The sequence below is a fragment of the Monodelphis domestica genome, chromosome 8, assembly GCF_027887165.1.
Source record: "Monodelphis domestica isolate mMonDom1 chromosome 8, mMonDom1.pri, whole genome shotgun sequence".
Taxonomy (NCBI): Eukaryota; Metazoa; Chordata; class Mammalia; order Didelphimorphia; family Didelphidae; genus Monodelphis; species Monodelphis domestica.
This window is the reverse complement of record NC_077234.1, coordinates 169,190,162-169,334,340: the sequence shown is the minus strand read 5'-3', so window position 1 is coordinate 169,334,340 and position 144,179 is coordinate 169,190,162. Positions and strand designations below refer to the sequence as shown.

General features: G+C 36.0%; 5 protein-coding genes and 1 long non-coding RNA gene across 6 annotated transcripts; 4 read left to right on the top strand and 2 right to left on the bottom strand.

Annotated features, from left to right (window-relative positions):
• Positions 1 to 51,206: 51,206 nt before the first annotated feature.
• On the top strand, positions 51,207 to 52,142 carry T2R7A (bitter taste receptor Modo-T2R7A). The gene is given in 1 exon segment (NM_001039862.1): positions 51,207 to 52,142. A coding segment is annotated over 1 exon segment (936 nt).
• A 4,009-nt stretch (positions 52,143 to 56,151) lies between these two features.
• On the top strand, positions 56,152 to 57,141 carry LOC100025571 (taste receptor type 2 member 7-like). Its single transcript, XM_007501419.2, has one exon. The coding sequence runs from the start codon at positions 56,152 to 56,154 to the stop codon at positions 57,097 to 57,099; it is 948 nt and encodes a 315-aa protein (XP_007501481.1). The 3' UTR covers positions 57,100 to 57,141.
• A 12,750-nt stretch (positions 57,142 to 69,891) lies between these two features.
• On the top strand, positions 69,892 to 76,220 carry LOC130455804 (uncharacterized). Its single transcript, XR_008913937.1, has 4 exons — positions 69,892 to 70,323; positions 70,422 to 70,534; positions 71,732 to 71,858; positions 74,516 to 76,220. It is a non-coding gene; the product is annotated as an uncharacterized LOC130455804 (long non-coding RNA).
• A 7,577-nt stretch (positions 76,221 to 83,797) lies between these two features.
• T2R7B (bitter taste receptor Modo-T2R7B) lies at positions 83,798 to 84,745 on the top strand. The gene is given in 1 exon segment (NM_001039869.1): positions 83,798 to 84,745. A coding segment is annotated over 1 exon segment (948 nt).
• Positions 84,746 to 100,484: 15,739 nt separating this feature from the next.
• On the bottom strand, positions 100,485 to 129,379 carry LOC103103665 (skin secretory protein xP2-like). The gene is made up of 34 exons (XM_056808499.1): positions 129,310 to 129,379; positions 128,717 to 128,740; positions 128,108 to 128,125; positions 126,893 to 126,922; positions 126,277 to 126,306; positions 125,658 to 125,681; positions 124,449 to 124,478; positions 123,855 to 123,878; positions 123,246 to 123,263; positions 122,039 to 122,068; positions 121,423 to 121,452; positions 120,807 to 120,830; positions 119,599 to 119,628; positions 119,005 to 119,028; positions 118,398 to 118,415; positions 117,191 to 117,220; positions 116,575 to 116,604; positions 115,959 to 115,982; positions 114,751 to 114,780; positions 114,157 to 114,180; positions 113,550 to 113,567; positions 112,332 to 112,361; positions 111,716 to 111,745; positions 111,100 to 111,123; positions 109,889 to 109,918; positions 109,296 to 109,319; positions 108,687 to 108,704; positions 107,479 to 107,508; positions 106,832 to 106,891; positions 106,222 to 106,239; positions 104,615 to 104,641; positions 103,213 to 103,242; positions 101,076 to 101,205; positions 100,485 to 100,634 (listed from the first exon to the last, which is right to left on the bottom strand). The coding sequence occupies exons 1-34, from the start codon at positions 129,377 to 129,379 to the stop codon at positions 100,628 to 100,630; spliced, it is 1,038 nt and encodes a 345-aa protein (XP_056664477.1). The 3' UTR covers positions 100,485 to 100,627.
• Positions 129,380 to 130,237: 858 nt separating this feature from the next.
• LOC130455920 (skin secretory protein xP2-like) lies at positions 130,238 to 143,498 on the bottom strand. Its single transcript, XM_056808217.1, has 9 exons — positions 143,333 to 143,498; positions 138,356 to 138,385; positions 137,749 to 137,766; positions 137,147 to 137,164; positions 133,520 to 133,549; positions 132,927 to 132,950; positions 132,327 to 132,344; positions 131,126 to 131,155; positions 130,238 to 130,550 (listed from the first exon to the last, which is right to left on the bottom strand). The coding sequence occupies exons 1-9, from the start codon at positions 143,442 to 143,444 to the stop codon at positions 130,513 to 130,515; spliced, it is 318 nt and encodes a 105-aa protein (XP_056664195.1). The 5' UTR covers positions 143,445 to 143,498; the 3' UTR covers positions 130,238 to 130,512.
• Between the last annotated feature and the right edge of the window lie 681 nt (positions 143,499 to 144,179).

The following is a 144,179-nucleotide window of genomic DNA, read 5'->3' as shown; positions in this document are numbered from 1 at the left end:
TCCTCCCCTCAACCCCCACCACCCCTTCCCTAGCGATTCATCTGGGTATCACATGTGTCCTTGCTCTGAACCCATTTCCTTTGTTGTTGGTATTTGCATTAGGGTGCTCATTTAGCGTCTCTCCTCAATCATGTCCCCTCAACCTCTGTAGTCAATCAGTTGCTTTTCCTTGGTGTTTTTACTCCCTCAGTTTGTCCTCTGCTTGAGGATAGTATTTTTTTTTTCTTGTAGATTGTTCTGGCAGAAATCTTGTAAATTTCTCACAGGTTGTTCAGGGACATTGTAAAGCCATTTCTGGAGAAGTCCATTACGTTCTCTTGTACCACAATGTGTCAGCCTCTGTGTACAATGTTCTCCTGGTTCTGGTCCTCTCACTCTGCATCACTTCCTGGAGGTCGCTCCAGTCTCCATGGAATTCCTCCACTTTATTATTCCTTTTAGCATAATAGTATTCCATCACCAACATATACTACAATTTGTTTAGCCATTCTCCAATTGAAGGGCATCCCCTCATTTTCCAATTTTTGGCCACCACAAAGAGTGCAGCTATGAATATTCTTGTACAGGTCTTTTTCCTTATTATCTCTTTGGGGTACAAACCCAGCAGTGCTATGGCTGGATCAAGGGGCAGACAGTCTTTTATTGCCCTTTGGGCATAGTTCCATATTGCCCTCCAGAATGGTTGGATCAATTCACAACTCCACCAGCAATGCATTAATGTCCCTACTTTGCCACATCCCCTCCAGCATTCATTACTTTTCTTTGCTCTCATGTTGAACAATCTGCTAGGTGTGAGGTGATACCTCAAAGTTGTTTTGATTTGCATCTCTCTGATTATAAGAGATCTAGAACACTTTTTCATGTGCTTATTAATAGTCTTGATTTCTTTAACTGAAAATTGCCTATTCATGTCCCTTGCCCATTTTTCAATTGGAGAATGGCTTGATTTTTTGTACAACTGGTTTAGCTCTTTATAGATTTGAGTAATTAGACCTTTGTCAGAGGTTTTTGTTATGAAGATTGTTTCCCAATTTGTTGCTTTCCTTCTAATTTTAGTTACATCGGTTTTGTTTGTGCAAAAACTTTTTAATTTGATGTAGTCAAAATTATTTATTTTGCATTTTGTGACTCTTTCTAAGTCTTGCTTGGTTTTAAAATTTTTCCCTTCCCAAAGGTCTGACATGTATACTATTCTGTGTTCACCTAATTTACTTATAGTTTCTTTCTTTATATTCAAGTCATTCGCCCATTCTGAGTTTATTTTGGTGTAGGGTGTGAGGTGTTCACCCTTTTCATTTTTGATGCTGTCAATTTGGTGGTTTTCTTATTTCTTTTTTAGAGATCAAATTAATCATATTTATCCATATTATGATGTAGTTTCTCTGCTCATCTTGTCCAATTTTATCTATTTTTGCTTTGTTTGAGATCGTGTTTGCTACCCCTGTCTTTTTTACATTAGCATAATAGAAGTCCATTTTGATTGGTTAATGAAGCCTGGTTATACTCTGTGTGTCATCTACCAGCTGCAGAAATGGGGGTTTCAAACATCGGTAAGCATAGAAAACATCTGAGAAATGAGTAAGTCAAAAGAGTGTTTCAGCCAACAATCTGAATCTCTGCTTTCTTTCTCCCTTCTTGGTTGAAGGAGGGCTTTGTGATTTTTGGAGAGCTGAAGAATTTGGGCTTTTTTCATCGATGCTCCACCTGTGTTCTGGGACAGTGTCCTGTCCAAGGACAGACAGGATGCTGAAGAAGGGGAACATCTTGAGGACTCTAACAAAGGGAGTTACAAGTGCTATGAATGACCACCTTTGCCATATGTCTGAAGCTTGAACTCACTTTCCCATGGACTCTAGTGTACTGATAGGAGATCATGTCACTGCTTTGGGTGAGTAGGTGGTAATATATTGTATAAACTATTTTTATGATACCATATAACCTTTACTAAAAATTATTCAAAATTGTCTCAGATAACTGATCATTATAGAGAGAAACACTTCAATGGGGGCTCATGATCTAAAGTATTAGAAAACCTTTCCCAAACCTTCAGGATTACTGTTCATCTCTGGGTGAACAAGAGTGGACCCCTGACTTGGTCTGCCAGTGAGAATGGAGTAGCTCAAGAGCTTATAGTTACTTCAAACTCATGAAGAGGATCTGAGGGATCACCTTTTACAAAAGAGGAACCTGATCTGTGATTCTCTTTCAGGTGATTGTCAGTAATGTGAAGAGTTAGTCATATTTAGAGCTGATTCCATTTGTCATCTCCTATGAGGTTTAAGCCATCGTGTTACTTTATCACTAACAATTTAGGCAAGGTGATGAATGCACTGTCATTTTCTAGAATTAGATAGATGCCTTTCTGTGATACATTCTTTAGCTCCATTATTTCAGGATGCAGCATTCCCCTAATGTAATAAGAGACACCCTAGTCAACATGTAAGATGCAGCTGTTATGGTTTGTTAATAATTTAGGGAGGCCTCTGATGACACATACTATTCTTTAGATTTATTATTTGTGGACTATTCTTTATTTAAATTGCCTGCAAGAAATACCAAATGAGGAATATTTCCCCCAATTTTAAAGCCTTGCCTTTAGTGCTATACCAAGTGGATCATTTTAGACAAAACAATAACAACATGTAAGTAATCCCCAAATGCTACTAAATCCTGTGATTTGGAGGAAAGCTGCTAAATGATGTGACTTTAGTCAGGAATTTTCTGGCCTTTGATATCCTTGGTCTTGCCAGGAGGAACCAAAACAGATATACTTAATGTCTAAACTGTTGATAGGCACTCCCTCTTGAAATATTTTTTACTACAGTTCTTTAAAGAAGCTCTGAGCTCTGTTATGGAAGGAGGCGCTGAAGACAACCTATCCTTCCACCATATTCCCTCTCTCCCTTTTATTAAATCTGTCTTTTATCACCATCTTGACCATCAGATCCTCTTAATTTTCCCAGTTCATTACTCTCATTCTGGATGCACTTGCCTCCTACTAATCGCCTGTTGCTTTATCAGTCATTTTAACAATGCACCCACCACTGTCCTAGAATCCCTCAATTCTTTGACCTTGACTATTGCAATTTGCTACTCAGCAGTATGGAAGGACACAAGGGACCCCCAACCCACTTGAATATAAATTATTTCTCTCAATTACATGTGCTGTCCTCTACTTGTGAACTTTATTTGTGTCCACCCAATGATGGTGGGTGTAGGAAGATGCTATGCTTCCTACTATGGTATTAAAGTGAACACCTTAGCTTTGAGCTACTTGAATCCTTCGGCTAGGCAATAAAAGGTAGACACAATTATATGGACTCGTGGGCTACAGGTATAAGAATGTGGTCCCACAGAGCGCCTTTATCTTCTGGGAGACCTAACCTGTAAGTGCAAGTTGATAGTTATTCCAGAGAAGTGCTACATATACAACATAAAGTAATTTGGGAGGGAATCCCAAGATATGAAGTCCCAATAGCTTTATTTCAGCTCTCTTGAGGGAATTATTTACAGTTTTTAAAAAGGATGGACTAAATGAGAATTTCAAGCATTTTGAACAGACTGCTAACTAAAAATTTTTGTTCCTAGGACAAGAGTCAGGAGAAGAGCCAGCCTTGTTCTGGGAATAAAGAGACAAGTAGGTGAAGGTGCTCACCCCAGTGGACTATCTGTAGCTTCTTATTTTTATTATTTATATTCCTGTTAACAAGATATCAGTTTCCTGACAATAGTGTGAAGTATAAGGAAAAGATTCAACGCCCTTTTCCATTCATTTACTTATCTCTCCCCTTTACCAGTACAGATGGAACCCAGGGTACCCAATATTTCCTGGGTAGGTTAGTGAGAAATTGGATGAGGTCTAACCCCAGGCAGATGGTGCAAAGATGGTGCAATCTTTCCTAAGATGTGAAGGGGGTAGTCATTGGGGCTTAATGGTAGCATCAACACTTAATGTGGCACTTATTTGCAGTGTTGCATTGAGGAGGAAAGGGTGACTGAAAGAATGTGATACCATTAAGCTTCATGTTGTTTGGAGAAGAAAGGAAAGAGATACTCACTGATATCCTTAGAAATTTCTCCTTCTTTTCTTTAAGAGACTGATTTGCCAGCAAAACTCCAAAGAAGTTGGGTAGTGTACACTTCAGAAAGATTCTGAACTGGTTGGATGCTAGACTGAAAGAGAAGTTATTAATGATTGAGTGTCAGCATGGAGGAAGGTCTCTAGAGTAGCACCCTAAGGAACCTGAGCTTGACCTTGGTCATTTCTTTTTCTTTAAAAAAAAAGAAATTTAATTATTTTTTACTGTATTACATTATTACATGTTAATTATACTTAATATGTATTTAATATATTAATATTTAGTAAACAGAAATTGAAATAATGAATTTATATTAATGTGCATTTAAATAAATTTAATAAACTAAAATTAATATTTATGTTAATGTGCATTTAATATAATAAATGTATAATTAAACATATTAATATAATATTATTACATATTAAAATTCATTTTAAATTCCAAGTTGTCTTTCTCTCTCCCTCCCACCCCCCACTAGAGAAGGTCAACTTTTGACAAAGATATATGTATATGTAAAACCATATAATGCGTACTTCTATTTATTGGTTCTTTTTCTAAAGGTAGATAGTCACAGTTATATTGCTGTTGCTGTATACAATGTTCTTCTCTTGGTTCTGCTCTATTCATTCTTTATTCTTTTGTGCAAATCTTTCCATTTTTTTCTAAATTCAACTTGCTCATTATTTCTTATAGCACAACCCATCACAATCATATACCAAAACTTGTTTAGACATTCTTCAGTAAATGGTTGACATCTCCATTTCTAGGCAAACAAGGTTAAGTGACTTGTCCATGTCACATAGCTAGTAAATGTGTGAGGCCAGATTTGAGCTCAGAAAATTGAATTTTCTTGACTTCAGGTCCCACATTCTGTCTACTGTGCCACCTAGCTGACCTGCTCTATAAAGTCTGCCTACATATAAGAATCATCAAATAGCACAGTCAATTCTTAAGATAAATTTATATTTTGAGACTATGATATATGTGCCTAGCTACTGTGAAGATTAAATTAAATCTCTCCCCTAATCATGACAATGAAATTAATTCCCCTGCCCACTTTTAGATTTAATCACCAGAAGTGTAAACATCTCATTCACACTTGAGTGGGGGAGGTCTGTGACCCAAGTGTGCTATAGTGGGTGATGAATAAGAATCAAACTGACTGCCCCCAGGCAGCCTTAATGCAAAGCTTCAACAGTAATTGGTAGACATAAAAACTGGAGGAAGGCACAGGAAGTGATGAAAAAGAAAGTGTCTTTAAAAGGGAGTTACAACTTCCTGGAGACCTTCAGAGAGGACTTCAACTTCTTTTGGAGTTCTGAGTTTGAGTTGGAGGCTGGTGAAGAATCTGCTGACTGGACTTGAGACCTGTACTTTGGTGAGACTGTTCTTAAATCTCTCCTTCTGGATTGACATGTGGTGAGTGAGAAGAGCTGACTCTTTTCCTGGATTTTCTGAAGAGACTAGTCTCAGGAGAGACCTATCCTCCTGAGAGAGACTCCTTGTATCCCCAGGTCCTCGGCTACAAGGCCCGAGGTCCCTCTAGTTAAGGACTAAACTTCCCTGCCTGTTTTTGAGTCAGGGATTAGAGCAAATTACTTAGTACTTAGGCTAGATATCTTACCCTATCCTCTCTCTCACTTTCTAACTTCACTCTTTCTATATTTTATATAAATTTTTATTTTTACTTATAATATAATAATATACATTTATTTCTATCATAAATAAATTATAAAAAATCTCTTTGGAATTAATTAAATTCCTGGCAACCCTAATTTTGAATAATGCAGCCCAACCTTTTTATAACTAACCCCCTTTCCCTCCCTTACACCACCTATCTTCATTACTTTAATGTAATTGTCTCTTCTGTTATGGCTCATGATGTCATATCATCACAACACCCAGCACAGCAGTTTTATTGATATGGCTATCTTTAGTACGAAGATCAACACTCATTCCTAATTCATCATTTTGGACAATTTTTGTACAAGTCTTTCCACATATGCTCCACAATGTTCCACTCTACATTCCAGAGACCTTCCTCAAAATACCTTGACCTTAAAAAGATAATATTGAAGTATTTGACCTGTCCTCCGGTTACCTCATGTCTTCCTAATAACTGAATGTAAAATGTTTTTGATATCTTGTATGAATTCTTTATTGGTTGTGTGGAGGGGCAGTGGCATGGATGAGAAGACCCTAGATTCACTGATGCCCTAGTCCCCTTGATGAGATAACAGAATGGAAAGGCTTCAAGTCCCAACTAAAATTCCACCTATTACAAAAAGCCTTTCCCTACCCCCTTTACTACCATTGCCCTTTGTTGATTATCTCCAATTTATCATATATAATCATAGTTGTTTTCATATTGTTTTCTGCATTAGACCATAAAATCCTTGAGACCAAGGATTGTCTTTCCCCCCCTTTCTTTTAATATACCAGCACTTATATATTAACTGGTACATAGTAGGTTTGGAGTCCACACTGTAACTCCTGAGTTAAATGTGGCTTGCTATATTTTTTATATAGCCCCTTGAGTTAAAAATGATTAAAATTTTTTAAACTTTATTTAAAGGCTGTTGTCCCCCCCAACCCCCATAAACTTATTGACAGAGTAAGGAGAGAGTAACAGACACATACAATGATGCATTAGGTTTTGCCCCTTTCAGATTGTGAGTGGATCATTTTGCACCTAATAAAGTATTTGAAACCTTGAGTTACTCAAACCAAGTGACTTTCTGGCAGATTATAAAGGGTAAAACACTGGGAGTGGCCCATTCACAGTTTATAAAGTGTGTGGAAGCATTTTGTTTCGTTGCTTTTTTAGGAGGTGTTAATTCAATTTGATGGAATTGAAAGATAGCTGGACACTGGATAGCAGAAGGATCAACCACACCATTAGTGGCCTTAAAAAAAGCAAGGTACCAAGGACTGGAGTCAATTAAGAGAATCATCTCTGGCCCTGGAGGGAGTTATCTCCCTAAATTGAGAAAAGAGCTGACTGGAAAAAGAATCCAGATCTTGAGAGAAAATTATTCTTCACTTTATTTCTTATGCCTCTTCCAGGGTACAGTAGAAGGGAGAGGATTTTTTCTGTCCCCTGCCTCTTGGAACTGGCAATGGCATTTTGTAGTAGAACAATTTGCCCAATAGGAGAGCAGGACTGGAAAGTCCAGATGAGGAGAGGAGTTAAACTTCAGAGAGGAGCAGGCCCAGGAATCCTAAGAGAAATAAATTCTCACCTTAGCTATGCCCCCAAATCTATATCATTCTCTTCCCCCCTCCTTCCCATCCTCTACTCCCCAAGAAGGCAGGCATTATGATATATATATATATATATATATATATATATATATATATATATATATATATAACATATATATATGTATGTAGATAGATAGATAGATATGTAGGTTGTACATATATTATCACATAATACACATTTCTCTGTTCATCATGTTGTGAAACAAATCAAATTATTTACACTAGAGAAAAATTTGTGGAGGAAAAAAGTGAAGAAGGGTATGTTTCAGTCTGCCTTCAGACTCTGTTCTTTCTGTGACAGTGGATATTCTTTTTTGTCCTGAGTTCCTTGGAATTGCCCTGGATCCTTGTATTGTTACTAATTAAGTCATTCATTTGATCATCATACACTATTGTCGTTTCTGTGTTCACCATTCTCCTGGTTCTTCTCACTTTATTTTTCATCACTTTGTCTTTCCATGTTTTTTTTTTTGTGTGTGTGTGTGATTATCTTGTTTGTCATTTCTTATGGCACAGTAGTATTTCATCCCAATCATATATCACAACTTGTTCAGTCATTCCTGAATTGATGAACATTCCTTCAGTTTTCAATTCTTTTATACCATAAAAGAGGTGCTCTAAATATTTTAGAACATATATATATATGTATATAGATATATTTTTCTTTTTTCCTTGATCATCGTGTAATTAGAAAAACCTTGTACCTTTGGACTTCATCTTCTAGCATCCCTTTCCTTTCTCTGCCATGTTGCATGGTCACATTTGTATATAAGTTTTGGTAACTCTTCCCTCGCGCTCTCTTCTCTCGTGACCATGGCTTGAGTTAGCTCCCTTTTTACTCTAGCTTTTTTATTTTACTTATTATTAATAAATCTTATAATACTTGGAGTATTGGATATTAACTTTAAAATCTACATCACCTTAGGAAATAAACCTAAAAGTGGTATTATTGGGTCAAAAGTTATACACAGTTTTTTAACTCTTTGATTATAATTCCAGATGGCTCTCAAAAATAGTTGGATCAGTTCAGAGTTCCACCAACAATGTATCAGTGTCCCTACCTTTACATATCCCACCCAACAGTTGTCATTTTGCCCTTTTATCAGTTATAGGTATGAGATGATGACTTAAAGTTATTTGATTTCTATTTCTCTAATCAATAAAGATTTAGAACATTTTTATATGATCATACATAGCTTTGATTTTTTCATCCAAAAATAGTTCATATCTTCTTTACTATTCATCAATTGGGGAATGACTCATATTCTTATATATTTGTCAAAGTTCTCTCTATATTTTAGATATATTTCTGATAACGTCTATTTCTCATATCCCCCTTGTCTTCTGATTGAAACAGATTTTGTTCCTTCAGTCTCATGTGTTTCATATTTACAGCCATATAACATTGTCATAAGCATAGGTTTAAAAAGTTGGATTTTTATTTTAGGGAGACGTTAATAGGCATTAAAAAGCACTATACAATTTTCCTAAGGCAATCTATCCTCATTATTTTTCAGATTGGTTTGAATTCTCTCAGTAACTCTCCTTTATATAAACAGATTACTAGCACTGTATTAGGCCTGTTATGTAGTTACAAGAGCTTAGGCTGAAAATTCACAAATTTAAAATCAGCAGGGACAGTTAAGGCCATCACCTATTTTTCTTTAAACCCTTACCTTCCACCTTAGAATCAATACTATGTCTTGGTTCCAAGGCAGAGGAGTGGCAGTGGGGTTTAGAAGACTTGCCCAGGGTCATACAGTCAGGAAGTATATGATGCCAGATTTGAACCCAAGACCTCCTGGGTCTAGCCCTGGCTCTCAATCCACTGAGCTACCCAGATGCCCCCCACCCCTGACTTTATTTTTACAGATAAGAAAACTGAGGCAGACAAGTGATCCCTTCATGCTTATACAGCTTTTAAATTTGGGTATTCCTGGCTCCAATCCTGGGCTCTACTCACATGTCATTTCATCTTACTTTCCACTGAATGATGCAACATGTAAACAGACAAGAATATTTGAAGACAGAGAAGACTGAGATGGGTGATTGGAGGCGGGGGGGGGGGTGGATTAGAAAAGGCTTTAAGTAGGAAGTGAAATATGAGCTTAGCCTTAAAGGAAGCTAAAGATTCTTAGAAGCAGATTAGAAGGAAACTGCCCCCTCCCCATATTTCAGGTATCAGGGTCATCACTGAAACAGGAAGGGTCCCCATAGCACAGTGGAAAGCGTGATGATTTGGAGTTAGGGGCCCCATGTTTGAATCCCACCTTTGCCACTTCCTTTCTGACCTTTTCATAGCATCTTCATTTGCAACATGATTGATTTTCTTTGACTTTCCTTCTAGCTATAATACTGTATATTTGAATATTGTCTCTGGGGAAGCATCAATTAAGTTCATTTGGCGGGAATGTTGAATATTGTTTTTTAGTCATTTAAGTTGTGTCTGACTCTTTATTTGGGCTTTTCTTGGCAAAAATGCTGGAGTGGCTTGCCATTTCCTGCTCTAGTGTAAATGGAGGGCAATCTGAAAAATCAGGTTTGATCCATATAGTGAAGGAAAGGCATTAAATATTTGATGGAGGAGTTTATGTTTTATTCTAGAAAAGAATAGGACCCTCCTGAAGACTCATTTTCATTCCAAAGTCAAATATATGGCATCAATATATGCAGAACTTATAGTATACCTTCCTTTGTCTGCCCTACCTTTTTTTTAACTGACTGCTATGAAAGACAAAATCTGCTCTGATGCTTTGTCTCCATTTATTGGGATGTCTCACAAAATCTGAGTCCTTTTACAAGGAGCTATTTGATACCAGGAAGATCTTCCAAGAGCAACTGGTCTTTGGAATCCCAAATACTGCTGATGTTTCTTTGGCCGAGTAGAAGTAGGTCAAGAGTTTGTAATAAATGCAAGTTCATAAAGTCCAGATTCTAGATGGGAAACCTTAACATTTCAGATCTTTAGCATACAGTGCAGCCAGGAGGTATGTTTGGGCTGCCTCCTACTCTATAGTGAACATTCAAGACCTTTCTGAATGCATTAGTTTACTGCATTAGCCACCTAGAATTCTCAGAATGCTGACCACTAGGATGGGATGACTTGTTTCCCCAGACTTCTGGGTAGTTTCTATTTTTCCTTTGAGTATAAATGTCTTTGCTTATTTCGGGACCCGGATCAATTGGAAATGTATTTGAGAAATCATCATGTGTGAGTGATTATAACAATTCTGAAAGACTCTCTGAAGGAAATACATTTCACTTTAAAAAATTACAAGATTTAAGTGGTCAGAATTCCTGAGATGTCTGACCTTAATGGCAGGATGGGATTAAAATAGATGTGATCCAAAGAAAGAAATGAGATGGGGAAATAGTCCATGAAATTTAGAGATCAATTTAGAAACATATGGTTATTGGAGATGATCTATAAAATTAAAGTGAGTAAATTAATCCAATAATGTTTCCATAGCTATGGCAATTCTTTATGAAATTGTAAGAGAGATATCATTAATATGTGGAAACTTCTGATTCATAAATACTCTGGAATTTCTCCTTTCTTTCCTCTCTTCCTCCTTCCCTCCCTCTTGTGTTTGAATCTTGACTGTTCTTGCTCCTATTTCAGTCTTCTGAGATCTTTCCTTTCTTCAAACCATATGAACAAATCTTTGGGGATACATACTTTTAGCTGGTCTATGCAGAGCTCTACCCTACTGAGTATATTTTCGTTACCCTCATAATCTGAGAGGGTTTCTCTTGGGCTGATTTCTCCTATGAGACATAGTTACAAGATGAAATGACCAGCAAACATTTCTTAAGGGAACAGGATCTTCCGAGGCAATATGTTTCTTCTCAAGGGTCAAACTCTAATGATGATAGAATAGATCAATCCTTAACTCTTGTCTGGGATAATAACAGAGTGCATTATTCACAGTCTGCAGTATGCTTTCCTCCAAGTAACCTTGTACATAGTTATTACAAATATTTTTAACCCCATTTTAAAATGAGGAAACTGAGGTATGGAAGCTAATATCTATTATCCATGGTCACACAGCAAGCAAGTGATGAAGTCAAAATATAAGATTACAGGGTCAGCTATATATTGTTAGAAAGGGCTTCAGATGGCATCTAGTCCAATCCCTTCATTTTATAGATGAATAAACTGAGGGCAACTAGGTGACAAAGTGGATAGAAAACCAGGAGTAGAGTCAAGAAGACTCACCTCACTAAGTTCAAACCTGGCCTCAGACACCTAGAAGCTATGTGACCCTGGGCAAGTCACTTAACCTCATTTGCCTCATTTTCCTTATCTGCAAAATGAGCCAGAGAAGGAGATGACAAACCACTTCAGTATCTTTGCCATGAAAACCCCAAAAGGAGTCACAGAGAGTTAGACACAACTGAAAATGACAATATCAATAGCTAAGAAGGGGGATATGTAGGGTGTTATTTATGATATAAGGGCTAGCTATCTGGGCCTGGGTGCACATATGATCTGTGAAGGTAATATTAGGCAAAGGGAAGGGGACTTTCTTAACTCACTTTAGAGATAAAGGAGAGAGAGAGAGAGAGAGAGAGAGAGAGAGAGAGAGAGAGAGAGAGAGAGAGAGAGAGAGAGAAACACACACACACACATACACAGAGAATTGATCTTTCCAGATATTTTACAAGTGGCAGGAGAATAAACTCCACTTGTGTTCTCAGGTAAGATGTCAAAAGCCTCATGGAAGTACTGATGGTTATTTTGATTCTGGAATTCTACATGCAGAATCCTAACTCAGATTAAACAAAGGGTAGAAAATAAACTCCCAAACCCTTAGATCTTAACAAAGGGATAAAGGCTTTATTTATTGATAAAGTGGTAGGCAATTCTAAAAATGCATGCAATACTGATTCATAGATGTTCCTTAGGAGGAGAAAAGATAGTACTCGTAGTTACAAAATCATGAAAAGCAAAATCAGATGTGAAAATGATGTGGAACTACCCAGAAAAGACTATAAAAATTCGGCAAAAATGAGTTCTGTTATCAGATGAGGCAACCAGTCAGCACAGTGGAATGAAATCTTGACCTGGAGTCAGGAAAATCTGTATTCAACTCTGGCCTCAGATACTTACTAGCTATGTGACCCTAGGCAAGTTATTTCTGCCTCAGTTTCTTCAAATATAAAATGGAGATGATAATAATATTTTCCTCTCAAGTTTCTTGTAAAAGTCAAATGTTTGCATGATGTCTTTTGTTGTTGTTTAATCATTTTCAAGTATGTCTGTCTTTATGACACCTTTTGGGGGGAGTTCTCATCAAAAATAAGGGAGTGGTTTTTCATTTCCTTTTCTGACTTATTTTAGAGATGAAGAAATTGAGGCAGTGTTAAGAGACTTGCCCAGGGTCACACAGCTTTAATTTGAACTTGGGCCTTTCTGATTCCAGACTTGTTACTACCATTTAGCTGCCCCATATAAATGCTTCCCTTCCCCAACCCCCTTTTTTGCATACCTCTCCCCCCCCAAACCCAGATGTCCTTTCTGGTTCTGAAATTCTTTTATTCTAGTCTTTACACAATGTGACTTTCTAGCTGTCTCACAAAAGGCGTACATATAAGTTTTTTGTTTCAATTTCTGCTTTCTCTCATTGTATCAGTCCTATATATATTTGTTTCTTTGTCTGTACTTTGACTTTCTAATACTTTCTCACTTATCTTTTATCCACAGGGTCCTTAGTATTGATGGCTTACTGAAATATTAATTCATTTAACTATAAGATGCATATTTTATTTCTTTTAACATATGCAAGTTAACTGTTTGCACAAAAGACTTTTACAGACCAGCCAAGGACCATGATTTGTTTGGGGAAAAGGAAGATTCTGGGTAAACTATATCTTAGCTTTTAAAAAGCCTTTTAAAAAAAATTCAGGGTTTTGTCTTTTTTTAAAAATATGGTAAAGTTCTATTTAGCACATGTGGCAAGTTTGCATGATCTTACATCTCAATCTTCTACACCTGAGTTCTGTATAAATGAAAACCTGTTACCCTAAAAAAGAACTACATTACCTGGGAGCCCACTGACTTCTGGTCATTATGTAGACAGGGAATGAATTGAGTGGGCAGTCCTCCTCTCTCTCTTTGACTTCATGGCTAGGATGATGGTGGTAAGCATTGGAGGTTTTGAACTGGCTGATTAGTCATGGGCATTGGTTTTTATTTTGTATCCCTTTTATTCCTTTATTTCTAATGATCATTAATAAATCTCTTAAAACATAATATTTTTATCATTGAGATTAATTTTAATTTTTACCGTTCCCAAATATATGAAGAAAGAACATGTCATGGTCCTCAAGCAACTATGTGCAAAGATTATTGAGAAAATCAAATGAGCAAGCATTTTTAAGGTGCTTAGTCCAGTACCTGACATATAGTAGGTACTTAAAAATGCTTTTTTCCCCTACCCCACCCCAATCCTTCTCCTTTCTCTACATTTAATGCTCCCCCTACTTTTAACAAATCTGGGTTCATCAGTACCTGGATTAGAAAGAGGACCAGTTCATATAGAAAGATTGGATATGGTCCTATTGAAAACAAAAAAGCATGCTTTGGTTTTGATAACGTTTTTCATAGACTCAGACATTATCTGTATTTGGGAAAGCATTTTTTCATCTAATAAGATGAAATAACTGTCTTGCACTTGACCATCTGCAAAGATTCCTAATTTGAGAAGGAGACAGTTCTATCTGGGATTGTGCCTTTGAGTCTGGTCATGCTAAATCTAGGATGATTTGAAAGATTTGGAACATGGGAACCTAAGACTTTGAAAAATAAAAGTGATGCCAACTGGCTTATTAGGGCTGTTAAAATATGTGTAAAAGAATATAAATGTAAAATGATATATATAAATAATATAAATATAAATAACATAAAATATAAAATATGTGTAAAAATACATTTTCCTCTACTTTTCATATGTGTATAGGGAGTGAATTTGCTTGCTAGTGAGTGGGATATAATCTGAGTCTTTCTCATAAGAAGTGTTTCACCCCAATATTTTCAAGACCCTAGATAAAAGTATTTTTCGTTCCTTTTAGAATACCCCCCCCCCCTTCTCTAAAAACAAAACCCTTGGTCTATCCACTTCAAATTTCAAAGGCCTTGAGAGGTAGAGTGATAAACCTACTTTTCTTTCAAAGATGTCAAAGAAGATTCCTGTTATGATCAGAGTCTGGGTAGAACAAAGGAAGGGAGCTGAAGAGGGGGAAGTTTCTATGACTAGAAGACCCTATATATTGGGTCTTGAACTCAATACTTTGACATTCCTCAAGCATCCAAAGCAGGCAATGTCCCTTTTGTGAAAGAATAAACTTCTGTCTTACACTTTGACCTCTCAGTTCTGTAATTGTAAACAATACAGTGATGGGGTCTATGGTTTGCGATCCCATCCCATTTACCAGCAATACATCTTAACATTACCTACTTCATTTTCTGTGACTTAAACTAATAAAATGATCTCTGTGCAAATAGAAATAACCATTTTGACTGGTTACTTATTTGAAAAGTCTTCTTTGATTCTCCCAGCTGTAAGTGATCGCTCTGTTGTCTCAACTCTTTTAGTCAGCATTTTGTACTTCTCTCTCTTGAATTTCAAACTTTGTTTTATAGTATAATATATGAATATAATTATAATAATATTATAGTTACTTCTGAGTTCATCTCTATTTAACTGTAAGATGCTTGAAGGCAGGGACTCATGTCTTTATCTCTTCAGGTCTTTCAAATGATAACAGCTTGTGTTTATATATAGCACACGCCCACATTATCTCCATTGATATTTGTCTGAAACAACCCTGTGAAGGAGATGCTATTGTCATTCCCTTGACAGGTGGGGAATTTGATTACATAGTATGCTGGGGGCAGCTCATAGGGGCTCAAAGAGACAATTGTTAAATTGATAGAGTAAATATATATAATTCAAAAATTGTAGAACAGCTGCAAATCTGAGCTCTATTTTATTGACTGTCTAGATTCAAGACAGTAATAGACAAAATGGTAATAATGAAGATTAAACTTAAAGTTATATTGGGCATACATTTCCTGCTATTTCCACACATACTGTATTAAATATTTACCTTTATATCACTGAATCAGAGGTCGAGAGAGGTTAAATGAATTGTCTAGGGTCATTCAGTAAGCCAATAAATATTTAATACCTATTTGTACCAGGCACTATGCTAAGGAATGTCAAAGTATTGAATTCAAAGATCTAATTTATAGGGTCTTCTAATCACAGAAACTCCTCTCTCCCCTCCTCCCTTGCATGTTTTCTGGAATAACTCCAGAGGTTGTGAATTTATGTGTGTAATTTTCCCTCAGTTCAAGAGACAGGGACCATCTTTTTTTTTTTTTGGTGGTGGTGGTGATGGGAATTTGGCTTAGAAAACAGTGAGGATTGACAGCAAATGACTTTCCTGCAGCTGAAAGCCTGAAGTCACATCATGTTGGGACAAAAGACTAGGACCTTGACTGTTATAAATGACTTGAATGATACAGATTCAATATGAAGGGTTGTTTTGATTTATTTTTCTGGGAGGTTGGGGGCAATGAATCTAAGGAACCAATGGGCTATTGAATGATTTGTGTTTCTTATTTATTCTGGTGGTCTCGTGACTCCATTCTTCTGTGATAGGGGGAATAAATATTATCTTGCTATTTGGGGAGTCAAGAATATAGCTCTGCATCACCACAAGAAGCAATGCAAAAGCTTCTAATTGTCATAGATTTTTAGAATGTCGTAATGCATTCCAATCTAGTGCCAGCATCCCAGGTGACAGGATAACATTCAGGAAGGTGGGAGAGGGCAGGAACAGATCAGAACAACAGTGCAGCTAGAGCAAAGAGTGTTGTGAAGGGAAGTATATTGTGAAGTGGACTAGAGTAGGAGACACTAAAAAAATATAGCAATAAACAATAACTGGATGCACTAGGTTTGAAAACTCATACCTATGTGGTTGAAGAATCCCTTACCCCCTTTTTTGATGATTAGATTTTAATGTTAGCAGTAGTCTTAATTCTAAGATCGTTTAGCATAAGCAATGATTTTAGTAGGTTTTTTTGTGATTATTCTAGTATAAGTATTAAGGTTTTGAATTAAATAACTGCTTTAGCATAGGTTTTGGTGTCAGTCCCACCCTTCAAAGTTACTATATCATGTACCCTCAGCAATAATCATGGTTTTGAAATAGGCCTGATCCAGGGTTCGAAGTCTGGTACCACCCACCACCACCTACTCTTTTCCTTTGCATCACTCATCCAGGCTCTATGGCTCCCCCCTTTTCCATCAAGTGACTGCTAAATCATCAAGTGACTTCTACCAATGAAAAGTACTTCCTGATCTATTTTTAACATGGAATTTTTAACTTGCTATATAAGCTGTGATATTCTTTGGGGCCCTCCTTCCCTTCTCTGTTTAAACCCTTTCAAATAAACCCTTTCTTTTTTATATTTTAATAACAGGAAGGTCTCTCACAGAGCTCGGGATCTTTTGGTCTTGACCAGAAGTCTGGCTTTATTGTAGGACAGGCCTTCTTACAATAAACTTAATTCTTTATAGCTTGGAGACTTTCATTTGTGTATCTGTGGTTAGAAATTATGCAACACCTATTGGATATGCAAATTGTTATACAATGAGGAAATTATTTAATCTTTCTCAACCTCCACTTCTTTATCTTAAATACTATATATGTAACAATGTTGTTAGAGGGAAATAATTTGTAAACTTTAAAAGCACCATGGGAAACACATAATGTTATGAATGAAGAAATAAATTGTAACTACTAGTTGTTACTATAGAGAACAAAAAGAAAACTCTCAAACTATTCTTGTGTCCACCCACTTGTCCCCTTTCTTTGATCTAAAGGTCAAAGGCAGAAATTTCTTGTCTAAAGGGCTGCATACCCATGGTCTAATTTTTGCCCCCTTTCTATGCTTATTTGCCATGCTTATCCAAAATAACTGATAGATAATCTTGTCCAGGGGCAATAGTCTCAGATCCAGGGATTCCTTTTCTCTATTCTTTGTTGAGTTTATCAGTTTATTAAAAAAAAAACACAAAATGAACGAACATAACTCATTGTTTCCATGTTAGAGAAGACATTTATTCCCTTTAACCATTGACCAGAAGCTGAAATCTCTGAACTAAACTAAACTAGGAAGAAAATTTTGTAACCAGTTTTCTTCTATATGGTTATGACAACTAGACCCTTTTTCCTATTTGCACTATCTGATCATGACCAGAGCATACACCAGGAAGTGTACATTTCTGGGCCAACCTCAGGTGTTTCATGTGATGAGAAGAAAGAGTCAGAATAATAAAACAATTAAAAAATATAACAAAATAACAAATAGTAATGAACATATTAACCAAAAAGCAAGTGGGAAGGGAAGGGAGATTTGGAGAGTTAAACTTTTAAGGGGTTTCCTCCTAGTTCTCACACAGAGATAGGCATCTTCCAGCAAACATGGTCAGTGTCCTTTCCAATAAAGTTGAAAGTTGAGGTGAACTGCTCTATGTCTCTTAGTCCAGAATCCTGTTATCTCTGTCTAGAGCATGTTGTGGGAAAGACATTATTTGTCAGGAAGATGGTGTGAAATCTGATTGGATGCCTGGAGGTTCTGTTGATGATCCTTAGTTTTCAAAGATCAATAGTATCATGATGAATGACATCTTGATTTGCACATGATTTGGATTTCAGTGAAGCAGAGTTGACAAATGGAGAACTCTCACCATTTCGGATAGCTCATCCCTTGAATGAGAACTGGAGGTAGAAAGAGGGCATGGTGGCAATGATAGAGTAACATGGCTGGATAATGTCAGTAAAGCTGTATCTGAGCTATCAAGAGCTCAAAATAATTTTCTCTTCCTCTTCTATTCTGATAGAGAAAGTCAGAGTCTGGAGGAATCAAGACTGTCCTCTTGTAGACTTGTACAAAAAAGATCTTTGTACGCTTGACAGTTCTTTTGCAAGAAAATGCTGCAGAATGAATCTTTTTTCTATTGTTAATATGGCAAAAATCAACTATATTTTATATGCATGGCTGGTCATGAATATCTTGAAAATACTACATTATCCTATGTAAAACTGCCATTGCTTTTCTGAATTTAATATAACACTTGGGCTTTACTGTCACATGAAGAATTTAATTGTCCAATATCAGATAATATGAATTATTATTACAGATTCTAGACCTCCTACTGGTAAACTTTGATTTATATATCTCTTGAAGGTTGATCTTTGATCAGAACCTACTACACTCCTCATTCTTTTTTTCCCCCTTTAAATTCTTACCTTCCATTTTAGAATCAATACTGTGTTTTAGTTCCAAGGCAGAAGAGCAGTAAGGGCTAGGCAATAGGGGTTAAGTGACTTGCCCAGGGTCACATAACCAGGAAGTGTCTGAGTTTAGATTCAAACCCAGGACCTCCCATCTCTAGACCTGGTTCTCAATCCTTTGAGCCACTCAGCTTCCCCCTCCTCATTTTTGAATGTACAAATAGTCCATCAACGTAGTCTTCCCCAAGCTGAGAAAGAGTTGATATAAGTGACCTCAGACAGCTGGATGTTGCAGTGAATAGGACTTTTGATTTGGAGTCATGAAGATCTGTGTTCGGATCTGATCTCAGATACAGTTTTATGACCTGTCTGACTCAGTTTCTATATCTGTAAAATAGCAATAATAAATCACACCTACTTTCTAGGATCATAAAAATTGAATGGAATAATATTTGTAAAGCACTTTTGATTACTATTATTATTGACCTGATGGGAAGCTATATTCAAGCATACGGTTTCTCTGTCCTGCCTGCTGACCTTGTTGTCAACATTTCTCTACCTATAAGTTATGAGCAAAATTGCTATAAGCAACTCTTTAATTTTTGTCAAATATGAGAATATAGTCACATGGGCTTTTTGCTGGAGCTATTTTAAATGCCAAATATTGTTTAATGAAATATAATAAATTAGTATTTTTTTCAGCATCTACATATGTTCTAGGTGCTAGAAGAAATGCAAAATTCAAATGAACAGTCCCTGCTCTGAAGTAGCTCAGTCTAGTAAGATATTTATAAAAAGCACCATTGAGAACACACTTAAGTTATTCAATTGTAATTAAGTAATTCAACAACAAGGGTTCTCCCAAATTACCCATTGAGGTAGACTTTGAGGTTAAGGTAGTCTTTGCAATACAAGTAGTAATGCTCTCATCAGATAGCAGATTTTGCTTGTGAAATGTAAAACTCTGAACAACGAAAGACCATATTTATGAGATATTTGCTATAAGTGATATTTCAAATTCATCCACTATTGCCCTATTATTAGATGAAATCAGGAAGGGGATGGGGGTCTTTCATAATATATGTGGCATATATTAGAGCTTAGAATGCTGAACACACTTACATGCATCAGTCAGTCATTCAATAAATATTCATTAAGTACTGGTTATGTGCCAAGGACTGTCCCAAGCACTGGTTATAGACATAAAGACAAACAATAGTCCCTGCTCTCAAGAAGCCCACAATCCAATAGGATAATCAACATACAACAAAACAAAACAATATTGTGTCCATACAAGCTCTACACAGGAAAAAATAACCAAGAATAGTCACAAGAGGAAAGATATTAGAATCAAGAAAGATGAGGGGGATGGGCAGCTAGGTAGTTCAGTGGATAGAGAAGCCAAGGCTGGAGACAGGAGTCCTGGGTTCAAATCAGAGCTCAGATACTTCCTAGCTGTGTAATTCTGAAAAAGTCACAACTCCAATTGCCTAGTATCACTCTTCTGCCTTGGAAATGATACTTAAAAATCTATTCTAAGTGAGAAAGCAAGGATTTGAAAAAGAGAGATTGGAAAAAGTTTCTTGCATAATTTTAGCTGAGATTTGAAGGAAGTTATGGAAGTTAGGAAGAAGAGTTAAGGAGGGAGATCATTCCAGGCATGAGATCAGCCAGAGAAAATACTGGGAGTTGGGAGATGGAGTGTCTCGTTCAAGGAATAGAAATAGCAAATAGGTCAGCACCACTGGGTCAAAGAGAGTCAGGTAGTGTCCTGGTATAAAATGACTAGAAATGGGAGATTGTCATTAAGTCTTTAGTGTGATTAGAGGTGTCATCTCCAAGCATTGACAGAGGCTTACTTCCTACTGTTACCTGGAAATATTTTAAGTGAAATTAAGCTGCTTGAGGCTCCCCAAATTTAATTAAATCATGACCACATTGCCAATAAAGATGCTATTTTTGGCTAAAGAGACAAGGGACATGCAGATTTTCCTGCCATCCTGACTTTTTATGGTTATAAAAAGTATTCCAGGAAAATCCCCAATCTCAGGAATCAACATGGCATAAGTATGTGATATGAAAAGGTAGGAATAAAGAAAATAGTAATACTGTACCCCAGCACTGTTCACATAACTGGTAATATAATATAGTAATAATAATGCAAATACAAAAATACAAAATAATACAATAATTAATAATAATGTAACTGTATTATGTAACTATTGACTTATTTAGCAAGTAGCAGATTGAGTTAAAGGATTTCAAGAGTTCCCATGACCTCTAATACTCTGAAATCTGGAATAATGTTAAGGGGAAAATCTTTATGGCATTTTGTTTAAAAATCTTATGACTTTAGAAGAAAATATAATTTCTCCTCTTTTCTCCCAGTAAAATGCAAAGCCCATGAAGGCAGCCATTGTTATCCATTTGTCTTTGTATCACCAGGGTTAAATATTATATCTGGCATATAGTAGATGCTTGTTGAACTGAATCAGATTGAATTCTATGAAAACAATGGCTATAATATAAACATCATGAATATGACTGATCTATAATCAAAATCTAAGTAATAAATATAGGAGAGCTGGAAGATGTTTCCTTTGTTTCAGACCTGTTATTTAGTTGTTTTTTAGTCCTGTCTGACTTCATGACCTTATTTGGAGTTTTCTTGGCAGAAGTACTGGAGTGGTTTGCTATTTCTTCTCAAGCTCATTTTACAGACAAGAAAACTGATGCAAAACATCATTAAGTGACTTGCACAAGGTTCCATAGTCAGGAAGTGTCTGAGGCCAAATTTGAACACAGGAAGATGAGTCTTTCTAACTCTAGACCTGTCACTCCTCCACTCAGCCACTCAGATGCCCATCAGATCTATACTCTATGCTATAGAAATAATGGAAAATAAGCTGTTCATATTACATTAAAAAAAAGTATAGTAACTACATAAGTCATTTAACTAAAAATGCATTATCTGATTGAACAAATTTATATGTGTAAATAATAAATGTAGGGTTCCAGGTATGAACGAATCACGAAAGTATTAAAGATGTATTCAAAAGCTGACTCTAATGAGAAAAGTGTTCATGTGCCAGACTTATGGATATATTTCTAATATTTCACATGATTGATCTGGATCCTTGAACTGAATTGGAGCTCAGATCTTGTGTTATTCAAACCCCTCCCCACCTCTACAGTCAGGATGGCTGATTAGCATTTTATGGGGCTAGTGCCTTGGAGGTCAAAGGAACTTCTGGTCTGGGTGTTGGCTACTCCATTATCTTAGGATCTGGCTCTTTTATCTTGTCATTGATTACTGATATGATGCTAATTTTTCTGCCATGCCACATATTTGATTTACCATCTCCCATCTCCCATTCCTAGAAACCTCAATAAAATCCAATCTACTGGTCTGTCAAAAAAAAAAAAAAGCTCTCTCTTACCATCAGAGGAGCAACCCACAGGCTGGACACTATGCTGACAAATCCTGTGTCTCTGTGCCTCTTTTCTTGTTTTATGTCTTCCCTTCCTTAATCTTTAAACCCTCAATCCCCAGCTTCCCTTTCAGGTGGTCAACCCATGTAAGAATATCTTTAACTGCTGGTCGGCTACAATAAATATCTATTCTACTTATTTATTTTTTAATAAAAGATCATGTGGGTATAATGTGTGTGTGATTTATGGTACTAGTGCTTTCGCTTTGGCAAAGAAAGTCAAGAAGGAAAGCCTATTTGTGGCCCACAACCAGTTTTCTGGCTGAATCTGCATAAGGCAACAGTTTTAAATGGTTGGGATAACTTGGCAGGCATTTCAGAACAGAATAAACACATTCCTGGACACTGACACAGATAAGTTTCATGAAGCGTGCGTTTTCCTGCATTCATGTTCTCTGAAGTTAAAAGCAATTTGATATTTGTATGAACTCTCTTGGTTATGAGATCCTAGCCTAAATGTTATGGTAGGTCCTATCCAGCTTGAAAGTTGTATGATTCTCTAATACACTTTCAGTAAGACAGCCAACAAAACTCTCAAATACTTTTCTAGTACCTGTAATGGAGGGTTTCCTATTTTTTGTCCTATAGGTGAAGGTATTCTATAATCTTTTCCTTCTTGGTATGCTAGGTATCACTGGCTTTTCTATGAAATGCCAGTAGTGTGACATAATGAAAAGAATACCGGAATGGAGTAGGGACACCTTGGTTTGAGTCTTGATTCAGGGAGACTCTCACCTCTCTGAGAAATAAGTTCTCTAAGACTTGGTTTCTTTTTTTGTGAAATGGAGATGATGATACTTGCTCAACATATAGTTCAGGTGGGTTATAAAGGCATTTTGTAAACCTTAAAGTGTTATGTAACTGTGTACTATAATTACTGATAATAAAAATAAATCCATGTATGTATGGATGTGTATCTACATATGCATATGTGTATATAATCTTTCCACAGATGATATTCTTGTTATTTCTGGACTGGGCAGAGAATTAAGGCAGTAATTTAATCAACCTGACCTTTTACTTGCCAGTAAAGCACATATCTTTTATTTAAGAAAGTATTGCCTTATACTGACTTGAAGAAGGGATTTTTAATGTGGTTCCAACTGAGTTTTCTTTGAACTTTAGGAAGAGCATTTAGTAAAATGTAGTGACAATTCTTTTTAAGAAAAACAAAGCTTGGTTAATGAGATATGAATCTATAAATTAAAGTGTTATCATTTAGGAATTTAAGTTGTGGGTTCATTTTGTAATTCATTGGGGGGCAATTCTGACAGAAAAAAAGAGTATTCTAATTGTTTTTGGTTTTCATTGAAGTTTGCTCATTAAATTCGAAGTGCAGTCTTTTGCTTTTTTTAATAACCCTAGTGCTTAACACAGTGCCTGGCACACAGTAAAGTGCTTAATAAATACCTATAGAATTGAATTGAAATGAAAACTATTCTTGCTATCTCCTAAGCAGGTTCAAGAACATAGGGAGGCAGGGTATATAGATTTCCTTTCTTAATAATGAAAATAATGTTTCCCTTCTCTCTCTTCTCTTCTCCTCCTGTCCTCTCCTCTTTTTTCCTCTCCTCTCCTTTCCTTTCCTTTCCTTTTCCCAAATAGCTGCTTTAATACTTGGATACATGAGTTTTATAGCACAGATATTCCTTCTAACAGTTTAGATCACTAACATAGACCTTATCCTGTGCAATTCTTATCTAGGTCCATCTGTAAATGTTCCAGAGAGGATCTAATCAATTCTCTGATGTCTTCTGGGTCTTTTAGTAATCTGTGGCTACTAGTGAACAGTTGAGTTATTCATCTATTATGCTTCCTGTATTCCCCAGGATCAGTCCAACATCTTTTCCAGTCACAGATGTCCTGGATAATATCTTTAATGCCTTTTCTTACATAGAAGTCAGTATTGACATGATGTCAAAGCTTACTTATCCCTAGCCTGTAGAAGTATTAAATCCCATAGCATATGTAGTCCTTCCTCAGCTGCAGAATTATTTCAATACTCCCTTTCACAATTTTTGGATCTGGTAAACCCCAGACATGGCTTCTAGCACTGTAAAAAGTATAGAATCATGAAAGGACTAAGAAGAGACATTCAGAAGGACAAAGGAACCTGCACAAAGTAATACAAAGACTGAGCAGACACATAGACCAAATGACTTATATATTAAGACATGGCACAAATTAAGCTTTCCTCCTCATCCTTTAGGATTTTGAAGCTTTTGGTCAGTAAGGAAAGAATTTTAAAAATTCTTCCATCCTGATTAGCAACTCCTTTTCTATCAAGGAGATTAAGGAAAGAAGTGACAGTCTCTGATTCTTCTCCTCTCATGAACAGATTGCCTTCCAAGCTTTTCTGATGTTTTCCACACTACACAATTGTGCTTTATCTGTGTTACCCTCTACCACATGCCATGAGCTGGAGAATACAGAAACAATTTGGCAACACAGTCAACTCACAGTCCTGGACCACCTTTTGAAATAGATCTCCCTGTACCGCCAATACATCTAATCCATTTCAAATCAGAGTGACACAAAATCTTGCCTGCTGTTTCCTTTAGTCTTTGTCACCCCCTTTTCTCTGGCTTGGAATGTAGCTTTCACTGGCATGGAGATTCAGAAGCACAAATTGCTGGAATGACCCATTTGGCATTCTCCTTGTGAGATCACATTCTGTATATTTTCATTCCTTACTTCAGATTATGTCCTGACTGCCTACATTTCTGCTTATACCTTGTTATAATAGAGGAAATTCATAATTCAGGTAAAGGTTGGCCTGGAAGGCCCCCTGAGGTTCTGTGATCCTGGGCCAATTGGAAAATAAAACTTTGAAGCTAAGAGGTATATGAGTTGCCAAGAACTCAGCAAATTTCTGTGATGTCACCAAAGGACTTCTAACTTATGACTATAGAAGTTTAAATATCAGGTCCTAATTTAGGCTAGAGCTCAGACTCAGTACATTGGGGGAGGGGGTCAGGGGAAAAGAAGTTTAGAATGATGCCATTAGATGGAATGGAGAGGAGCAAGATCTGGTATTTCATTTGGGGTTTTAAATTTATTTGATGCACCTGGTCTTCTGGGCAGTCTTTCAACAAACAAGTCATAGTCCATGCTGGTGGAGTTTACAGGCAAATAAGAAGGAATTATAAGGGACAAACAGAAAGCATGGCAGCTTAACACTCACTCTTTGCATGGTCCTGTGATTAATCCAAAATGGTAAATGACTACTTGACCTTTGAACTTGTTTATGTTGGCCAAATTTTTCTTCAGATTCCTGAATTTGGGGCAGTTTTCAAGTGGAGGTTATTTAACCCTTTAGAAATAATCTTAATAAGATTATTTCATTTTAAAAAATTATTATAAGAAGATCATTTTAGCCATGACCTATATTTGGATAATTCAGTTATTTCCTCAATTTTTTTATCTTCTCTAATCTAGTTTTAAGTCTTTTTCATCTTGCAAACCCTTTCAAAGTAATGCAAACCCCATACCAACCTACTATTACTCCACACACAAAAGAAGCCAGAGGTGATGCAGGCTTTTACAATGAAATATAATTTAAAATGATCAATTCTTGCCAAAACAAAGACATACAAATTATAAATATTAAAGAAATCAACCTGAAGAATTTCTAGAAGACCGTTTAAGAAGGTTCACATTATGAAGACCATCAGAGTTTGGACCTGTATTAGAAATAAGGCTAAAGAACTTTGATGCCTCTCAATCCAATCAACTCAATAAATATTTATTAGGCAGCTATTTTGTGCAAGGCAGAAAAGCAACATAGTCCTTAACCACTTGGTGGTAATATTCTAGGAGAGATAATACACACACCTCTAAGACAACATTTATTAAATGCCTAGAATGGTCCAGGAGCTCTTTGGATATAAACAAAGGTAAAAACCATCTTCATTCTCAAGGAATTTGTGATGTAATGGGGAAACAACATGGAACTATGGACAAATAAGATATGGTTAAAATACTTTTATGACAGTCTTAGAGGGAAGACACTAGTAAAAGGAGGGGATTGAGAAAAGTTTCTGGAAGAAAATGGGTTTTTAGGTAAGACTTGAAGGAAATTAAGGTGTGGAGATGAGGAGAGAGCATTCCAGATATGAAGAGACAGCCAGTGAAAATGCCCAGAGTCAGGAGATGGAGTGTCGTGAAGAATAACAAGAAAATCAGTGCTATTGGATTGCAGATTGTTTAGAGGAAAGTATAAGAAAAGTGGAAAGATAGGAGGGAACTCTGTTATAAAGGACTTTAAATGCAAGGAGATTTGTGTTTGATCCAGGAGGTAATAGAGAGCCATTTGAGTTTATTGAATTAGAAGCTAAAATGGGCTGGTGACATAGTTATGCCTGATTTAATAATCAATATGAGTTAGAATTTAATGATGCATGGGTGAGGTCCAAAGAGAGTGACACACATAAGAAATTTGAGGAAGAAGAGATAGACGTTGGGAAGAAGCTGAGCCAAAACAAAGAAATTCAATAGGTGGAGATGAGAGTCGATTGCAGGAGAGGAGTATGGAGTGTGGGAGAAGGCAAGAACTTGATTGGAAAACCAAATAGATGTAGGAGAGTAGTGTGTAATAAGTTTGGAGCAGTAAGTTCCTCACCATCCTCCACACAGTGAGCAAAGTTTTGTTTTGTTTTTTTTCTGGTCACCCTCTCTCCCCTTCATGAAATAAATCCCTGGGTCTCCTAGACATATATGGAACTCTGAATAGTTTTAAATTCTTCCTATCTTTAGGATTCGAAACACTTAAAACCTGGTCCATTTCCTATTTTTCCAGTCTTCTTACATATTAGAGGTAGCTAGGTGAACAGTGGTTGCTAGACCTGGAGGCAGGAGGACCTAAATGCGAATTCAGCTTCAGCCTCTGGACCAATCACTTAACCTCCATATATTTCAGTTTTATCATCTGGAAAATGGGGAAAATAATAGAATCCATCTTCCAGGATTGGTGTAAGGATCAAATGTATTTGTAAAGCATTTCATAAACCTTAAAACACTATATAAATGCTGGTTTATTATTATTATTATCCCATTCCACATACTCTATGGTCAAGCTACACTGGCCTGTTTACCATTCTTTCACTCATGACAATTTATATCCTGTTTCTATGACTTTGCAGTGACTTCCCTCCAGTCTTGGAATCCTCTCTCTCATCATCTCTGTTTCTTAGAATTCCTGAATTCCTTCAAGACAATTCAAAAGCCACCATCTTCATGAAGTTCTTTTCTGCCTCCTACCCCTGCCTTCTAAGGTTACCTTCCTTCTGTACTATCTGTATCTTCTATGCAACTATTTGTTATTGTTGTTTATCCTTCATTTAGAAGAGGAACAACAGCATCATAGCTTGATGTCTAGACTTTCTGCCTCTCTCTCCCAAAGCCATTAAAGTCTAGTGTCGAGACAAATCAAGGATGCAGTGAATTTACCTCAATATATATATCTCTGATGTCTGACAAAACTCTTACGTGCTCCACAATGTCCACTTCAGCTTCCTTCATGGCTATTGGAACAAAGTGTTCTCATCTACCCATTCCATGAGGATAAGTCTTCACATGCTTAGGGTAGATTTCCCCCAAAATCAAATATGGGTTTAACCCCTCACCAAGATAGTTTTACTGGTGTGGCCAATGCACTTGCTATAGCTTCTGGGAGCCAGAGATGAGAGTTAGGTAAATAGTGGACACCAAAGATAAATAAGGAGCCCTGAAAAGGGCTTGGCCAGGGAATAGAGAGATGGTCTGGAGATAGAGGTCCTGGGTTCAAATTTGACCTTAGAAAATTTTTAGCTGTGTGATTCTGAATAAGTCATTTAACCCCAACTGCCTAGCTCTTACCTTTCTTCTGTTTTGGAACCAATATTTGAATTGGTTCTAAGACAGAAGATAAGAGTTTAAAAAAGGAAGGGGCTTAGCCAACATTCACACTACAGGCACTTGTCTTCCTGGAACATCCTCCACACCCCAAATTTACCTATTTACATACATGCTGTCTTTTCCATTTGAATGAGAGCTCCTTAAGGGCAGAAATTGTCTTTATTTTTTCTTTAAATCCTTAGAACTTAGCCCAGGGCATGGAACATAGTAAATACTTGATAAATGTTTGTCGATAGATTGATTTTTCAACTGGAAACAGGGAGTCAGCCAAGAGTTTTGTGTAGGAAAAGTGAAAAGACTAGAAATATTCATTAAGTATTTTATGGTGGTGATGTGAGGGTAAATTGGAAAGAGGAAGAAGGAGAGGGTCATATGATCACACATTTTGGTCTAGAAGAGGCCACAGAAATCATGTCATATTATTTATTCAATTTATAGATGAAGAAACTGGGGCCTAAAGTCAGAGAGGTGGTAAACAGCACATCTAGGATTCAAACCCAAGTATTCTGAACCCAGACCCAATGCTCTTCCCATCATACCATGCAGGTTCAAAGACAAGTAAGAAGAGCTTAAGCTAGTTTGTAAGAGTGAAGAGGGGATGATAGATGAAAACTATATTGGGAAGGTCGAATTTGCCAGGTGGTTGAACTCAAATGATGAGAGAAAAGAAAGTAAAAAATAACTCAGGTTTTGAGTGTGAGTGACTTTAGGAAGATGGCAATTCCATGAATGGAAATAGTGATGTTGGGAGAAAATAAGTTGAGAGGAAGAAGTCGAGCTGAGTCTTGAACATATTCGATTTGTAGTGATAGCAAAATATCCAGATGAAGAGATCCAGGTGGAGTTAGTACTGTGGCCATGGAATTTAGTAGTGAATTATCTATACTGTTGAATTCGTAGATCTGGATGTAAAAATGTATAGTTTAGAAATGATAAACTCTCAGAGGGACTAAAGAGAACCTAGGCCAGAGTGCTGGGAAATACCCACTTAGTTGTGACTTACACACATATTTCCATATGTTTACTATGAAATGAATTATAAGTGGGAATACCTGTGCTAACCCTGCTACCTGGGGATGCACTCTTGGAGAGTTTTCATAGAAACTACTGGGGAATCTTTCTCAGAGAATATAACCTGGTATTATTAATTTCTTTTATTGTTATTTTACATTTATGTAGCACCTACTGTGTACAAAAATTATGCTAAATGCTTTAAAAGATCATTTCATTTGACCTCACAACAACTTTGGGAGGTAGGTGCCATTATTATCCCCATTTTTACAGTTGAGGAAATTCAGACAAACAGATTAAGTGATTTTCTTAAGTTTACATAGCTAGTAGGTTTATGAAGCTGGATTTGAACTCATTTTCCTGACGCCAAACTCAGTATTTATGTATTGTACCACTTAGCTAACTCAAGCATTTCAGTGATCTGTGATAGGCAAACTTCTTATAAAGAATTAGGAAGTCATTCGGCCAGAAAATTATAGGAGGTTGAGAATCCAAACTGAGAAGATTATGAGGAAATTATCAAGGACTACTTCTTTTCCTGAAAGAGAGGCATTAGAGGGATTCCACCCAGTAAAGCTCTTTCAGCTGCCATGTCAGTAAGTGTTAGTTCCTCTCTGTCTTTTTCAAAGAGGAATGAGATGATCTATAACCAATCTCTCAGGTACTCAGTAGTGCCTTCTTTGGGACTACATTGTGAGTCTCCATGCCCCTGGCATCAATCCCAGACTTTGGCAGTTGGCAAATTCTTTCTTCTCTTCTTTCCTTGTTTCCTGCCAAAAGATCCTCTGGCAACAGGAGAGATCATAGAATCATAGATTTAGAGCTGGAGCTGCTTTTAGAGATCATTTACTCCAACCCCCACATTTTAGAGATGAAGAAACTTAAGAAAGTCTTACCTAAGGTCATACAATGGCTGAGCTGAGATTCAAATCCAGGTTCAATGGCTCTAAATCCAGTGCCTTTTATTATTGTACAGGTGAAGAGTCAAACTCTAGGTAATGATTCAGGAAATTCAGGAAGCATTTGGAGCCTGAGATCTGTCCAGCTTGATTGTAGCTTTGAGTGAAGAATGGAGAAAAGTCTGAAATAGGACTTGAAAGGCTTTTGGTTCCTGGAAGGACAATTAGAGAATGGCAGGACTCCAGTCTTAGAGGCACAGGGGAGTATATTTTGAGAAAGGCAGAAACAGTAAATAAAGTAGTGATTGAATACTAGAACTCAAGTATGTTTTTGGGAACTTGGTCACCATAGATAAGTTGTACTGAGTGGCTAGAATTAGGCCATAAATTTAAGCCTTGACCAGCAATAAGACTGACATGAGCTAGGCAGTTGAGTCTATATTTCTCTCATTTACTAGACAGATTAGTCATGCATCCTGAGAAAAGACACATTGCCTCTCGAGTCTCAGGTTGCCCATTCTCCTTTGAATTCCTTTTAGGAAGTTTTCCCCTGACATCATTGGGCAAGTTTTTCCATTTGTAACTTTCACTCATTGCTTCTGATTCTGGCCTCTGTTGCCAACATCCAGGGGTCAGGTACTGGGGATTAGGGTAATAGCAAAATCTCCAGATGGGAGTTAAGTTACTTTAGTTTGATAGTCAGAAACCTTCTAAGGGAGAAGAGTTATTTTGGGGGCTATTTTTAGATTATAATTTCTTAAAGATCTGCATTGTTTCTTTTTAAAAATATTTTTCCAATTATAAAACAAAAACATTTTTAAAAACGTTCATCTCCAAATTCTATCCCTGTCTGTTCTTCTCCCTTAACTTTGAAGGCAAGCAATTTAATATAGGTTATACAGAGCCATATTCTAATTCAAGTGATTCCAAAGATATTTTGCATCAATTTCATCTACACTACTTAATACATTTTTGTTATGTTATAAAATTAGCTAATTCAATATTTTCTATCAAAAGGACAGACTAATACATAGATTTGTCTCCAAAAGTCCCTCCTTATGACACACAGACTTAGGAACTGGAGAAAAGGTGTCAAGACCCACCATGATGTTTTCCCAGTAGCATGTCTTTACCACTGCACTTACCAGATTTCCTAATGGTTACTTTGAAAGGTAGCAAGAGCCTGGTCCTGAGGCAAGGGACACAAGGGACCAAAGATAGTCAGTAAAGGATTTGATGAAAGAATAAAACAAATCATAGGAGGTCTTGAATGAGATGAATCAAACAGGTATAGTTTTTTGTTGTTGTTGTTGTTTTGTTTTTTTGTTTTTTTGTTTACTTTTATACTTTAAGGATCCACAGTTTCATTTGTCTGGATATTTCCTCTACTCATATAGGTCACAACTCATCTGTAACTTGGGAAACAACCTACATGAGTTGCTGTGGTGGAAATTTTTATTGCCCTATTGTAAATATGGTAATGAATCTCTTCAAACCTCAGTAGATTGTTCTTTAGCAAGGTGACAAGGTGACAGGCTCATGACCAGGGCATATCCAATGCCTTTTAAGCTTAGAAGAAACCACTGGAGTTTACATTCCTCTAATCATCTCCATTCTACAATGAGGCATCATTTGGTGAAAATGCTGACAAATGTTAAAGGATTAGTTCTATGCCAGGATTACCAGCTGCTAATCTTGTATAAAATGCCTAACTGGAAGAAAATATGTGCATGAACTTAGGTGTGTTATTACACAATGTTGACATGACTTTCATTTCAGGGAAAAATGATCATTTCCAGTGGAAACAAGAGCAATCCTGCCCCTGAGGTTGTAGTTGAGAGTGTCATATTATCTCCCTGAAACACTGAAAAAATGGAAGCGAGTCTCCCTTCCAGGGCAACCAAACCAATTAACTCCTCTAGCTGGAACTTGTTTGAAAAGTTAAAAAAGTTTGGAATGGAGGTACATGCCTATAATTCCATCTATTAAGGAGGCTGGGGGTAATGGACATCTTGAACTCAGGAATTCTGTATTGCTGTAGACGGCTATGCTAGTCAGTCACCCATATTAAGTTCTGTATCAATATGTTAAACTTCCTAAGCTTTAGCAGAGGACCTACCAGGTTGCCTAAAGATGGGTAAATTGGCTCAGGCCAGAAAAGGACAAAGTTCCTGTACAAAAGATTGATAATGGGATCAAGCCTATGAATAGCATCTCCTGTACTTCAGCCTGTGCGAGATGGGGCAAGGATGGAGAACATAGGACCATAATTATAACAGTAATAAAAATAATAGTAACAAAAAGGAGAAAATAAATAAAAGAAAAATATCAAAACAAAACATGAAATTAACCAATTCATTTTTCATTGCTAAACCGAAAGCCCTGTGCATCCATTTCCAAGTAGCTGATGAAAAAGAACAGATGGAGATATGACAATTAACCCCTAACTAAGAATGCCAAGGGTTATGTTTATTATTCTACCTGCTCTCTTCATTATGTGGTCCTGAGAATAAAATCAAATAAATTGACAAATTGCCTCCTCCTATGCCCCACTTTCCTATTTGAACTACCATATGCTCAGATTTTAATTCCATCCTCATTGATCTGGCTCCCTTCCATTTCTCATAGGATTAAGTATGATTAAATGAATGGGGCACCTTGGAAACATAATTTATCAGAGATTAATGGAAAGAATGGACTTGGAAAATGCTTCCTTCCTAACATAGATGAAGATGTCATTTTCCCATCTAACAACATTTTCCTCTGTGCAATTGATATTCCAGCTTTCTGCCTCAGCTTAAAGGAATTCTTTGTTTGCTATTCCAGTGACATAAAAGCACTGAAAATATCAAATATCAGTTACATGCTTTCTGTAGCTATTTGAAGTTCTTGGAGAATAACAAAAGAAGAATTAATTTTGGGGTAATTCTGTCTATTGGCCAAAGGTAAGTATGCTTGGAAAACAGCAACAACAACTCTCAGAAGTCATTCTCAAGGTATAAAAACAGTTAAGACTGTGCTTTCATCCTTTATATAAAATGGCAATGAAACAATAACTTAACTCTAACAATCTTTTGTTTACTCTGCACTATTTATGCTTCCTTGTATTTCCCAGTTGTTTACCACTGTGATGAAAGAGATCTAGCTCTGAATCCAAATGTAAAAATATTTCTAGAGATGGTCATGTTTTTAAAGAGTATTTGTATATGTGACTGTGTGGATTGTATAAGTTTCTGAGATAGGGCTTAGTCTTTTATGGATATTCACAATCCCACAAAAAAAAAATTTGTCCTAACTTTCCACACAGGAAGGACTATGTGAATTAAGAATGTCAGTTGTCCAAGTCACTGATCTCCAAAACTGAATCATGGAAGGCTCCAACAGGTTTTGTGACATCAAAAAATTTAATGACTGTCGTTAAACAAAAGTACAGACCAAATATCCCCCTTTAGGTAGAGTGAGTAGGAATAGGATATAATGACCTAAAGAGAGAGAGAGAAGAGGAGGAGACTATGTTAAGGTGAGGGTAGGTAAAAGACTTAATACCTTTTGTGTAGCTCAAATATTCATTCTTATTCCACTGGAAATGAAATAAACTTCATTCCAGAAAGAACAAGTTGCCTCCCTTAGCTCAGGAAGGGTAGAGGAATGCAAGAAAGTCTTAAGAGTGGGTGCCCAGTTTCAGTGTCTCATCTCTTGGATGTTACACCAATTTCCCCTCTTCTTTCTCTGACCACAGGAGGAGGAGCCAAATTCTTGATACTCATGCTAATCGCGTAAGGTCACAACCTAAAACCTTATCCTTTGAATGCTGGGGATCTGGAGCTAGGACTGCCTCAACTATGTGAAACAGCTCAAAGACAAGGAGGCGGATGGACTGAAGGTCAAGAGGACATGGAGGGAGAGGGTAAAGTAGAAACAGTATGAAACATGACAAGTAGGAGGAGTGTCAGGGTCCACAGGTAAAAATCAAAAGTTGAAAGCACTCTTAGTGATGCATTGAAGATAGGTGTCATTAGAAACTTAGTGTCACTAACTAATCTTTGATATCCCCTAGTGTCTGGGCTACTCACTGCCATAGCTGCTAGTGTTTGGGGTCCTCACTATTAGTCCAAATGTTTGCTGAAGGGGGATGTTACATTGGATACATGGCCAAAGCTAGCTAGGCTCTAATACCATGACTGGTGTATGAAAGTGTGTAGCAATAGTGTTTAGATGAGCCACTACTTAAGGGAAAGCTTCTGGTTGGACATGGGAGTACCCTAGGCATCCTTTCTTCATTGCTGGGTGAATAAATTTCTTTTGTCTGGAACATATCCCCATATATGATGGAATAGAGTCAGTAGAAGGATGTCCAGTTTTGAGAATTTTCAATGATAGTACGGCTTACACTTCAAGATAGGGCCCCGCATTCTGGAGGTGGTACTATAGAAGGGTAGTGGTTTCAGTCTCATTCTGAAGAGGCTCAGTAGATTGAACCAAGTGGGCTTGGGATTCAATAACTTTATGCTCAGTGTCAAATATGTCCCATCCTGGAGCCACTTGCTAGAGCAATGAAAGAAATAAGACTCCCATATTGCTAATCCCATGCAACATGGTCTGCTTGGGTATAAAGCAGGACTCTGGTGCCAGCTTTCAGTTCTGATCCTCAGGCTTCCAGACTATAGAAATGGTTTCTTTTAAATTTTTTTTTAATTCAATTTTATTTTTTAGTTCCAAAATTTTTTCCTTCCTCTACCTCACCCCCATTTGTTGAGAAGGTAAGAAATATAATGCCAATTGTGCATGCGTGTGTGTGTGTGTGTGTGTGTGTGTGTATAGATATATATATGTATATATATATATATATACATATATATATCTGAAATCATATAAAGCATATTTGCCGCAGGAAAAATCCACCCTTGCCCACGACTCCAGGGTATCCCGACTGGTGGTAAACGATCAGTCAACAAAAATAACAAATGAAAGACAGCTTAATCATTACAGCCATGGGATTGCTTTGCATCTCAAAGATGCTCCGCCTTGCCCAGGCTGGGATTTTATTTTTATACCCATTTTCTTAGCATGCAGATTGCATTACCTAACACACATGTTCAAAGAAAGATAATTGGAAAAGTGATACATTAACTTTTAACAAATCACTTGATTAACATTCTATATTTTTGTATTGTGATTACAGACAGAATATAAGATAAATGATTTCATCACAGGTGGCTTACTAGGGGTTTGAGTTACTGATTTGTGTAATTGAGTCGCTGAGGCATATTGAAGCTTAGTGTACCTGTACTGTACCTGTACATTTTTTTTTAACATTATTTTATTTGGTCGTTTTCATACGTTATTCATTGCAAACAAAGATCGTTTTCTTTTCCTCCCCTCCCCCCCTTTCCCTCTCCCATAGCTGACGCATGATTCCACTGGTTATCACATGTGTTCTTGACTCGAACCCATTTCCCTGTTGTTGGAATTTGCATTATAGTGTTCATTTAGAGTCTCTCCTCAGTCTTATCTCCTCCAACCCTGTAGTCAAGCAGTTGTTTTTCATCGGTGTTTTTACTCCCACAGTTTATCCTCTGCTTGTGGGTAGTATTATATATATATTTTTTTAGATCCCTGCAGATTGTTCAGGGAAATTGCATTGATACTAATGGAGAAGTCCATCACCTTCGATTGTACCACAATGTATCAGTCTCTGTGTACAATGTTCTCCTGGTTCTGCTCCTCTCTCTCTGCATCACTTCCTGGAGGTTGTTCCAGTCTCCATGGAATTCCTCCACTTTATTATTTCTTTGAGCACAATAGTATTCCATCACCAACATATACCACAATTTGTTCAGCCATTCCCCAATTGATGGGCATCCCCTCATTTTCCAATTTTTGGCCACCACAAAGAGCGCAGCTATGAATATTCTTGTACAAGTCTTTTTGTCCATTATCTCTTTGGGGTACAAGCCCAGCAGTGCTATGGCTGGATCAAAGGGCAAACAATCTTTTATCGCCCTTTGGACATAGTTCCAAATTGCCCTCCAGAATGGTTGGATCAATTCACAACTCCACCAGCAATGAATTAATGTCCTGTACATATTGTATGGGCCTCTATGATTGATTTGTGTGCTGGCTTCATGAGAAAGTTTTGGGCTTGACCTGTAGCTGTGGTTTTGCTGGGAATTATGTACCTAAGTAAAAGTTAACCCATGATAGTCTTTTGGGATTGGGTTTGAGGGTCTGATCTTTTGGTGATGTTTTGGAGAATTAGGGTATAGGTGTTTTGCTCTTGCATTATTTATTTTGAGACTAGGGGGAATAATAATCATGTCAATTCATAGGTAAGGGGCATTGATGAAAGGTCATGTAAAGGGGATAGAGTGGGCAGTCACATCTCACCAAGGACCACTCTGTGGTCTCCCCAGCTACCATGAGTGACTCTCCCAAGGCGTCGTGGTTTGATGGCCCCCAGCATATATTTCTGCATTAGCTATGTTCTTTAAAAAAAGAAGAAAAAGAAAGAAGAAAATAGTTATGTTTCAATGGGTATTCTGATTTCATCATTTCCCTATCTGGAGGTAGAATAGCATTTTTCATCATAAGTCTCTTGGCATTGTGGTAGAGAATTGTATTAATCAGTTACTGAGTCTTTCACAGATTATAATATTGCTATTACTGTGCAAATTGTTCTTCTAATTCTTCCCACTTTACTTTGCACCAGTTCATATGTGTTCCCCTGTTTTTCTGAAACTATTCCTTCTATTATCTCTGACAGCATGATAGTATTCCATTATAATCATAATTATCATTTGTCTAAACTTTCCCCAACTGATGGCTATTCCCTCAGTTTTTCAGTTCTTTGCCATCCCCCCAAGATATGCTATAAATATTTTCATACACATGAGTACTTTCCCTTTTTCTTTTATCTCTTTGGGCATAGACCTAAAGTGGTATTGCTGGGCCAAACAGTATTGGACATAGTTCCAAATTGTTCTCTAGAATGGTTAGACTTATTCATAATTCCATCAGTAGTGTATCAGTATACCTATTTTCCTAGATTCCCTCCAGAATTTCTCAATTTCCTTTTTTTTTGTCATGTTAGCCAATATGATGGGTGGGAGGTGGTACTTCAGAGGTTTTTTTTTTATTTGTATTTCTCTAATTATGGATGATTTAGAGGATTTTCTCATATGACTTTGGTGATAGCTTTGACTTCTGAAATCTGCCCATTTATCTTCTTTTACAATTTCTCAATTAGGGAATGGATCTTTTTTTTTTTAAATAAAATGTTTCTCAGTTTCCTATATATTTGAGGATGAGACTTCTATCAGAGAAATTTTTAAAATCTCACCACCCCCTCCAGTTTCTTGATTTTCTTCCAATTTTTGTTCCATTGGTTTTGCTTGTACAAAAACTTTTAAATTTAATGTAATCAAAATTGTTCATTTTACCTGCAGTAACTCTCTAAATCCCTTGTTTGATCATGAACTCTTCTCTTATACATAGACCCGGAAGATAATTTTTCCATGTTCCTCTAATTTTCTTATGATATCATCTTTATGTCTAAATCATTTAGCTTTTCTTGGCATATGGTATGTGATATCTAATTTCGTACAGTTTGCTTTGCAGTTTTCTCAGCAGTTTTTGTTGAATAGTGAGTTCTTGACCCAAAAGTTTGGTTTTATCTATGGTTGGGGTTTTACCACTGGCTTGGGTTTGTCAAATACTATAGTTATTTATTTCTGCTAATTGTGTACCTAATCTCTTCCATTATTTCTTATCCAGTACCAAATTGTTTTGATGAATACTGCATTATATATCTTCTTTAAAGGTATGGTTTTTGCTTGGTAGGAAAACAAATGAGTTTATTGTGAATCAGAGCATTTCTCTATGTGTGCCATTCTACCCATATACTTCAACTAGTAGGTAATATCAGTTGTATCTAAAGTTGAGATATATTATATATAGAAATTAACTTAAATTTGGGGGTGAGCTTTGTGGAAACTTCAGATGACAATAAAAAAGTTTAGAATCTCAGAAATACATAAAATATATAATACTGTATGAGGGAAGGACCCCAAAATTTTCCTTGAGAGTGTTGTGGCCCTAATTCTAGAGATATGTAAAGGATACCTGTACTTGTAAAGGAAGATATGGCTCTTTGTGAATCTTGGGGTTGGCCTGTATCTCATTTTCAAATGTTCTGATTTTTGAGGCTATGAGAACAGTGCTATATTTACCTGTCTTAATTATCTTATTCATTCATCAAAGGAAAGGGGATTTAATTTAGCTAAGTGTTATAAATAGTAACAAAAATGTAGATCCAAGAGTTTGTTATAATATCAGGAAACTTCCTGATAAACTGAGTTATCCTGAGATTAAAATAGATCAATAAGTTTGACATGGTGATCTGAGAAGAGGGGAATCTTAAGGTTCATTTAGAAGTGTTTTGGAAGGGTAAATATCAGCTTGACAAAGTGCTATGACACTCACTGAGACTGAGAGGATGATTACGGGTATATACATCAAATTCATCCAAAATTCCTGAACAGATGGAACTACTGAGATTAGTTGATTAAATCCATTGAGGTTTGATATGAAGGGAAGAATTACACAGAGAGATTGCTCCCCAAAATTGTTTTCCATGAGGCATCACGGAATCTACCTAAAATGAAGTCCAAAGGAAAAAATATTATTAAATACCTTCTTTGTGCTAGGGATAGTGCTAGCATTGGGTATACAAATACAAAAATACAGCTATCCTTCATTATATTGTGGTTCGCTTATTGAGACTTCACTGTATTGCAGTTTTTTTTTTTTAAAAAAAATCTAGTTCTGTATTGTGGTGTTTTCATTATATCATGGGATGAATACCATACTAGACACAATGGAAATGCAGTACTCCTCTACTGTTTGCACAAGTTTGTCAAAGTGTGAGACTGTATACAGTATACTATTGGCTGATGGGATAAAAGGTGGCCAACCATAGCACTGTGTTCTGTATCCTGGGCACTTATTGGCTCAGTGACTGTAGTATTGGTCTGTTTGTTCTCTCACACTGTGCCCATATATTCAGCATCTCTCCTTGTCCACTTTACATGGATGTCTGATCACTGCACATAGTGTTGTTTTGTAATGTTGTGTTTTTGTGAAGTTTTTGTAAAAGTCTGAATTTATTTCAGGCCCTATGCCACCCAAATGTTCTGCATCTTCTAAGACTTCTGGCAGTGAATACCGCTAATTTGTGGATTTTCACCTATAACAGGGGTCTCTGGAATGTAACTCCTGCAATAGGTGAAGGATGACTGTAAGATTATCTCTTTGTAAGAGGTTTATATAGTAATATGGGAAGTGTAAAGGAGAATGGTGGCCAAGGAAGAGAGTTCTGGTTTGGGAAAATCACAAGGATTATAATTAGAGTCATGGAACAGTCTAGTATTACTCCCTTTCTAGTATCAATAGTAGTGTAAATGTAATTAATGTTCTCAAAAAAAAAGGAGCCAAGGTGGAGGTGGCTCAACACACAGTCATGAGGCAAATGGCAAGGTGCCCAAGTAAGCCTTGATTTTCATTTTCCTGCAAACATCTGAAAGATATATTTAGTATGGTGTGAAAATATTAAGAGAGAGTAAGTTTAGGTGAGTTTATATTTACCCACCAGTGAGGGAAGTTCAGCCCAAAGGCAGAGTCTAAAGTTGAATAAATTAGATGGGGTGAAGGGTGGGTATGGTTTCTGCAAATATTTCCTGGAGGGTCATTGGTCTAAGTGTATAGAAGAGAGACAACCAGAGGGCAGATGTTAGAGGTCCTCCAAATATTTTGTGTTGTAATAAAAGATGTAAACTGACTGGAAACTTACTTATTGAGATAGAGTAATAAACTGAGGGGAAACTGTTTCTCTAGCAATGGTTGTTGTTCTCTGGCTTTTATTAGAGAGAGCTACTACTGGAACCTAAACCTGCTTATTGTTAATGGAGGTGGGAACAGAGAAATGCTGGGGGATGTTGCACAGAGATACTGGCACACAGGGATTCTGGTACACAGAGGACACTGCTCTGGGATTTGCTCTGGGGTTTCTGCCTGCTGATCCCTACTGATTGATGATGCATCAATCTATTTCCTAACTTACTTCCTCCCTCACTCCCTCCCTTTCCAACCCTCTCCTCCCTTGTGTGGAAAGGAAACTAGACTGACATATGCTGGAGCATTATTCTTCAAAACCCAATTATACTATGCCCTAAAAAAATATGTGCATCTAATTTATGGGAAAAAAGGAAAAGATAATGAAATGGCTGTGATGATTTTAGCCATAAAAGAGGAGATGATGCAACTAAAGGAAATGATGAAGCAACTGACTGAAGAGAAACAATGTGGCAAAGGTATTAACACACAACAAGACATACCAAAAAATAACAATGTAGTTCAGCAAGAAAATACAGATGGGACTGAAGGTGCGATACCAATATCTCCACTAAGAGATCAAACAAGCCTACAACCAGATAGTGGTATAATTCATATTAAAACACATAAGCCATTTACAACAGCTGACCTTGAAAGTCTGAAAAAGTGGATGCCTTCTTGGTTTTCAGAACTGATGAGATGTTTAAAAGAATTTAAAAGAGCAATTAGGCTTTATGATCCAGATTTCCAGGACCTGAAATTCTTCTCTCAGAATTATTTTCAAAAAGGGAAAAACAACAATTCATTGATGAAACAAGAAACAATCCAAATTTAGCATCATGGCCAGAAGAAGGAACAGACTTAGAGTTACCTAATAATGAAAATCTACATTACCTAAGAAAGGCCAGAGAAGACTTACTAGAGGCAATGAAAAGTTTTTCAAAAAGACCAGATACTTGGAGAAATTTTGAGAAATTGAGACAGGAAAGTGGGGAACATCCATCTAAGTTCCTCGATAGAGTGATTGAAGTAGCAGAGGATGTGCTTGGATTTGAAAATTTAACTGAACAAAATCTCCAACACATAAGGAAACAATTTGTGAAAGGCAGTAACACACCAATAAGATCATATTTTAAACCTCAATGCCCAGATTGGGAAATACTAAGTCTGGAAAATTTAAGAAAAACTGCAACTCACATATTTTCAGGTCATAAAGAAATGCTAGAAGAAAAAGATGAAATAATAAAAGACCTTAAAGCCAAGCTCAAGGAGGCAAATAGCTCAAGTAAATATAAAGAAATTGAAGAAATAAAAAATCTAGCCACTCTGCAATCATACAAACCCACAAGAAATTACACACAAAGCAATCAAAGGAGAAATGTACCCAGATGTTTCCTCTGTGGAAAAATGGGTCACATGGTCTGGGACTGTTATTTAAAGGCACAATTATTCCAAGCTAATAACAAACAGAGGTCTTGGAAAAGCAACGTAAAGTATAACAGCAATAATACACACAAAAATACAAAATGTTGTGATTGTAATTGCAAGAAATCATTGCAAGCACCAAATTTAGAAACCATGGAGAGATACATCCAACAAGGAGCGAAACCATGTTATTCTCAAGTTGTCTCAGGTATTGCCAAACAAAGTCAGTTATGAAGCCAGGTGCATGGGGTAACATCAAAAAGGAAAAATGGGAAAGGAAATGGGAAAAATGAAAAGGAAGGAGATTGCATGCAAATAGAATTTGGGTTTGCAAAAGCACAAAATAAAACTAAAGAACAGATAGAAGAAGAAATCTAATTAGATAATGATGTAACAGAGATTAAAGAGAAAATTTTCGGAACAGTGGAACAAGTTACAAAGAAAGAGGAAGAAACAGAACTGGCAATAGTCTGTAATACACAAACTGCAAATGAATTAAGCACATGAGCTAACAACAGAAGGGTCCAATGGGGAGGAAAATGCAATAACAGAAAACATTCAAATTAGCAGACCTCCTGGAGACAATGACATGGAAAGCAGGGATGATATTACAAAAGAAAATACCAATGACATAATAGAAAAGCCAATCTTAAATACTTATGCAGAAGAATTCCAACCAATAGTAACTGCACAAGAAAAAGCATACACAAAAATTATTATGCCATCCTTAAGTCTCCATGATAATGCAATTCCATTGCAAACTGATGATGAATTGCAAAATGAATGTTCAAAGCAACAAGAAAAGTCTGTAGTGGAAGAACAAAACTGGGATATGATAGCAGATCCACAGAAAGGAACAAATGCACAAGAACCAAATTTATCAACACAGAACACAGAGTTACAGCATACTAATAGACAAGAGCTTGCAAAAGACTTGGGGAATATAGAAATCACCAAGCAAGAGTCAGTGCAAGACACAAATCACACAGAATCACTATATTCAGTGATGTTTGATTCAGTTCTTTTCACAATTGTCTTCAGCCTCTCTTAATTGTGTTTTGAATTGCATTTTGAGTTCTTCCAAAGCCTGTATCCAATTCACTGGGATTTCTGATTTTTCCTTTGCTGATCCCTCCCCCTCTGTTTCATTCTCTCTTTGCTCATTACCTGTGCAGAAACTGTCTATTGTGATTTCTTTCTTCTTTTTCTGTTGTTTGCTCGAGTTTACCCCTTCTTTGCTCCCCGTATTTGGCTGTGCTCTTGCTCCTCTCATTTTGTTTTGGTTTTGGGGCTGTCAGTCTCCCCTCTTGGAGCTTTGTCAGATCTCTTGGTACAGTCTCTAGGGGAGGAATGTTAGCTTTACTGTCCTCTGGAGGCTTTTGATTGGATTGAGTTCAACTGGGCTGGGCTGTATGTGGTATGAAGCTCTGAGGCTCTGAAGACTCCTGGAAGGCTGGGCTGCCCAGGCTCTCTCCAGTTCTCTCCAGTTGCTTCTCCACTGTCCACAAGTGCCTTTGCCCGCCTCCCTAAACTCTGAGGAGTTCTGATTGAATTAGGTTCAATTGGATTGATCTGGTTGTGCCCCGAGGCAAAGGTGAGGCTGGAGCCTGATAGAGGGACCCAGCCATGCCCCGTCTCTCCCTGGCTTCCTTCCCACTGTCCAAGCTGGATGCTCTGAGCCCGGTGCCCCGCTGCTCACAAGGTAGACCCTCCAAACCAGCACCTTTGCCCGCTCAGAGGTTCCCGCTGCTGCCATGGGCTCAGCGCTCTGGGTTGTGGGGGAGGGGTCCTGGGACCTACCCTCTGCCTTCCTCTTAGCCCTGAGTATTCTCACATTCCAGCTTTTGGGGGGCATACCTTTTGATTTGAGTCCAGAAGGAGGGTTCCCCGCTTTTGTCCTGTTGTTCAGCTTGGATTTCGGTGCCCTAGGAGCATTCAGTCTGTATCGGTAAGGAAGGGTCTTCCACGAGGTCTGAACTTTTGCTGCTTGCTAAGCCACCATCTTGACTCCACCCCATGATGTTTGATTCAGAAAATGAAGAAGACCAAGAAACTTATGAATATATCAAACCTTACAATCAAGATCACAATGCTTTACAAGAGGAGGAGACAGATAATTACATTAACAACTCAAATCAAGAACAAATGATTCGGTCAGAAAAGTTAGTTAAGGACATAAACTACACAATCTCATTAGAAGAAATGCTGGCAGCATTGGGAGTCAAGAATTACCAAGAACTTTGTGAAAAGTATGAGGAAGTGGATAACGACACTAAATTTGCAGTGCAACAAAATCATATACCTGATCCAAAACAAAGAGAAGAAGAAGCAAACAATGTAATGATCCTATCACATCTTCCTTTCTCTGACATAGAACTTCTCACAAACTAGACTGTCAATTAACAAAAAATATATAAGCTTTACAAACAAAAATACCAGAGTTGCATGAAATGGGCTTGATACAACAAACAGGACTCCTGGATTACAATTTGCAAAACATCAAACCAGGAGATATAGTATACTTAAAATTTTTCAATAGAAAATTGGCTACAGACATAAAAATGGACTGGGCCACATTAAGTATTGCTTACCACCCCAACAGCTATAAAAGTTGCAGAGAAAGACTCATGGTTTCACTGTTCCCACGTGAAACCATAAAAAATTTAACATCACTGTAACAGACATAGAAAAAGAATTAGGCAAAAGATAGGGCTGAGAAATGGAAACAAAAACTGATTAACATAAAAAGTACAACACAAAGAAGTAATAGCGACACATAATGTTCGAGACAACTTTCCAGCCCAGAGGAAAAGCAACCCAGAGGAAAAGCAACCAGAGGAAAAGCATCCCAGAGGAAAAGATTTTAAACCAGCCCAGAGGAAAAACATCAAGAAAAGATGCTAGAGACAAGAAACAAAGAGGAAAAGCTGAAATGGACAGCTAAGACTTTGGATTTTGTAAATTTGTTTATATAAGAAGAGGACAGATCAAAAAGGAGACTTATGTGTAAGACTGAGTGTGTTGAAATAATAAAACAAAAGTAATTTCACATATTAGGGAAATAGCATGCATCACTACATAACATGGAAGAAAGAAGAGATCCATCAGTCAACATGAGAAGTGGAAATCTGAAGAAACTTGATAAATATTAATTCAACTCAACACTATTAGACACAAAACAAAATCACAAACTGACATATTGAGAGACCTTGTTTATATAAACAAGTGTCTGAAATTGTATTTATGCAAAATATAAATATGTATATAGTTAGTTCCATAAGATCTTAGGCAAATAGAAAGATCAATAGATATTTCTATTTGACTGATATCATGATGTGGAACAATGTATATTGTTGTATTTATATGTAAATAATTTCTATAATAATGTATTAGTTTTAGTTAACTTAGAGTAAGTATTATTAGCACTAAGATTCAAATTTCTTGTAATAGTTTTGTTCAACATTTATTGTACTGAATTTATTGTAAACCCCTAAAACTACCCTTACCCAAACTTCCCTGAAAAAGATTCCTTAAAGTAGATTTAGTAAATTGGTAACTATAATATAAATAAGTGACCTTGGGAAGGTCACAACAAAAAATGGGACAATTGTAGAAAGGAAACTAGACTGACAGTTGGTGGGGGAAGGGTCATCTGGGAGTGGCAGTTAGGTCTTGTGACTATCACTTCTTTCCTGCCAGGAGTGGCGGTTGGATCTTGTGACTAGCACTTCCTTCCTGTGGGGGTTGCAACTTGCTTCCTGGTGTTGGAGGAGAGAGGAGCTTATTCAGCCCAGTCTGGTGTGGTGTGCCTCTTCTTGGTTCAGCCCGAAGATTTTGGCCCAATCACTTCTGAAGGTCAGAAATGTTCTTATTTGCTTTCTGTCTACTGCTAAGATTCTGAATTAGACTAAGCAGGACTGATATAGAGTAGACGGCAGTGGGGGAACCCTCCGCCAGCCTCTGGGGCCTGGCCTCAACTCTGAAGCTAAGGAAAAAACTCCGATCCCAACTGATTATTAAACTTTATATTATTTGAATTCGCAGTCAGATAAGTGGACTATCTTATCTGATCATAGAGGGAGCTGAACTTCAGTTCAGTCATTTCAGGACAAACAGTCCTTATCGGACCCCTGCTGCTTCCTCTCAGCAGGGGGCATCTCTCTCCTTTGCTTCACTGAGCGATATTCTCTCTCTTCCCTCAGCTCCTTCAACCTCCCATTATCCCCTGTGTTTTCCAATTCTCCATTTCCTTTCCCAATAAATATTACACTTGCCTCCCTCACCTCACAATACTTCTTGAAGCCTTTGCTTCTTACCTACCTCCTGAGTGAACTATAATAGATACTAGTTTTCTTTCTCAGTCAAGGGGTTTATTGGGATAACAGGATGGGAAACTGAGGTAAGAGGGATGAGGATTTCCCTAATCTAAAATGAGATAAAATTGAGGGTTTGGGGAATCACAAGTGTGTTTCTTAGACAGTTAGGAAGATGGAGGACAGCTGTTTGAATCTTCTTTCTTCTTCACCAAGAAAATCTCTTCTTCAGTGTCAACTTCAACTGCTCAGAACCAGAGAAACCTAAAAAAACATATCAGCTTCACAAAGATCATTCAGCTTCAAACCTCCAAGGAGTGAGAGTGTGACTTCCAGTGAGAGACACAGAGACCAAAAGCCAAGTTTCTCCTCTCCATGTGGCCAGCAAAAAACCCCAACTGCCCCTCCTGGTAACATTCCATTGGAATCTTCTCTTGACTGACATCTAGAGCTAGATCTCCAGCCCTGCATCTTGGTCCACAAGTACTGCAAAACCTCTCTCTCTTCATGACTCGATCACAGAGTGCAATATGTGGGGTAATATGATTTTATAAAATCTCGGAGTAATACAAAGTCTCAATCTAATCATCTACACTAAAGCAATAAATTTCATGAAAAATACATATTTTCCTGATTTAGCTATATAGGTTGACAGGCATTTAATTGATTAATATATGAATCTTGAACAGGTTATACAGATAAAAACAAGCTGAGCTCAAAATTAAATCATAAGAGGTGTAAGAAATATAATTGATTTTTGACCAAGTATGAGAGTTATAAAAGTGGTATTTTGGTCACCAATTATAAAATATTATCCCTTAAGTCAAAATGACTGTGAGGAATTTTTATTTACAACAGGGTAGAGATAGTGAGAATGTGAAATGTAGGAAAGAGACAGAGTCTTAAGAAGCCTACCAGCTGTAAGTGCTTCTCCAGTGAAGTGAAGTCCAAGTCAGCACCCCATCAGGGGCTTCCACAAGTCCCGATCTCCATGTGAAAGTCTGATAGTCTCCAGCAAGTCAATGCAGAATCCAAGAAAAGAATCTTTCCAAATATCAGGAAGGGATGGGAATGCAGTCCCAGACCATGTTGGTCTCTTTTTATACCCCTTTTTCCATGTCATTTCCTGTCTCTTCCCCTCTTCACAGAAACTAATCAAAGTCTCTCAAGTAGCCTAGCACTGCTCAGAGGGCAAAGTCTGTGGGATCCACCTCTCATCCTGTGAGAGTATAAACTCTTATCAAAGGATTCGCAAGTTTCTGACTGACTGAGTTAAAAGTGTGGAGTTCTCTAAGTACTTGGTTGAGATAAAGAAATTTCCTTTCACAGAGGAAATAGGGTTGGATTGATAGGAAGTATTACTTAACACTTTGGATCAATGACTCCAAACTTCTTTTGAGAAAATCCATGTTTTTAAAAGCAAGAAATGGTCTGTATGGGTAGATATAAAGGAATGCAATAAACACAGCTTTACTGTCATGTCTTAGAATCTTTTCTTTCCTCAAAACTCAGCTTAAGCACTGTATTCTACTACATGAAGTTGTATAGTCAACAAGCATTAATTAAGTTAACTACATGCCAGACACTGTGCTAAGCCTCAGAGTATAAATATAGAGAAAGACAGTCTCTACCCTCTAGAAGTTTACATTCTAAAAATAAAAATTGTCTTTAAATGGAGGTTCTGGGCAGAACCATCTAATCACAGGGCTAAGAGTATTAGGAAGTGTGAATTCTAAGGCAGAAATGACTTTCTAGGATGAAGATGTTTCTAGGGCATGGGAGAAGAACCTAATGAGAAATGAAGTGAATAAAAGTCTCTCTAGATCCAACTAGTTTCTTATACTTTTACCCTTTCCCATCACTTTGTATTGATTTTGTATTTATTTGTATTTTTTCCAGAAATAATTTCATTAAAAGTCAGAACAAACTTTAAGGCATAGTATTACATCAGTTTTCCAAATAATGAAAACTCCTCAAATAGTTGTTTCCCATATTTAGGACAAATTACTCTCACATAAAATTTTCAGTGAAGATAATTCCTTTTTAATTACAAAAATACAAAAATATTAATGATATATAATAAATAATATTTATATTGTTATGTATAATAAAATTCATGTTCAACTGCAGCTCATTCTCAAATGAATTTCCCCTAATTTTAGAAAACAATACCAACTCAATGCAGTATTACCCTCACATGTTTAAAAACATTCATTCAAAACCCAAACAACAACCAAAAAACAACAAAAACTCAACAACTCATTTTACTATACATATATAGTTGATATTTAAAAATTTTCCCCAAGTTGCTAAATTAACTTTTCTTTTTTTAAATTTAAGGTTTCCTGTGTTTTCTATTGCTAAGTTGGCTGCTTTTGATTAAACAAAGGAATCAGAAGTATTAACTTAATAATCTACTATATAACATTCTCCAACTATATATAGTGAATTGTAGTCTGGTACAACAGACCAAAATAACTTCAGGATAAATATATAGGCATTATCTCCTCTGTAAGGTAGACCATAAGCTTCACAAAGGAATGTTTATTCATTTAATGATTACCATTTTTTGTACAGTGCCAGGCAGTAGTGCATGCTTTCTGGTTAATTTACTGATTTACTACTTACTGCCTTCCTCTTGGATTTTTGTCCTGGTGATCTTTGAGGGATGTGAACTATAATTTTTTGTTCATTACAACTTTTTTATTTCGATTTTGTCAGAGTAAATTATGAGAGATAGAGACACATTTTTAATGAATGTAATTCAATGGCAAAACTGGAGGAGATTTAAGCATTAATTTTATAAGTAACTGAAGATAATAACTTTGAGTCTAGTAACATTTAAAAAACTCTGTTAGTGAAATTATAATGATAAAGTGAAGGGAGATCACGTTCTCTCTCAGAAAACTGATTAGATAATAATCAGAAGTGTAAAAATAAATTGTTGAGTTATAAAAATGAAATATTTATATGGGAAACTTACCAAAACAGGTTCAAAACTGGTTTGATACTTTTGATAGAGGTAATCAAAAGTATCTTCAGGGATGAAGTGAAGCTCAAATGTGAACTTCCCTTCAGGGCCAGGTACAAGGATGCTAAAGAGACTCTATTTATTGAAATATATGAGGATAATAATGAAGATTTATAATTCTAAGGGATTACGAATCCACCGAAATAAACTCCCTGGTTCTGTAAGGAACCACTTCTCCTGTGTTTCACAGGCTACACTACTCCTCTCTGATTTGACTAATCCAAATTTATACTATTTAAATAAAAACTACCACTGTTGTCCTTATAAATCTTAACTTCGCCTTCAAATTATAAAATAGTAAAGGCTAGCTACTTGAGTCTCAACAAGAATCAAGTTAGAACTCTAAGCCTTAACAGACTCAGAGGCCAAACCCAGGACCAGGTTTTTCTTTGGTCTTTTCAGAGTTAAACAATCTATAAAAACTGCAATAGATAGTAAATAGTGTTTTTCAAGCTGGGAAAGGAAAATGCTGAACTCCTTAAGGCCTTTCCCTCAGACAGAGAGAGAGGCAAAGATGTTACCTCCTCCAGCCCTGAGAGAGAGTCTCTCATAGTGTGTCTCTGCCAACTGCCAGAGAGAGTAACTGACACAGAAAAATGGTTATAACTGTCAACAATTGAAATTAACATGCTCTCTCTGCTTCAAACTCTACTTCATTCTCAAACCAGCTACTTTACTTCTTATCCTTAAATTAATAAAATAATACTTATTTTCTAATATCATCCTTACAGAAAACTGCTCCTGTACTTTAAAAAGAATTTTCAATTCATTTAGATTTATTTTAATTTACTATTTAGCAAACTATTATAATAGTGGGATTGACAGAGGGGGCCTCAGAAACAGGAAACCAGCTGCTGGAGGGGGCTGATTAATGTGTAGCCACTTCCTCCTTCTTCCACTAAGCTAGTCAATCTTAATGGAGTCTGGACCTGACCAAGAATGAGTCAACCCCTCCCAACTTTCTTCTCTATGAACTTTGAAATCTTCCCTCCTATTACAAACTTCAGAGACAGTCTTTGGTATACTAAATGGCTAATTTACTTCTTGGGAGAGAAAGAGAAAAAGGAGAAAAGGTAGGACAGAGGGACTGGGGAGACCCTAACCCTATCTTTCTATAGCTATATTTGATGGAGGGATTAAACTGTCTTTCAAGGGTGAAATGATGATTCAGGATAATCTTCAATAACAAAGGCAGAAACACTTTTCTTCAGCACAGCCAGGTAGGAAAAGGTATGTGGAAAAACAACTCTGCTCCCTAGCTCTGGTCAGAGTCTCTGGTGAGAGAGTGAATGAGAGAAGTGAGTGACCAGACCTAGTTCTGGCCAACAGTTTTTTCTTCTTTGAATCTTCATTGGAATTCTATGGAATTCTCTTCCCCTGCTGGCTCATGACTGCTCCATCTGCTTCTCTTGGGTCCATTTTCATTACATTTCAATTTTTACTCTGCTTTTTGCCATTCTTCCTTGATTACACTGTTTAATAAAAAGTTATTATTAAGTAAATATCACAAACAGTTAAGAATGTGAATTCTAATAATACATTAGAATTTGTATGTCTTCCTTTTTAAATTATGGATGGAATTGAAGAAAATCTTCCTTTTGGGCTTAAATTATATAGATAATGACCTTAGTCCTGATAATTTCTAATCCTGAGCTTTTCTAAATTCTCATCTGTTGTTGTTTAGTTGTGTCCAACACTTTATAACTCCACTTAAGGTTTTCTTGGCAAAGACACTGGAGTGATTTGTGATTGCCTTTCCAGCTCATTTTATAAATGAGGAAACAGACAAATAGGGTTAAGTGACTTGCCCAGGGTCACTCAACTAGCAAGTGTCTGAAGACCAGATTTGAACTCAGGTTTTACTGACTCTAGGTCCAATTTCTATCCATTGCACAACCTACCTACTCATAAATATTCATTGCTAGTAGTGATAATTAAATTCATTTCCACATTTGCTTCATTGTTAAGAATATAGATTATTTTTGAGTCATTTGATTCAAAGCTAAAACTGATGGTAGACTTTACGGAAAATACCATCAAAAGAAATGTGCTGGGGGCAGCTGGGTAGCTCAGTATATTGAGAACCAAGTCTAGAGGTGGGAGGTCCTAGGTTCAAATCTGGCCTCAGACACTTCCCAGTTGTGTGACCCTGGGCAAGTCACTTGACCCCCATTGCCTAGCCCTTACCACTCTTCTGCCATGGAACCAATACACAGTATTGATTCCAAGACGGAAGGTAAGGGTTAAAAAAAAAAAGAAATGTGCAAAACGATGAAAAAGAATCTTTTCCTATTTGCATGTAAGCAAATAGATACACCTTGCATGCAAAATTACAAACTGCAGTGGTCATAAAAGGGTACATATTGTTTTCTCCTAGAAACCCATGTCAATGTACTTACAAAAAATTAAGGAAGTATTTTGTGAAAATAACTTCAGCCTCATACAAAAGAATCTCTCTCTGGAGACAGGAGACACAATAAAGACAGGAAAAAAATCACTGCAAAACCTTAATAACATAAATATTTCTCTTCAACATTTTGGTTGGAAATTAATACAAAAGCTCTGATATTAGACATTGGAGTTTCCTATCTGAAAACATGCCAAATGCAATGAAGACCATCTTTATGATCATGATTATTGGATTGTTCATGATGGGGATTTTGGGGAATGGATTCATTGGACTGGTGAATTTCACTGACTGGGTTAAGAGAAGGAAAATCTACTTGGTTGATTTCATTCTTACCGGTTTAGCCATCACCAGAATTGGTTTGTTGTTCTCGTTGCTACTAAATGGATTTTTAGTGGTTTTTCACCCAGAAGTATATGAGTATGCTAACATAATGAGAATTATGGATAACTTCTGGACAATTTCCAACTATTTAAGTGTCTGGTTTGCTACATGCCTCAGTATATTCTACTGCTTGAAGATAGCCAATTTCTCCCACTTTCTTTTCCTCTGGTTGAAATGGAGAATTAACAGAGTGATTCCCATAATTCTACTGGCATCGTTGTTCATGTCTGTATTCATTAACTTTCCAATAATAGAGAAATTTAATGAGGATTTCAGGAGCCTGGTAAGCAGGAGGAACAAGAGAAATACTCCAATACTCCAAATGAATAATTCTACATACTTTAACACTCTGGTTTTCCTCAATCTGGGAACTCTCTTTCCCTTTACTGTGTCCCTGATCTCATTTTTCCTGTTAATTCTTTCCATGTGGAGACATACCAGGAAGATAAAGCTCAATGCCATGAATGGTAGAGATCCCAGTACAGAGATCCATCTGAGAGCCATGAAAGCTATAATCTCTTTCCTCATCCTCTTTATCATTTACTGTTTGGCCTTTCTCATAGCCACATCCAGCTACTTTTTCCCAGAGAGTGAACTAGCAATGATATTTGGTGAGATAATTGCAGTCATCTACCCCTCAGGCCACTCATTTATCCTGATTTTGGGGAACATCAAGCTGAGGCAGACATCCTTGAGTGTACTACAGCAAATGAAAAATTGCCTCAAAGGAAGAAATCCTTAGTACCCTAGACCAATCTGTGCAGAAACAAATAACTTCTAGTGGAAAGAAAGCAATTGAGTGAGAGCTCTTGTAGAATCTTTCTTACTTCCCTAAGTTTTTCCATTAGTTTCATGTTTGTGTTTTGGATATTATTGAAAGTGTTTGAAATTTTCATGGCTCTGTCTCAGGAAATAGCATATAGAATAAGGCAATTCATTGATTTTACTCCCATGTCACCATCCTCCTTCCAGGACAACTTTACATAGAGAGAAGTAGCTTCAGCATAGATAGAGTCTGACCTGCATGGATCATGGGGCTCAAAGTGAATTCTGCAAGGAGTGTTCCTTGTATATCACTAACATTCCACTCCTTAATCCCAGTGTTTCATTTTAACCACAGTACTCAAGGCAAACAAAAATAGAGGAAAAAAACCCCCAAAATCCAGTCAATCACTACTCTAAAGATTGAAACGAAGAGAAAAACAATTTGCCCTTTCTTTTTTAACATACATTTTGAACGCATACACATTTTCTCTTCTTAAAAAATCCTTTGTATTAAAAAAAAATCACTGTAGTAATGTATGTTTAAGAAAATGAATGAAAAGAGAGTATACACATAGTTTACTTCACATAGTATTTTGCATATAGCAGGTGCTCCTTAAATATTTGTGGAAGGAAGAAGGGAGGGAGGGAAGGAAGAAGAGAGAAAGGGAGAAAAGAAGAAATGAGGGAAGGAAGTAAAGAAAAAAGGAAAGAAAAAGAAAGAAAAGAAAGAAGAAAATGATTTTTCTCTTAACCCACAGTGTTTCTAAATGGCAGTGTACCTCTGCCACCAGAGGGCTGGTTAAATATTATATTTGGGGTACAAGATGATTGTTTACTAGATCTTTTGTCCACAGATATGTAAGCATGTTTGCAGCCCCATTCCTCTATATCACCTTTTTCATCTCTATGGAGATATTTGGACTTATTTAGTCTTCTACAAAGGAAGTTAAATGTGTTTAAAGTTTAACTTGTTAAACATGCTACCAAAAGGAAAACTGCCCCAACCATCTCTTGGATGGAAAGAAAAATGAAGCATGTTGGTTCAAATGTACTTTTGGTGTAGGAATCTACCTGATAGAATACAGGGACATTATGTATAAACTGAGCTACTTTTCACTTTTTTGTTTGTTTTTGAGACAGGGTCTCTCTTACTGTCCCCAGAAGAGTAGCTTTTTACTTGCTTCATTTTTCCAACCTGAAGAGGTTTGCCCCTCCCTAGGTGCTCCCCTTTCACTACTAAGGGCTCACCAAATTGTTGCTGGCTGGAGAACTCCAGATCTGCATGAGTCCTTCTGCTTCTTAGAACTCCTGAACTAAAACAATCCACCAGCTTCAGTCTTCCTAGTGGTAGGGATTTCAGGCATGTGCCAGTCCACACCAATCTCTTTTTGTCTCCTGTATTTCTTCACTTAATCTTTCAATTTAGGCTTCAAGAAAAGGAGGGAAACAGCTGGAAAGAGCTAGGGTAATTGGGTACCACATAGAGAAGTGCAGATACTACACCTAGAGCCAGCCAGAAGCATGACTACTATGTCCCTGCAGGTACCAGGAAGAGAGTTAGGCAGCTAGGGGGATATGGTGCAGCAAAAAGAGATGCTGATCCTCAAGTAGAGACTGTGATGGAGTAGAGGTTTTCTCAAACAGAAAAAAAATCTAAAGTTGTTCAAATCTTATTCAGCTGATGAATTGGGTGAAGCTACATTTCTTTTTTTAGTCCATGATACTAAGATGAAGAGTGAGCTTTCTTATTCTTCTCTGGGAATTGTGACCATGTGAAGTTGGAATTCCTTCTCATTCATACCTTTAGAGGTAGGGGGGGAATAGGAGAACCAAGGGATGGGATAGAAGAGTTGAATGTCTTCATAGAGGAAGGCTTGAGTTAGTTGCCTTTTTTGGTTCGTTCTGCATACAATAAACTATATCATCACAGTATGTTAAATTTTTAAATTTATGACTTCAGGGAAATCTATGAATTAAAATAGTAGAAGACATTATGGGGCTGGGGGCTCTTAGCTAGGTCTAGGTAGCAGATTTCATACTTTAGTATTTTAAGTATTAGTACCTTCTAGTCACTAGCTTAAAAATCTGCCTAGCCAGAGAGGGGTGATCAAAGTTGCTTTAGCATTGCCACCTCATGAGTTTAGTAGCAGTACTAGTTTAATTTAGTTTAGTAGAAAACACCTCTAGGTGTTTGCAGAGTAGTCCTCCGGTTCTCAGCAAGGCAGTCTCTTAGGAAAGGCTATCTTACCCAGGCACCATTGAGTACAAATAAGTGATAAGGTGCTGGACTCTCAAATAGAGTGCCACTTGGTAGGCAATTTAGATATTACATTTAGTTTGTGGAATAAATAACTCCCTTGATAGATAATGAACATAGCTACACACTGGGGTTTTTTGGTGGACTTATGTACCCATAGGGCATCTACTTGAGATATCCTTATCTTGGAAATTTTAGTGTTTCTAAGTTTTGGAGCTGAAGGATATTTCTTTGTTGCTGTTAAAGTTTTTTTTTTTTAAACTAAATCAACAAAATAGCTCTAGTAAAGAAACAATATTTCAAAAATTCAAATTGGGAAGAAAAAATTCAGAATAATATAAAATAATAAAACTTTAATATTCCCCCCCTTGAAATTATCCTCTTTCATGAGAAATCTCTCTCTCACTCTCTCTTTCTTCCTCCCTCTCCCCCATCCTTCCATATATATAATTCCAAATGCATTGTTTGTCAAATCTATCAGTTAATAATGCATTGTGTCTCGTCTCTGCTGTAGTGTATAACATAATCAACAGGATTTGAAGCTGTGTACTTTTGGTGACATTGTTGTCCATTTGCATGTAGCATCAAATTCAATATTTGGTTTTCATACGATCATTCTTGGTTGATGCTGTTCAGTTATATTTGTTTGAATTTGCATATGTGTGTCACTCATTTTTTTTGGCTACATGATTCTGCATAATTATTTCTTTGCTATTTCATTTTGATTTGATGAATACAATTTAAACTAAAATCTGACCATGGAAATAGACTTTTTAGAAACCACACGAAGCAATTAATACATAGAAAAGAAGAATTATTTAAAATGTTATATATGCCCAGCTTAAATGATAAATTTTAACTTTTGTGGAAAAAATATCAATGTTTTACTCTGTCTTAGGCATAATGTCTTGCCAATGGACTTGGATGATTCTGGAACAGAAAGTGAGTCTGAGGACTTTGTGCAACTCTAACTCACTTAAATCCATTTCTCTTGCAAGTCAAAACATCAGACTATGATGTCATTGGTCTGCTTCAAAAATGAAAAATAAACAGCAACTGTGATAATCAATTTACAAATATTAACTCATTGATCTTCATAGTAACCCTGTCTGGCAGGTATTATTATGATCTCCATTTTACAGTTGAGGAAATTGAAGCAGAGAGAGGTTAAGTTATTTACTTACCTAGGGTCACACAGCTAAGGCTGGACTTGAATCCATGTCTTCTTGACTCCAGACCCAGTGATTTATCTATGCTACTGCCTAGTTGTCTTTTCATTGTAAAAATGATGGATTATTTTTTGGGTCTTCTGGTTCATAGTTCTACTGATGATAAATCTGACTTGTATGGAAAGTAACATCAAAAGGAATGTACAAAATGAAAGGGAATCAGCCCCAATTTGCATGCAGGCAAACAAGCTCAGCCCTACCATTCATGGAAAATTATAAACTGCAGCAATGATTAAAGGCCACACTTAGTTTCCAGGCTGGAAATCATTATCAAATGTATTTCAAATAAACAAGAATTTTTTTTAAAAAATGAAAATATATCTATCCTTGTCTCATAGTGTATATGGATAGTTTCTTTCTGGAGAAAGGAAACTCTATAACAACAGAGAAAAGGAAAACATTTTAAAGCCTTTGTGCAAAACACAGGTGTCTCTTCAGCAGGTTGGTTGAAAATTTAATGAAAGATTGATACTAGAGATAAAGGTTTTCCCTCTGTAGACATGTACAATGCAATGAAGACCTTCTTCACAATCACAATAATTGGAGAGTTCATAATGGGAATTTTGGGCAATGGATTCATTGGACTGGTGAATTTCATTGACTGGATCAAGAAAAGAAAAATCTACTTAGTTGATTTAATTCTCACCAGCTTAGCCATTTCCAGAATTAGCCTGTTATTTATAATAATGCTAGATGGCCTTATATTGGTGTTTTTTCCAGATGAATATGCCAAGAGTACATTCACGAAAATTATAGATGGCTTGTGGACAATTACCAATCATTTAAGTGTCTGGTTTGCTACCTGCCTTAGCATGTTTTACTGCTTGAAGATAGCCAATTTTTCCCACCCTCTTTTCCTTTGGCTGAAGTGGAGAATTAACAGATTGATTCTTATAATTCTACTGGCATCCATATTCATGTCTGTGTTAATTGTCCTTCCAATAACAGAGAAACTTAATGAAGATTTCAGGGGCCAGATAAACATAAAGAACAAGAGAAATAATACTTTGAAGTTAAAAGTGAGTAAATCTGAATACTTTGGGATCCATATTTTTCTCAATCTGACAACTCTTGTTCCCTTTACTGTATCCCTGATCTCATTTTTCCTGTTAATTCTTTCCATGTGGAAACATACCAGGAAGATAAAACTCAGTGCTATGGATGCTAGAGATCCCAGCACAGAGATCCATTTGAGAGCCATGAAAGCTGTAATCTCTTTCCTCATCCTCTTTGTTATTTATTGTTTGGCCTTTCTCATAGCCACATCCAGCTACTTTTTCCCAGAGAGTGAACTAGCAGTGATATTTGGTGAGATAATTTCAGCCATCTACCCCTCAGGACACTCATTTATCCTGATTTTGGGGAATATCAAACTGAGGCGGACATCCCTGAATGCACTACAGCAAATGAAGCATTGTCTCAAAGGAGAGAAATCCCTTGTGCCCTAGACCAACCTTTGCAGAAATGAGTATCTTCTAGTGGAAAGAAAGCAATGGGGAATTTTTGTTGAACTTTTCTTACTTCCCTCAGTTTTTCTGTTATTTTGAGTTGTTTGTTTTTGGACATTATTGAAATTGTTGGGCATTAGAGGAAAAACATTACATATGTCTTCAAATTCTTGGAAAGTCATCATGTAGAACGGTAAGATGTCCTGCACAAATGAAGGGCAAATTTTGACTTAACATAAGAAAATATATTTTAAAAAATTTGGATATCCCAAAATTGAATGGATTTAAAATCAATATAATTAATTGCTGCTTATTTGAGATGTTCAAGCATAATGTATAACCTCAAGAGAATATTAGGAACAAGATTTGCTTCCTTGTCATGTGATTGCAATCATATCTTTACACATTTTTTCAGACTATAACATTTTACAATTTTAAATACTGAGTTAACTTGAGTAAAACAAAATTATCCTTTGTGTTACATTTGGCTATAATAAAAAACATCATATATACTAAATCTTTATTTTTTTTCTTGTTTACATATCATAGTCTTCTAATGTTAGTAGTTTGATATTTTGGTAGAACCATGCTTTAGTTTTTGTTGTTAATACTTTGATTGATGCAAATAGCAGCTACTCTATGATTCCTCATTTTGTTCCATATTTATTTGTTTTTTCATATCTTTCTATAGAATATACTCAATATAATGGTCTTTATTTTGTCCTGTTAATTCCTTGATGATGCCAATATATTACTATATCTTTTAGTAAACTATTAAGACCAAGTTCACATTAACCAGTTAATCAATGAATTAAAAAGCATTTATCAGACACGTAAAGTGTGATATGGCTTGTTTGAGAAAAAAAAGATTTTTGATGTGATTTTATTTTATTTCATCAAAAGCGATGATCATGCATCTGTGATTCTATTGTCACTAAGATCACTAAGAATGTCTGATATTGACCAGATGAACTTGATTTCTATTAATTGTCCCGTCTTTCTTCAGTTTTCTATCAGTAGAATTCTGGATTTTGTCTGAAAATGCACAGTGCCTTTTTTTTAGTAACATGTAGAAACATGTCTTTTGACATTTTGAAATTCAGATTTTCTTCCTCTTTATCTCCCTCACCCAGGCAGTGAATAATTTGATATTGGTTATACCCATACTTTCATGTAATACATGTGTCCATATTGCTCATTTAATGATGGAAGACATATATGCCACATATAATATAAATCTCATGAAAGAAACAGAGTGGAAGATGGCATGCTTCAATATGCATTCAGATTTCAATCTTCTATGGCTGTGGATGGTATCATAAGTCCATTGTGATTATCTTGGACACTTGTTTGGCTGATAACAATTTAGTCCTTCAGTTGGACATACACATTTCATTTCTCTCTTTTTTGTGGGTTTTTAATGCTGTTATTTTAAAGAATTTATCTAACTTCAGTGAAACATTCAATAGTTACAGCATTTCAATGACTATTAGAACTACAGCAATAGCCTTTGGTATACTAAAATCATGCATTTCTGGATCATTCAATAACCTGTTTAAACAGAATTAGTCTCACCAGAGATTAAAGAACAGTACAGCAGAAACAACAACCAAAAAACAGCACTAAAAACTGTCATTGCTTTGAAGTAATCGAGTTAATTCTGTAAAAACAAACAACAATCTCCAAAATGATCTAATTAGCTAGAGGGGTGTTACTGATTTCTCTATAGTTCTACATAGGTTTCTTGAAGTTGGTAGACAATGAAAAATACCAGTTTAAAAATACCTTTTACCTTTTGCTATGAAAGAAAAAAAATTGTCACATGCAAGATAATACAAAGGTTGGAATACTGAAAATTGGAAAATAGTACATTTTTGATGAAACTCACCTTTTCATTCAAAGCTATATCAAATATATTGTCTGAAGTTCAGTGAGTCTGTAAGATCTAGACATCTTTATCAGACTATAAAAAAATAATTCTCCCAAAATTGTTTATGTTTTTTTTTTTACTTCTAATGAGTTTAGAAATATTTTAGTGAATGCTAAATTCTGACAAATATACTGATATGCTGAAAAGCAGAATCATTTTGGAATTTTAGAAATTTCCTTATTGAATATACAAAAGTGCAACACAACCTTTCATTATGCCACATTTCATGAAAGGTTAAGAAATTTATCCAAGAAAGAGAGATAAACATTCTTGAATGGCCTGGAAAGTTAACTCATTTTAAGTCCTCTGAAAAATTAATGGATTCTAAACAAAGCTTAGAAAACTGCTCTGTTGATCAAAGTGATACTTAATAACCAGTGTGATGAAAGTATAGTTTCATGATTAATTAAAGAAAATGTATCAAAAGCTTATAAACTCATTGTCAAATCATGTTAAAATGAGATAGAAACTGGAGGAAATATTTAATGAAAATTTTATTATGTACAAAGCTATGTTTTAATTGTATAAGCAAGTAAATTTAAAATTAAAAAAAATTATTGAGCATTATTTATATTCTCCTGTACTATGTACTAATAATTTTGCAAGGCATTTCATTTACAAAGATAAAAAAAATCATTGCTCTCAAGGAGCTTACATTCTGTCAGGATAAATGACATGTATATATATATATATACATATATATATGTAAATAGGTAAATACAAAATATATAGAAAGAAAATACATGGAAATTTTCAGGAGGACATTGACATCAGCAGCTAAGGGGATTGAGAATGGCCTTATGTTGGATATAACATTTGAGCTGTTCTTGGAAAGGTGCTAGTGAGTTTTAGAAGCAGAAGTAAAGAACAACAAAATTCTAGGAATCAAGGACAGATTATCTTCCATCATGGAGGCTAAATGGAATGTCATGTATGAGGAAGAACAAGTAGGCCAGTGTAATTGTACCATAGAATGTCTGAAGGACAATAATGGATAATAAGTTTATTAAGGTAGGCTAGACCTAGATTGTAAAAGGCTTTACATTCCAGAAAGAGGAGTTTATATTTGCTCATAGGTGGAATAGGAGTCCCCTAAAGATTCTTGAGGAGTGATATCTATGTTGAAAACTAATTGAAGGAGGAAGAAAAGCCAAGGAGAACAATTGAAAGGCTATTACAATGACATAGCTAAAGATGTTTGAGAGCTCAAACTAGGATGGTGGAGAAAATGATGTATAGTCCAAATGTACTGTGGAGGGATATATGGAGTAAGGGATAGAGGAGAATCTGAGTTTAGGAATGCAGGTGAGGGGAAGGACAATGATGTTCTCAGTAGAAATAAGGAAATTAGCAAGAAGGATGATAGAGTAGAGAGCACAGTCAGGGAGAAAACAATTAGCTTCATTTTGGACATGTTGAGTTGGAGTTGTGTATGTATGTTATATCCAAGGAGAAATACCCAAAAGGCACTTAGTGATGCTGGAGTAGGGCTCAAGAGACTGGGCTGAATATTTGGGAGACTGCTACATTGAGATAATATTTGAATCCAGAGGTGGTAATGAGATTTCCATAAGCAACTGTATAGAGAAAGAAAAGAAGGCATAGGATAAAGCCAACAATGTGGGGATGATAAATGATGAATCGACAAAGAAGGTTGAGAAGCATTGAGTAATAGGATAGGATGCAGATCTGTCAAGCACAGATTTTTAAAGATGTTTGTGAAAAAGGGTGACTTAAAGATGATATCATAGGAGATAAATTGAGTCAAGTGATTTTTGTTTAAGGATTAACAATCTTTAAAATGAAGAAAGAAATAAAAAGTAAAATGAAGAAAGAACAAATACCAAGTAACAGGGACAGCTATGTGTTCATGAATGCAAGAAAAGGAACAAAAACCAATGATTACTATATTTACAAAAAAACAATTTGGGGGCAGTCCCCTTTGGCATAAGAGTTTACATTCAAAACAAATGCATTCAACCCCCCACAGTTCAATTCACCACATCCCAAAGTTCACTCTGGATTTTTTGGTACAGTGTGTGGTCTTTGAAGGCTTCTTCATGGTGCCTTCTCCAAATAGTTCACCTTCTGGATTCAGGGAAGTAGCAAGTTTCTTATCCTAAAATTACTCTCAAAAGACTTTAAACTCTGCATTATAGGATAATAATACATTCCCTCCTGAGGAAGATATTGACAAACACAGGGATCACAAAGGGATACATAGGTGAGTTATGAGGTATATGAATCAATTGGCAAAAGAAAATGAAAAACATAAAAAATAAAAATAAAATACAAAAAATAACTTCTGGATGAAATATAAAATATCAAAGCCTTATGTGTAAAAATTCTAAGTTAAGGAAAAATAAACCTAAAACAGATCCTTGAATCAGAGCCTGATTAAGGTGATTTATGTCCCATAAGCCTATAGTGGCAATTATGCACTTACCCAATCAGCAGTCAGGACTACAGAAAATTTGCCACACTATGAAAGACAGAAAAGTGACTAGATTTTAGCAGCAAATTGGGAAATAGCATTCCTTTGTCTGATTTTTACCTTTTCTCTCAGGGATAGGGGAGTCAAGATGGCAGCCAAAGTGAGGTTCTTGGTAGAAGTGTGGCTTGGGGAAGTCCTGCATCTAACATGTCAAAAAGCTATAACTTTGAACCTCAAACAAGTTCAAGTCCTCTTACTCTGGTGCAGAATTTCATCAATACCAGTGGAATTTGTTGGTCTCTTTGACCTTGTGCTTGATTGGCACTATGGAGGTTCTCTTTGTGCTTCCTTGGCACTGTGCAGGGACTCTTTTTGTATTCCCTTCTCCTGGAATCAGACACAATTATTAAACAAAGCCCCACAATTTTTAAACCACCAATGGCACTGTTTCTATAATCTAAAGCTTTGGGGTATGCATTGACATTATGGCTAATGGACATTTTAAACTTACCCCAGTGCAAAATTAAAAAAAAAAATAACTTAATACTAGTAACATGTGCTTCAAGTATAAAAAATGAGAGAGAGAAAAGAAAACTCAAATAATATATTACACATACAAGGAAAAAATATTTTAAAAATCAAAAGTATATAGCTTACAATCAGTGACACATTTTGTCAGCCAAGGAAAGGTAGAATACAAAGGTTTTGGTGGCAGCTGGGTAGCTCAATGGATTAATAGCCAGGCCTAGAGATGGGAAGTCCTAGGTTCAAATCTGGCCTCAGACACTTCCCAGTTGTGTGATCCTGGACAAGTCACTTAACCCCATTCATTAGCCCTTACCACTCTTCTGCCTTGGAATCAATATCCAAGATGGAAAGTAAGGGTTTAAAAAAAAAGTTTCTCACTGAAAAATTAGATCCATTTCCTTTTTAACTTGGCCATGATCTACAGTGTGAGTGCAAATGATTTTCACCAAGTAACAGCTTTATAAAACAGTAGTATAGCACGTAATGCACATTCAAAGAAATACCAAAATTCCCCCAATTAATGTTAAAGCCCAGTTAATGACAATAGCAAACAAACCCGCTATTATTAGGACTCACATGAGTTGCTGTGTGACATTTAAAAACCTTTGAAGCTCATGGATACTTGTCACAAGTTCTCCAGATCTAGCAAATCTTTCAACCATGGCTGAGATATTTTTAACAAAGTCTATTACTGTCATCATTCCAAAATCTGGCAGAAGAGTCCAGAAAAAAACACAAACTCTGTACGACTGATGAAAACCTTTTGGGTGTAAAATGTCACCAAGAATTTAGATCATTCTGGTAGATGGGTAGAGTAAGTTGAAGAGTTACAAATATTTAAAAAAACCATTCAAAAGCTACTAGTCTTCCCAGGACAATCCTTCCCACTTCCCAGATGAAATTATAACACATTACAGGGTAACTAAGTCCCTTTTGGGGGACCTCCCTCCCTCTGGTATGAAACTGTAACAATGTAACAGACCTGTCTCCAATATGTCCCACCCATTTTAATGTGTATCCAAGGACTAAATAGTGAAAATCACGTCAGATGTCTCATCCATTACATTTTTAATAAACATGGTGGTGGGAAATTACAACAGTGCTATTGCACTTTACTTCAACTACAAATGAACCCTTACCTCTTATTACAAAACAACTCAGAGGCAGGTGAATGATCAGTCAGAGGTAGGGATGTTACTAGATATTGAAAATCTCTTCTGAAGACCCCTTAAAATCAATTGAGATATTTAGCTCATTAAATTCTCCAATGGTCGTAACCAGTTTGATAGAATCCATCTATCATCATCCATGTGCCAATTAACAAATGCAAAAAAAGCAACAAAAGACTGTTAAGGCAACATCTCAATGATCTCAATGGATCTGGTGACAAACCTAGCATCCAGAAAGACCTATGGTTTTGCTATGGAAAAGGGTTTGTGTAAGATGACTATGGGCTTTTACAATGGTATGTTTTACAGTCCAGTCATAGGGAAAGGTACAAATAAAGACAATGTAACAGAACATATAGCTAATGGCCAAAATACAATAGTTGAAAATGATTCAGTGTAACAGAAGATATTAGATCAGATTAATATATATATAAACTTAAAAACAAAATGAAATTTTAAAACAAACAATCAGCAAATTTAATATATGTGACAGGATACAGGCACTGAATTCAAGTCATTTTCTCTAATTCCAATAGACTTCTTCACATTATGGAGGGGAAACAAAACTGAAAAGAGTTAACATCAATAAAACAATGGAGTCTGAAAAGGCTTAAAATTCACCTCCAGATCTCATTAAGGTTCCTTCCCTTTCCCAGTATCATTATCCATTTAGATTCCTTTGGTCACACCTCTGGAGTTCCCTATACACACACTGTGCATAGCGTGGACAAATCCCATAATGGGTGTGTTATAGAAACTGGGCAGGCCAAAATGACAAGAGTATGTAGGGAGATGAATATCCCCTCTGAATCCCAGAATTATGCAAACTATCAACTGTAATGTATCCAATCCATAGAATCCCCCCTCCCCCCCAGGAGCTTCTAGAAGTAAGAAAAGAGATACTAAAGCTGTAAGCTGCACAAGCTCATTAAGGCTTTCTGGAAATGGAAGCTGTTTGACATAGGCAGGACATTAGACCATGCTTGAATTTTTTACTTCCTGTAAGTAGGTGGCACTACCCTAGTATGCCCTGCCTAGGAGTAAAAGCTTCACAAGGAATGTTTGGGAGAAGAGTTCCATCCCTTCCCCCCTCCCACAGGGGTAAAACCAGTGGCCCTGTAATACTTTAGCCCCCAGTCAGCTTAAAAATTGGCTTGGGAAGCCTTAGCAATCAAGAGAAAGGAGAGAAAGGGGTATTTATTTTTCACCAGCTTCTTAGAACCCCCAGCTTGTGTGTTGAAAAGATGCAGCACAGGCTGATAGCAGGGGAAGTCTGGTCCCAGGTAAGAGAGACTGCAGGCTGGGTGGGGACCATGTAGGCTTAATTGGCAGCAGTAAGTGGCAGCAGAGGCAGTAGCAGTGGCAAGAACAGCAGTGGATGGAGATGCTGGTCCCTGCTATCCACTTTTGTGATGGGCAAGTCTGTAGCACTGGGAAACCTCCTTACCCTTTACTCAAAAGGCTATCCTAAAAAAAAATTGAGAATTCGTTTCCAAAGTTGTAGCCAGAAATATAAGATTAAAAATTAACATATATTACTCCAAGTATTATATTTTTATAAGATTTATTAATAAAAACTTGAAGTAAAGGATAGTGATAGCCTGAGCAAAAAAGGAGCTGCCTGGATGGTGAAAAGTGGGAGGAGAGAGAGAGGGGCAGAGTTAAACATCTTTTATCTATACAAATTTAATGACATAATGTGGGAAAGAAAGGGGAAATCTGGGAAATGATGTCCAAGGATACAAAATTCTATTTACACATGCCTGAAGGAATAGTTCATTTTAATTCTCTTTATGCTTCCTCTGCAGAAAATAAAAATGGCAGCTATAGCTTTTATCTTTCTTCAATAACATTCTTTACTATGCTAATAGGAATCACAATGAGGTGAGGTATAATAGTTTTTTAAATTAACTCCACATAAAAGGGAACAACTTACCTCATGACCCAGGCAATTAGAAATGAGAATCTGTTAGATTATTTGGCATTTAAATCACCAAAAGATCACTTTTTAAATATACTTGTAATAATAAAAAAAGAAATGAAGGGGAAAAGTAGCTTTTCTGCAGAGTATTTATTTCTTAGTGCAAGATGCAATGGGAAAAGAACAGTGGTAAATTGGTCTATTCCAACATGTCAATGGAAAAGATCTACTGATTTTTATTTAATCACACAATAAAACACATTTATTAAGCACCCACTATTTGCAAAGCAAGGTGCTAGGGATTGGGGATACAAAGACAAAAATTAGCAACAACAACAACAACAAAACTTGTTCCTGCCAATGAGGAGCTTATTTGGGAGACAGAGAGGGGGTAGGAGAGTAGAGAGGAGATATATTTAAAAAATGCATGTAAGGAAATACAAGATAATTTGAAGATGGAAAGAGTTCCACAACTAGGGGAACCAAGAAAGACTTCAAATAGGAAGTGGCACATGCACTAAGCCTTAAAGAAAGCAAAGGAGGAAGTGAATCTAGAGGGCATTCTAGACATGGTGGATAGCCTGTCCATAGAGGCAAGATATATAGAAAAGTAGCAAATAGGTGAATTTGTCTGTTAAGCAGAATGTGTTAAGGGGAATAACAGGAAATATCTGTTTCATGAAGAGCTTTAAATGTCAAATATGGTAAAAGAAACCATGTACTTTACAGTATCCACCTGAATGGAATCATGGTAGTGATTCATAACCTGGAATCAGGGGAGTGATTGAACTTCTAAATAGATTAGAAGTTACATCTCTTGAGAAAGTTATCATAGGGTCATAGATTTAGAATTGGAGGGAACTTGAGAAGTTTTATGGTCCAACTCTAATTTTATAGAAGAGAGATTAAGTCATTTACCCAAGACCACACAGGTAGAAAAAAATAATGGCTCAGTAGGGATTCAAACCCAGTACCCCCAAATTCTAATGCAGCAAGTCTTTTCACTGTACCACACTGACTCAGGTGTCCACTATCTCATTTTCTTTGACCGTATCTATCAGTTTACATCAACAAGACTTCAGATATTTAAGGCACCCAAGTGCTGGTACTAGTTCAGAACTGAAGAGAAAGTTAGTCTTGGACAAAGAGGATGATCTTAGAACATTCATCCATTCTTATCTTCTAATATTTTTTCTTCCTTCCTTCCTTCCTTCCTTCCTTCCTTCCTTCCTTCCTTCCTTCCTTCCTTCCTTCCTTCCTTCCTTCCTTCCTTCCTTCCTTCCTTCCTTCCTTCCTTCCTTCCTTTCCTCCTGCCCTCAGAGTTCATTAGTTCTCTCTCTAGAACTCAATAGCTTTTTTCATCATGAGTACTTTGGAATTGTCTTGGATTATTTTATTGATTAAAGTAGCTAAGTTTTTCACATTTGATGATCATTACAACATTGCTGTTATTATGCACAATGTTCTTTTCTGCTATCTTCACTTTGTATCAGTTCATAGACATCTTCCCAGGTTTTTCTGACACTATTCTGCTTGTCATTTCTTAGAGTACAATAGTATTCCATCATAATCATATACCACAAATTGTTCAAGCATTCCCCAACTGCTGAACATCCTCTCACTTTCTAATTCTTTGTCATCATGAAAATATAAACATTTCTTGCTTTCATTTCTTCAACATTAGCAATGTTACCACCAATTTAGAGGTCCTTATTATAACCATTACTTTTTCCCATTTGTCTCTCACAAATTTACCAAATTAATCTACCTTACTTAAAAATCTAATCATGTGACTCCTTTACTCAAAATTTTTAATGATTTCCTTTTGCCTAAAAACAGTATCTAAAGGATCTTTGGATAGGTAGACAAATAAACTATTGTGGAACTGCAAAAACAATTTAAAATTATTTGAGTAAAATGACTAAATTTCATATTCTTCATCTTAGAGAATTCAAGATATGTACCCCAAGCCCCAAAGAAAATAAAGATATCATGTATAACAATATATTCATGACAGTTTTGTGGCAAAGACTTGTAAAAGAAGTTTCAGCCCATCAGTTGAAGAATGATTGAACAAATTGTGTTATATTAATGTAATGTTATAATAAAATGACATATTACATTGTCTGTTTTCTCTTTATCATGGTATGATTACTGTTATGACACTGATGACTTCCGGATCCAGTCTTTCTCCTGACCACCATTCTTAAATCATCAATTACCTAACAAACATTTCCATTTTGATGCTCCATAGACATTGTAAGAGAAGAGAAGAGACATTCCACGTCGAGCAGAGACCAGTCTCTGACAGAGACTAGCTGAAGAGAGAGTGGGGGAGGAGCAAGAAAAAACTGAGAATTCTAGGAGAGAATCAGAAGCGTGAAGGTCCAACTGGCAACTTCACTTCCTGCTGGGAGCCAGAGGAGGGAGGTACATTTCCTAGGCTGAGAAGAAGCCTGTTTCTTTGGAGATCTACTGCTCCTTCTGAACCCCTGAATACCTCCAATCAAACTCTTTATGAGAGCAGTCTGAAGACCTCAGTGGGACTGTGGATTGGGACTTTTGAAGGGAAACACCCACAGATCTTTTCCAAGAATTTCTTTCTCTGTCTCTCTCTCCCTTACCTGTTCCTGGATTAATATATTCAAGAGTTAGTTAGCCTGAGAGTAGGGACTAAAAGGCAGTTGGCAAGGAAGAGGGTCAAGGCTGAGAAGCCTCGAACCCCCCAGACTTTGGAGGGCCAACCTGCTAGAGGGGACAATTTGTAGGGTTTCCCTATTTACCCGCTTTCCTACCTGACATCCTTGACATCCCCTTCCCTGCTTGAACCCCCCCCCCCAAATCACCTGATATTTAAGATTTAGATCTGGGTCAGTCTCTAAACAACATAGGTAAGGGGATTGAAGATGTGAGGAGGGTTATACCTCTCCCCAAAAGGGGGTTGACTTCTAGATTTCAGTGATTTAAAATTGCCTGAACCAAGGAACTGACATCTTTCCTGGGCAGTTGAGTAGTCCTAAGACCCTGAAAGGGACTGTCAGTGTCCCTGGTGGTAGCTGAGGCATAAGAAATCATCTTGCCTTTCAGGTATAGATTGGAACTCAGGAGCCCTGGCCTCCTCTGAGGGGGGCATCTTGTCACCCCACTAAGGCATTCCCTCTCTAGTGTCCTGACCTCCATCTCCCAGCAAACATTCTCTGGGGAGACATACTCCCCTTTCAAGGAGACAGGATTTGGCTTATCTCCTCCTCTCCCAGAAGGAAGGGAGGAGAAGAAGGATCTCTTCACTCTCTCAACCCCATTCCCTCTTTCTCCTCATCATCACTATCCCTTCTCCAAATCCTTCCATTACACCATCCTGAACTCAACATGGCCACTGTTTTCCCTCTCAAGCCCAATCATCTTCTAAACTTCTCTATTTCTGTTGAAATATCCTCCTAGTCATGCTCAGAATGCATGCCCTCCTCACCTTTATGCCTTAGAATTCCCATGTCTTTTTTTTTAAGGCTCAGCTAAAGCACCACATTTAAATGAAGTCTTCCCCAAGTCCTCAGGTTTTGGTGCCCCTCTTAACTCCCACCTGTCCCCAATACCTAACCATAGTCTTTTATCTAGTACTTAGAAGTATACAAGTTGTATCCTCTTAGGTATAGACTCTTCCACTTAGTCTGGCATACAATAGGTGTTTAATTGATGCTTCTTGATTTGGTTAATAGTGGAACAACTTAGGTCAAAGGGAGTTAGATTTAATTCAACAAGTTTTCATTAACCGCCTACTTTGTGAAAGGTTCTATATGGGGTGGAGGGTGGGATAGAAAGACAAAAGCAAAATAATCTCTGTCCTCCAAGACCTTCCATTTTACAAGGAGAATATAATATAAACACAAAAATGAAATACAAAGAATAGCCAAAGTTTAAAAAGTATGTATGTGGGGGAGTGGAGGGGCAACCTGTCCTTTCAATAAAAGGTTTCCACTAAATCCCAAGATTGCTCATTTTGCTTTTGGATAACTTTAAATTCCTAGATTGTTTTTCCTTACACCAAGTGGAAAACAGTTGTCCGGAAGGGAGAAGGCTGAATAAATAGGTAGGGAGAAACTCATTCATATTCCAAGGGAGGAAGGGGCCCTCGAAAGCCCCATCCACAAAATTGGGTCCACCATAAGGTTCTTCAATAATAATTTTCTTTTTTTATATCACAGTCAGTACCTCTCAGATGTAGGAGACCTGCCCTTCTCTCAGGGTCCTATCTCTTTCCAAACTAAGTTCTTCTCTCAATCTTTGCAGCTGAGCCCCTGACCAATTTCTCCTCCACTACAGGGCATGTTCAATTCCCCAGATCCTTTCTTCTACTGTAGCCATGTATGGTATTTCTGAATAATCAAATAATTGGAGTGGAGGTGGATTATGTGAGGGAAGAGGTGAAAGGAGAGAGTAAAGTGATTTACAGCTCTGGTGACTATTTACCAATCCAACAAGCATGGTTATCCTTTTTTTCCTATTTCCCCTCTTTGCCCCCCTCTACTTTTGTGATTTGGAATACTATTTTATTTCTACTTTGTATTCCCTGTATTTCTTTTAAGCAAGATCTTCTGTCATTGCATTAGAGATAATCTCTATAAAAATATGTTTTTATTTTATTTTGATGCTTTTGAACTTTAGAATGTATTTAGGACTGCTTTTGGGGGTATTTTATTAAAGGCTTTATATAAAATTTCTATTCTTTAGTTTAAATTATATAATTAAATTTTATGTACTTTTTTGGAAGAAGCATTTTTTTGCTTCGACAATGATATCTTAAAACAAAATGATCACTCTATTGTAAATATTAATAATATGGAAATAGATCTTGATCAATGATATGAGTAAAACCCAATGGAATTGCTCGTTGGCTATGGGAGTGGGGAGGGAGGAGGCGAAGGAAAGAACATGAATCATGTAACCATGGAAAATATTCTAAATTAATTAAACTGTTTAATTTAAAATTTTTTATTTATTTTATTCTGTTTTAGTAGTATTTATTTTCTATATACACAACTCCACTGGGAATGTTGCTGCAGATTTCACATTTTATCTGCTGATTTTTGAATGATAGTCATGTCTTTACACTGACTTGTATTTTGTAGTTTCAGAAGATGGAGGAGTGCATACACTCACTCTTGACTGAGAAAAAAAAAACTGAAATATTCCTACTATCCATGATTTCAATTTAGAAGAATTCTGGTAGAACATAGAAACTATGGTATGATGCTTGAGCTCTTTGTTTTTTTAAATCGTATCTATAGCTAATATTTTTACATAACCTAATTTCTCCCAATATTTCCCTCCTTCCCTTTCCAGAGTGCCCTCTCATATAACAGAAGTGATTTTTTAAAGAAAAAATGAAATAAGAGGAAGAGAAAAAATAATCAAAACTAAAAAACATGGAAAAAGTATGAAAATATATGCATGAGGTAATTAGGGGACCACTTTGTCCCTCTCATCATGCCCAGCTTCTGTTTGATATGTTTGATAGTAACTGGGGTGGGAGAAGGTTTGGGGAGCATGATCTGGCAATTGCTACTCCTCCCCTCCCTGAGTTCCATAAATAAAGTTATAATGACACTAGTTCACTGCTTGCCTATGTAATAATTAGAATGGATGGTAGCCAAAATTGTAATTAACCCTTAAGTCACAAGACTGTTAATAGCTAGATTTATTAGTAAGAAAAAGAAAAGAAGAGAGAACTATAGAAAGGAGGTGAAGAATTTCCTAGCCTAATAATCCAGAGCCCAACAACTCTGTCTGTTTCCACCTCAGAATCTCAGCCTCAGAAAACAGCCCCCCCCCCCATTTCTGCTGGGTCTCATCTTAGAAATCCTTACTACACCCACTAGCTCTCTAACATCACTACCCAGGAAACAATAACTATTCCTCAATGAGCCTGGCACCACCCAGGGGGGCAGTACCTGCAGGATCAATTCCCGGGTTGCTGATCGACCCAAATTCAAAAGAAATGGAAGGGAAATTCCCTTCTCACACTGGAATGAGAAAGTTGATTCTTTCCTCTACCCTCATAAGTAGGCCAGCTCAGCTCTATGGAAAATCCAGGGAACCTCAGCCAGGCAACTCTTCTTCCACCTCCCTAACACTGGTCCCAGACTTCCTGGTGTAATTTTCTGATTTCTCACTATTTCTCCTACCAAAGTATAAACAAAGGCAAAATTCAAATGATGTTGTCACTGTTCCCTAATATATCTGTAATACTGGAATAAATGAGTGTTTTCAAAGCAAGAATGATAGCAGAACTTACTTTGTGTATTGGTTAACTGTTTAGATCTTGGATCCAGAATCCTGATCAAAGAAATTGGATACGAAAGATTTTTTCCTCCATTTAATTGTTTCCATTCTTATATGATGGCATTAGCTTTACTTTTGCAGATTTTTTTGCAACTTCCTCTAACCTTTCATGTACTTTTATTAAAGATCTCTATTTTATCTTTGATAATTTCCTCTATCCCTTGTTTGGTTGAAAAATATATCTCCCAGGTGTATAGAGCGCCAAATCTGAATCCAGGATCTTTGTGAGTTCAAATTTGGCCTCAGATACTTACTAGTTGTATGACCCTGGCCAAGTCATTTATCCTTGTTTGCCTCTCCTTCTGCTTCAGTAAAATGAGCTGGAAAAGGAAACAGCAAGCCACTTCAGTGTCTTTGCCAAGAAAACCCCAAGATGGGGCCAGGAAGAGTAGGACATGACTGAAAAAGATATAGCAACAATACCCAGACCTATCACAGGTATGTAATGTACTTACTTCTCTTTTACCTTTTGAAAAACATGATATTTTATTAATGGTATATATCCATTTAGAATATATGGAAGGCTCTGGTATTTGGCCTTAGTCTAAGTTTAAGTTCAGATAGGATGCTTTCTGATTTTCCAGCAGTTTCTGAAAAGTAGAATTCTTTCCCAAGTAATTCATGCTTTCCAGTTTCTCAAACTCTGCCTTACAGGGTCTAATTATTTCAGATACTCCTTTGTTTAGTCTGTTCAATAATATACATCGCTATTTTGTAAACCAATAACAGAGGATGTTTGTGACTACTTCTTTATAAAAGTTTGGAAATGCTAACCCCCCTCACTTTATTCCCTTAATGATCTTTATTTTTCCAAATGAATTTGGTTACCATTTTATAAAGTTTTGTAAAGTATCTCTTGATTGTTATAGCATTAAAAATGAAAATTTGTTTTTATAGTGTTATTGTTTTTATCATATTAGCACAGCTCAGCTATGAGTATTGATTATTGATCTAGCTATTTAAATTATTCTTTATTTCTTTTAGAGGAATGCTTTTAAATGAATTAATTTAAAATTTTGGGTTTTGATAGATTGATTCCCGGATATTTGAGGTATTTTTTTTTGTTATTTGGATTGGAATTTCTCTTCCTATTACTTCTTTTTTGGTTTTGTTATTATTCTGTAGAAAATACATTGAAATTTAAGAGGTTATTCCATAGCTAACATCTTTGTTGAAGCTATTAATTGTCACTGTTAGTATCTTTGCTGATTCCCTTGGGTTTCTTAAGTAAATCATCATGCCATCAACAAATAAGAATTATTTTATCCTCTCTTTACTTACATTCATGCTTTTAATTTCTTTATCTTATATTTTTTGCTATTGTTAGCATTTTGAGAACAATATCAAGTAGCAGTACAGAGAGAAGGCATTCTTGCTTTATTTCTGTATTTATTAGGAAATATTGCAGTGTATCTTCATATATATGATGCTTGCTTTTGATTTGAGATAGACATTTTTTAAGTCTCTCTCTGATAGAGTTGTAGAACAAATGAATGTTATATATTATGCTTCTAGGAGCTAAGATGGTGGAGTAAGGAATGTTCATAGCCTGTGAAACCTATCTCTAGATGACCATAAAAAATGCCTTAAAACAAATCCTGCAACAATGGAACCACCATAAGGCAGGGTGAAGTAGTATTCTAGCTGTAGTCTGGCCCCAGCAGAAGTGAGGAAACCAAAGTGATACAATGGAGGTATCAGTGGAAGGAGTGTGGCCAAGTTCAGTGTTGCTATAGTAGAGCCCAGTCAGGTCCAGCCTCACCCCAATAAGGTTTAGCTATGATTGGAGAGGGCAAAACCCAGTGTGATCTTACACAAAAGGCATTTGGATGGAACCAGCTTCAAATTTTTCCATAGAGGCCATAAAGATCCCCTCTGCAAAATGCCTAATCCAAGACTCAAGGGACAGCCAAGTCAATTTTAGGCACCAAAATAGACCATGATACAAGCTCAGGACAGTACTCCCTCTACTCCAAAAATGGAGGTGAGCTTCAACATATAGGAAAAAATCACCAAAAAAAGTCTCCCAAAATGAGCAAAAGACAAAGCCTGAAACTAGAAAACTTTTTCTGCAACAGAAATGACCAAAATATGATCTCCGAAGGGAGCAGAAATGCAAAAATGAAAACATTTGAAACCTCCAGTGAAAATGTGAAAGGATATCAAGTTCAAAATAAACTCCTGAAAAAGCACTAAAAGAGGATCAAAAAACTAATGAGAAATTTAGAATAATTAGAAAAGAAAATGATAGGAAAGTAAACAACAGAACAAAAATTCATGAAGAAAATAGCTCTGTAAAAAATGTACAAAATCTCAAACAAGAAAAAATTTCCTAAAAAGGGAAATAGAAAATCCAAAAGAAAAAATGACTCCCTAAAAATTAGAATTAGATAAATGAAAGCTAATGATTCCGCGAGACATCATTAAAAAATAAAATAAATTCAAAAGAATGAAAAAATGGAAGAAAATCTGAAATATCTCACTGGAAAAAAAACTGATCCAGAAAATGGATCCAGGAGAGATAACCTAGGAATCATTAGACTGCCTGAAAGTCATGATAAAAAAATAGCATGGATACCATATTACAATAAATTATCAAGGAGAATTGCCCTGATGTCATCAAATAAGATAGCAAAATAGAAATTGGAAGAATTTATCAATCATCCTCTCAAAAGAAATCTCTAATTAAAAACTCACAGTACTATTATAACTAAATTCCAGAACTCCCAGGCCAAGAAGAAAATACTTTCAACAGCTTGGGGGGGGGGGAATAAATACTGTAGAGCCATAGTCAAGATTACACAGTGTGCAACTGGAAATCTTGTGCCTTTGAGCTACATTTCCCATGAGCCCACTGACTTCCTGTCATTACGTGCTGATATGGACAGAAGATAAATTGGGGGGAGTTCTGTGTCTAGACCTCTTTTCTTCTTAGGTCAGGACATTGGTGGATCAAGCTGTTTGAACAGGTAGATTAGCCATGGGCATGTGGTTTTGCTTTGTTACTTTTTTATTTTGTTACTTCTAGTGATTATTAATAAATCTTATAAAATATATTTTAAATTATTGTATATTAATTTTACTTTTTACAACAGGACCTAGAAGCTTCAACATTAAAGGACTAGAAGGCATTGAATATACTCTTCTTCAAGGTAAAGGATCTAGGAATACAACCAAGAATCATCTACCCAGCCAAACAGAGCATAATACTCCAGGGGAAGAAATTTATACTTAAAGCAATAGGACTGCTGATTCCTGATGATAAGATTAGAACTGAATAGAAAAATTGATGATCAAATTAGCAGTTCAAATAAGCATAAAAAGGTAAAAAAAAGAGAAAACTAAGCTCAATGGGTTTAAAAAAAGTACATTCCTACATAAGAAAGTGATAATCATGATACTTAAGATCTCTATGTTACAAGAGATACTTATGGTACTTAAGATACTTAAAGTACTCAAGGAATCAATGGGGTTAAACTTACCAGATAGGAAGGTGTAATAAAAAGGATAATCTAGGAGATATTTCTAGTTATAATAAAGGAGATACTGGGGTTGCCTATAGTAATAAAGAATATACTTGGAGATAGAGATATTTCTGAGAGATAGAGAGATACAAAGGTAATAGCTAAGATACTTAAGGTACTTATGAAATGTAATATTTGTAAAGTACTTAAAGTACATAAGATAACTCAAGTACTCAAGAGAATCAGTAAATTCAAACAGCTTATATTACTATATGAGAAGGCAATAATGAAGAAACTTAAGATAACTATGATACTTGAGATACTCTAAATATCTTAAACTGGAAATGCTTTAGAAGTTTTTCACTATTAGGGAAATGAATAGGGACATATAAAGAGTGCAAAGAGTAAGATGAAAAGGATGGGATGATATTTCCCTTACAAAAACAAACAAACAAACGAATAAGAGCTATGAAAGAGGAACTGAAAAAGAGAAAAGGAGAGACAGTTGGAAGTAAATCAATTGACTTGAAGTATATCAGAGTCAATACAGTGTTCTTATTCAATTTTTTAAATTGTATGCCCAGTTCATTGATCTGTTCTTATTTTATTGATATGTTTAGAGAAATAAATTTTCCTCTAATTATGGTTTTTGCTGTATCCCAAAGGCTTTAGCTGGTGGTCTCATTATTATCATTTTTAAAATGAAATTGTTTGTTGTTTCTATGACTTGTTCTTTAACACACTCATTCTTTAAGATTGTTATTTAGACTCAAATTAATGTTTGTTCTGTTTCCATGATCCCTTATTAAATACATTTTATTACATTATGACTTCAAAAGGAAGCATTTAACATTTCTGGTTTTTTGTTTTTTACTATAAAAATTTTGTGTCTTAATATATGATCAGTTTTTGTACGGGTACTGTTTACCATTGAAAAAAAGGTACATTCCTTTGTATTACAGTTCAGTTCTTTCCAAATAGTCATCATATATAGCTAATCTAAGATTCTATTTATCTCCTTGACTTCTTTCTTATTTATTTTTTGGTTAGATTTATCTAGTTCTGAGAGAAGAAGCTTAAAGTGACCTACTATCATACTTTTATTATCTATTTCCACCTGTAACTTCTTTAGCTTTTGCTTTAATTTGCTTCTTATTGGTTCAGCATTGAAAATGTTTTATTATCTGTTACATTTTAACATAATACAGTTTCATTGTTTATCTCATTTAATTAGATTTAGTTTAGCTTTAGTTTTTTTGAGGTCATTATTGCTACCCTTGATTTTTTTTGTCAACTGTAGCATAATATATTTTACTCCATCCTTTTATTTTTACTCCATGTGTGTTTCTCATTTTTAAATGTGTATCTTAAAAGTAGCATATTTTTGGGTTTTAATTTTTAATACATTCTGACATCTATTTCCATTTTATGGGTGAATTGATTCTATTCATAGTCAAAGGCATAATTATCGGTTGCATATTTTCTTCCATTTAAATATTCTAAGATTCCAACTAAAATTAAAGTCATCAATACTTTTATCCAAGTAGCAAGATATAAAAGAAAAAATATAAATTATAAAAATTTCTATATATCTCCAACAGAGTCCTACAAGAATAGAGTGTAAGAGATAACTCATTTAAAATAACCATAGATTGAATAAAAATAGCTAGGAGTATGGCTGCCAAATGAACCCAGAAACAACATGAACATAATTATAAAACACTTTTTAATATAAATAAAATAAGCTTTAAATAATTGGAGAAATATTACTTGTTCATGGATGGGCAGAGCCAAAATAATTAAAATGATAATGCTACCTAAACTAATCTACTTACTCAATTCCATCCCAATTAAATTACCCAAAATTATTTTATTGAACTAGGAAAAATAACAGAATTCATTTGGATAAACAAAAGGTTAAGAATATCAAAGGGATTTATGGGAAAAAATGTAAAAGAAGGAAGTTTAGCAGTACCAAATGTTAAAATTTATTATAAGGCAGTGATTATCAAAACTATTTGACACTGGCAAAGAAAAAAGAAAAGTAGATTAATGGAACAGAAGAGACATGCAACAGTTGTAGAAACCATAGTAACCTTGTGTTTCACAAAAGTAAAGACCCACTTTTTGGAAATAAGTTTAGTGTTTGTCAAAACTAGAGAGCAGTCTGGCAGAAACTAGATATAGATCAATATGTTACACCATTTGCCAAGAAAACATCATGGATATTTGACCTAGGCAAAAAAATAAAATTTTATAAGCAAATTAGATGAACAGGAAACATCTGTCAGATTTGTGTATAAGAGATTAATTTATTAATAAATAAGAGACAGAAAGCATTGTGAGATGTAAAATGGATCATTTTGCATATATTAAATTAAAACTTTTTGTATGAATAAAACTAATGTAGCCAAGATAAAAAGGAAAAGACTAAGTTGGGCAATAATTTTGTGGCCTTTTTTTCAGATAGAGGTTCCTTATCTTAAATATATTGAGAATATTGTCAAAATGTAAGAACATTAATCATCCCCCAATTAATAAATGGTCAAGAGATATGAACCAATAGTTTTTAGATGAAGAAATCAAAGCTACATATAATTATATGAAAAATTGCTCTGAACCATTATTGATTATAGAAGTGCAAATCAAAATAATTCTGAGATACCTCACACTCATCAAATTGGCTAAAATGATAAAAGCAGAAAATGACAAATGTGAGAGTTAACATAGAAAAATGAAGACATTAATATACTTTTAATGGAATTGTAAATGATTCCAAAATTTTGGAGAATAATCTGGAATTGTGTCCATAGAGATACAAAACTAGGAATAATTTTTCACCAGAAAATACCAGTGTTCCAAGTTTAATTTCCTAAATCAATGAGGAGAGGAAAAGAGCCTATATGTTCCAAAATAGTTTTTATCAACTATCTTTTTGGTGGCAAAGAACTAGAAAGTAAAGGGATGTCCATCAGTTGGGGAATGGTTAAACAAATTGTGGCATATGAATGTGATGGAATACTACTGAGCTTTAAGAAATGATATGCAGGTTAATTTTTTTAATGTGGAAAGGGAAATGAGCAGAACCAAGAGAACATTATATACATCAATGGAAGTATCATTTGAAGAATGACTTATACATGTCCACCTCCAAAGAAAACATTGATAAATAGAAATAAGCAAGACATAGTTTTATATATACATGTATCTTTTTGTCAAATAATGCCTTCTCTAATGGGGGAAGGGAGGAAGGGAGTTATTTATCTATTTTAATGTCACAAATAAGTAATATTTTTAAAAAGTCACTAAAATCAAGGGGAGAATGGAAGAGTGGCAGGCAATGCTTGAACCTTACTCTCATGGCAATTGGCATAAAGAGGGAAGAATATCTACACTCATTTAGATATAGAAACCTATCTTAACACAAAGAGAAGGAAGGAGAGGGGAGATAAATGAAGGGTGAATGGACAAAAGAGAAGGTAAATGGTAGAAGTAGTAGTCAGAAACAAAACATTTATGAACAGTGAAAGGCTGAAAGTAGAGAAAGAGGAATAGGAACAATAAGATGGAGGGAAACACACAGAACTCATAACTGTGAATGTGAATGGAATGAACTAATCATAAATCAGAAGAGGATAGCAGAATGAATTAAATGCCAGAATTCCACTATAAATGCTGTCTACAAGAAACAGATTTAAATTAGAGAGCTACACACAGAATAAAGGTAAAAGGTGGGAGAAGGATCTATTATGCTTCATCTAAAGTTAAAAAAGTAACCAAGTCAGCTTTATATATACATATATGTATATAAGCATATATTTATAACTGCTCTTTTTTGTGGTGACAAAACATTGGAAAATGAAGGGATGTCCACCAATTGAGGAATATCTAAACAAGTTGTGGTATATACTTGTAATGGAATACAATTGTATAATAAGAAATGATAACAGGATGATCATAAAAAAACATACAAACAACCTGAAAAGATATATATAAAGTGATGCAAAATGAAGTGAACAGAAGAACTAAGAGAACTTTATACACAGTATAACACAGCAATAAAGAATGATGATCAATTATGAACAACAACTGTTATCAGCAATGCAAGGATCAAGACATCTCCAAGAGTCACGTGAGGGAAAAAAGCTATCTACCACCATAGAAAGAACTGATGGATTTGGAATGCAGTTTAAAGCATACCATTTTTTACTTTATCTTCTTCATTAGTGTTTTTTTTGTGTGTGTGTATAAGTCATATGTTACTTCTTTTACAGTGTGATAAGCATGACAATATGAATTGCATGATAGCACATGTATAACCTATATCACATATATATTTTAAACCCTTACATTCTGTCTTAGAATCAATACCATGTATTGGTTCCAAGTATTGGTTCTAAGGCAGGAGAGAGGTAAGGGCTAGGAAATGGGGGTTAAGTGACTTGCTCAGGGTCATACAGCTAGGAAGTGTCTCAGGCCAGTTTTGAACATAGGACCTCCTGTCTCTAGGCCTGGCTCTCAATCCACTGATTCATCCAGCTGTCACCTAATCTATATCATATTACCCAATGTCTTGGGAGGGTAGGGAATCAAGGGTCATGAAATGTCAGAAAACAATTATTACAGATTGTATTGACATGAGAGAGAGAAAAAGAGAGACTGAAAGTAAGACATACAGAGATCTAGAGACAGAGAGATCCTGAGAGAAAAGGGGGAGGGGGGGTAGCAGAGAGACAAAGAAACGGAGATAAACCTAGAGATAGAGACAGAGAGTATAGAAACACCTTGCCAATCTTGCTATTTCTTCTTGCCTTCTCTCCCTGAAATAAGTAGTGTGACTAACTTTGAGACTAGGTCTGAGATAAATGCTTTCTTTCATAGAAGTAGGAGAGAGACTATAAAGCTGGGAAATATTGCCAGGATTTAGCATTTCTTTATTTGATATTTCAGATAAAATCTTTTGAATAGGCACTTAATTATTTGGGATCTTGCTATTATATTTCTTTTTTTCCCTCTTCTGAAGCAACTCTCCTTGAAAATAAGATGTACCTATAGAAGTTTTTTCTAAGCCTAGAAGGACCAGAGAGAGGAAAAGTGAGCGAGACAGAAACAGAGACAGACACTTAAAAAAAACCACCTTAATATTTTCCCCTTGAAATGATTCCCTTTTGTGATCAATACAATATCTATATACTTTCGGATTCCAAGTGCATTTTTTGTCAGTTCTATAGTTAATAATGTATTATGCTTTTTCTTGTTTATGCTATATTGTACCACAGATAATCGGCATTACTTGATGTTATGTGCTTTTGGTGAAAGTGTTGCCTATTTGCATGTAGCATCAAATTCAATATTTGACTTTCATATGCTAATTGTTGGTGGATGCTGTTCAGTTATTTTTGCTTGCATTTGCATATGGGTGTTGCTGCTTTATTTGCTACATGATCCTGCGTGCCTGTTTCTTCACTTCCACATATCGATTTGATGAATACAATTTTAATTGCAATCTGAACAGCATCAAAATGGAAAATTTAAAAAGTCATATGAAGCAATTAATATATAGAAATGAAGAAATATTTAAAATGTTAACATATGTACAACTTAGATGGTATATTGTTATATTTGTGGAAAAAAAACATCAATACTATACTCTGTGTCTAAGGCACAATTCTTCAAGAAACAATATTTACAAATTGAACATTTCTTAAAATTCATTTCCTAGCTTAGAGAATGAAATTTCCAAATGAATATGTTACCGCCAAACCTTTGAATATATCTCTACCCCTAATATGATGTGAGACAAAATTGATATAACAGGGAACATTTCATAATACGTTCAAGTACAACTTTGGATAAACATTCCAGAACAATAGTTGCTATTCAGTTCTTCCTAGATCATACCCCTTAAGGACTGAAAAGGTCTCCTCCCTCAAAATCAATGTCATTTCTTTCTGAATGGAGATTGTTGGGATAGGCAGGGATGTTAGATGCACTCTTAAAAAAATTGTTTTCCATCCTCAATCTCTTTTGTTTGTGACTCTACTTGCTTAAGAAGGCAAGCCTGTAGAAAGTTTTTGAAATCAGAGGCATATTTCTGAAAAATTCTAGAAAAATTGAAGGTTTTTTTAATGTTTCAACAGTTAAAAAATATTAGATTTCTATACATTAGGTAGATTCTTTATGAAGAATTTGTAAGAGCAATTTATAAAAATTGTCCAAGATGATAGTGTGGTATAATTGTGATCTGATCTGAATTTATAGAATATCAACACTAATGAAGCAGAAAGACCCCTGAAGTACCAAAGAATGTAAGTTAGCATGCTGTGAACATGTTTAATATAGGTTTTGTTAAGGTATAAGCTATTAACATAACATTTTAATGGGACAAGTTCACCAACAAAATTAAAGGACCATCTAGCTTTGTTTTCCTGAATAATCAAAGAGTAGATCTCTGAAGTTAATAAAAATGAAAAGTTGGAATATGAAATTTAGATGGTCTCATCTCTTTCAATGGAGTAGGTTAAGCTGTAACCAGAAAACTGCCCTTATGACATAAAAGCATTTAAAATTAAATCAGAAGATAACACTCACTTTTGCCTAGTTTTGATACTTAGCTTTAAGTACATTGAATAGCACAAAGGAGTTTTTTTTAGTAAATAACACCCTTTGAAAATACTATGAGCTCAATTTCTATAGTTCTTTAAACATTATTTCATTTGGTCCTCATACTAACCCATTTAAAAAGTAGATGCTGTTATCATGTCCATTTTACAGATAAGGAAATTGAGTTTCAGAGAGGTTGTGATTTGTGGATCACAAAGTTAGTGCACTTACAAGGTAGAATTTGAATTAAAGTCTTCCTGAGGTAGGATCCAGCTCTTCATCTTACTCTGTGTTTTTTTTTAAGAGCTCTTGTGTTGAGTTTCAACACTGTAGACATTATGAAGACTATTTTTTTAAAGAGACAGAAAAAGGTGCCGATAAAGAATGTTTGAAGAAAAACAGTTTTGCCTTGGTAGCTTATGTAAAAAATATCTATGAAACCAACTGAAAAAATAGCTTTAACATAAAGTATCTTTCCCTATGGAGTCAAGGAGAAGTATATGCTTTATTTGTAAATCATGTGGAACTATGAAGAATCTATGCAAAGGACTTAGGAAGGAGGTGAAGAGAAAGTTTTGTTGGAACTATTTTGTGAACTAAAGTTTATAAAATGTATTTTATGAAGAGCTTAAAAGAAGCCCTAATTATTGTTTGGAAAACAGGTTTCTTTAGTTCACTGAATAATTATAATAGATTGGAATAGATATTGACTGGTTAATTAATGAGATATGGATTTTAAGTTTATTGATGAGAAATAAATTATCCAGAGTCCTAGATAGCTATTGAGTGTGGGAATAAAGCAATTAATTTCTAGCAATGAATGACTGCAGACTAAAAAGTTCAGTGACTTTCAAGTCAGTGTGGTCAGCAGACCTTAGACTCTGCTATACATTGGAGCACATTCTTTCCTTTTAAACCTATTACATGTAAATTAGACTTTATTTAATTTCCTTTATAAATTACACAAATAAATGTAAAAAATCTTTGATCCTCGCTCTGACCTATGAGACTTTTATAATTGCTAGTTTGGGAGGAATGATTGCCAGTTGCAAGCAAAAGGAGGGGGAAGATGAGGATGGCAGTGATGGTGCTGTTGCTGAATTCTATCTCTGAATTTGCTTCAGAGAGAGAATAAACTTTTGTTAAGTGCCTACTACGGGTCAGCTCATTGGAATCACAGGAATCACATGAAAGGTGGACACCAAAAGTGGATGAACAGCTAGCTCTAAAAAGGCCACATTATCTTGGGAGATAGGCTCAACCGGGTTTAGGATAACTGACAGGTTTCAAACCTATTGTGGAGTTATTAGGGTGTCTACCCCCCAACTTTACCCATTGGAATTTGCAGATGAGAACAAATTATTCCAATGGCCATGAAGACTGCTGAAGCAGGCTCTATAGAGTGTTTAGAATATGGTCAAACATTGAAGATACATCCCAGGTGATCACCAGACATCGTGACTTTTGTCTTGCCACTGGACTTTGATGACTCTGGAAGAGAGAATGAGGTTGAAGATTTTGTGTTACTCTGCCTCACTTAAATCAGACTCCCTTTGGATCAAGATTTTATCCTATGATGTCATTGGTCCTCTTCAAAAACCACTGGTCCTCTTCAACAACAACTATGTGTCAGGCACTGTGCTAAGCACTTTACAAATATTTTACAAAAATCTCATTTGATTTTCACAGCAACTCTGTGAGGTAGATATTTTTATGACTGTATTTTACAGTTGAGGAAATTGAGACCAAGAGAGGTTAAACTACATACCCAGAGTCACATAGCTAAGGCTGAATTTGAACTCGGGTCTTCTTCACTCCAAGTCTAGTGAAAATCAATCTATAGTTTTTATGGTAAAAAAAAGTACATATTGTTTTTGGGGGGTCATCTGGTTCACAGCTCAGACTAATGATGAATCAGACTTGCATGGAAAGTAACATCAAAAGGAATGTGCAAATCAATGAAAGGGAATCTGTTACAATTTGCATGTAAGCAAACAAAAGCTTAGACTTCAGAGTCCTCACTATGCATTGAAAATTACAACCTACCAAAATGATGAAAGATTCATTTCCATGCTGGAAATCACTATCAAATGTATTTGAAATGAACAAGAATTTTTTTTATGAAAATACATCTAGCCTTATCACATAGCATATTTGGATATTTTCTTTCTATAGAAAAGAGATACAATAACAACTGAGAAAAGGAAAGCATTGGAAAACCTCAGTGAAAATTATAGAAGTCTTTCTTCAACAAGTTGGTTGAAATCCAAAGGCTGAGATTTTAGAGATTGAGGTTTTCTCTCTGCAGACATGTTAAATGCATTGAAGACCATCTTTATAATTTTGATGCTTGGAGAGTTCATAATGGGGGTTCTGGGGAATGGATTCATTGGACTGGTGAATTTCATTGACTGGATCAAGAAAAGGAAAATCTACTTAGTTGATTTAATTCTCACCAGTTTAGCCATTTCCAGAATTAGTCTGTTGTGTATAATGATGATAGATGGCCTTGTAGGGGTGTTTTTTCCAGAAGAATATACCAAGAGAAAGTTCACAAGAATTTTAGATGGCTTCTGGACAATTTCCAACCTTTTAAATGTCTGGTTTGCTACTTGCCTTAGCACGTTTTACTGCTTGAAGATAGCCAGCTTCTCCCATCCTCTTTTCCTCTGGCTGAAGTTGAGAATTAACAGAGTGATTCCCGTAATTCTACTGGCATCCATATTCATTTCTGTGTTCACTAGCCTTCCAATAACAGAGATATTTAATGAAGATGTCAGGAGCCAGATAAACAAAAAACATAAGGAAAATAACACTTCACTTCTCAAAATGAGTAAAGGTGAATATGTTGCCACCCCCACTCTCCTTAATCTCGGGCTTCTCTTTCCCTTTACTGTGTCTCTGATCTCATTTTTCCTGTTAATTCTTTCCATGTGGAAACATACCCGGAAGATAAAACTCAATGCCGTGGATACCAGAGATGCCAGCACAGAGATCCATTTGAGAGCCATGAAAGCTGTGATCTCTTCCCTCATCCTCTTTGTCATTTACTGTTTGGCCATTCTCATAGCAACCTTTAGCTATGTTTTCCCAGACCAGAATCTAGCAATGATATGTGGGGAGATAACTGCAGTCATCTACCCAGCTGGCCACTCATTTATCCTGATTTTGGGAAACATCAAGCTTAGGAGGATATCCCTGAATGCACTACAACAGGCGCAGCATTGTCTCAAAGGAGGGAAATCCTTAGTGCCCTAGACCAACCAGAGCAAAAATATGTATCTTCTAGTAGAAGGAAAGCAATAGGGAATTCTTGTAGAACTTTTCTTTCTGCCCTCCTTGGCTTTTCCAGTATTTTTGTGATTTGGATATTATTGAAATTGTTGGGCATTACAGGAAGAATATTACATCTGTCTTCAAACACTTGGAAAGCCATCATGTAGAATGATTAGGCTTATCCTGCCCAGATGGAGGGCATGCTCTGCCTCAACACAAGGAATAGGGGTTATTCCCTCCCCAAGTCTTCCATCTCCTCCCCACCCTCCTGCAATCACAAAAGGAAGCATCTAAGAGACAGAGATGTTCATGAAATTCTTCCATGTTTGCATGTTCAGTTCACTCTCTGGGGGGAGTGGAGTAACATTCACAATTTATTCTCATCCTGAGGAAGAGAACTTGGATGAGTACTTAAAGTTGTTAGATTTTTCTTCCTACAGAGGATGGTTCCCCCTCAAGGAATGCTATTCTTTTTTATGAGATAGCAACAACAAACTTGGGATCTTGCTTTTTATGTTATGAGTGAAAGGCTCAGAGTCAATTTTTTTCTTCTGACAGAGCCTCGCTTGTTTATCAGGGAGGAATCGTTTCACCTACATGTGGTTGTTTCAGTCTTGCCAATGTTTATTCTGTTTTCAGTTTTTGAACTGTTATAAACTATGTTACTTTAAGAGCCTTCACAATTACTGATTTGATCAGAAAAATCATTTTCCATTGGCTCTGTGCACTTATATAGGGGCCAGTTAGATTTTCCCCAGTCACAGTCACAGACATCAATGATTGCTTCAAAGGATTAGCCTTACTTAGGCAAATAAAAACTAGAATTAATAACTTGGAATTTGGAATTTCCTTTTTCCTCCTGTAGAAAATAAGGGGAATACTCTACTTCAGTGTTCTGATTTCAAGTCTGTTTTTTCATACTATCTGTATCAATTCGTAATAGCAGATGCTTTCAAGCTTTACCTTGGCTCAAGCCTCTACCCTAGGTCTGATCAGCTGGGATGAGGTAGGGGAAGAAACTGTGAACAATAAAACCTTTACTTTTGTTGGAAGTATGTGTGCTTTTTCTTTCTTCCATTATCAATGCCGGCTACATTGAAATGGGACTGAGTAGTCAAAAGAAGATATTCAAATCATCAGAAACTAGTATATGACAGAGAAATGCTTTAATTTCTCCAGTGGAATTTTCTAAATTATGTCTGTTTCAAAATAATGAGTCTATATGTTAAAAAGTTAACAATTCCAAGTTAGGGGAGTTGGAGAAAGAGATAAATCTCAATTCTGAATAGTGTTCTTAATGTTTGGAATTTGAATTTAGAAAACTTTCAGGTTCTGAATATGGAAATCATACTTTAGTATTTGAAAAATGTGACTCCATTCAACTTTATGGGGTTACTGATGCTATTTGATCCTGTGATTCTGGTGAAAGTGTTTATTCTAATAATAATCCTAAATCCACTTAATTGACAATAGAACAGATTTGATTCTCTAGAGCATCCTGTTGTCAGTTATATAAGATTGAATAATTTAATGTTCTTAAATGATCTTAGATTTGGTAAATCAAGCAAATCATGAAAAGCTAGTGATGAAAGGTTAATTGAAATGCAAAACATATCAACGTAGTCTTATCTGTCATACTTAAAAGGTATTGTTAAATATCATTATGGTTTGAATCTTGGAAAAAAGGAAATTAAGATTTGAGACAGTTTTCAGGATGATGGTGAAAATGTTCTGTTAAAATCTTGTCAGAGTTAAAAATTTAAAAATAGAATACTTGAAAATTCAGACTAAAATGACTCTCCTGTCTCAAAGTACTATCTAAAAACGGAATCTTTTTACAGAGACTTTACTCTGAAAATTCCTCATGACCCCTTTATTAACTTTTAATTGAAAAAAAAATTGTATGTTTACTATTGTCTGTGAAGCTACTTTTATAACTTCCTGAAAATTCTCAGATTTAAGAACTTGCCAGCTTCTGCTTGCAAGGCTGTGAAGTTCTGAGATCTTGCAGTTTGAGGAACTTCTGAATTATATTGTATACTTCAATGTTATAAATTCACCTAAATTATTGCTATAAACCTGAACATAGCTCCGTGATGGTCTCATCACTCTTTTTATTTCTCACACTTTAGCACTCTAATAAAGGAAACTGGAAAGAAATTGTATATGAGTCTGATCACATGAAGAGACTTAAATGAAATTTAATACAATTTCTTCATGTAGTAGGTAGTACTTATACCATGAATAGGAAAACCTGGTAGAACAATCAATCTTTGAAGTTCAAAAATCCAATATTAATTATCTCACCCCTATTAAGTTACTATATTTAAATTAAGAGATGGATAATTGTCTCTGTACCCCTTTTCTGAGGGTCTCCTTGGAGCTTCTTCATACACCTGAACCAGGGGTTCCTGTACTCCTTCCAGCTCCTCCTTTCTTAGATTCTTGAGTGAACTGGAATAACTTTCACCTTGATTTATTGTTTCTTTGCTTAGATTTGCCATTGCTTTCCACCCAACTCCTTTAAAAAATTAATTTTATTTCACTTTTTCATCTGACCATTTGCTACCTGCAAACTGCTGCTCCAACCCTGTGTAGAAACCTCTGGTTTCCGTTTCTACTTTCTTTTTTCTTGCATGCTGGCCTCAATAATGAGGTTTGTTGATTGACTGATCTCTGGTGACTGCATTGCTATTTTGTGTAGAAATTAAAAATCATATTGTGTGTTCTAAAAAAATTGATGTTTGAATCCATTGTTTGCCAGTAAGACTTTGCTATTTGAGATGCAATATTGGGAATTTTATTGTAAAATGCTTCTGACATTCTTCCTTTCAGGCATGATTGTTATGAGGTTATTGGACCACCAGTGAGTACATCAATACAACACAGATGGTTCCTACTATTCCCTGGATAAAGGTTGGGGGATTAATCTTTGGCAATACCCAGGTAGACAGACTGAACCACTTTGCCACCTAGCCTCTCTCTACATTCTGCCCAAGATCAATCAAGGCACTCATTTGTATCTACCTCTTTCTTTCTCATACAGCAAACTCAATAAGTATACTACATCCTTTTATAAATAGCATATTTGGAAGCATTTTTCTACAAGGATCTTCCTCACCATAAAGCCCTCTGCTGTACATTTTTCACTTTGTTTTTCCTTATGCCTCTATCCTTTTCATGGTTTCCTGTGATATACGTGTATGTTTGAAGATCAAATCTTGTAGTGTTTCTACCCTCTCTTTGTCTGGGTATGAGGAAGCAGAACCTTCTTGTCTCTTCTCCCCAAATGGGGGGAATCTAATTTCAAGATTTACTTTTTAAAAAAAAAGTTCTTTAATTTTGTTCTTATCATACTCTACATTTTCTTGAAATTACATGGCAGATTCCACAGCAAAAGAAGCTATCTCTACCAGCTCAGTCTACTTTCTCTCTTTGACACCTCTTTTGATTGTGGGAAGCTCCTGGCATTTCTCCTGTTATTTCAAAGTAGTTTATGCCCTGAACGTTCTGAAGTTTGAAGATTTGAAAGGTGAGCTATCTCCTTATTACTTAGATTTCATCTTTGAATAAACTACCCCACAAATAACCTGATATTCTAGAACCAGAGGACAAAATAGAAATTGCAAAACTCCACTGATCACCTCCTGAAAGAGATCCCCAAAAGATAACTCCCAGAATATTATAACCAAATTCCAGAACCTCCAGGTCAACAAAAACTATTGCAAGCAGCCTAAAAGAAAGAATTCAAATATTACAGAGCCACAGTTAGGATAACAAAAGATTTAGCAGCTTCTGTATTAAAGGATTGGAGGGGCTGGAATATGATATGCCAGAGAGCAAAGGAGCTAGGACTGTAAACAAGAATCACTTATTCAGCAAAACTGAGCCTTATCCTTAAGGGGGGAAAGGAGTATTGAATGAAATAGAGGACTTTCAAGCATTCCTGATCAAAAGACTAGAGCTGAATGGAAAATTTGATTCTCAAATACAAGACTCAAGAGAAGCATAAAAAGAAATCAAAAGACATCAGTAAGGTTAGCATGTTTACACCCTTACACAGGGAGATTATTCTTGCAACTCCTAAGAATTTATTATTAGTGCAGTTAGAAGTGGTATACATAAACAGAAGGAAGGAGTGTGAGCTGAATATGATGGGATGATAAAAAAAATTAAGGCATGAGAAAGAGGAATGCATTGGGAGGAGGAGGAAGGGTAAATATGATGGGATAAATTCTCTCGTATAAAAGAAGCATGAAAGAATTTTTACAGTGGAGGGAAAGATGAGAGAGGTGGGGAGGGGAGCACATGAACCTTGCTTTCATTGGAATTAGCTCAATGTAGGAAGAGCAGACACAATCAATGTGTACAGAAATCTATCTTACCCTACAGGAAAGTAGGAGAGGAAGGGGATGAGAGAAGGAGAGTGAGCCTAATAGTAAAGGTCAAATTGGCAGAGATGGTGATCAGAAACCAAGGAAGGGAAAATAGGATGAAAAATAATAAACACTAATCATAATGGTGAAATTTTGCTTACAAGCCCTCTAATAAAGACCTCACTTCTCAAATACATAGAGAAATGAGTTGAATATATAAGAATATACATCATTTCCCAATTGATAAATGGCCAAGTAATATGAACCTTCTGTCTTAGAATCAATACTTTATTGGTTCTAAAACAGAAGAGTGGTAAGCATTAGGCAATGAGGGTTCAGTGACTTGCCCAGGGTCACACAAGTGGAATGTGTCTAAGGTCAGATTTGAATCCAGGACCTCCCATCTCTCAGCCTGACTTCCAATACACTGAGCTACCTAGCTGCCCCCTAGTAAAGTTCTTGAAGCCATTCTTCCTAATTCCAGGCTCTGAGCTCTACCCACTGTTCCACATCGCTAGGATTATACTGTCCCCTCCCTAGGGTTTCTTAAGTAAACCATCATGTATTTCTTAAGTAAAACATCAGCATTCAAGAATAAAGTTTTATCCTCTACTAATATTCATGCCTTTAATTTTTTTTATCTTTTTATGCTATTGCTAGCATATTCAGAATTATATCAAGTAATAATGGGAAGAGAAAGAATTCTTGCTTTATTCCTATATTTATTGGGAGAAATTATAGTATATCTTCATTGAATATAATGCTTGCTTTTGTTTTTAGATAGTTACTTTTTTATAATAGTAAGATCCCTCTATGCCAATACTTTGTAGGGTTTTAGCATAAATGAGTGTTGTAAATTGCCAAAGGCTTCTTCTGCACCTATTGAAACTCTCATGTGATTTCCCCTCTTACCCCCCAGTGCTCACTCTTTTCCTTCATTGAGTTTTACCACTTAATTCCTAGAAAGATTTTCCAGGGCATAACATCAATATGATAATAACCTATCTACTTTCTCAATTACATGCTAAGTCTGTTCCTTTCAATTTGTGAACTTATGATCATATAAACATTTTGTATATGCATTTTTAAATCTTTTGCTTTAGAATATTATTTCTATTTTTAAGACTCTGTCTTATGGTGAGTTGCATAATAAAGGGCCTGGTTAATACTTATTTCTTCTTTAATGAGGTCTGAATTTCTTGGACTGAACTAAAAGATGTTTCTCATAAAATAGGCTCACTTTTAAAATAGGCAATTTGCATAAAGACAGATTTGTTTTTAAAAATATCACTGTCTTCATTTATCAAGATTTCAAATATCATAGCATTCAAAAATTTATTTTAAAATATTTTTATTTATATGTTTGTTAATCATCATCTATAATAATCCGTTTCTTATAGTGTTTACTGGGTTATTGCAATTCTCCAAGAAAAATTCTAACCCAATTGAGTTTCTTGTTCAAGTTTCATCTTTTTTGCTCTTCTTTCATCAACTTTAATTACATCTTTATGAAGGCTATGAATTGTTTTTCCTTTTTCATCAAACATTTCCATATACAAAGAAAAAGAAGATTGTACATAAATGAGACACAAATTTCTTAGATGTTTAGCTTACTTTTCTTCATATCTACATGATAAATCCTATCCCCAAGAATGCCAGCCCCTCCCCATCCTCCCTGCATCATCTGGTAGACCAATATGTTCATATAAATTGCCTTTCATGTTTTTACTTTTCATTTCACACATGTAGTTTTGTATGTATTTTTAAAAATATTATTATTAAGTAGATTGATTATTTTCCTAATATCGACTCTTCCTTGCATCCATTATATAAATCCAACTTGAACATAATGGATGATTTCTTAGATGAATCACAGTCATCTATTTGATAATAATTTACTCAAAAATTTTGAATTAATATTTATTAATGATATTTGTATATAGTTCTACACTTAATCCTTCTATGGTTTTGGTGTGGGAACTATATTTGTCTCAGGAAAGACATCTGTTACGGTGATTTTCCTCAATTTCTGAGAATAATTTATGATTATTAGTACTTTTTTTGATTAAAGGTTTCATAGAATTCTTCTGTAAATCTACCATGATCTGGATCTTTTATCTTCAGCGGTTTCTTTATAGCTAGTTCTGTTTCCTGTTCTGATATTGGACTAATTTGTTCATGTTTAAGGTTGCATTTGGGTCTGTGTTGTTTGTTGGTGCTCCCAGAACCTACTACTATTTTTAAACATACCATTATGGTCTAAAATGGAAGAATTTACTATTTCTGTCTTTTGACATAATTGACAATATTTTAACTATCTCCATGCCTTAATATATGGTTCGTTTTTATAACAAGTACATATGGCACTAAGACATATGTATACTCTTTAGCAGTACAATTTAGAAGATATTATTAGTCTATTAGTTTTGGTTTCTATAGCAATTTGCTCAACTTTATATTTTCCTTTTTCATTAGCTTTCTGTTGAATCTGAATTTGTATCCAAGAAAGCATCATTAATTTTGGTATTTTTGTGTTACTCTTTTGGTATTATTGTATTACTCTCTATGTCTGTATGTAATTCAGGTAATGTTTCCTTTATGAATTCAATCTCAAATAATTAGAGAAAATATGTTCAATATTGATAATTTGTTTTCTGTGCTTTTTTAAAAGCAAAATGTGATTTTCTTGTTTATCTGTTTTTTCTTTGTCATCATTTCAACTCCTGATTTTTTTGGACTTTCCTAGTGTATAATTACATTTTGATCCAGCTACTCATTTTTATTGAGTATGTCATTACTGTATTTTATTTAGGGGGGTTATACTCATTTTATTTTATTTTTAAATTAATTTATTTAGTCAATTTAGAACATTATCCCTTGATTACAAGAATCATATTATTTCTCTCCCTCCCCTCCCCTCACCCTTCCTGTAGCAATTTCACTGGGTACATATGTCCCTGATTAGAACCTATTTCCATGTTGTTGATGTCTGCACTAGGATGATCATTTAGAGTCTACATCTCCAGTTGACCCATGTAATCAAGCAGTAGTTTTTCTTTAATGTTTTTACTCCCATTCATTTTCCTCTGAAGGTGGATAGTGTTCTTTCTTGTAGATCTCTCTGGGTTGTTCAGGATCATTGCATTGCCACCAATGGAGAAGTCCATTACATTCGATTGTACCACAGTGTATCAGTCGCTGTGTACACTGTTCTCCTGGTTTTGCTCCTCTCACTCTGCATCACTTCCTGGAGGTTGTTCCAGTCTCCATGGAATTCCTCCACTTTATTATTCCTTTGAGCACAATAGTATTCCATCACCAACATATACCACAATTTGTTCAGCCATTCCCCAATTGAAGGACATCCCCTCATTTTCCAGTTTTTTGCCACCACAAAGAGAGCAGCTATGAATATTCGTGTACAAGTCTTTTTCCTTATTATCTCTTTGGGGGTTGGGGTTTGGGGTTAGCAGTGCTATGGCTGGATCAAAGGGCAGACAGTCTTTTAGCTCTCTTTGGGCATAGTTCCAAATCGCCATTCAGAATGGCTGAATCAATTCACAACTCCACCAGTAATGCATTAATATCCTTTGAATGACTTTGCCACATCCCCTCCAGCATTTATTACTTCCCTTTGCTGTCATGTTAGCCAATCTGCTAGGTGTGAGGTGATACCACAAAGTTGTTTTTATTTGCAACTCTATGATTATAAGAGATTTAGAACACTTTTTCATGTGTTTATTAATAGTTTTGATTTCTTTAACTGAAAATTGCCTATTCATGTCCCTTGCCCATTTATCAATTGGAAAATCACTTGATTTTTTGTACAATTGATTTAGCTCTTAATAAATTTGAGTAATTAGACCTTTGTCAGATGTTTTTGGAATGAAGATTGTTTCCCAATTTGTTGCTTCCCTTCTAATTTTGGATGCATTAGTTTTGTTTGTACAGAAACTTTTTGATTTGATATAATCAAAATTATTGATTTTACATTTTGTGATTTTTTCTAGCTCTTGCTTGGTTTGAAAGTCTTTCCTTTCCCAAAGATCTGCTATATATAATATTCTGTATTCACCTAATTTGCTTATAGTTTCCTTCTTTATATTCAGGTCATTCACCCAATCTGAGTGTATCTTGGTGTAGGGCGTGAGGTGTTGATCCAAACCTAATCTCTCCCACACTGTCTTCCAATTTTCCCAGTAGTTTGTATCAAATAGTGGGTTTTGGTACCAAAAGCTTGGACCTTTGGGCTTATCCTAGACTGTCTTGCTGAGGTCATTTACCCCAAGTATATTCCACTGATCCTCCTTTGTGTCTCTTAGCCAGTACCATATTGTTTTGACAACCACTGCTTTATAATAGAGTTTGAGATCTGGGACTGCAAGTCCTCCTTCCTTTGCATTTTTTTCATTATTTCCCTGGGTATTCTTGATCCTTTGTCCTTCCAAATGAACTTTCTTATGGTGATTTCTAATTCAGTAAAAAAAGATTTTTGGTAGTTCAATGGATATGGCGCTAAATAAAACTAATTTGGGTACGATAGTCATTTTTATTATGTTAGCTTGTTCTACCCATGTAACAATTAAAATTAGTTTTTTCTACTAAAGGTATTTTATATTTTATGAGGTTTATTAAAGATTATTATAATTAAGAAATAAAGAAAATGCAAAATAAGAAAGGGAAATGCCTAGGCCCAGAGCCCATTCACAACCACGTACTCTACATCTTGAGAGGCGCGTGTGCTTGGAAGCAGAAGCAGGGAGAGAGGGAGGCAGTAGGCAGTACAATCAGTTTAAACACCCATTTTGTTCTCTCACTCAGGTGAGATTCTGGTGAATTCTGGGAAGTTCCAAGGACTTCTGGGGATTAAAATCTGGGGTTTAAATCTCCATTTTTATACCCATGAGCAATCAATGTTTTTCCAGTTGTTTAGATCTAGTCTTAATTGTGTGCAGAGTGTTTTGTAGTTGTGTTCATATAGTTCCTGTGTTTGTCTCCGCAGATAGACTCCTAAGTATTTTATATTGTCTAGGATGATTTTAAATGGGATTTCTCTTTCTAATTCTTGCTGCTGAAATGGGTTAGAGATATATAGAAATGCTGATGATTTATGCAGGTTTATATTATATCCTTCAACTTTGCTAAAGTTGTTGATTATTTTGACTAGCTTTTTGGTTGATTCTTTAGGATTCCTTAAGTAAACCATCATATCATCTGCAAAGAGATATAGTTTGGTCTCCTTCTTGCCTATTTTAATGCCTTCAATTTCTTTTTCTTCTCTAATTGCTACAGCTAGTGTTTCTAGTACAATGTCAAATAATAGAGGTGATAATGGGCATCCTTGTTTCACTCCTGATCTTATTGGGAAGGCTTCTAGTTTTATCCCCATTGCAGATGATGTTTGCTGATGGTTTTAGATATATACGGTTTATTAGTTTTAGGAAAGGCCCTTCTATTCTTATACTTTCTAGTGTTTTCAATAGGAATGGGTGTTGTATTTTGTCAAAGGCTTTTTCTGCATCTATTGAGATAATTGTGTGATTTTTGTTGGTTTGCTTGTTAATCTGGTCAATTATGTGGATGGTTTTCCTAATATTGGATTCCTGGTATGAATCCTACCTGGTCATAGTGAATAACCCTCCTGATCACTTGCTGGAGTCTTTTTGCTACTATTCTATTTAAGATTTTTGCATCTATGATCATTAAGGAGATTGGTCTGTAGTTTTCTTTCTCTGTGTTTGACCTGCCTGGCTTTGGAATCGGTACCATATTTGTGTAGTAAAAGGAATTTGGTAGAACCCTTTCTTGGTTTATTCTGTCAAATAGTTTGTATAATATTGGGGTAAGTTGTTCTTTGAATGTTTGATAGAATTCATTTGTGAATCCCTCTGGACCTGGGGATTTTTTCTTATGGAGTTCTTTGATGGCTTGTTCAATTTCTTTTTCTGATATGGGATTGTTTAGGTAGTCTATTTCTTCCTCTGTTAGTCTAGGTAATTTATGTTTTTGTAAGTATTCATCCATATCACCTAGATTGCCATATGAGTATGTCATTACTTTAAAAAGTAACAGACACAATTTGTTTCTCATAAGCAACAGAAAATGGGGTTTTGATTTCTCATCCATTTTGTCTCTCATTTTATTGAACTTTAAAATTCACTCACATTTAAAATGACAAGAAATAGGTTTATCCTTTCTACATTCGTTCCTAATGTTACTTTTTCTGAATTAATATTTCATTTGTTCCCTTTCCTCTTTAGTATTAGTCCTTTTTCTTTTTTCAGTTATTTTTGCTTAATTCATTTAAGGAAAGTCTACTCACACAGGCTCTATTTTCATCACCATTAAATCTCTCCCTGCCATTTGCCACTTTTTACGCTATTATATTTTTTTAATTACAAAGATATTTTCTTTCTTTAGTACCTGGTGGTTGCAAAATGGTTTTCCATTATTCAAGTTTCTTTCTTTTGTTCACTTGATTAATTTGTTGATGGCATTGTTAAATTTAAAGATCATGTGTCTCTTAGAGTTTGCAACATAAGTTATTTTCTCTTCCAGTGATCTCTGTATTGCTTCAATGGTTTTGTTTTCTATGCTCAGAAATTCTAGGCAGTTTTATTGCATTAATTTTTCATAATGGTGATCAGGTCTTTTGACTTGGTGTGCTCTGCTAAGAGACCTAAAATCTTTATAAAGTCTCTATTCATCCTGTGTTCAAAACCAATGTGTTTTCCTTCTGTGGAAGCCATGACCTATTAGCGTTATATTTTCCCTTACACCCCCACCCTAACAGATTATCCTTCACTTTAATATAATTGTATTCCTAATCAGTTGGTTTCATTTTTGTCTCCTTAGAGAGAAGCATCACTGTGGAATAAAGTTTTATCTTCTGTTAATTATGTGTGCTACAGAGGACATGAATGCTACCATTAATTTACATTTAACTACTGCTTTAAATAGTGTTATATCTTTCTTGAACCATTTAGCAATACCCTGATATAGTTCAATGCCTTCCTGGGTGTGCATTTTACCCTCTTTATCAGGTATTGGTTAAATTTCTTTTTTAAATACAAGAATTATTTTTTTGTTTTAAGTATTTTGTTTTCCCAATTATAGGTAAGAACAATTTTTTACATTTATTTTTAAAAAATTTGAGTTCCAAATTCTTTTCCTCCATGCATTCCCTTCCTCCTCCTTGAGAAGGCAAGCAGTTTGTTGTTTGTTATACATAAATGCAATAATTCTTTAAAGATGTCTGTATTCATTTAGAAGCTTTGGTGTCCATTTTCCCTTTTACTTTACCATCTTCCCTATTGACTTCTATTCTTTTGCTTAGGCTTTAACTAAATTTTCTTCCCCAGGGGGATCTTTGACAATTCAGTATTATTTTTTATGTACTCCCCTCCCCCCTTTCACTTTCTAAGTCTTTCCCCTTTAATGGTGGGACCTCCTGGATTGGACATTAAGGCTATTTTAGTCTTCCGCACTGGAGAATTCACGTTTCATTTGCCTTCATCCCTGACCCAATTGGCTTGCAGAGGAACAGAACCAGTCCCAGGTTGGTATCATTCCTCTTTCCTCATCCATACTGGCGCTCTGCCCTAAATTCTTTTGTTATTTAATTCTTCAACAGAAAACTGCAGTCTGAGAGCGTGAGAAGTGATTGAGTTCTCTGTTAAGACCTTCATTAAGAAGACAGTTTATTTAGAAGCACTGTTGTTCATAGGATGTAAAAAAAAGAGACAGGATTGTTGGAAAGCTCCTCAAAAACCTAATTGTAGGGGAACCAGGTATCTTATCTATTTACAGAATATGGCAGGAGCCTTATAAAGACAATTCACTATGGTCAGCTTCATGGTAACATGCCTATAGACGAAGACTGATGATCAGGAGGACAAGTGATTGGTAGTCTGCAAAAAGGACCAAGTAAAAATGCTCATCTCTCTTTGTAAATAGACAATTTTTTTTCCTTTTAAACATCATTTTATTTGGTCACTTTCATGTACATAGACATTTTGAACCTGACAATGGAGCAGAAAGTGGTATTTCAAGTGATGAAAATTCTGTGACTTATAGCCCAAGAACAATCTGTTTAAACAAGTAGACAGGACTGAATTCAGAGGCAGTATCTTCCCAAACTAGAATCCCATCAAAGAGACTCCTAGGATCTAGGGACAATTTCCAGAACTTAACCCCTGTAGAAGCCTGGTCCCTCCACAAATTCACATTTAGGAATGCAAAGCGATACATCTGAGGAGAGGCGAGGAGTTTTTATCAGCTAACTCAGTTGTAGGGACAGAAGGACAGGAGACTACAAGACATCTAGTTCTATTTGAGCTGTAAATGGCATTACTTAGAATATTATAGAAAAAAAAAAAGATTACAAATTTAGACTGACTGTAGTAGTAATACTCATTTTTTTAGAATGTTTCTGTTTTGTTATTTTTTATTCAGGTTTCTTTGCTTATATACCTAGATCGTGCATATTCTGTAGCCGTGTTTCTTAGCTATGCAGAGTTTTGCTCTTCATTTATCTATAAACTGCCTTTCATTCATGTTTTGTCATTTTGCAGGTCTATTGATAGTCCTGTTGCATTGTTTTGTTCCTTATTTTATTTCTTCTGAACAATAGGTATTAATAATTTATTGTAAAAAATGAAAAAAATTATTATTCATATGCACATAATATAGCCTGCATGAATTTAGATATTTACTTGACTAAATGCCCTGACATGTGATATTTACATTGTACTTTATTGACTACATATACTTTTGATGTGATTTTGATATATGATAATAGTAGAATTATCCTTTTTTTTTGAAGGCTGATTTTTTATATTTGTGATATATCTTACAGATATCAAATGTGCCCCAGTTTTTTTTCCAAAAGATTGCAACATTTCAGGCCCCACAGAATACTATAATGTCCTTTCCATTGGTGACGAGCTTGAGGATGATGTATTGGCATAGGCACTTGCTTCTTCAGCTACTTCTGACTTGTCATGAGTATGGGAAGATAAGGGAAAATGGCGCTGCCAACAAGCAACGGTGGCAATAATGATCCTGAAGAACCATGGAGAGAGAAAGAGAGAAGTAGAACACACATCTTCCGTCCCTGTAATGCAGGACACAGGCAATGGGAGCCAGTAAAGATATGCAGAGCTAAATAAAGACCAGGATGGTCCAATGGGTGGTGATCCAGAACAAATATGAGAGGTATTTATCAGTTAGGAGGCTTATTCCAGCTCAAAGGGTACCCTCTCTCTCCTTCCTCCACAGTACATGGGAAGAGAGGATAACCTTTCTGCCTCTCTCATGGGCTGTGAAAGTTGTAGGTCAAGAAAGCTAGGTAATATAGTGGATAGAGCGACAGGCTGTACAGTCAGGAGGACCCAGGTTCAAACATGGCCTCATATACTTCCTAACTGGATGACCCTGTTTAAGTCACTTAACCCCAGTTGCCTAGCCCTTGGTGCTTTTCTGTCTTAGAATTGACACTAGGCTGAAGGTTAGGGTTTTTTTTTTTTTAAAGAAACATTGGAGCCCATAGGAGTCTTTTTTTTAATCTTAATTTATTTTCATCTTTATGTTAATAAAACCATGCTTAATTACTAAACAGTGTGTTCTAGTGCTTAGATGATATATTGACTGAGAAGTTGAGAAAAACCTAAAAAGGGAGAGATATTTAAAATAGTTCTCATGTCACCCTAAATGGGTTGGGGGTTTATATTCAAAGGGAGAGAATTTATTGATTTTAAAAATATCCTGGTATCAGGGAAAATACTTTTATCAAGGTTTCTCTGGCCATGAAAATCAATCAATCAATCAATAAACATTCATTCAGTGTCAACTGTGTGCCAGGCATGGTGCTAAATGAGAATCAGTGGATGCCAGATGTTTGACAGCATCTGCCATTAATCTCTTTTGACAGATGTATGGCTAGAAAGTAAACCATTCCTTGTGATGATGGGGAGATGACCAAGGGTAAAACCAGGGAGGGAGTCATGCCCCCAAGGAAGCACCTTGGAGTGAGTACAAGAAAACTCCCTTCCCATAAAGATAGGGGACAGGGAAAGTTACTGAAAACTCCCCCCTTACACTTTCAAGAACTATGCTTGCACCTAAGAGGCTTTGCTAGCCAGCTCTTAACAACTTTCTGCCTGGGACAGCAGAAAAGAGAGCAAAGATAAAAAATCTATTCCTTCCCTATCAAACCTATGGCCTTTGTGCCAAACTAGCGTGAAGGTGACAAAAGTGCAAGGATTCCTCCATTTCAACAAGAAGAAGTAATGAGAGGTAGGCAGAATCTCAGAGTGCCAAATCCAGAGGGCAGCTTCTCTCAGGATCATTATGGAATGATGAACCCCCACTTCTTGCTATGGCCTGAAGACTATAACATAGCAGAGCTGATCTCCATTCTGATGACTGAGACCCTCTCTGTCAATTTATACCCAGGCGATTTCTTTTGTCCTGATACCCTCTTCCATTGCCCCATTCTCTCCTTGCCCTTGTCCCTTGGTGCTTCAAATTAGATCTTTTTTTATTTTGTTTTAAACTTGTAATTATTTATTTATCTTTACATTTTTTTGCTTTAAAATCTTTTAATTAATTAAGAACATTTTTCCATGGTTACAAGATTCATGTTCTTTCTCTTCCCTCTTCCCAACCCCCTCCCATAGCCAACAAGCAATTCCACTGGGTTTTACATGTGTCATTGATCAAGACCTATTTCCATATTATTAATATTTGCACTAGTGATCATTTATAGTCTTTTGTATTAGATCTCAAGCCTTCCATTGGATGCCTAATAAACACCTAGTGTCTATTTACTGGTCCATTTGTTTGCCTAAGGTCATATAGCTAGTAAGTGTAGAGGCAAGAGTCAGAGTTTTATTCCATCACTTTCCATATTGTTCTTTAGTTGTTCAGTCATTTCCAAGCATGTGAACTTTTTCCATGAGGTTTTTTTTTGTAAAGGTACTAGAGAGCTTGTCATTTCCTTCTCGAGTATGTCCCCATTTTACAATGAGAAACAGAGGCAAATAGGGGTTAAGTGGCTTGTCAAGAGCCACAAAGATAGTAAGTATCTGAGGCTGGATTTGAACTTAGACCTTCCTGACTCCGGGCTCAGTAATCTACACATTGCACTTCCTGGTTGCTCCTCAGCTTTCTATAAGAATGTATAAATCTGGGACCCAGACCTTCTTACAGGCTATAGGTTAGGTCTGTACATCTATAGAATTTTCTGGAGTCACCCAAGATACAAGGATCTCGTGCTATATTTCTGTCCATAAATACAGAACTTTGAGCTCTTGAAGTCCAGAGATACAAAAACCCAAAAGGAGAAGAAGAAGCCAAAGCATGGAAGCTGATTTGTTTATTTGTTTTTTTAAATACAGGAATGAGAGTCAAGAGGACCACTCCTTCTTATCTCTATGCTAAGCTACTGAAGGATTTCCATGGTGCCAGTCTCATATCCTCTTCTTATTCAGTTCCTGAAAAAAAAATAGATGGAAATCAGACACAGGATTTAGACTGACCAAAATCTGATCCCTTCTCTAGTATTTATGAGAGTAAAGTAGTTAGATATTACTGAAATAGAGGAGACTTGGGAATAGGACATAAGCAGGGATGAGTCACAACAACAGAAGGAAGATGCAAATAGGACTTTTACAAGTAAAAATAAAAGTTACTTTCACAGAAATGGAATAGCATTGGTGAATCATTTTCCATCAGGCATCTCTAGATCAGTGATAATCATGACAAAAGGCCAAGATGAACAAATCATATAGAAGGAATTTATTGAGAAGATAAAATAAATCACAGGAAATGGAATAGCAGAGAATCTGGGATGCAACCGATAGACACAAAATGGGGTGGCATTAAGCATACAGGAAAACCTAGGCTTTAAATCATTGAGAAAATATATTTATTACCTTAAAATTCCAATTTGAGTGGACTTTTGGCTCTTAAAGATTAATCTCCCTTTTTCCTTTGAGATCTTGGCTTTTCGTTCTACCTTTACACCAAATCTACCGCGTCTTTTAGGTTTGTGTTGCCCTTTACCTGTGGAGGAAGTGGTTGATACTCTGATTTTCTTAAAGTACTGGGAAGAGCCATCTCAATTTGAGAAAAATCAAATGGAGGAGGAAGCCTGATATATAATGGATGTGATGGACCAAAAATACCACTTGGCAAAAGTTACATAACTATTCATAAAATGAGGGACTCATCCCATCTATTTTGAAGCTATCAAAACATTTTAAATACAACAGGTATGAGAAGTGAAGAAAAGAGAAATGAAATGAATGGAAAATTAGATGTTGTGATGTGATCTTCTTTATCTCCCATCATTTGTTACTATGATATAAGATAAGCTTCTCTTGCATTCTACATAAATAATAGAGGTAACCATGGAGTAGATAATTGAAAAAGAAGGCCTGTGAGGACATGACAACCAGTATGACTGAACTAGATCAATGTTATTCAATGAAAACTAGAGAAATGTTGCCGAAAAACTATAACTTTTTTTTGGCTTTGATCATTTCCTCAGGCCATTGGTCTATTTAAATGAAATTATTAGTTAGTTGAAGTGGTAACACAAGACTCTTTTACTTTCCTGACAGATATTTCATTTATTAGGAAGAACACAAAAGCAAATATTAGAAACATATGCAATCTGATTTTCCCAGATCAGAAAACTGGACACTAATTTGGCCTTACTTGACCTCGCTACTAACAAATAGTAAAGTAAACAACAAATAAGTCAATAAAATAGAAGTCAATCCACATCAATTCCTTCCATCTAGGGACAGAGAAAGCATAAAAACATCTTGCCAATCTTTCTATATCTTCTTGTCCTCTCTCCCTGTAATAAGTGATATGACTGATTTTGAAGTCAGGTCTTAGTTGAGTGCATTGGAATAAGAAGCAGAGAGGGTATCTATAAAGCTGCAAGGCATGGCTAAGAAGCAGCGGTTCTTTATTTGTGTTTCAGATTCAAATCTTTTGAATAGGCATTTGACATTTTTAGTCTTGATACTTCATTTCTTTCTTTCCCTCTTCTGCTTCTGAAGTACCATTTATCAAAAGACCAAAATATGAAAGAGAAAAAGAGACAGAGGCATGTAGAAACAAAGAGAAAGTTAGAGAAAAGGATATGAAGAAACACAGAGAGATGAAGGAAGAAAGACAGCTAGAAACAAAGACCAATTTATTGAATAAGACAAAATGACTGGGCTTTTGATATGGGAAATTCCCTGTTGGAAAAAGAGGACAATGTGCTATGGCAAGAAGGAATATTGCATCTGAATTTGACCATATGACTAATTATTCTTCCCTATTATTTCTGGGTACTCATCTTTAAGGTTATAAAGGCAAGAGTGATTTCAAATGAGAGAAAATGTCAAGGGGCTACAATGTGGGAAGAAAGAGAGATTGTTGAGGAATATATTTGACTTAGGTTGAGATGGAGCAGGCTTTTGGCTGAGGGCTCCTGGTTAGAGAAAGGAAAAGGAAAGAATGACATTTACTATGAAGGTAGAATAAACTAAAAAGAGGTAGTTAGAGGATTTAACTGAAGCAGTATGATTTAAATAGAAAAGAAAGTTATTCAATAAAACAAATAGAATTGCCTAAAAATTGTGACCAATCGCTATTGCACAGAGCACTTCCTACTGTTACTGGTCTCTCTAATGTAGCCTTCAAAGTTAGTTAAATTGCAATGATAAGCCTTCTTTCCCCCTGACTGAATTGTTACCTACTAAGAAGAAGAACACCAAAAAGGTCAATGATGGACACTAATACAACCATTCTTCCCCTAGCCATGGTCAGAATAAAGAACATCAATTTGGAGTTACCTGTCTTCAGTACTCAATACATATGCTATGGCAAGAGAGAATGATGCATCTTAACTTGAAAACTCTTGTCCACAGCAGCTCATTATTAACCTCTGTTTCTGGGTGGTTTTCTCTAAGAACATAAAAGTCCAAGTGTTCTAGAATGAGAGATAAGATCCAGGAACTAAATGGAGTAAGGAAAGAAAAACTCTTTAAGGTAAGGCTGCTTACTTACCTCGAGATTGAGCTCTTTTCTTGCTGAAAACTGTGAAGAAAAATTAAAAGGAAAGAATGAAACTTACCAAAGAGGTAGAATTAACTGAAAAAGAGGTACTTGGAGGACAGGGTTAAAACAAAATGATTTAAGTAGAAAAAAATATTGTTTAAAGAAAACTTAAGAGAATTTCCTAAAATTTTGTGACCAATTTTCCATTGTAAAGAGCACTTCCTCTGACTATTAGTTTCTCTAGGAAACCTACAAAGTTAGTTAAATGGCAAGTACAAGCCTCATTTTTCCCTGTCCAAACTTTCACCTAATAAGAACACCACCAAAAAAGTCAATGTCAGAAACTAGTATAATTTTTTTTTCTCAAACCAGGGTCAGAAAAAAAGGACACCAATTTGGAATTAACTGTCTTCAGTACCCAATACATTTGGTTAAATGGCAAGTACAAGTCTCATTTTTTTCCTGTCAAAATGTTCACCTACTAAGAGGAACACTACCAAAAAAGTCGACAGAAATTAGTGTAATTTTTTTTCTCAAACCAGGGTCAAAAAAAAGGACTTGGTACTCAATACATATGCTATGGCAGGAGAGAATGATGCATCTTAACTTGATCTTTTCTTTCCATTCCTCCCTGCATTTTGGGTAGTTATCTTTAAGACTAAAAATGCCCGAGTGTTCAAGAATGAGAGACATGCTCCAGGGACTACAAGAAGAAATGAAAGAAAGACTGTTGAGGGATGAACTGTTTCATTCATTCTGATGGAGCAAGTTGTGGGTTTGGGCCTACTCTACAGAAAAATGAAAAGGAAAGAATGACATATACAAGGGGGTAGAATTAACTGAAAAAGATATACTGGGAGGATATGGTTGAAATAGTATGACAAATAAAAAATTGTTATTCAATGAAAATTAATAGAATTTCTTAAAAATTTTATCCAATTTCTATTGTATGAAGCCCTTCCTATGTCTGTTGGGCTCCAACAAAGCCTTCAAGGTTTGTTAAACTGAAATTATGAGCCCCCTTTTTCCCTGACAGAAATTTAACATCCTAAGAAGAACACAAAAGACAATAATGGAAACTAAAACAAACTTTTGGTTTCTCCAAAGCAGGGACAGAAAATAAGACCTCAATTTGGAATTAACTGTGCTCAATATTCAATATATACACTTTGGCAAGAGATAATGATGCATCTTTACTTAACTGAAAAGGCAATTCATTATTACCCACTGTTTCCTAGTGCTTCTCTGTAAGGAGAGCAATCTTTATATTCAGCAGTACATTATTATCTACTGTTTCTGGGTAGTTTTCTTTAAGGACATGAAAGCCCAAGTGTTCTAAAATAAGAGATAAGATCCAGGAACTAAACAGAGAAAGGAAAGAAAGACTTTTGAGGCACAGACTGCTACTTACAGAAAAATGAATGATATCTTCTTTTAGCTAGAAAAAAGAAAAGGAAAGAATGGTATTAACAATGGGGGAAGAACAAATTGAAAAAGAGGAGGATCTGGAAGAAGCAGTATAATGTAAATAGAAATAAATATTATTCAATGAAAACTAAGAGAACTTCCTAAAAATTAGGGACAAATTTTTATTGGGTTAATCAATTCCTATGGCTCTGGGTCTCTCTTATGTGTTGCAATGTAATGCTGAGTGCATAAGAATGATTGACAGACAGAGAATCTTCAGAGCTGGCAGGGGAGAGATTCCAAACAGGTGAGGAGATTGTTGGACTTTCTTGGGGGATGGGAGCTACCAAAAAATCTGGAGGTGGCTGATCAGTGCTCCTGGGACATCTTTGGATCATCCTACAAGCAGTCCTCTGAAGTGGGAGTGGATAGGAGACTTTCAATACCTTTAGGTGGACTAAGGGACAAAATTGGGAGCTCAAGTACCCCTCAGGACCATCTAGGACATCTCATCTGGACTGCAGCCTCTTCTTGCCGAAAGATTCTATACATAAGATCTCTGACCTATCTTTTGGACTGACCCTTAGGAGATTATTGCAGTTAAGATAGGATTATTAGATAGTGTCTTAAAAAGTGGGTTAAGCTATCAAATCTTCCTGTCCCTCGTTCCTACACTCTACCTCTCTGAAATATAAACTCAAAATATTTGTATGTCAATCATTATGTGTTTTATTGATGGAAGTCAATAGAAACTATTCCCCAGCCACAAATGTTGGCCAGAAAAAAGGACACCAATTATGAATTGTGCTCCTGAGTACCCAGTGCAGATGCTATGACAAGAGAAAATGTAACATATTTAATTGAAGCTTTCTGTTAAAGATGAGTCACTGATTCATTGGTTGATTTCTTTAAGGAAGAAAGCGTTCAAGTGTTCTAGAATGTCAGACAACTTCCATTGGACAATAAGAAGACAGGAGAGAATAATTGCCAACATAAAGACTGCAGCTTACTGGGAACTGGAGCTGGTTCATCATTTGGAGTTGTGGTTTAGTAATACAAAAAGGAAAGAATGACATTTAGAATATGGATATAATTAATGGAAAATAGAGTTGTTAGGAGAATTTCAGTTGAAAAAAATATGACGTAAATAGAAAAATAAATGTTCCTCAGTCAAATAAAATAGAATTTCTCCAAAATTAATAATTGATTTCTATTGCCTGACAACATATTGTCACTCTTGTTCAAACTGGGGATACCTTTCAAGTTAGTAAAATTGCAAATTGAAGCCTCTTTTTTTCCCCATTGAAACTACATTCTCTAAGAAGAAAACCACCCAAAATTTGGATGGAAGGTAAGAGAAATTATCCCCCAGGCCGAAATCTGAGCCTGAAAAATGAATGGCAATTCTGGATTATTTGCCTGTGTACACCACACATATGCTATGGCAAGTGAGAATACTCCCTATTAACTTGATCCTTTCTGTTAACGATGTGCCACTAATTAATCAGATGGTTTCTTTAAGGAAGAAACTGTTGAAGTGCTCTGAGAAACATACTTTGGACAATAAGAAGACAGGAAAGAATGATTGCAGACAAAAAGACTGCTACTTACCGGGAGCTGGAGTTGGTTCTTCATTTGGAGTTGTTGTTCAGTAGTACAGAAAAGAAAAAATGACATTTAGAATATGGAAAAAATGAATGGAAAATAGAAGTGATTGGAGAATATGGTTGAAAAAAATACGACAGAAATAGAAAAAGAAATGTTCTTCTTTCAAAAGACTATAATTTTTTCAAAATATATAATTGATTTCTACTGCCTGCCCAAGTCTTGTGGCTCTTTTTCAAACTGGGGACACCTTTCAAGTTAGCAAAATGGCAAATTGAAGCCTCCTTTTTGCCCCATTAAACCTGCATTAACTAAGAAGAAAAAAAACGCCAAAATTTGGATGGAAGGTAAGAGAAACTATTGCCCAGCCTCAAATCTTAGCCAGAAAAATGGATGGCAATTCTGGATTATTTGCCTGTGTACCCCATGCATACTCTATAGAAAGAGAGAATGCTCCCTATTAACTTGATCCTTTCTGTTAATAATGAGCCATTGATTCATTGGTTGCTTTCTTTAAGGAAAAAAGTGTTCAAGTGTTCTACAATGAGAGACAACACCTTTTGGACAATAAGAATACAGGAAAGAATGATTGCCGGACAGAAAGACTGCTACTTACCGGGAGCTGGAGCTGGAGCTGGAGCTGGAGTTGGAGCTGGAGCTGGAGCTGGAGCAGGTTCTTCATTTGGAGTTGTTTTTTAGTAGTACAAAAAAGAAAGAATGACATTTAGAATATGGATAAAATTAATGCAAAGTAGAGGCTCTTGGAGAATATCTTTGAAACAATAGGACGTAAATCGAAAAATAAATGTTCCTCAGTCAATTAGAATAGAATTTCTCCAAAATTTATAATTAATTTCTATTGCCTAACCAAATATTGTGGCCCTTGTTCAAACTGGGGACACCTTTCATGTTAGAAAAATTGCAAATTGAAGCCTCTTTTTTACTCCATTGAACCTGCCTTCACTAAGAAGAAAACCCCCCATAATTTGGATGGAAGGTAACAGAAACTATTCCCCAACCCCAAATCTTAGCTAGAAAAATAGATGGCAATTCTGATTTATTATCCTGAGTACCCCACCCATACTCTGTGGGAGAAGAGAATGCTCGGTATTAATTGATCCTTTCTGTTAAAGATGAGCCAATGATTCATTGGTGGCTCTCTTGAAAGACAGAAATGTCCAAGTATTCTAGAATGGGAGGCACCTTCCTGGGGACAATAATGAGAAAGGAAACAATGATTGAAGAAATAAAACTGCTATTTACCTGCAGATTGCTGTGGTGCTTGGTTTTCAGCTGCAGGGAAGAAAAACCAAGAGGAGAGAATCACAACCATGATGTGGGTCGAATTGATTGAAAAAGAGGCATTTAGAGAAAAAGGTTGAAGCAGTATGATGTAAATAAAAAAAAAAGTTATGCTGGGAGCACTAACAGAGGTTCCATGAAATTTGTAAATGATTTCTATTGGCTTGACCAATGCCTTTCATATTGTTCTCTCTCAGGAAGCTAGAATGTCAGTAAAATTAAACATAGAAGGTTGATTTTCTCCAGACAGGTTTTTTTTTTTTTTGCCAATAAAGCACTGAACAAGAGAAATGATGAAAAAGGAAACTAAGAGAAAAATTGTAACCAAAACAATGTCTAGCAAAGGACAGTAAACTGAAATTATTTGTCCTCATTTCAGCATTTATATGCCTTGGAAAGAGAGAATGAAGCATCTTATCGACTTCCTACTTGGGCAGACTCATTCAACATTGGCCACTATTCCTGGGTTTAAGAAGATGAATGGGGAAAGTTCCTAGAAAGAGAGAAGTGGACAAGCCCAGGAATGACAGGAAGAGTGGAAAGAAAGGCTTTTGAAGGATTTATGGTAACTTCGGCTAAGAGTGGTTTTTGGGCAGCTGTGTAGCCAGACAAACAGGAAAGCAAGGAGTTGTCAAGAGAGATGGAGTTAATGGAGAATAGAGGTGCTTGGAGAATAAGGTTGAAACAACATGATTCAGTAGGAAAAAGTAAATCAGTAAAAAAAATGAGGATTTCCCCAGAACTTGTAAGAGATTTCTACAGCCCTGACCACTTTTTGTGACCCTTGGTCGCAGGGATGACCCTTTGGAAGATACTGAAAGTGCTAGGAGAAGCCTCTTTTTTCTTGGGATTGAACTTGTGCTTACTAAAAAGAACAATGCCAAAATTTTTGATTGAAGTCAGTAGGAACTCTTCCTTAGTCACAGATTCTGACCAGAATAAAGGAGACCAATTGTGAATTATGTGCTTGAGTAACCAGTGCAGAAGCAATGGCAGGAGAGAATACCACATATTTAATATTGATCCTTTTTGTTAATGATGAGCCACAGATTCATTGGTTGATTTCCTCAAGGAAGATAGTGTTCAAGTGTTTTAGAATGAGAGACAACTTCCTTTGGACAATAAGAAGACAGGAAAGAATGATTGCAGGCAAAAAGACTGCTACTTACCGGGAGCTGGAGCTGGTTCTTCATTTGGAGTTGTTGTTTAGTAGTAAAAAAAAGGAAGAATGACTTTTAGAATATAGATAAAATTAATGGAAAATAGAGGTGCTTGGAGAATTCGGTTGAAAAAATACTACAGAAATAGAAAAAGAAATGTTCCTCTGTGGAATAGAATAGAATTTCTCCAAAATTTATAATTGATTTCTACTGCCTGACCAAGTCTTGTGGCTCTTGTTCAAACTGGGGACACCTTTCAACTTAGCAAAATGGCAAATTGAAGCCTCTTTTTTGACCGATTGAATGATCTTTCAGTAAGAAAAAAAAAAACCCAAAACTTTGGATGGAAGGTAAGAGATTCTATTGCCCAGCCCCAAATCTGAGCCTGAAAAATGGATGGCAATTCTGTATTATTTTCCTGAGTACCCCATTCATATGCTATGGCAAGTGAGAATACTCCCTATTAACTTGATCTTTTCTGTTAAAGATGTGCCACTGATTAATCAGTTGATTTCATTAAGGAAGAAAGTGTTCAAGTGCTCTAGAATGTCAGACAACTTCCTTTAGACAATAAGAAGACAGGAAAGAATGACTGCCAACATAAAGACTGCTACTTACCAGGAGCTGGAGCTGGAGCTGGTTCTTTATTTGGAGTTGTTGTTTAGTAGAAAAAAAAAGAAAGAATGGCATTTAGAATATGGATGAAATTAATTGAAAATAGAGGTCATTGGAGAATATCATTGAAACAATATGATGTAAATAGAAAAAGAAATGTTTCTCGGTCAATATAAATAGAATTTCTCCTAAATTTATAATTGATTTCTTGGTTCTTGTTCAAATTGGGGACACCTTTAAATTATTAATATTGCATATTGAAGCCTCTTTTTGGCCCAATTGAACCTGAATTCACTAAGAAGAAAAAGCCCCAAAATTTGGATAGAAGGTAACAGAAACTATTTCCCAGCCACAAATCGTATCCATAAAAAATGGATGGCAATTCTGATTTATTTTCCTTAGTACCCCACACATACTCTATGGCAAGAGAGAATGTACCCTATTAGCTTGATCCTTTCTGTTAAAGATGAGCCACTGATTCATTGGTGGCTCTCTTGAACAGGGAAAATGTCCAAGTGTTCTAGAATATCAGGCATTTCCTGGGGACAGTAAGGAGAAAGGAAACAATGATTGAAGCAATAAAGACTGCTACTTACCTGCAGATTGCTGTGGTTCTTGGTTTTCAGCTAAAGGGAAGAAAAACCAAGAAGAGAGAATCACAACAATGATGTGGGTCGAATTGATTGAAAAAGAGGCATTTGGAGAAAAAGGTTGAACCAGTATGATGTAAATAAAAAAAAAAACTTATGCTGGGAATACTAACAGAGGTTCCATGAAATTTGTAAATGATTTCTATTGGCTTGACCACTGCCTTTCATATTGTTCTCTCAGTGAGCTAGAATGTCAGTTAAATTGAACATAATAGGTTGATTTCCTCCAGACAGGTTTTTTTTTTTTCCCCAAAGTGTTGAACAAGAGAAATGAGGAAAAAGAAACTAAGAGAAAAATTGTAACCAAAACAATGTCTAGCAAAGGACAGTAAACTGAAATTATTTGTCCTCATTTCAGCATTTATATGCGTTGGAAAGTGAGAATGAAGCATCTTATTGACTTCCTACTTGGGCAGACTCATTCACAATTACACACTATTCCTGGGTGGTTGTATTCAAGAAGATGAATGGGCAAAGGTCCTAGAATGAGAGAAGTTGACAAGCCCAGAAACTACAGGGAGAGAAGAAAGAAAGAGTTTTGAAGGATTTACTGTAACTGTGGCTCAGAGTGGCTTTTGGGCAGCTGTGTAGCCAGACAAACAGGAAAGCAAGGAGTTGTCAAGAGAGATGGAGTTAATGGAGAATAGAGATGCTTGGAGAATAAGGTTGAAAAAATACTACAGAAATAGAAAAAGAAATGTTCCTCTGTGGAATAGAATAGAATTCTCCAAAATTTATAATTGATTTCTACTGCCTGACCAAGTCTTGTGGCTCTTGTTCAAACTGGGGACACCTTTCAACTTAGCAAAATGGCAAATTGAAGCCTCTTTTTTGACCGATTGAATGATCTTTCAGTAAGAAAAAAAACCCCCAAAACATTGGATGGAAGGTAAGAGATTCTATTGCCCAGCCCCAAATCTGAGCCTGAAAAATGGATGGCAATTCTGTATTATTTTCCTGAGTACCCAATTCATATGCTATGGCAAGTGAGAATATTCCCTATTAACTTGATCTTTTCTGTTAAAGATGTGCCACTGATTAATCAGTTGATTTCATTAAGGAAGAAAGTGTTCAAGTGCTCTAGAATGTCAGACAACTTCCTTTAGACAATAAGAAGACAGGAAAGAATGACTGCCAACATAAAGACTGCTACTTACCAGGAGCTGGAGCTGGAGCTGGTTCTGTATTTGGAGTTGTTGTTTAGTAGAAAAAAAAAAAGAAAGAATGGCATTTAGAATATGGATGAAATTAATTGAAAATAGAGGTCATTGGAGAATATCATTGAAACAATATGATGTAAATAGAAAAAGAAATGTTTCTCGGTCAATATAAATAGAATTTCTCCAAAATTTATAATTGATTTCTACTGCCTGACCAAGTCTTGTGGCTCTTGTTCAAACTGGGGACACCTTTCAACTTAGCAAAATGGCAAATTGAAGCCTCTTTTTTGCCCCATTAAACCTTCATTTACTAAGAAGAACCCCCCCCAATTTTGGATAGAAGGTAAGAGAATCTATTGCCCAGCCCCAAATCTGAGCCTGAAAAATGGATGGCAATTCTGGATTATTTGCCTGTGTACACCATGCATACTCTATGGAAAGTGAGAATACTCCCTATTAACTTGATCCTTTCTATTAATAATTAGCCATTGATTCATTGGTTGCTTTCTTTAAGGAAAAAAAGTGTTCAAGTGTTCTACAATGAGAGACAACACCTTTTGGACAATAAGAATACAGGAAAGATTGGCTGATGGACAGAAAGACTGCTACTTACCGGGAGCTGGAGCTGGAGCTGGAGCAGGTTCTTCATTTGGAGTTGTTGTTTAGTAGTACAAAAAAGAAAGAATGACATTTAGATTATTGATAAAATTCTTGCAATGTAGAGGCTCTTGGAGAATATCTTTGAAACAATAGGACGTAAATCGAAAAATAAATGTTCCTCAGTCAATTAGAATAGAATTTCTCCAAAATTTATAAATAATTTCTATTGCCTAACCAAATATTGTGGCTCTTGTTCAAACTGGGGACACCTTTCATGTTAGAAAAATTGCAAATTGAAGCCTCTTTTTTACCCCATTGAACCTGCCTTCACTAAGAAGAAACCCCCCATAATTTGGATGGAAGGTAACAGAAACTATTCCCCAACCCTAAATCTTAGCTAGAAAAATAGATGGCAATTCTGATTTATTATCCTGAGTACGCCACCCATACTCTATGGGAAGAGAGAATGCTCGGTATTAATTGATCCTTTCTGTTAAAGATGAGCCAATGATTCATTGGTGGCTATCTTGAAAGACAGAAATGTCCAAGTATTCTAGAATGGGAGGCACCTTCCTGGGGACAATAATGAGAAAGGAAACAATGATTGAAGAAATAAAACTGCTACTTACCTGCAGATTGCTGTGGTGCTTGGTTTTCAGCTGCAGGGAAGAAAAACCAAGAGGAGAGAATCACAACCATGATGTGGGCCGAATTGATTGAAAAAGAGGCATTTGGAGAAAAAGGTTGAAGCAGTATGATGTAAATAAAAAAAAAGTTATGCTGGGAATACTAACAGAGGTTCCATGAAATTTGTAAATGATTTCTATTGGCTTGACCACTGCCTTTCATATTGTTCTCTCTCAGGAAGCTTGAATGTCAGTTAAATTTAACATAATAGGTTGATTTTTTCTAGACAGGTTTTTTTTTGTTTGTTTGTTTTTTTGCCATTAAAGTACTGAACAAGCGAAATTACGAAAAAGGAAACTAAGAGAAAAATTGTAACCAAAACAAGGTCTAGCAAAGGACAGTAAACTGAAATTATTTGTCCTCATTTCAGCATTTATATGCCTTGGAAAGAGAGAATGAAGCATCTTATCGACTTCCTACTTGGGCAGACTCATTCAACATTGGCCACTATTCCTGGGTTTAAGAAGATGAATGGGGAAAGTTCCTAGAAAGAGAGAAGTGGACAAGCCCAGGAATGACAGAAAGAGTGGAAAGAAAGGCTTTTGGAGGATTTATGGTAACTTCGGCTAAGAGTGGCTTTTGGGCAGCTGTGTAGCCAGACAAACAGGAAAGCAAGGAGTTGTCAAGAGAGATGGAGTTAATGGAGAATAGAGGTGCTTGGAGAATAAGGTTGAAACAACATGATTCAGTAGGAAAAAGTAAATCAGTGAAAAAAATGAGGATTTCCCCAGAACTTGTAAGAGATTTCTACAGCCCTGACCACTTTTTGTGACCCTTGGTCGCAGGGATGACCCTTTGGAAGATACTGAAAGTGCTAGTAGAAGCCTCTTTTTTCTTGGGATTGAACTTGTGCTTACTAAAAAGAACAATGCCAAAATTTTTGATTGAAGTCAGTAGGAACTCTTCCTTAGTCACAGATTCTGACCAGAATAAAGGAGACCAATTGTGAATTATGTGCTTGAGTAACCAGTGCAGAAGCAAAGGCAGGAGAGAATACCACATATTTAATATTGATCCTTTTTGTTAATGATGAGCCACAGATTCATTGGTTGATTTCCTCAAGGAAGATAGTGTTCAAGTGTTTTAGAATGAGAGACAACTTCCTTTGGACAATAAGAAGACAGGAAAGAATGATTGCAGGCAAAAAGACTGCTACTTACCGGGAGCTGGAGCTGGTTCTTCATTTGGAGTTGTTGTTTAGTAGTAAAAAAAAGGAAGAATGACTTTTAGAATATAGATAAAATTAATGGAAAATAGAGGTGCTTGGAGAATTCGGTTGAAAAAATACTACAGAAATAGAAAAAGAAATGTTCCTCTGTGGAATAGAATAGAATTTCTCCAAAATTTATAATTGATTTCTACTGCCTGACCAAGTCTTGTGGCTCTTGTTCAAACTGGGGACACCTTTCAACTTAGCAAAATGGCAAATTGAAGCCTCTTTTTTGACCAATTGAATGATCTTTCAGTAAGAAAAAAAACCCCAAAACTTTGGATGGAAGGTAAGAGAATCTATTGCCCAGCCCCAAATCTGAGCCTGAAAAACGGATGGCAATTCTGTATTATTTTCCTGAGTACCCCATTCATATGCTATGGCAAGTGAGAATACTCCCTATTAACTTGATCTTTTCTGTTAAAGATGTGCCACTGATTAATCAGTTGATTTCATTAAGGAAGAAAGTGTTCAAGTGCTCTAGAATGTCAGACAACTTCCTTTAGACAATAAGAAGACAGGAAAGAATGACTGCCAACATAAAGACTGCTACTTACCAGGAGCTGGAGCTGGAGCTGGTTCTGTATTTGGAGTTGTTGTTTAGTAGAAAAAAAAAAGAAAGAATGGCATTTAGAATATGGATGAAATTAATTGAAAATAGAGGTCATTGGAGAATATCATTGAAACAATATGATGTAAATAGAAAAAGAAATGTTTCTCGGTCAATATAAATAGAATTTCTCCAAAATTTATAATTGATTTCTTGGTTCTTGTTCAAATTGGGGACACCTTTAAATTATTAATATTGCATATTGAAGCCTCTTTTTGGCCCAATTGAACCTGAATTCACTAAGAAGAAAAAGCCCCAAAATTTGGATAGAAGGTAACAGAAACTATTTCCCAGCCACAAATCGTATCCATAAAAAATGGATGGCAATTCTGATTTATTTTCCTTAGTACCCCACACATACTCTATGGCAAGAGAGAATGTACCCTATTAACTTGATCCTTTCTGTTAAAGATGAGCCACTGATTCATTGGTGGCTCTCTTGAACAGGGAAAATGTCCAAGTGTTCTAGAATATCAGGCATTTCCTGGGGACAGTAAGGAGAAAGGAAACAATGATTGAAGCAATAAAGACTGCTACTTACCTGCAGATTGCTGTGGTTCTTGGTTTTCAGCTAAAGGGAAGAAAAACCAAGAAGAGAGAATCACAACCATGATGTGGGTCGAATTGATTGAAAAAGAGACATTTGGAGAAAAAGGTTGAACCAGTATGATGTAAATAAAAAAAAAAAACTTATGCTGGGAATACTAACAGAGGTTCCATGAAATTTGTAAATGATTTCTATTGGCTTGACCACTGCCTTTCATATTGTTCTCTCAGTGAGCTAGAATGTCAGTTAAATTGAACATAATAGGTTGATTTCCTCCAGACAGGTTTTTTTTTCCCCAAAGTGTTGAACAAGAGAAATGAGGAAAAAGAAACTAAGAGAAAAATTGTAACCAAAACAATGTCTAGCAAAGGACAGTAAACTGAAATTATTTGTCCTCATTTCAGCATTTATATGCGTTGGAAAGTGAGAATGAAGCATCTTATTGACTTCCTACTTGGGCAGACTCATTCACAATTACACACTATTCCTGGGTGGTTGTCTTCAAGAAGATGAATGGGCAAAGGTCCTAGAATGAGAGAAGTTGACAAGCCCAGAAACTACAGGGAGAGAAGAAAGAAAGAGTTTTGAAGGATTTACTGTAACTGTGGCTCAGAGTGGCTTTTGGGCAGCTGTGTAGCCAGACAAACAAGAAAGCAAGGAGTTGTCAAGAGAGATGGAGTTAATGGAAAATAGAGATGCTTGGAGAATAAGGTTGAAAAAATACTACAGAAATAGAAAAAGAAATGTTCCTCTGTGGAATAGAATAGAATTCTCCAAAATTTATAATTGATTTCTACTGCCTGACCAAGTCTTGTGGCTCTTGTTCAAACTGGGGACACCTTTCAACTTAGCAAAATGGCAAATTGAAGCCTCTTTTTTGACCGATTGAATGATCTTTCAGTAAGAAAAAAAACCCCAAAACTTTGGATGGAAGGTAAGAGAATCTATTGCCCAGCCCCAAATCTGAGCCTGAAAAATGGATGGCAATTCTGTATTATTTTCCTGAGTACCCAATTCATATGCTATGGCAAGTGAGAATATTCCCTATTAACTTGATCTTTTCTGTTAAAGATGTGCCACTGATTAATCAGTTGATTTCATTAAGGAAGAAAGTGTTCAAGTGCTCTAGAATGTCAGACAACTTCCTTTAGACAATAAGAAGACAGGAAAGAATGACTGCCAACATAAAGACTGCTACTTACCAGGAGCTGGAGCTGGAGCTGGTTCTGTATTTGGAGTTGTTGTTTAGTAGAAAAAAAAAAGAAAGAATGGCATTTAGAATATGGATGAAATTAATTGAAAATAGAGGTCATTGGAGAATATCATTGAAACAATATGATGTAAATAGAAAAAGAAATGTTTCTCGGTCAATATAAATAGAATTTCTCCAAATTTTATAATTGATTTCTACTGCCTGACCAAGTCTTGTGGCTCTTGTTCAAACTGGGGACACCTTTCAACTTAGCAAAATGGCAAATTGAAGCCTCGTTTTTGCCCCATTAAACCTTCATTTACTAAGAAGAACCCCCCCCCAATTTTGGATAGAAGGTAAGAGAATCTATTGCCCAGCCCCAAATCTGAGCCTGAAAAATGGATGGCAATTCTGGATTATTTGCCTGTGTACACCATGCATACTCTATGGAAAGTGAGAATACTCCCTATTAACTTGATCCTTTCTATTAATAATTAGCCATTGATTCATTGGTTGCTTTCTTTAAGGAAAAAAAGTGTTCAAGTGTTCTACAATGAGAGACAACACCTTTTGGACAATAAGAATACAGGAAAGATTGACTGATGGACAGAAAGACTGCTACTTACCGGGAGCTGGAGCTGGAGCTGGAGCAGGTTCTTCATTTGGAGTTGTTGTTTAGTAGTACAAAAAAGAAAGAATGACATTTAGATTATTGATAAAATTCTTGCAATGTAGAGGCTCTTGGAGAATATCTTTGAAACAATAGGACGTAAATCGAAAAATAAATGTTCCTCAGTCAATTAGAATAGAATTTCTCCAAAATTTATAAATAATTTCTATTGCCTAACCAAATATTGTGGCTCTTGTTCAAACTGGGGACACCTTTCATGTTAGAAAAATTGCAAATTGAAGCCTCTTTTTTACCCCATTGAACCTGCCTTCACTAAGAAGAAACCCCCCATAATTTGGATGGAAGGTAACAGAAACTATTCCCCAACCCTAAATCTTAGCTAGAAAAATAGATGGCAATTCTGATTTATTATCCTGAGTACGCCACCCATACTCTATGGGAAGAGAGAATGCTCGGTATTAATTGATCCTTTCTGTTAAAGATGAGCAAATGATTCATTGGTGGCTATCTTGAAAGACAGAAATGTCCAAGTATTCTAGAATGGGAGGCACCTTCCTGGGGACAATAATGAGAAAGGAAACAATGATTGAAGGAATAAAACTGCTACTTACCTGCAGATTGCTGTGGTGCTTGGTTTTCAGCTGCAGGGAAGAAAAACCAAGAGGAGAGAATCACAACCATGATGTGGGTCGAATTGATTGAAAAAGAGGCATTTGGAGAAAAAGGTTGAAGCAGTATGATGTAAATAAAAAAAAAGTTATGCTGGGAGCACTAACAGAGGTTCCATGAAATTTGTAAATGATTTCTATTGGCTTGACCACTGCCTTTCATATTGTTCTCTCTCAGGAAGCTAGAATGTCAGTAAAATTAAACATAGAAGGTTGATTTTCTCCAGACAGGTTTTTTTTTTTTTTGCCAATAAAGCACTGAACAAGAGAAATGATGAAAAAGGAAACTAAGAGAAAAATTATAACCAAAACAATGTCTAGCAAAGGACAGTAAACTGAAATTATTTGTCCTCATTTCAGCATTTATATGCCTTGGAAAGAGAGAATGAAGCATCTTATCGACTTCCTACTTGGGCAGACTCATTCAACATTGGCCACTATTCCTGGGTTTAAGAAGATGAATGGGGAAAGTTTCTAGAAAGAGAGAAGTGGACAAGCCCAGGAATGACAGGAAGAGTGGAAAGAAAGGCTTTTGAAGGATTTATGGTAACTTCGGCTAAGAGTGGTTTTTGGGCAGCTGTGTAGCCAGACAAACAGGAAAGCAAGGAGTTGTCAAGAGAGATGGAGTTAATGGAGAATAGAGGTGCTTGGAGAATAAGGTTGAAACAACATGATTCAGTAGGAAAAAGTAAATCAGTGAAAAAAATGAGGATTTCCCCAGAACTTGTAAGAGATTTCTACAGCCCTGACCACTTTTTGTGACCCTTGGTCGCAGGGATGACCCTTTGGAAGATACTGAAAGTGCTAGTAGAAGCCTCTTTTTTCTTGGGATTGAACTTGTGCTTACTAAAAAGAACAATGCCAAAATTTTTGATTGAAGTCAGTAGGAACTCTTCCTTAGTCACAGATTCTGACCAGAATAAAGGAGACCAATTGTGAATTATGTGCTTGAGTAACCAGTGCAGAAGCAAAGGCAGGAGAGAATACCACATATTTAATATTGATCCTTTTTGTTAATGATGAGCCACAGATTCATTGGTTGATTTCCTCAAGGAAGATAGTGTTCAAGTGTTTTAGAATGAGAGACAACTTCCTTTGGACAATAAGAAGACAGGAAAGAATGATTGCAGGCAAAAAGACTGCTACTTACCGGGAGCTGGAGCTGGTTCTTCATTTGGAGTTGTTGTTTAGTAGTAAAAAAAAGGAAGAATGACTTTTAGAATATAGATAAAATTAATGGAAAATAGATGTGCTTGGAGAATTCGGTTGAAAAAATACTACAGAAATAGAAAAAGAAATGTTCCTCTGTGGAATAGAATAGAATTTCTCCAAAATTTATAATTGATTTCTACTGCCTGACCAAGTCTTGTGGCTCTTGTTCAAACTGGGGACACCTTTCAACTTAGCAAAATGGCAAATTGAAGCCTCTTTTTTGACCAATTGAATGATCTTTCAGTAAGAAAAAAAACCCCAAAACTTTGGATGGAAGGTAAGAGAATCTATTGCCCAGCCCCAAATCTGAGCCTGAAAAACGGATGGCAATTCTGTATTATTTTCCTGAGTACCCCATTCATATGCTATGGCAAGTGAGAATACTCCCTATTAACTTGATCTTTTCTGTTAAAGATGTGCCACTGATTAATCAGTTGATTTCATTAAGGAAGAAAGTGTTCAAGTGCTCTAGAATGTCAGACAACTTCCTTTAGACAATAAGAAGACAGGAAAGAATGACTGCCAACATAAAGACTGCTACTTACCAGGAGCTGGAGCTGGAGCTGGTTCTGTATTTGGAGTTGTTGTTTAGTAGAAAAAAAAAAGAAAGAATGGCATTTAGAATATGGATGAAATTAATTGAAAATAGAGGTCATTGGAGAATATCATTGAAACAATATGATGTAAATAGAAAAAGAAATGTTTCTCGGTCAATATAAATAGAATTTCTCCAAAATTTATAATTGATTTCTTGGTTCTTGTTCAAATTGGGGACACCTTTAAATTATTAATATTGCATATTGAAGCCTCTTTTTGGCCCAATTGAACCTGAATTCACTAAGAAGAAAAAGCCCCAAAATTTGGATAGAAGGTAACAGAAACTATTTCCCAGCCACAAATCGTATCCATAAAAAATGGATGGCAATTCTGATTTATTTTCCTTAGTACCCCACACATACTCTATGGCAAGAGAGAATGTACCCTATTAACTTGATCCTTTCTGTTAAAGATGAGCCACTGATTCATTGGTGGCTCTCTTGAACAGGGAAAATGTCCAAGTGTTCTAGAATATCAGGCATTTCCTGGGGACAGTAAGGAGAAAGGAAACAATGATTGAAGCAATAAAGACTGCTACTTACCTGCAGATTGCTGTGGTTCTTGGTTTTCAGCTAAAGGGAAGAAAAACCAAGAAGAGAGAATCACAACCATGATGTGGGTCGAATTGATTGAAAAAGAGACATTTGGAGAAAAAGGTTGAACCAGTATGATGTAAATAAAAAAAAAAAACTTATGCTGGGAATACTAACAGAGGTTCCATGAAATTTGTAAATGATTTCTATTGGCTTGACCACTGCCTTTCATATTGTTCTCTCAGTGAGCTAGAATGTCAGTTAAATTGAACATAATAGGTTGATTTCCTCCAGACAGGTTTTTTTTTCCCCAAAGTGTTGAACAAGAGAAATGAGGAAAAAGAAACTAAGAGAAAAATTGTAACCAAAACAATGTCTAGCAAAGGACAGTAAACTGAAATTATTTGTCCTCATTTCAGCATTTATATGCGTTGGAAAGTGAGAATGAAGCATCTTATTGACTTCCTACTTGGGCAGACTCATTCACAATTACACACTATTCCTGGGTGGTTGTCTTCAAGAAGATGAATGGGCAAAGGTCCTAGAATGAGAGAAGTTGACAAGCCCAGAAACTACAGGGAGAGAAGAAAGAAAGAGTTTTGAAGGATTTACTGTAACTGTGGCTCAGAGTGGCTTTTGGGCAGCTGTGTAGCCAGACAAACAAGAAAGCAAGGAGTTGTTAAGAGAGATGGAGTTAATGGAAAATAGAGATGCTTGGAGAATAAGGTTGAAAAAATACTACAGAAATAGAAAAAGAAATGTTCCTCTGTGGAATAGAATAGAATTCTCCAAAATTTATAATTGATTTCTACTGCCTGACCAAGTCTTGTGGCTCTTGTTCAAACTGGGGACACCTTTCAACTTAGCAAAATGGCAAATTGAAGCCTCTTTTTTGACCGATTGAATGATCTTTCAGTAAGAAAAAAAACCCCAAAACTTTGGATGGAAGGTAAGAGAATCTATTGCCCAGCCCCAAATCTGAGCCTGAAAAATGGATGGCAATTCTGTATTATTTTCCTGAGTACCCAATTCATATGCTATGGCAAGTGAGAATATTCCCTATTAACTTGATCTTTTCTGTTAAAGATGTGCCACTGATTAATCAGTTGATTTCATTAAGGAAGAAAGTGTTCAAGTGCTCTAGAATGTCAGACAACTTCCTTTAGACAATAAGAAGACAGGAAAGAATGACTGCCAACATAAAGACTGCTACTTACCAGGAGCTGGAGCTGGAGCTGGTTCTGTATTTGGAGTTGTTGTTTAGTAGAAAAAAAAAAGAAAGAATGGCATTTAGAATATGGATGAAATTAATTGAAAATAGAGGTCATTGGAGAATATCATTGAAACAATATGATGTAAATAGAAAAAGAAATGTTTCTCGGTCAATATAAATAGAATTTCTCCAAATTTTATAATTGATTTCTACTGCCTGACCAAGTCTTGTGGCTCTTGTTCAAACTGGGGACACCTTTCAACTTAGCAAAATGGCAAATTGAAGCCTCGTTTTTGCCCCATTAAACCTTCATTTACTAAGAAGAACCCCCCCCCAATTTTGGATAGAAGGTAAGAGAATCTATTGCCCAGCCCCAAATCTGAGCCTGAAAAATGGATGGCAATTCTGGATTATTTGCCTGTGTACACCATGCATACTCTATGGAAAGTGAGAATACTCCCTATTAACTTGATCCTTTCTATTAATAATTAGCCATTGATTCATTGGTTGCTTTCTTTAAGGAAAAAAAGTGTTCAAGTGTTCTACAATGAGAGACAACACCTTTTGGACAATAAGAATACAGGAAAGATTGACTGATGGACAGAAAGACTGCTACTTACCGGGAGCTGGAGCTGGAGCTGGAGCAGGTTCTTCATTTGGAGTTGTTGTTTAGTAGTACAAAAAAGAAAGAATGACATTTAGATTATTGATAAAATTCTTGCAATGTAGAGGCTCTTGGAGAATATCTTTGAAACAATAGGACGTAAATCGAAAAATAAATGTTCCTCAGTCAATTAGAATAGAATTTCTCCAAAATTTATAAATAATTTCTATTGCCTAACCAAATATTGTGGCTCTTGTTCAAACTGGGGACACCTTTCATGTTAGAAAAATTGCAAATTGAAGCCTCTTTTTTACCCCATTGAACCTGCCTTCACTAAGAAGAAACCCCCCATAATTTGGATGGAAGGTAACAGAAACTATTCCCCAACCCTAAATCTTAGCTAGAAAAATAGATGGCAATTCTGATTTATTATCCTGAGTACGCCACCCATACTCTATGGGAAGAGAGAATGCTCGGTATTAATTGATCCTTTCTGTTAAAGATGAGCAAATGATTCATTGGTGGCTATCTTGAAAGACAGAAATGTCCAAGTATTCTAGAATGGGAGGCACCTTCCTGGGGACAATAATGAGAAAGGAAACAATGATTGAAGGAATAAAACTGCTACTTACCTGCAGATTGCTGTGGTGCTTGGTTTTCAGCTGCAGGGAAGAAAAACCAAGAGGAGAGAATCACAACCATGATGTGGGTCGAATTGATTGAAAAAGAGGCATTTGGAGAAAAAGGTTGAAGCAGTATGATGTAAATAAAAAAAAAGTTATGCTGGGAGCACTAACAGAGGTTCCATGAAATTTGTAAATGATTTCTATTGGCTTGACCACTGCCTTTCATATTGTTCTCTCTCAGGAAGCTAGAATGTCAGTAAAATTAAACATAGAAGGTTGATTTTCTCCAGACAGGTTTTTTTTTTTTTTGCCAATAAAGCACTGAACAAGAGAAATGATGAAAAAGGAAACTAAGAGAAAAATTGTAACCAAAACAATGTCTAGCAAAGGACAGTAAACTGAAATTATTTGTCCTCATTTCAGCATTTATATGCCTTGGAAAGAGAGAATGAAGCATCTTATCGACTTCCTACTTGGGCAGACTCATTCAACATTGGCCACTATTCCTGGGTTTAAGAAGATGAATGGGGAAAGTTTCTAGAAAGAGAGAAGTGGACAAGCCCAGGAATGACAGGAAGAGTGGAAAGAAAGGCTTTTGAAGGATTTATGGTAACTTCGGCTAAGAGTGGTTTTTGGGCAGCTGTGTAGCCAGACAAACAGGAAAGCAAGGAGTTGTCAAGAGAGATGGAGTTAATGGAGAATAGAGGTGCTTGGAGAATAAGGTTGAAACAACATAATTCAGTAGGAAAAAGTAAATCAGTGAAAAAAATGAGGATTTCCCCAGAACTTGTAAGAGATTTCTACAGCCCTGACCACTTTTTGTGACCCTTGGTCGCAGGGATGACCCTTTGGAAGATACTGAAATTGCTAGTAGAAGCCTCTTTTTTCTTGGGATTGAACTTGTGCTTACTAAAAAGAACAATGCCAAAATTTTTGATTGAAGTCAGTAGGAACTCTTCCTTAGTCACAGATTCTGACCAGAATAAAGGAGACCAATTGTGAATTATGTGCTTGAGTAACCAGTGCATAAGGAATGGCAGGAGAGAATACCACATATTTAATATTGATCCTTTTTGTTAATGATGAGCCACAGATTCATTGGTTGATTTCTTGAAGGAAGAAAGTGTTCAAGTGTTTTAGAATGAGAGACAACTTCCTTTGGACAATAAGAAGACAGGAAAGAATGATTGCAGGCAAAAAGACTGCTACTTACCGGGAGCTGGAGCTGGTTCTTCATTTGGAGTTGTTGTTTAGTAGTAAAAAAAAGGAAGAATGACTTTTAGAATATAGATAAAATTAATGGAAAATAGAGGTGCTTGGAGAATTCGGTTGAAAAAATACTACAGAAATAGAAAAAGTAATGTTCCTCTGTGGAATAGAATAGAATTTCTCCAAAATTTATAATTGATTTCTACTGCCTGACCAAGTCTTGTGGCTCTTGTTCAAACTGGGGACACCTTTCAACTTAGCAAAATGGCAAATTGAAGCCTCTTTTTTGACCGATTGAATGATCTTTCAGTAAGAAAAAAAAAACCCAAAACTTTGGATGGAAGGTAAGAGAATCTATTGCCCAGCCCCAAATCTGAGCCTGAAAAATGGATGGCAATTCTGTATTATTTTCCTGAGTACCCCATTCATATGCTATGGCAAGTGAGAATACTCCCTATTAACTTGATCTTTTCTGTTAAAGATGTGCCACTGATTAATTCAGTTGATTTCATTAAGGAAGAAAGTGTTCAAGTGCTCTAGAATGTCAGACAACTTCCTTTAGACAATAAGAAGACAGGAAAGAATGACTGCCAACATAAAGACTGCTACTTACCAGGAGCTGGAGCTGGAGCTGGTTCTTTATTTGGAGTTGTTGTTTAGTAGAAATAAAAAAGAAAGAATGGCATTTAGAATATGGATGAAATTAATTGAAAATAGAGGTCATTGGAGAATATCATTGAAACAATATGATGTAAATAGAAAAAGAAATGTTTCTCGGTCAATATAAATAGAATTTCTCCTAAATTTATAATTGATTTCTTGGTTCTTGTTCAAATTGGGGACACCTTTAAATTATTAATATTGCAAATTGAAGCCTCTTTTTGGCCCAATTGAACCTGAATTCACTAAGAAGAAAAAGCCCCAAAATTTGGATAGAAGGTAACAGAAACTATTTCCCAGCCACAAATCGTATCCATAAAAAATGGATGGCAATTCTGATTTATTTTCCTTAGTACCCCACACATACTCTATGGCAAGAGAGAATGTACCCTATTAACTTGATCCTTTCTGTTAAAGATGAGCCACTGATTCATTGGTGGCTCTCTTGAACAGGGAAAATGTCCAAGTGTTCTAGAATATCAGGCATTTCCTGGGGACAGTAAGGAGAAAGGAAACAATGATTGAAGCAATAAAGACTGCTACTTACCTGCAGATTGCTGTGGTTCTTGGTTTTCAGCTAAAGGGAAGAAAAACCAAGAAGAGAGAATCACAACCATGATGTGGGTCGAATTGATTGAAAAAGAGACATTTGGAGAAAAAGGTTGAACCAGTATGATGTAAATAAAAAAAAAAACTTATGCTGGGAATACTAACAGAGGTTCCATGAAATTTGTAAATGATTTCTATTGGCTTGACCACTGCCTTTCATATTGTTCTCTCAGTGAGCTAGAATGTCAGTTAAATTGAACATAATAGGTTGATTTCCTCCAGACAGGTTTTTTTTTCCCCAAAGTGTTGAACAAGAGAAATGAGGAAAAAGAAACTAAGAGAAAAATTGTAACCAAAACAATGTCTAGCAAAGGACAGTAAACTGAAATTATTTGTCCTCATTTCAGCATTTATATGCGTTGGAAAGTGAGAATGAAGCATCTTATTGACTTCCTACTTGGGCAGACTCATTCACAATTACACACTATTCCTGGGTGGTTGTCTTCAAGAAGATGAATGGGCAAAGGTCCTAGAATGAGAGAAGTTGACAAGCCCAGAAACTACAGGGAGAGAAGAAAGAAAGAGTTTTGAAGGATTTACTGTAACTGTGGCTCAGAGTGGCTTTTGGGCAGCTGTGTAGCCAGACAAACAGGAAAGCAAGGAGTTGTCAAGAGAGATGGAGTTAATGGAAAATAGAGATGCTTGGAGAATAAGGTTGAAAAAATACTACAGAAATAGAAAAAGAAATGTTCCTCTGTGGAATAGAATAGAATTTCTCCAAAATTTATAATTGATTTCTACTGCCTGACCAAGTCTTGTGGCTCTTGTTCAAACTGGGGACACCTTTCAACTTAGCAAAATGGCAAATTGAAGCCTCTTTTTTGACCGATTGAATGATCTTTCAGTAAGAAAAAAAAAACCCAAAACTTTGGATGGAAGGTAAGAGAATCTATTGCCCAGCCCCAAATCTGAGCCTGAAAAATGGATGGCAATTCTGTATTATTTTCCTGAGTACCCCATTCATATGCTATGGCAAGTGAGAATATTCCCTATTAACTTGATCTTTTCTGTTAAAGATGTGCCACTGATTAATCAGTTGATTTCATTAAGGAAGAAAGTGTTCAAGTGCTCTAGAATGTCAGACAACTTCCTTTAGACAATAAGAAGACAGGAAAGAATGACTGCCAACATAAAGACTGCTACTTACCAGGAGCTGGAGCTGGAGCTGGTTCTGTATTTGGAGTTGTTGTTTAGTAGAAAAAAAAAAGAAAGAATGGCATTTAGAATATGGATGAAATTAATTGAAAATAGAGGTCATTGGAGAATATCATTGAAACAATATGATGTAAATAGAAAAAGAAATGTTTCTCGGTCAATATAAATAGAATTTCTCCAAAATTTATAATTGATTTCTACTGCCTGACCAAGTCTTGTGGCTCTTGTTCAAACTGGGGACACCTTTCAACTTAGCAAAATGGCAAATTGAAGCCTCTTTTTTGCCCCATTAAACCTTCATTTACTAAGAAGAACCCCCCCCCCCCAATTTTGGATAGAAGGTAAGAGAATCTATTGCCCAGCCCCAAATCTGAGCCTGAAAAATGGATGGCAATTCTGGATTATTTGCCTGTGTACACCATGCATACTCTATGGAAAGTGAGAATACTCCCTATTAACTTGATCCTTTCTATTAATAATTAGCCATTGATTCATTGGTTGCTTTCTTTAAGGAAAAAAAGTGTTCAAGTGTTCTACAATGAGAGACAACACCTTTTGGACAATAAGAATACAGGAAAGATTGGCTGATGGACAGAAAGACTGCTACTTACCGGGAGCTGGAGCTGGAGCTGGAGCAGGTTCTTCATTTGGAGTTGTTGTTTAGTAGTACAAAAAAGAAAGAATGACATTTAGATTATTGATAAAATTCTTGCAATGTAGAGGCTCTTGGAGAATATCTTTGAAACAATAGGACGTAAATCGAAAAATAAATGTTCCTCAGTCAATTAGAATAGAATTTCTCCAAAATTTATAAATAATTTCTATTGCCTAACCAAATATTGTGGCTCTTGTTCAAACTGGGGACACCTTTCATGTTAGAAAAATTGCAAATTGAAGCCTCTTTTTTACCCCATTGAACCTGCCTTCACTAAGAAGAAACCCCCCATAATTTGGATGGAAGGTAACAGAAACTATTCCCCAACCCTAAATCTTAGCTAGAAAAATAGATGGCAATTCTGATTTATTATCCTGAGTACGCCACCCATACTCTATGGGAAGAGAGAATGCTCGGTATTAATTGATCCTTTCTGTTAAAGATGAGCCAATGATTCATTGGTGGCTATCTTGAAAGACAGAAATGTCCAAGTATTCTAGAATGGGAGGCACCTTCCTGGGGACAATAATGAGAAAGGAAACAATGATTGAAGAAATAAAACTGCTACTTACCTGCAGATTGCTGTGGTGCTTGGTTTTCAGCTGCAGGGAAGAAAAACCAAGAGGAGAGAATCACAACCATGATGTGGGTCGAATTGATTGAAAAAGAGGCATTTGGAGAAAAAGGTTGAAGCAGTATGATGTAAATAAAAAAAAAGTTATGCTGGGAATACTAACAGAGGTTCCATGAAATTTGTAAATGATTTCTATTGGCTTGACCACTGCCTTTCATATTGTTCTCTCTCAGGAAGCTTGAATGTCAGTTAAATTGAACATAATAGGTTGATTTTTTCTAGACAGGTTTTTTTTTTGTTTGTTTTTTTGCCATTAAAGTACTGAACAAGAGAAATGAGGAAAAAGGAAACTAAGAGAAAAATTGTAACCAAAACAAGGTCTAGCAAAGGACAATAAACTGAAATTATTTGTCCTCATTTCAGCATTTATATGCCTTGGAAAGAGAGAATGAAGCATCTTATCGACTTCCTACTTGGGCAGACTCATTCAACATTGGCCACTATTCCTGGGTTTAAGAAGATGAATGGGGAACGTTTCTAGAAAGAGAGAAGTGGACAAGCCCAGGAATGACAGGAAGAGTGGAAAGAAAGACTTTTGGAGGATTTATGGTAACTTCGGCTAAGAGTGGCTTTTGGGCAGCTGTGTAGCCAGACAAACAGGAAAGCAAGGAGTTGTCAAGAGAGATGGAGTTAATGGAGAATAGAGGTGCTTGGAGAATAAGGTTGAAACAACATGATTCAGTAGGAAAAAGTAAATCAGTGAAAAAAATGAGGATTTCCCCAGAACTTGTAAGAGATTTCTACAGCCCTGACCACTTTTTGTGACCCTTGGTCGCAGGGATGACCCTTTGGAAGATACTGAAATTGCTAGTAGAAGCCTCTTTTTTCTTGGGATTGAACTTGTGCTTACTAAAAAGAACAATGCCAAAATTTTTGATTGAAGTCAGTAGGAACTCTTCCTTAGTCACAGATTCTGACCAGAATAAAGGAGACCAATTGTGAATTGTGTGCTTGAGTAACCAGTGCAGAAGCAATGGCAGGAGAGAATACCACATATTTAATATTGATCCTTTTTGTTAATGATGAGCCACAGATTCATTGGTTGATTTCTTGAAGGAAGAAAGTGTTCAAGTGTTTTAGAATGAGAGACAACTTCCTTTGGACAATAAGAAGACAGGAAAGAATGATTGCAGGCAAAAAGACTGCTACTTACCGGGAGCTGGAGCTGGTTCTTCATTTGGAGTTGTTGTTTAGTAGTAAAAAAATAAGGAAGAATGACATTTAGAATATAGATAAAATGAATGGAAAATAGATGTGCTTGGAGAATTCGGTTGAAAAAATACTACAGAAATAGAAAAAGAAATGTTCCTCTGTGGAATAGAATAGAATTTCTCCAAAATTTATAATTGATTTCTACTCCCTGAGCACATTTGTGGCTCTTGTTCAAACTGGGGCACCTTTCAACTTAGCAAAATGGCAAATTGAAGCCTCTTTTTTGACTGATTGAATGATCTTTCAGTATGAAAAAAAAAACCCCAAAACTTTGGATGGAAGGTAAGAGAAACTATTGCCCAGCCCCAAATCTGAGCCTGAAAAATGGATGGCAATTCTGTATTATTTTCCTGAGTACCCCATTCATATGCTATGGCAAGTGAGAATACTCCCTATTAACTTGATCTTTTCTGTTAAAGATGTGCCACTGATTAATCAGTTGATTTCATTAAGGAAGAAAGTGTTCAAGTGCTCTAGAATGTCAGACAACTTCCTTTAGACAATAAGAAGACAGGAAAGAATGACTGCCAACATAAAGACTGCTACTTACCAGGAGCTGGAGCTGGAGCTGGTTCTTTATTTGGAGTTGTTGTTTAGTAGAAAAAAAAAGAAAGAATGGCATTTAGAATATGGATGAAATTAATTGAAAATAGAGGTCATTGGAGAATATCATTGAAACAATATAATGTAAATAGAAAAAGAAATGTTTCTCGGTCAATATAAATAGAATTTCTCCTAAATTTATAATTGATTTCTTGGTTCTTGTTCAAATTGGGGACACCTTTAAATTATTAATATTGCAAATTGAAGCCTCTTTTTGGCCCAATTGAACCTGAATTCACTAAGAAGAAAAAGCCCCAAAATTTGGATAGAAGGTAACAGAAACTATTTCCCAGCCACAAATCGTATCCATAAAAAATGGATGGCAATTCTGATTTATTTTCCTTAGTACCCCACACATACTCTATGGCAAGAGAGAATGTACCCTATTAACTTGATCGTTTCTGTTAAAGATGAGCCACTGATTCATTGGTGGCTCTCTTGAACAGGGAAAATGTCCAAGTGTTCTAGAATATCAGGCATTTCCTGGGGACAGTAAGGAGAAAGGAAACAATGATTGAAGCAATAAAGACTGCTACTTACCTGCAGATTGCTGTGGTTCTTGGTTTTCAGCTGAAGGGAAGAAAAACCAAGAAGAGAGAATCACAACCATGATGTGGGTCGAATTGATTGAAAAAGAGGCATTTGGAGAAAAAGGTTGAACCAGTATGATGTAAATAAAAAAAAAACTTATGCTGGGAATACTAACAGAGGTTCCATGAAATTTGTAAATGATTTCTATTGGCTTGACCACTGCCTTTCATATTGTTCTCTCAGTGAGCTAGAATGTCAGTTAAATTGAACATAATAGGCTGATTTCCTCCAGACAGGTTTTTTTTTTTCCCCAAAGTGTTGAACAAGAGAAATGAGGAAAAAGAAACTAAGAGAAAAATTGTAACCAAAACAATGTCTAGCAAAGGACAGTAAACTGAAATTATTTGTCCTCATTTCAGCATTTATATGCGTTGGAAAGTGAGAATGAAGCATCTTATTGACTTCCTACTTGGGCAGACTCATTCACAATTACACACTATTCCTGGGTGGTTGTCTTCAAGAAGATGAATGGGCAAAGGTCCTAGAATGAGAGAAGTTGACAAGCCCAGAAACTACAGGGAGAGAAGAAAGAAAGAGTTTTGAAGGATTTACTGTAACTGTGGCTCAGAGTGGCTTTTGGGCAGCTGTGTAGCCAGACAAACAGGAAAGCAAGGAGTTGTCAAGAGAGATGGAGTTAATGGAAAATAGAGATGCTTGGAGAATAAGGTTGAAAAAATACTACAGAAATAGAAAAAGAAATGTTCCTCTGTGGAATAGAATAGAATTCTCCAAAATTTATAATTGATTTCTACTGCCTGACCAAGTCTTGTGGCTCTTGTTCAAACTGGGGACACCTTTCAACTTAGCAAAATGGCAAATTGAAGCCTCTTTTTTGCCCCATTAAACCTTCATTTACTAAGAAGAACCCCCCCCCCAATTTTGGATAGAAGGTAAGAGAATCTATTGCCCAGCCCCAAATCTGAGCCTGAAAAATGGATGGCAATTCTGGATTATTTGCCTGTGTACACCATGCATACTCTATGGAAAGTGAGAATACTCCCTATTAACTTGATCCTTTCTATTAATAATTAGCCATTGATTCATTGGTTGCTTTCTTTAAGGAAAAAAAGTGTTCAAGTGTTCTACAATGAGAGACAACACCTTTTGGACAATAAGAATACAGGAAAGATTGACTGATGGACAGAAAGACTGCTACTTACCGGGAGCTGGAGCTGGAGCTGGAGCAGGTTCTTCATTTGGAGTTGTTGTTTAGTAGTACAAAAAAGAAAGAATGACATTTAGATTATTGATAAAATTCTTGCAATGTAGAGGCTCTTGGAGAATATCTTTGAAACAATAGGACGTAAATCGAAAAATAAATGTTCCTCAGTCAATTAGAATAGAATTTCTCCAAAATTTATAAATAATTTCTATTGCCTAACCAAATATTGTGGCTCTTGTTCAAACTGGGGACACCTTTCATGTTAGAAAAATTGCAAATTGAAGCCGCTTTTTTACCCCATTGAACCTGCCTTCACTGAGAAGAAAACGCCCCATAATTTGGATGGAAGGTAACAGAAAGTATTCCCCAACCCCAAATCTAAGATGGCAATTCTGATTTATTATCCTGAGTAGCCCACACATATGCTATGGGAAGAGAGAATGCTCGGTATTAATTGATCCTTTCTGTTAAAGATGAGCCAATGATTCATTGGTGGCTATCTTGAAAGACAGAAATGTCCAAGTATTCTAGAATGGGAGGCACCTTCCTGGGGACAATAATGAGAAAGGAAACAATGATTGAAGAAATAAAACTGCTACTTACCTGCAGATTGCTGTGGTGCTTGGTTTTCAGCTGCAGGGAAGAAAAACCAAGAGGAGAGAATCACAACCATGATGTGGGTCGAATTGATTGAAAAAGAGGCATTTGGAGAAAAAGGTTGAAACAGTATGATGTAAATAAAAAAAAAGTTATGCTGGGAATACTAACAGAGGTTCCATGAAATTTGTAAATGATTTCTATTGGCTTGACCACTGCCTTTCATATTGTTCTCTCTCAGGAAGCTAGAATGTTAGTAAAATTGAATATAAAAGGTTGATTTTCTCCAGACAGGTTTTTTTTGCCATTAAAGCACTGAACAAGAGAAATGAGGAAAAAGGAAACTAAGAGAAAAATTGTGACCAAAACAAGGTCTAGCAAAGGACAGTAAACTGAAATTATTTGTCCTCATTTCAGCATTTATATGCCTTGGAAAGAGAGAATGAAGCATCTTATCGACTTCCTACTTGGGCAGACTCATTCAACATTGGCCACTATTCCTGGGTTTAAGAAGATGAATGGGGAAAGTTTCTAGAAAGAGAGAAGTGGACAAGCCCAGGAATGACAGGAAGAGTGGAAAGAAAGACTTTTGGAGGATTTATGGTAACTTCGGCTAAGAGTGGCTTTTGGGCAGCTGTGTAGCCAGACAAACAGGAAAGCAAGGAGTTATCAAGAGAGATGGAGTTAATGGAGAATAGAGGTGCTTGGAGAATAAGGTTGAAACAACATGATTCAGTAGGAAAAAGTAAATCAGTGAAAAAAATGAGGATTTCCCCAGAACTTGTAAGAGATTTCTACAGCCCTGACCACTTTTTGTGACCCTTGGTCGCAGGGATGACCCTTTGGAAGATACTGAAAGTGCTAGGAGAAGCCTCTGTTTTCTCGGGATTGAACTTGTGCTTACTAAAAAGAACAATGCCAAAATTTTTGATTGAAGTCAGTAGGAACTCTTCCTTAGTCACAGATTCTGACCAGAATAAAGGAGACCAATTGTGAATTATGTGCTTGAGTAACCAGTGCAGAAGCAATGGCAGGAGAGAATACCACATATTTAATATTGATCCTTTTTGTTAATGATGAGCCACAGATTCATTGGTTGATTTCTTGAAGGCAGATAGTGTTCAAATATTTTAGAATGAGAGACAACTTCCTTTGGACAATAAGAAGACAGGAAAGAATGATTGCGGGCAAAAAGACTGCTACTTACCGGGAGCTGGAGCTGGTTCTTCATTTGGAGTTGTTGTTGTTTAGTAGTAAAAAAAAAAGGAAGAATGACATTTAGAATATAGATAAAATTCTGCTTGGAGAATTCGGTTGAAAAAATACTACAGAAATAGAAAAAGAAATGTTCCTCTGTGGAATAGAATAGAATTTCTCCAAAATTTATAATTGATTTCTACTGCCTGACCAAGTCTTGTGGCTCTTGTTCAAACTGGGGACACCTTTCAACTTAGCAAAGTGGCAAATTGAAGCCTCTTTTTTGACCAATTGAACGATCTTTCAGTATGAAAAAAAAAAAAACAAAACTTTGGATGGAAGGTAAGAGAATCTATTGCCCAGCCCCAAATCTGAGCCTGAAAAATGGATGGCAATTCTGTATTATTTTCCTGAGTACCCCATTCATATGCTATGGCAAGTGAGAATACTCCCTATTAACTTGATCTTTTCTGTTAAAGATGTGCCACTGATTAATCAGTTGATTTCATTAAGGAAGAAAGTGTTCAAGTGCTCTAGAATGTCAGACAACTTCCTTTAGACAATAAGAACCCCGGAAAGAATGACTGCCAACATAAAGACTGCTACTTACCGGGAGCTGGAGCTGGAGCTGGTTCTTTATTTGGAGTTGTTGTTTAGTAGGAAAAAAAAAGAAAGAATGACATTTAGAATATGGATAAATTAATTGAAAATAGAGGTCATTGGAGAATATCATTGAAACAATACGATGTAAATAGAAAAAGAAATGTTTCTCGGTCAAAATAAATAGAATTTCTCCAAAATTTATAATTGATTTCTTGGTTCTTGTTCAAATTGGGGACACCTTTAAATTATTAATATTGCAAACTGAAGCCTCTTTTTGGCCCAATTGAACCTGAATTCACTAAGAAGAAAAAGCCCCAAAATTTGGATAGAAGGTAACAGAAACTATTTCCCAGCCACAAATCGTAGCCATAAAAAATGGATGGCAATTCTGATTTATTTGCCTTAGTACCCCACACATAGTCTATGGCAAGAGAGAATGTACCCTATTAACTTGATCCTTTCTGTTAAAGATGAGCCACTGATTCATTGGTGGCTCTCTTGAACAGGGAAAATGTCCAAGTGTTCTAGAATATCAGACATTTCCTGGGGACAGTGAGGAGAAAGGAAACAATGATTGAAGCAATAAAGACCGCTACTTACCTGCAGATTGCTGTGGTTCTTGGTTTTCGGCTACAGGGAAGAAAAACCAAGAGGAGAGAATCACAACCATGATGTGGGTCGAATTGATTGAAAAAGAGGCATTTGGAGAATAGAGTTGAAGCAATATGATATAAATAAAAGAAAAAAAAGTTATGCTGGGAATACTAACAGAGGTTCCATGAAATTTGTAAATTATATCTGTTGGCTTGACCACCGCCTTTGTGTATTGTTCTCTCTCATGAAACTTGAATATCAGTTAAATTGAACATAATAGGTAGATTTTTCCATACAGGTTTTTTTTTTTCCATTAAAGTGTTGAACAAGAGAAATTACGAAAAAGGAAACTAAGAGAAAAATTCTATCCATAACAAGGACTATCAAAGGACAGCAATTTAAAATTATTTGTCCTCATTAAAACATTCATATGCTTTGGAAAAAGTTAATAAAGCATCTTATCGACTTCTTACTTGGGTAGACGCATTCAACATTGGCCACTATTCCTGGGTTTAAGAAGATGAATGGGGAAAGTTTCTAGAAAGAGAGAAGTGGACAAGCCCAGGAATGACAGGATGAGAGGAAAGAAAGACTTTTGAAGGATTTATGGTAACCGGCTAAGAGTGGGTTTTGGGCAGGTGTGTAGACAGATAAATAAGAAAGTAAGGGGTTGTCAAGAGAGATGGAATTAATAGAAAATAGAGGTGCTTGGATAATAGGGTTGAAACAACATAATTCACTAGAAAAAAAAGTTATTTAGTGAATAAAATGAGAATTTCCCCAAAATTTGGAAGAGATATCCACTGCCTTGACCAAGTTTTGTGACCCTTGGTCACAGGGATGACCCTTTGGAAGATACTGAAATTGCTAGTAGAAGCCACTTTTTTCTATGGTTGAACTTGTGCTTACTAAAAGAACAATGCCAAAAATTTTGATCGAAGTCAATAGAAACACTTTCTTAGTCACAAATGCTGGCCAGAATAAAGGAGACCAATTGTGAATTATGTGCCTGAGTAACTGGTGCATAAGCAATGGCAGGAGAGAATACCACGTATTTAATATTGATCCTTTCTGTTAATGATGAGCCTCTGATTCATTGGTTGATTTCTTTAAGGAAGAAAGTTTTCCAGTGTTCTAGAATGTGAAACAACTTCCTTTGGACAATAAGAAGACAGGAAAGAATGATTGCCGACAGAAAGGCTGCTACTTACCAGGAGCTGGAGCTGGTTCTTCATTTGGAGTTGTTGTTTAGTAGAACAAAAAAGAAAGAGTGTCATTTAGAATACAGATAAAATTAATGGAAAAAAGAGGTGCTTGGAGAATATGGTTGAAAAAATATGATGGAAATAAAAAAAGAAATGTTCCCCTGTCAAATAGAATAGATTTTCTCCGAAATTTGTGATTGATTTCTACTGCCTGACCAAGTCTTGTGGCTCTTGTTCAAACTGGGGACACCTTTCAACTTAGCAAAATGGCAAATTGAAGTCTCTTTTTTGCCCAATTAAACCTGCTTCAATAAGAAGAAAATCCCCCAAAATTTGAATGGAAGATAAGACAAACTATTCCCCAGCTCCAAATTTTAGCCAGAAAAATGGATGCAATTCTGGATTATTTGGCTGTTTACCCCATACATATACTATGGCAAGTGAGAATATTCCCTCTTAACTTGATAGGTTCTGTTACAGATGTGCCACTGATTCATTGGTTGATTTCCTTAAGGTAGAAAGTGTTCAAGTGCTCTAGAATGTCAGACAACTTCCTTTGGATAATAAGAAGCCAGGAAAGAATGACTGCAGACATAAAAACTGCTACTTACCAGGAGCTGGAGCTGGAGCTGGTTCTTTATTTGGCATTGTTGTTTAGTAGCACAAAAAATAAAGAATGACATTTAGAATATGGATAAAATTAATGGAAAATGGAGGTGCTTAGAGAATATAGAGTTGAAAAATATGACATAAATAGAAAAAGAAATGTTCCTCAGTCAATGAGAATAGAATTTCTCCAAAATTTATAATTGATTTCTACTGCCTGACCATGTATTGAGGATCTGGTTCAAACTGGGGACACCTTTCAAGTTAGTAAAATTGTAAATTGAAGCCTCTTTTTTGCCCAATTGGACCTGAATTCACTAAGATGAAAACCCCCAAAATTTGGAAGGAAGGTAAGAGAAACTATTTCCCAGCCACAAATCGTAGCCATAAAAAATGGATGGCAATTCTGATTTATTTGCCTTAGTACCCCACACATACTCTATGGCAAGAGAGAATGCACCCTATTAACTTGATCCTTTCTGTTAAAGATGAGCCACTGATTCATTGGTGGCTCTCTTGAACAGGGAAAATGTCCAAGTATTCTAGAATATCAGACACATTCCTTGGGACAATAAGGAGAAAGGAAACAATGATTGAAGAAATAAACATTGCTACTTACCTGCAGATTGCTGTGGCGCTTGGTTTTCAGCTGCAGGGAAGAAAAACCAAGAGGAGAGAATCACAACCATGATGTGGGTCGAATTGATTGAAAAAGCAGTATTTGGATAATAGGGTTGAAGCAATATGATGTAAATAAAAAAAAAGTTATACTGGGAATTCTAACAGAGGTTCCACAAAAATTTTAATGATTTCCATTGGCTTGACCACTGCTTTAGTGTATTGATCTCTCTGGAAGCTTGAATGTCATTAAATTGGACATAATAGGTTGATTTTTTCCAGACAGTTTTTTTTTCAATTAAAGTGTTGAACAAGAGAAATCGCGAAAAAGTGAAAAATTGTATCCAAAACAAGGGCTATCAAAGGACAACAATTTAAAATAATTTGTCCTCATTTCATCATTCATATGGTTTGGAAAGAGAGAATGAAACATCTTATCTAGTTCCTCCTTGGGCAGACTCATTCACAATTACACACTATTCCTGGGTGGTTGTCTTCAAAAAGATGAATGGGCAAAGGTCCCAGAATGAGAGAAGTTGACAAGCCCAGAAACTACAGGGAGAGAAGAAAGAAAGACTTTTGAAGGATTTATGGTATCTTTGGCTCAGAGTGGCTTTTGGGCACCTGTGTAGACAGACAAACAGGAAAGTAAGGGGTTGTCAAGAGAGATGGAGTTCATGGAAAATACAGGTGCTTGGAGAATAGGCTTGAAACAACATGATTCAGTAAAAAAAGTTAATCAGTGAATTAAATGAGGATTTCCCCAAAATTCATAAGAGATTTCTATTGCACTGATCACTTTTTGTGACCCTTGGTCAGGCCAATGACCCTTTGGAAGATACTGAAATTGCTAGTAGAAGCCTCTTTTTTCTTGGGATTGAACTTGTGCTTACTAAAAAGAACAATGCCAAAATTTTTGGTCGAGGTCAGTAGGAACTCTTCCTTAGTCACAAATGCTGGCCAGAATAAAGGAGATCAATTGTGAATTATGTGCCTGTGAATTATGAGTAACGGGTGCATAAGCAATAGCAGGAGAGAATGCCCCATATTTAATATTGATCCTTTCTGTTAATGATGAGCCATTGCCTCATTGGTTGATTTCTTTAAGGAGGAAGGTGTTCATGTGCTCTAGAATATGAGACAACTTCCATTGGACAAAAGAAGACAAGAAAGAATGATTGCTGACATAAAGACTGCTACTTACCGGGAGCTGGAGCTGATTCTTCATTTGGAGTTGTTTAGTAGTACAAAAAAGAAAGAATGACATTTAGAATACAGATAAAATTAATGGAAAATAGAGGTGCTTGGAGAATACGGTTGAAAAAAATACTACGGAAATAGAAAAAGAAATGTTCCTCTGTCAAATAGAATAGAATTTCTCCAAAAATTATTTTAGATATCTACTGCCTAAGCTCGTCTTGTGGCTCTTGTTCAAACTGGGGACACCTTTGAAGTTAGCAAAATTGCAAATTGAAGTCTCTTTTTTGCCACATTGAACCTGTGTTCACTAAGAAGAAACACCCCCAAAATTTAGATGGAAGGTTATTGAAATTATTCCCCAGCCCCAATTCTTAGTCTGAAAAATGGATGGCAATTCTAGATTATTTGCCGGTGTACCCCACACATACACTATGGCAAGTGAGAATCCTCTCTATTAACTTGATCCTTTCTGTTAAAGATGTGCCACTGATTAATCGGTTGATTTCTTAAAGGAAGAAAGTGTTCAAGTCTGGAATGTCAGACAACTTCCTTTTGGAGAATAGGGAGCCCGTAAAGAATGATTGTGACATAAAAACTGCTACTTACCGGGAGGTGGAGCTGGTTCTTCATTTGGAGTTGTTGGTTAGTAGCACAAAAAAGAAAGAATGACATTTAGAATATGGATAAAATTAACTGAAAATAGAGGTCATTGGAGAATATCATTGAAACAATATGATGTAAATAGAAAAAGAAATGTTCCTTGGTCAATGAGAATTGAATTTCTCCAAAATTTATAATTGATTTCTACTGCCTGATCATGTCTTGTGGCTCTTGTTCAAACTGGGGACACCTTTCAAGTTAGTAAAATTGTAAATTGAAGCCTCTTTTTTGCCCCATTGAACCTGCCTTCACTAAGAAGAAAACCCCCCATAATTTGGATGGAAGGTAACAGAAACTATTCCCCAACCCCAAATCTTAGCCAGGAAAATGGATGGCAATTCTGATTTATTTGCCTTAGTATCCCAAGCATACTCTATTGAAAGAGAGAATGCTCCCTATTAATTTGATCCTTTCTGTTAAAGATGAGCAACAGATTCATTGGTGGCTCTCTTGAAGGGTGAAAATGTCCAAGTGTTCTGGAATATCAGACAACTTCCTTAGGACAATAAGTAGGAAGGAAACAATGATTGAAGAAATAAAGACTGCTACTTACCTGCAGATTGCTGTGGTGCTTGGCTTTCAGCTGCAGGCAAGAAGAACCAAGAGGAGAGAATCACAATCAAGGTGAGGGTTGAACAAATTGAAAAAGCAGTATTTGGAGAATAGGGTGGAAGCAATATGATTTGGATAAAAAAAAACTTTATACTGGGAATTCTAACAGAGATTCCACAAATGTTTAATTTCTTTCTACTGGCTTGGCCACTGCCTTTGTGTATTGTTCTCCCTCAGGAAGGTTGAATGCCATTAAATTGGACATAATAGGTTGATTTTTTCCACACAGGTTTTTTTTTTTTCATTTAAGTGTTGAACAAGAGAAATGGAAAAAAAGGAAACTAAGAGAAAAATTGTATCTAAAACAAGGACTATGGAAGGACAGCAATTTTTAATTATTTGTCCTCATTTCAGCATTTATATGCCTTGGAATGAGAGAATGAAGCATCTTATTGACTTCCTACTTGGGCAGACTCATTCACAATTACACACTATTCCTGGGTGGTTGTCTTCAAAAAGATGAATGGGCAAAGGTCCTAGAATGAGAGAAGTTGACAAGCCCAGGAACTACAGGGAGAAAGGAAAGAAAGACTTTTGAAGGATTTATGGTATCTTTGGCTCAGAGTGGCTTTTGGGCAGCTGTGTAGATAGACAAACAGGAAAGTAAGGTGTTGTCAAGAGAGATGGAGTTAATGGAAAATAGAGGTGCTTTGAAGATAGGCTTGAAACAACATGATTCAGTAGGAAAAAAGTTATTAAGTGAATAAAAAGAGAATTTCCCCAAAATTTGTAAGAGATTTCTACTGCCCTGACCACTTTTTGTGACCCTTGGTCGCAGGGATGACCCTTTGGAAGATACTGAAATTGCTAGGAGAAGCCTCTTTTTTCTCAGGATTGAACTTGTGCTTACTAAAAAGAACAATGACAAAATTTTTGATCAAGGTCAGTAGGAACTATTCCTTAGTCACAAATGCTGGCCAGAATAAAGGAGATCAATTGTGAATTATGTGCCTGAGTAACTGGTGCATAAGCAATGGCAGGAGAGAATACCACATATTTAATATTGATCCTTTCTGTTAATGATGAGCCACTGACTCATTGGTTGATTTCTTTAAGGAAGAAAGTGCTCAAGTGTTTTAGAATGAGAGACATCTTCCTTTGGACAATAAGAAGCCCGAAAAGAATGATTGCCGACATAAAGACTGCTATTTACCGGGAGCTGGAGCTGGTTCTTCATTTGGAGTTATGGTTTAGTAGAACAAAAAAGAAAGAGTGACATTTAGAATACAGATAAAATTAATGGAAAATAGAGGTGTTTGGAGAAAACAGTTGAAAAAATACAACAGAAATAGAAAAAAAGTGTTCCTCAGCCAAAAGCATAGAATTTTTCCAAAATTTATAATTTATTTCTACTGCTTGACCACTTCTTGTGGCTCTTGTTCAACTGTGGACACCTTTTAAGTTAATAAAATTGCAAATTGCAGCCTCTTTTTTGCCCAATTGAATCTGCATTAACTAAGAAGAAAAACCCCCAAAATTTGGATGGAAGGTAACAGAAACTATTCCCCAACCACAAATCTTAGCTAGAAAAATGGATGGCAATTCTGATTTATTTGCCTGGGTATCCCACCCATACGATATGGCAATAGAGAATGCTCCCTATTAATTTGATCCTTTCTGTTAAAGATGAGCCACTGATTCATTTGTGACTCTCTTGAAAGGAGAAAATGTCCAAGTGTTCTAGAATATCAGATACCTTCCTTGAACAATAATGAGAAAGGAAACAATGATTGAAGAAATAAAGATTGCTAATTACCTACAGGTTGCTGTGGTGCTTGGGCTGCAGGCAAGAAAAACCAAGAGGTGACAATCACAATTATGATGTGGGTTGAATCAATTGAAAAAGAGGGAATTGGAGAAAAGGTTTGAAGCAATATTATTTACATCAGAGTAAAAAAGCATTATGCTGTGAATACTAACAGAGTTTCCATAAAATATGTAAATGATTTCTATTGCCTTGATGATTTCCTTTGTGTATTGTGCTCTCCCATGAAGTGTTGAATATTAGTTAAATTGAAAATAATAGGTCGATTTTTCCCAGACAGGCTTTTTGCCTTTAAAATGTAGAACAATAGCATTGGCAAAAAAGGAAACTAAGAGAAAAATTGCATCTAAAAAGAGGGCTAAATAGAACAGCAATTTGGAATTGTCATTTCAAAATTTATTTGCTTTGGATAGAGTGAATGATTGCATTTTAACAAGCTCCTACTTGGTCTGATTAATTCAATGATACCCACTATTCCTGGGTTGTTATCTTTAAGAAGATGAATGGCCAAAAGTTCTAGAATGAGAGATGTGGACAAATTCAGGAACTACAGGTAGAGAGGCAGGTTTATGGGCAGCCATATAGACAAACAAAAGGGAAAATAAGGGGTTGTCAAGAGGGATAGAATTAATGGATAATAGAGGTATTTGGAGAATAGTGTTGAAACAATATGATTCAGTAGAAAAAATTATTCAGTGGATAAAATGAGAATTTATCAAAAATTTGCAATTTATTTCTACTGCCTTTAATACTTCTTGTGGTCCTTGGTCACACTGATGACCCCTTTGAAGTTAGTTAAATTGCTAGTAGAAGCTTATTTTTCCCAGGTTGAAATTGTGCTTACTAAGAAGAACAACTCAAAAATTTTTGATGGAAGTCAATTGGAAATATTTCTCCCCTCTAAACCTTGTCCAATAATAGAGATAGCAATTCTCAATCATATCCTAGTATATTTTCCCAAATATTAAAGAAGGATCTTAAAACCATAATATTTATTATGAGTAAGCTTTTGTATTGTGTGGATGATATACTTCTAACATCCCTCAGTGCCAATGTTTCTCTCAGTGATAGTAAAATCCTTCTTTGTGAATTGTATAAGCATGGACATAAGATTTCTAAGGCCAAACTACTTTGATTCTTGTCTAGAGTTTAGTATTTATGGTTTGTTCTAGAAAAGAGTAATAAGAGTACTTCCCCCAATAGAATATCAGATATACAAAAGTTCAGTGCTCCAAAAAAAAGCAGCTAAGAGTAATTCTTGGAACCATAGTATTCTTCCATCAGTGGATCCAGGGGTATAGTGAGATTACAAAATGTCTAACAGATCTGACCAGGAATAAAGTATCTGACCCCTTAGTTCTCAAATATGAACATATGCAAGCTCTGGCAAAGCTCAAAGTCTAATCTCATTGCTCCAGAGCTAGGAATACCAGATTATTCCAAAGAATTCCATCTCTTTGTAAATGAGACCAAAGGAATAGCTTCTGGAGTCCTGACACAAACTCTGGGACCAAATTTCAGGCCCATTGCTTATTATAGTTCTGAATTAGATCCTGTGGTTGGGGGAATGGTGCCCTGTCTCATAAGAATTGCTGTAGCTACATTGCTAGTGCAGAAACCAGCAGATTTAGTGTTGGTATCCTCACTTATAGTATATTGCGCTTACCAGATTGAGGAACTTTTGAGACAAGTTCTTATTCAAGTGTTTACACTTGAGTGTAAAGAGATTGTGAAAGTATGATATTGTTCTCTTATGTAATGATAACATCACATTAAAAAGATGTATCTTGCTAAATCCAGCTACTTTGTTACCCGATCTGCCAATGGATGGTGAGCCTTTACATGGATGTGAGGAAGTAGTGAAGTTGGTAGAGCAGATTAGGTCAGAATTAAAAGCTGTTCCAATTGAAGGAGCTGACCTGGATCTGTTTACTGATGGATCTTCTTACTTACATGATAGTATTGTGGTTCCAGATCTTGAAGAAAGCTAGGGAGTTTATAACAATTTATAAAATTTTTTTTTATAAAATAGCTGACAACTGAGTATATTTCATTCATGAGGACAAAAGCTGAAAATTAAAGTTCATGTCCAGAAAACAGTTAGTAGTCCAATTTTATTGACTGAAGAATGTGAAGGGGAATGATTTGAAATAAATCTAAAAAAACTGGTACAATGAGAATGAAAGTCTCTAACCGATGTCCAAATTGGGGTGGGGGTGGGAATGAACAATTCAATCATCAAGACAAGTGAACTTTCAGAGGTTTGTTGTCTCAGAAATCATCAGGAAAAGTGATGGAATTAGCCATTTCATTCTGATATTTTGATTCACATAATTAAAAACCTCCATAGTAGTAAAACAACAGTTGCTTAAAGATGATGCTGAATTTCGGCTTGTGCCCAGGGCTAGAGAAAGGTATTTGAAATCAGCAGATGATGTAGAAAAATGGATAGGGTACTAGATTTGAAGTCAGGAAGATCTGAGTTTAAATCCTGACTTAGGCATTTGCTAGTTATTTGACAACAACAATAATTAATAATTGGTAATGCGTACATATTCCTTTAAAGATTGCAAAAATGCTATACACATATTATCTTGCTTGAGTCTCATAATTACCTTAGAAAGAAAGTGCTATTATTATCTCCATTTTACAAAATCAAAATACAGACTAACTGTAATGTAATGAACGAGGAACCTGAGACTGAGAGATGCTAAGTGACTTGGGACACAGGGTCACTCTGCTAGTATATGTCTGATGCAGGATTTGGAATCAGCTCTTCCTGACTCCAAGTCCAAGACTCTTACTTGCTATACTACTTGGCTTTCTAGGCAAGTTAATCAAGCTTTTTCATTTACCTCAGCCTCAGTTCCTTTCTCTGTAAAGTGGAGACAATAATAGCACTTACCTCCTGAAGTTGTTATAAAAAATAAGATATGATATCATACATAAAATATTTTGCAAGCCTTTAGATATTTTATAAATGCTACTTTTTATTTGTAGAAGTAGTACTATAACTTCCTTCTATTATCTAAGTCTGAGAAAATAAAATTAACTGAATCATTGAAGATAACTTTTCCCAAATCCTTATTTGATTTGAATGATGAATCCCAAAGTTCTAAACATGATTACTGTTTCCCAGTGTATCCCACTTACCCGAATTTTCAGTTTGAGCTGAGCTCAGGGCCAATATGGCCACTGAGAAAAGAAGGAGGAATATCTTGGTAGTACTCATGGTGTCAGTATCACCTGTGGTGTATGAACCCATGGCAACATCCCTTATAAAGACTGGGGAGAATAATGCTCCCTTTGAAATTTCATACTCAGTCCTTTGAGGAATTACTTTGTGTCCATCAAATCTCTTCCATCTCTGCACTAACCTGAGTTGAGTTTGAAGACTGTTAGGAGATGCTTGCAAAAAAGCCACTGGAACATGTGATTTGTGTGAGGTCTTTGAAATCATAGTTTCCTTTCCAAGAAATATCTGTGGTATGTTATGATTGCAATCATGAATAATATCCTATCTTATAACCTTGTTTCCACAGGGAAATATGGACTTCTTGTTTATATTATGATATCCTGTGTTGCACAAGCTATCTAAATATTATTTAGCTTATGTCCCTTTACTACCCTTCTCACATTGCCAAGAGTGCTCCAGATAAGTCAATGTACAATGGAAGGATAAAATAACAAAAATGATATCACCAGATACACAAATCATATAAGCAAGATACTCTTATGTTCTTTACCACCAGTGGCTGCATATTTAGCATTAACAGAACTTTTAGCATTTAGCATTAACAGAACAAGGCACAGTCTATATGGGACCATGGTATCATACCATCATTCCTCTTAAACAACATTCTAAGTCACATTTCTAATTGAACTATGTGGATTTACAATCCCACTCTTTTACAGATAACATGCCCCATCAGCCTGCTTTCTAATATTTTTCTTACCATATCACTATTATTATGACTTAGTTTAGGTGAAAATCTTTTCC

Bases quoted from the DNA above. Each gene is read 5' to 3' on its own strand.
- LOC130455920 (XM_056808217.1), bottom strand. From the start codon at position 143,444: ATGGGTTCATACACCACAGGTGATACTGACACCATGAGTACTACCAAG. The intron at 138,386-143,332 runs GTAAGTGGGATA...TCTTGCCTGCAG, and splicing joins AGCTCAAACTGAAAATTCGG to CTGAAAGCCAAGCACCACAG. The intron at 130,551-131,125 runs GTAAGTAGCAGT...CTCCAAATGAAG, and splicing joins AGCACCACAGCAATCTGCAG to AACCTGCTCCAGCTCCAGCT.
- LOC100025571 (XM_007501419.2), top strand. From the start codon at position 56,152: ATGTACAATGCAATGAAGACCTTCTTCACAATCACAATAATTGGAGAG.
- LOC103103665 (XM_056808499.1), bottom strand. From the start codon at position 129,379: ATGGTTGTGATTCTCTCTTCTTGGTTTTTCTTCCCTTCAGCTGAAAAC. The intron at 111,124-111,715 runs GTAAGTAGCAGT...CTCCAAATACAG, and splicing joins AGCTCCAGCTCCAGCTCCCG to AACCAGCTCCAGCTCCAGCT. The intron at 109,320-109,888 runs GTAAGTAGCAGT...CTCCAAATAAAG, and splicing joins AGAACCACAGCAATCTGCAG to AACCAGCTCCAGCTCCAGCT.